We start from the raw sequence: 118,738 nt of genomic DNA on the forward strand, positions 1-118,738 counted from the left end.
TTAAGCTCTTTCTGTCACACGCAATCACACCCCAATTGATCCATTTACTAAAAACAAAAACAAACAAACAAAAAAGATTAGCTTCCCTCATAAACATGAAGCAATAATTTTACTAAATATTATAAATACAATTTTTTTTTAAGTGTTGGGGGAAATGTGTGTCCCTGGGTAAAGATACTGAACCCCTTCCTGCAGACTCAGGAGGCCAGGAATCAAACCGCCATCTCTATGATTAGCAGAGCTGCAGTGACTCTTAAACAGTACTTAAAATTTTTGAATTGTCATCAATTTATGCTGTATTTTTTGGACGATAAGGCGCACCGGATTATAAGGCACACTGTCGATGAACGGGTATGTTTTCATCTCGTGTTTAGGTGGAAAGCGAGCTAACTTCCTGCTAACTTATAACTCTGTTAAATTTAATAAATTCTCTTTTCATGGCTGTCTGGATGTTAAACTTACTTGTTAAACCTGGTAAAGCAGCAACACTGATCATTTTATTAAAGATGAAAGAATTTAGACCATTTGTAATTATCGGTGATGCTGCAATGTTCATGTGACTTTGGGACCTGAAGAAGGCAGAGTTTTGGACCCAGATTACTCCGCAAGGCTCCTGACTACGGTAGGCGTAATGCTCCGACAATCCATCAAGCGGTGCGGCTTCGTAGTTACTTCATAGTTACTTTGTAGCGTACTAAAACATTTTTTGACAGATTTTAGATAAAAATGGTTCGAGGTCAGTAAGCACAACCAGAATTCATACATAAGGTGGATTGTAAGGCGCACTGTCAAATTTTGAGAAAATTAAAGGCTTTTAAGTGTATTCTAAAAATTAATCCTTTAGATTTTTTCAGAAATTTGTCCCAGACCAGATAAAAATCCCTCCATGTATGACTGAGCTTCACAAGAATTAGGCCAACATGACTTTGACTACCAAAATCAAATTAGTACATTTGTGAGTCTGGTTGAACTTTTGTGCCAAAGTATTTCTGAGATAATACCTTCACAAGACAAATATAAACTATAAGCCCACAGCTGTCACAGTGTGGAAACATGAAAGCCAATTCTCTTCAGTCTCACTACTATACAGTAACTGGTCAAGGATGATGGCTGTTGCAGATAATTAAAAAAAAAAGAATAGAAAAAAATTGGAACTAACTACCAACACTGAAGTGTGCATACATGTGCATACGGTTATGGAAAAAGAAAGTATACTTTCTTTCAATTTTAAGGCTTTACACATCAGGACATAATAAAATGTGTCACAACACAATAAAGGTTTGTGTAGGTTTTCAAAATATTCTAATTCAACCAAAGATGAATAACATAACATGATATGCTACACCATGTCTCTATGTATTTAACAAAAACTAAGCCAAAATGCAGGTAGCAGTGTGTGAAAAACTAAGTGCATCTTTATTGCTTTACAACTTCCACCAGGACCTATGAGGGTAAGTGGTGGGTAAGCACCAAGGTGCCAGTATTGGCAAATTGCTGATCTGGAATATTGAGCCATGTGCAAACATAATGGCAAGGAGAAAAGACATCAGCAGAGATTTTAGAGTTGAAAATGTTGCTGGTTGTCAGTCTGTGAAGGGTTAAAAAGTCTAAGTATACCAGTTTTCCCAAGAGTGGACTTCCCGCCAAGTTCAACCCAAGGTGGGCAGGTGGGCTGGAATCTAGGGATGGTGAAGGAGCCCTTGTTTCCTGAGAAACAAACAGTCAACTCCAGGCAGACCAATGGGGAACAAATGAGGAAAGAGGATTAAAGAAAAAAGTCAAGGAGTATGAGGATAGCAACTAAACCTGGTGAGCTAATTTACCACCATGGTGGAAGCAACAATCTGGTGAAGAATAACAGCCACAGTCGGTTTTCAGATACTTATCTTTATCACTCATCTTACTGTTGCCATCTTGGTATTTTGAAACCAAACATTACGACTGGGGGCCAAATGTGCAAGATTCGCTGAGGGACACTGCATGTTCATGGACTAGTGAATTGTGTGTATTTATTGAAACCATCAGGAAAGAGTCATATGGTACAAAAGCCCTTTATACCATCAGATAGATGAGAACAGGTGCTATGTCCATCATTTATAAACAGTCTAGGGTAAGTACGCAGCTATGTTGGTTGCGGTGACCTTGATCGAACTGTTCTTTTTTCTTTTGTAGGACCAGGCTGTTTACACTTTCCATTGCTCTTGAGTCAGAGATGACTTCAAAATTGAGTCAGTTTCCACCTTACAGCCTCAAGCGGCCACTCCAGCCAGGAACTTCACTCTGCCCCATGAAATCATTTTGCAGGCTTCTTGATCAGATTTGGAAATAGACAACTTTAGTTGTCAGGTAGAAAATAGAGCTCTGCTTTCTCATGTTGCTTTGAGAGCTTTGAGAACTCTTTTAAAACAGACAAAAAAGATTTGTTGTTTTTTCCATGAGGTGTTTCAAGCTTCTGTCATATGCTGAAGCATTGTGTTATTTCATCACGCTGCCAGTACACAGGGGTCTCATTTCAAAAGCTGATATCCATTTAAAAACTGCACAAGCTCCTAGTGAATGGTTTTATGTGATATTTATGTTGTTTATGAGGGATCAAACTTTATCTTCACTTATCTTCACTGTAAAAGGATATTGTCTTCTTCACTTGGAAGTGTTCAATATGTGGGGACGAAGTGGTTGCAAAACAGATGTACAGTGTGTTGCAGTGAAACTGTCCTCCAGCCAAGCAGGCACTCACTCAGTGTTCTCCAACTCACAGTTCTCACCCCTCAGGGACAACAACTGGCAGGATGCCCTGTGTTTTTGTCTTAGACACGCTATGCCTGCAGTGCTCGACCTCCAGCCAATCACAGTATGGCTCAGGCCGCCACAGAGGCCAGACAGGGCGGTGTCCTTTCTGAGCGGATGGAAAAAAAGAGCTCACGTGAGACCTGTTTAGTAGTCAGAGAAGAGATAAAGAACGTGGAAAAAAGAGAAAGAAAACAAGATGGGAGAGAGAGAAAGAGAGCAAAAGACAAACAGAGAGAGGGAGCGAGAGAGAAAGAGAGTGTTTCAGTTGGCGGGAAAGCAGGCGAGGAGGAGGGCAGAGGAGAGTAAAGGGAGGAGGAGGAGGGAGGCAGCACACAGTACTGACTGGACCCTGGATTTATGCTATAGATATTTCCACTCATCAGCTAATAGTCATTGCTTTGGCTCATAAACTGCACACATACTTTACACAGACAGAGGCTTAATTTGATTATAATGGTCGGCCTGCTTCACTTTTAAGGAAAATCTAGGGCTACAGAAGCATTAGTGAGTTTTCCAAAGTAAAGCAGTTGTTGCACCTTTCGGGGGAGCAGAGGGATACAGAGATGTAATCCAGAGTGACACCCAGCAGAAACGAATGCGATGGTGTCTATTTTGAGTGCTTCAAAGGGATTTTAGGATTCCTGTATACAGATTCCAGTGTACATCATTTTCTTCTTTAGTTTGTAACATAAAGCTCAGTTCAAGGTAAGAGGCTCAAATGCAAACGCCTGGCAGGTAGAATGCAACAAAAGCCACCCCGACATTGTTCATTAGTTAGTGGATTCCCGTCTCACTCTTCCCTTTGAAACTAGGAGTCACAAGCAGAGTGAATGTGAGTGAGAAGCCGTGAGGTAGGCACGGCTTTCCTTTAGGGTTTATTTTACCCCAACAAGACTATAATTTACAGAATGAAGATCATTTTGTGTTGAGAAGACTTTAAACTAGAGCTTCAGTGCATGAATTCAATAGTCCCCAGTCATAGCAACCCCACAGCAACCAGTCTGGTTGCTAGGGAAAAATGTGTATTCCCAGACCGGTTGTAAGTGGTTGTTCAAGGTTACTGATTGTTGCTGGGTGACATCAGTCACAAAGGATGTTGCATCAAAAACCTACTTGCAAGCAGATTCTGTGGTTGCTTGTAGTTTGTGGGGAAGACACAGACTTGTCTGCAAACGTTTGAGGCAGTCAAATGTGGAAAAATAGTCATATAAGCTGTAAATTGAGAACAAAGTATAAGTATTTAAATCTTTTTAAATACAATCTTTTTAGCACTCAGTTTTGTAGGAACTAGCGGCAACAACTCAACCAGCCTGGGAATGCTAATTTTCCCCAGCAACTGCTGGTTGTCAGGCAGTTGCCAAGTTTCTGGATTTGTGTAACTGGAGCCTTAGGGAAGTGGTTAAGAGTCCATAAATCAAGCAGGAAGTAGGATCATTATCTTATAGACTTACATAACATCTGACCTGTCTTTACAACTGGAGTAGTCGCCCCCTGGTGGCCAGTTGAAATAAAGTGAGTTTAAGAGGCTACAGTGATCTTAAACCCACTTTATCTACAGTTAGAAGTAAATTAGAAAAAAGGAGACACCATTAGTACACCATTAGAGGCAATTAGGAACAGGTAGGACTAATCAAAGAGTCAAAATGTTGAGATTAGGATAAAGGCATGAACAAAGCAAACATATAACAAACATAAACATATAACCTTTATAGTATGAGTAAAAAATCTTCAATCTGGCGAATGGACTGGCACATGACTGTACTCTATGATGCATAATATTACCACATACAGATAATTCAGATAACACATGTTATATGTTGTGCTCCACCAGAAGAGCAGAGCAGAGCATAATCTATTGTTTTCATTTCCTGCAGAATGGAAAGAGACATCACAAGAAAAAAGAAAAGTAAAAAAGAACTGTGTGTAAAGACTCACACCCAGAAAAAGCTTAGCGCAATCCATATGAACAACTCTGAGGTAGAATACACATTTTTGTTGAGAAATGAAGCTTGATAAACTGCAGGTTGCTGTTATAAATCAGCTGGAGTGTGCATGTTCTGAGTGGATAATATCCCAACTGTCTTTGCAGCAGCTCCCCTGCGCTTGTTTTCTTTGCTCCGTGTCTTGGCCAGCCTCCAACAAAAGCACAGGCCTTCTTCTTGCTGGTTCCTTTTATTTTTCACTATCGCTTCACCATTCAGATCTGACCTGACCCTCATTTCTCTCTGTCCCGTTCAAAAAGGCAAGCTGAGGTTAAAGTCCAAAAATGGGGGAAGAAATTAAGGAAAATCATGTAAATAATGTGAGCGGGAAAGAGAATATGCGGTCGCTGTTGATAGGCTTTTAATAAAGCAGTCAAACTCTTTGGGTTTATTGCACCAGATTCATTGTGCTGTAATTGGTATGACATCACTCATTTTGTAGGCTTTCATAAGCCAACATAGAATCGCACAGGAAAGGGGAAAAAAGACAGCTTTTCTTCACCCATAGGTGACCCAGATCGGATGGTTTTTCCATGTTTAGCCTGTAATGTAAAGATCACATACAGCTCATTATTGCTTCTGTAGAAATCCAGACATCAAGAGCTTAGAACAGTTGTTTCCACTGTTTTTCACTGATTTAATCTTCTAGGTAAAGCCTTGCCGTGACATTATTTTGAGTGCTTTTGGAGTGTAATGTAGTGTTCAGTCTTTAACACTTAACTATTGACTTACCACTAACGTATCTAATCTTTCCATTGTTTTCTTTCATTCTTATTTTCTTTTGAATGAAAGAAACTTGGTGCCCTTTTACTGCAATCACAGGAAAAAGTGCAGTTAGTCTGTCATCTTATGTTAAACCACATAAAGGACCAGAACACACGTAGAGAGTTTGCAGCTTTGTTTAAGCAGCTCCAGGATCTCAGGTAACATATCTAAAGGTGCAGTTTTGAAGTTTTTTTGCTAACCACTGCCACCCACCTATGTTCTGGGACCCGACAAACGGCCGATGCAAAAGATAGCTTGTCTCAATCTTAAGCTTGAATTAAATCAACAAAAAGGAAGTATTTCCTTTTCTTTTGTCAGCACTGAAGTTACGGGTTACGGGTTCTTGTTTTTCTAATTTCTTTCTACTTCTTCTGCACATTACTTACTTAAATATAAGAATGCATGTGCATAATTTTATATTGTGTTCTTTTTTTTTAAGTTGCTTTCTGTGGTTTTGTCATCTAGTATTCATACAACATTTAACACACCACCAACATCACCACCTGATCCAAAAACGGGACCATCCATATCCCTTATATATTCCAAAAATATCACTTAGATCCACAAATGATCACAAATATAAAGTCAAATTCCCCCAAAAAAGGTAATGAAGAAACTGCAACATTACACTGAGTACAAGTTCATCATTCAGTCTGCAATAATAGACTGAATAGAATTATGATTTTTAATGATAAGTTTTCACCTATTGGAGGTGCTGGAACATGTTCAGTGTCAAAAACAATTGTAAAGATGCTACATCATGTGCCATGTTATTAAAGTGCGCTGCCACTGGCTAATCTATCAAATGTATCAAATTGGCGAATCAAACTTTTATGTTTATGCTGGACACAAGCATAAATGGCCCACTTTAAATTCATTCATCAATGTGCTGCTAAACTGTTACTTGACACCTTGGTATATCTGTGTTGAATACTGTGTGCGCTCATTTTAAATTTCTCATTCAGAGAAAGAGGAAATATAGATACTCATAAACTCTGCGACCTTGAACTTCTGATAAAACAGTTCAGGTCCTATTATGTTACCTTATTTATCATAACAGTGGCAGTGCCAAAACACCAAGGCTTGTGCAGACACATGAGCTGGCATTAAGCCTGCAGTGTCAGCTTGCCACCATGACGAAAGCATAAACAAACAAGCCCCATCTACAGGTACCACATGAAATACTGGAAGAGAGCGACCTCTGAATGACAAAAAAGCACATATAAGCCCTTCACTGTGTCTTCATCCATGGCTCTGAATTATGTATTGCACGAGAGATGACAGTAATTCCACAGCAAGTTGTTATCTTGTCAAACAAGACTCTGTTGTACTTGCTTAACAAGGACAGGCTGTCATGCTAGTGTGACATTCCCTCCGTGCGTGCACAAACACACCCATGTCTTCCTGTCACCAGGCGTGCGTTTGCTAAAACTGCAAAAATCAGAGGAGCAAACAGCTTCTATATCTTTAATCCCATAATGGCCTTGTATAAATACTAAGGACACTTACTCACGCAATCTTTCTGCTTGGCAAAACAGAGCGTGCAGCCAGCATTGGAAAAGCCGTCAAACTGAACTATATTAACCACCTGTTCCTGATCCAACAGCATTAATGGACAAGTGGAAGTCGCGTGTGCTGCCTGTGGTGCAGACATGGTAAAGAAATAGACAGAGGGGGACCCCCCCTCCCTTCTCGGGTGCATAAAACAGAGTGTCTTGGCACGAGAGAGAGAGCGTGCTTGGGAGGATTGAGAGAGGGTTGAGGTAAAAGCAGGCGTACAGAGAAAGCACAGATGATGAAAGGTGACGTGAAGGATGAAGCTGCACGCTGAATAAAATTGTTTACCAGACTGGACCTTATTCACACACGTTTAGCTGAGAAGTGAGCTTGGTAAAACACTTAAGCACAGTATCAGCGTTAATGTGAATCAAATCCAATATCCCTGTCCTTCCCTTTCTCCTGTTAGTCAAAACCATCAAAGAAGAAACCCTAAAAATGTTAGTGCAACATGTAATTAGAGCAGAAACAGGTAATAAGAGCTAGAAAGCGACAGATGATGACTGATGAGGCAGTGACTCAGATGTAAGAGCTCAAAATTACTGCTGCAGTAAACGTAACCACCTCAATATATCATTTATACTTTTCACTCTCTGTTTCCTCCCTTCCTTCTTTCATTATACCCAAACCACAGACGGTGAAGACCAGCTGGCTGGCAGGATCAGTTACACAGCTCATTTGGAAAGAGATGACATCAGGTAAATGCATTCTGCAAATATCCATTACTTTCGCCTACTCTTACCTCCCTTATTCTCTGTTCTTGTAGGTCCTTAAAGAGCCAAGAAATTGATTCTTTAATAACACATCTTGATGTGGAAATATGTAGACTTGTAAGCACATTCATATTTAGTATTAAAGCATCATATATGACTTAATCCTCTTGAGGATATTCAAGGCGTGTGGGAGTTTGCCCAAACAGTCAACATGAGTCTTTGGACTTGGAGAGGGCATTCGACTGTGCTGCAGGATGTCATGCAGGTCATGTGGGGAGTGCTCATGAGTATAGGTACATCTGGTCTGTTGTTAAGGAGCTTGCTGGCAGTGAGTCAAACCTGTTCCTGGTGGGAGTTTGACTCCACTCGGGCTATTCTTTGTCTCTTTATCTGTTTGTAAAGTTTCTGGACCTCCAGGTGCAGCCAGGCAGCAGAGAGTTTCTGATTTGCTTTCTGTGGATGATGTGGTTCTCATAGCTTTGTCGGCTGATGGTTTCTAGGTTATACTGGGCCAAGCATAAGATCGCTTTGGCCAAGGTTGCAGGTTGACTTTTAAGTCTCTGGGATGAGAATTAGTTCCTCCAAGTCTGAGGCCACGCTTCAGTCGTTAAAGGATGGGGTATCCTCTCTGAGTTCGTGAGGACTTGCTGTCCCACATAGATGAGTTTAATTATCTCGGGGTCTTGATTATGAGTGAGGGAAGGAGGGAATCGACAACTGACAGATGGATTGGTGCGTCACGGGTGGTGATGCGGATGCTGTACCAGTCTGTTGTGGTAAAGACAAAGCTGGGTGTGAAAGCAAAGGGCTCAGTTTACCAGCTGATCTACATTCCTACTCTCATCTATGGCCACGAGTTTTGGGTAACTACTGAAAGAATGAAATCACATATACAAGTAATGAAAAGAGACGGAACATTTGGGAGGGGCTCAGAGTTGAGCCGCTACACGACTGTATTGAATGGAGCCAGATGACATGCTTCGGGCATCTGACTAGGACATCCCTGGGATGCCTCGTAAATGAGGTGTTTCAGGTATGCACTACATACCTGAAACACCTCATCTCGGGAGGAGACTACAGGCCAGACCTACAAAAGCGAAATTAGATCTCTCAGCTGGCTTGGGAAGACTTCAGTGTCTCCCTGGAAGAGTTAAAGGAGATGGCTGTAGAGAAAGTCCCTTTGCTTAGACTGCTGCCCCCAAAACCCAGACCTGGATAAGAAGCAAAAAATTTTAATGGATGATATTCTATTATATGATAATTATATAATATCTTTAAGATATTAGATAGGAGTAGACTGAAACGTAATAGGACAAATGTCATCTCTTTTATTGTAATTCTTTTGTGCACCATGCATTATCTAGATTAAGTAAAAAGGTGAATTCACAGCCCAGAATGTCCGAACAACGTCCAAGTCTTGGTGGATTTAGAGACAAGAGGAAATGGTAAGAAGACGGCTAACCCAGCTGGTCTGATAATCAAGACGAGCCCAACCAGTTCGTTCACACTTTTGTTTTTATCTTTCTTACAGTAAATTAGCGCTCAGATTACAACTGAAAGAACATTTTTCTGTTTCTGCTTTTTCATCATAAGCCAAGTCAGCCCATTTCAACACAGGTTTTGCTGCCAGCTGGACTTCGCCATGGAAACTGAAAATACTTTTTCAGCAAAATAAAGGAAAACCCTAAATCTCTACCCCCACTTCAGTGAGGGCTACCATTTGTCATCTAGAATCCTGCATCTACCACATATGGCCACCATAGGCACTAATGCCACCACTTAGCAAAAATTAGAGTGTTGCATGAAGATTGAAAAGAAATGTATGATTATTGGACAGCTTGATCTATGATCTTGGTCACTCTTTAGATCAGGCGGTGGGGGGTGGGGTGGGGGGGTCACTCCAGGCCTCAAGGGCCACTGTCCTGCAGGAGATCACCCTGGATCAGCACATGTGAATCAAATGATTAGTTCATTACCAGGGCTCTGGAGAACTTTAAAAGGCAGGTTTTCTTAATGTCAGAAACCACAAAAGTCCAAAACTAACAATGCATTAACCCGTCCCTTAGAAAGTGCAGACTTAAACTTTCCTTTACCACTCCAAGGTTGTTCCTGAAAAAAATGTCCAGTCTTTCCTTAGAAAGGGCAAACTAGTTTTCAAAAACAGCTGGTAGTAATTCTCAACAATGGTGACTCCAGCAATACCTGGACAATTTTTCAGCTGCTAGTTAATACTCATTTGGTGCCTTAGTATTTATGACAGCAGAACAATAGCTGTGGGAATGAATCAAAATAAACTAGAGGCCCCATGTTTGTTGCAAGAAAAAACTGACCATGTTAAAATGATCAGCGGTGTGGCTTGAGGTATTCGGATTTGTTTTGGGCAACAATCGAGCTCTATGACACAGAGAAATAAGCTTTAGTGGGCTGTGGTTGTGCAGAAAGTAGGCCACGTGTTCCTCTTCAAATTAGTCAAGAGTACAGATTATCATTAGATTTATCTGTGTATATAATGAATTTGAGATTGAATTCATTAGAAGTGACATTTTAATTTCATTTTACATTTTTATTCAATAAACAAATGGTACTGAGGCTCTTTTTGTGTATTACCAGTGTACATAACAGGGAATTTGTGTGGACAGAAACCGAAATGACCAAAAGATTTAATTCAAAATTTTCAACAGTGTTTTCCTATGGAAGCAAAAATGTGCAATTATTTTTAATTGCATATTGATTGCACAAGATTTCTGTGTGGCTCTATTGTATTTTTGACTTTTATGGCTATAACTGATTGGGCTAACTACCCACTGCATCCTTGTTTCGTGACAGACAAACCCCTCTTTTGACCCGAGAGCCTGTGGTTTACAATGTGTGTGTGTGTGTGTGTGTGTGTGTGTGTGTGTGTGTGTGTGTGTGTGTGTGTGTGTGTGTGTGTGTGTGCTTATGACTCCGCACATCGGTGTTTGCTCCCAAGTTTTTGCCCTATCCAAGTTTCGGTGACATCATTTGTCAAATAAGAGTCCTGCTTGCTCAGACTCCAGGAGTCAGACACAGTAGGTCATATGTTTGCTTTCTTTTTCATCCATGCTAGATAATAGATTCCCAGTTGTGAGCTGAATTCTGCAGACAACAAGACGTTTGACTTTGAGAGACTCTGTGAGACAATGTGATTTATACACCTCTGAGCTACATTATGATCACACAATTCTACCAACAGGTGTATTAAGAATCCAATAATCCATAGACTGTATATCAAAGATGGTGATAGCTAGTATAACAGTATCTAGTTGTCTATGAAATGTCATTTTAAACCAGAGTGTTAAAAACATGAGGTTTGTTTTTGCTGTGTTTGTTTGTATTTTTTTGGAGCCATAGCCAATCACATTTGGCTGAGAGGGTGGAGTACAAGATGTTCTGCTATCCCTAGCTAACTTGGTGAGCAAGGTTTACTCACAAGCTGCATCACGCAAACATGGAAGTCTATTGGGAATGATTCATTTTTGCAACCAGCCTCATGTTGCAGTTTGCATAAACTGTAGTTTTGATGTTCCACTGTTGGCATTATTTTTTAACGTGGGAGTTGCCACTTGAAGATAAATCAGCTTGAGCAACTGAACAGAGGTTTTTGGTGCAGCATTGTATTTCTGTTTGCAAACAGTTTCATGCTAGCAAGTACTGAGTGTTTGACGGAGGGATGCTCATATTCTCCTAGCAACCAGTAGTTACCATTTGGTTGCCAACCAGTCTCTATGCCTGTATAAGTGAAGCCTAAAGTAGCACACAATTGCTCTAGGAAAAACTTACACTTACACTTATTGTGTCAATTGAACTGATAGGTGGAATTTGTAGCAAAAACAAAAATCTTTTAAAAAAGTTTATATGCTTAGATTGGTGTATAATCGCTGATTGATGATTAAGCAGGAGATTTGATCTCCTACTTAACTGGTCCAAAAGTAAATACATCATTAAATGCTAGCACATATTTAAATTAAATGATCTCTTTAAGACTCATTCCTGTAATTATACTTTTCACAAGCCTCTAATATGTTCTAATAACAAGCCAAAACAAGCCAACACAGTTATCCTCCCACTGTAGTGCTTATTGACTCACCGCACTACCAAAGAGGCAGAGGTGAGCAAAAAAATACACAGTGCAGAAAACGGCTGCATGCTCTAAACTGCATGCCTACATGAAAATAAACCCCAAAAGATTAGTTTTGAAATGTATGTGTGGATAAGCATCAGTGCTTATCATCAAGCTTCCCTGGGGTAACGTGATAAAAGCAACACTGTGGTGGACTTCTCACTGCACTTCTCTCAACTTTCTTAGCTCGGCTTTGATTGCAGTGTAAACACAAATTACACCATTTACGCGTATCTCGCAACACGAGCCAGCTCTTCTAAAGACCTGTGTTGCAAATAGGTTGGTAAGAAAATTCATATGCTGCATTTGCCAAACTATTTTTAGTGTTCCAAACAAAAGGGAGCAGAGCAGTAAAAAGGTAAAGCCCGTATAGAATTTTATAGAATTTCCTCTTTTTGTTTCCCTACATGCCAGAATTTGGCACGCAGCAGTATGGGCCACCCTGAAAGAGTGTAAAGCGTGATCCCACTCCTCCAAGGAAAGACAGGGGGATATTCCTGGAGTCTGTGTGAGGTTGAATGTGTGTGTGTGTGTGTGTGTGTGTGTGTGTGTGTGTGTGTGTGTGCGCAAGCGTGCATGTGTGCAACCTGTCATAAACGCTGATGAGTGATTGAGTGCATAATCCTGTTCGCACGCCACATCCCAAACAACCCCACATGCAAGAGTGAGTGCGTGTGTAAAACGCCATTCATCTTAACTGAGTAATTCTGGTAGACAGCAAACAATGTAGTCCTGCTCACACCCTATTAAGCTGTCACTTATAATGTGTATTATAATCGTAGACCATTTTTATTCTTTGTTTTTTTCTTTTTTTGCAGGTGCATTGCTAACACTCTGGCCCACGCACACAAAGTAAGCAAACAGTTTAAAGCATTTACATACCAGCACATAACGTAAATACACTCACATACGTGCAGATCCTTTGCATACAAACTCCACAATGCCATCCACCAAATGTTCTGTTCTTTCCTGTGACCTTAGCTGTGAGTTCATTCCACCCTCGCACATATGGAGCCCTGGCACGGACTCAGCTCTCGGCTGCTACCCTGCTACTATCAGCACATTTTTAATTGCCTGGCTTTAGAATATAACAGCCTCTGTGATGACAGCACGCTTGTTTATTTTTATAGGAAACCATAAAGGGCCCCAATAGCCCAGACCTTATAAGGCATATGTATGATGTTTTGCTCCCCGAGTCTTTTATTTTTAGCCGAGTGCAAAATAAGTGTAGATGGTGGCAACTAAGTTGCTTCTTGCCTCAGGATATGCCATTGTTATTAAGTTTGTCAGTCAAACGCAAGGAAAATCTTTGTACAGCAGCAAATGTGACCTCTGATCACAGAAGCAATATCAGCAGACCGTCGTAGCTAAATAAAGGTTAATGTCTCACTGTGTGCCATGACTTGGGTTTGAGGTCACATTTGTCATAAACAAGCAGAATAAAGTGCATTATTGTTCATATCTCCATGGTAGCAAAGCCTAGTGAGACAAATGGGATGAAATTAATCAACGTCTCAGTCTCACAATGTTATCACTGTTAAAAGCCATCTGGTCAGGATCTCTCCTGAGTTTTAAGCAAAAAATTCTTATTGAAATAGTTCGAGAACCTCACCCAGTTTTTTTCAAACTGCATTGCTTCTTACTGCCCAATCTAGCACATCCGGATAATCCTGCATCTCTTTACAGTAAAACTGTACTGTTCTGAGTAATGTCACAAACCACGCAAGCACAGTTGATGACTAGATATCTAAAAGCACACCTGTATCGTTTACAGCAGTTTTACTTCTTTGTCTGTTCTGTTGAAAAAAGAACACAAACTCTGAAAATCAAACAAAGACAAGCTGGAAAATTGCATTTTTCTAAAAATAAAAACTTATTTTGAATTTAATGCCAGTTGTGACATGAATGTGAACAGAACATGAGCAACCAAACTTAGCACATTGGTACATTTTAGGCTGCTTGAGGTTCTTACCTATATCAGATATTATGACATTATCACGTTGCCTAGCAAGTACCTAGCAAAAGGTTAAATGTTCTTTTCCACCAATATATTCGACATAGTTCTATCACTCTATCACTAGTCATACTGAAAGAAAGAACAATTGATGAGATCAGTTAAGATCAATGCAGACATGAACTCTGTTTCTTATATTCATGAAAACAGTTACCGAAAATAAAAAAGTAGCTTTCAACTCATTGTTTCAGCATCACAACAGCTAACTTTAAAGTTTGTGTTCATTTAAGACTCAGTGCATCCTTGCAGATGATGTGGACGTGAAAATGGAACCAACAAGCCTGAATATTAATCCATTCCACAGATATGAACATGACTTCAAATAACAGGTATTGTTCACAATTACATTTAATACACCTTTCTTAGTAAAACGACTAAAACTTTGGAAGCAATTTGCTTGTGATTCAAGAGACATTCCCCCCTGTCAGTGATAGGATAGATCAGAGACTAACATTTTGCTTAGTAAACACTCGTAGAATTTTTTTTAAAAAAGGAACTGCTGCAGCTTGTGCTTTTGTTACTGTGGTATTGCTATCGTAAAATGGTTTACCAATGGGTACAACATGAGGTTTTGTGCTTTCAAACAATGATTCAGAATTTTAAATACGGGCAGAGTGAAATTTCTGCCCCACCTGGTGTGTGCTGAGAAGTTTTGTGTTGCAATTCAAGCCCATTTCCACTGCCCAGACTGGGTAGTAACTCACCAGAGTTCATGAAGATTAAAGTTCAGTAATCAACTCTGAACTGGACATTGGCCAAGCTGGAAGTGCATTCACCTCTCTTACTTTAATAGAATAGAATAAAATAGAATAGAATAGAATAGAATTCAACTTCATTGTCATTGCACATGTTACAAGTACAAGGCAACGAAATGCAGTTTGCATCCATCCAGAAAGTGCTTTAGCCATAATATAGTTTATATAGTTATATATTACAAAATGTATATTAGCAATAATATAGATATATAGATATATTACAGAAATAGGTGTGTTATAGGTATGAGGGTACAAAATATGGGTCTATTATGTGTATGTTACAATGTACACGGTATGAAGGTATGTATTAATTTAATATATTAGTTTTAGCAGCTCTCCATGCTGTAAAGTAATGTTGCTTTGGTATGCTTGTATGTAGTCACAATTTACAGCATCATTTATATATTTTGAATATGAATTGAGCTTCAAAGCACTTGCTGACGTCATGTTGATCAGAAGGAAAGTTTCCATGGTGAAAAATCACAAATATCGAGTTTGTCCACTCTTGCCTCACATAACAAAGTCATACTTTATAAATGAAACCTTTAACAGCTCCCAGAGGTGTGGACCAAAGAGGGTGTGACATCACATGTTGTTCATCAAGGGACAAAGCTTATGGAGAAAAAAAAAGAAAAAGAAAAGGAAGATTATGCTTGGCATGCAGTTGATTCTAGTCTGTCTCGTTTTCTTTCTTTCTTTCTTTCTTCTTTTTTTTTTTTTTTTTTCCGTACGAGATGACACAATCATGTAGGAAATTCCCTGGGAACAGCCCTGAAAAATATCGCTTACTCCTCTACTGTTGATCTTTAAGAAATACTAAATAAATGATGTGTCATCTGTTGCCGTGGAGGAATGCTCATCAAGACCAACCCAGTTATATATATTTTTTAAACTCAGTTTCATAATAAAACCGAGTATCTTTCCAAAAAGATGGAACACTCACACACTAAAGCATCCATGCCACAATTTAAGACAATGTTCCTTGTACCTTTGAGCAGGAAAGTCCCTTGGCAGCAGCATTTGAATTATGAAATACATATCATATGCTCTAAAAGAAGTGCAACAGTTCACAAGGCTGTGAGTCATGCATGTGTCAGAATATCAAAGTGGAAGTTCAGTGTCATGTTCTTAGATGTGTTCAGGGATATGACCTTGAAGGGAAAACCACCCCCCTATATTTTTTGGGGGGGCCAACTCAAAGAACTTTTTGATCAGACTTGGTGTGCCTGTTCCAGACTAACCCGGCAAATCGCTGGAGCCAAGGGAAAATGTGAGCAAAGTTCACTCAGCTCTTATCTATAGATGGTTGTGACGAGTTTTCCTCATTATCTCATCATGCGTGTGTTTACAAGTACAGACTGCCGATACTGTGTAACCAGGTCAGCTATTCACGTTGCCAGAGTTGTTCAGCAATCAGGTAGTAGTAAAGGCTAGTATGAACAGTTGAAAAGATCTGCATCCATTTCCTTATAGAAAAATTAAAACTGGTAGGGTGAGATAGTCCAGTGATACTGGTTCAAACTGCTTTCGAGGGGAGTGTCAGAGAGTGTGATAATATATTGGCACAGAAAACAGGTCAAAAATTCATTTCTTGTAAGTTTTCCTTTCACTTCCTTTGGTTTCAGTCATTTCCCAGTAAACCTGCCAGTCGTGTGTATGTGTGTGTTCCTTTTAAAATGATGAAATCTGCTATGCAACAAGAAATAACACAAGATTATTGGATAGAAGATGCAGCTTTATTGTAGCAGTCATGCTCTTTATATACACTTTTCTTTAAACTACATTTAGCAGTTATTGTGTGTGGAAGTATTTCACGATGCGCTGCCATCAATCATACAGGATATTTCTCTGTGAAATAAAAGGGCATGAATGTAAACGCACGTGTTCTGTTCTCAGGTGAGCCCAGGTACAGGCACAGACAGAGGGACAAAGAAACTGGTTAAACTCTTTTTACTATGAATAACAGTTGAAGGGAGAGGGCCAGTGGTTACCAACTGGCAACGGAAGCGATGGCAGGTGGCCGGGCTGGTGGCTGAGTCAAGAGGGCAGGGTGCAGTGGTGAGCATGAGCTTGAGACTATGCTGGAGGCAGAGCAAGCGAAACTGAAGGAAAAAAAATGAAGACAAGACAGGCCAGGGCAAGAGGCACTATTCAGGTGTTTTGCTAAGAAGTAAATGACTAGATCAGTGCGTGAGCAGACTATGAGCTGTAAGGGTGGAGGTATCTCGAGCCAGCCCTCTTTTCTTTCTGTACTTCACAAGAAAAAATTGGAAATATTTGCAGAGGTTTAATAATAATAATAATGGATTACATTTATATAGCGCTTTTCGGGGCCCTCAATGCGTTTTACAATTCTACTATTCATTTACTCTCACATTCACACACTGGTGGAGGCAAGCTACAGTTGTAGCCACAGCTGCCCTGGGGCAGACTGACAGAAGCGAGGCTGCCATATCGGCCCCTCTGGCCATCACCAGTAGGCAGTAGTGAAATGACTAATATGCAAACAGTCCAGTACATAAAATTAAATATGTAAAATTAAAATAAGCTGAAAAGTCAATATTTGGTTTGACAACCTTTATTCTTCAACACAACCTGAACTCTCTTAGGAAAGCTTTCTTGTCATTTGTTTTTAAGTATTGTTGTGGAAGTTTTCCATTTAAATAAAGCCTGCAGACGAGCGGTGAGCGGTAGCTAACATTCTTTAATCCAAACACACAAAGAACAGAAAACCAAGCTTGTGGAGAACCTACATGACCGCGGGGCAGGTCAGCAGAGTCTCACTGAGCCTAGCATGTCTCTCAGTTAAATACCTTCTCCAGGAACAAAAGGCAGTACACAGCTGTTTCACACCTTAAGGTTCACACTCCCTTGTGGAGTGGTCTGCTTCTCTCAACTTCCTTACTACACCCCCACCATTTGTCTTGGGTGTCAGACATGTTAAAATCCAGTGGCACCAAGGCATTATACAATAAAATAATGTGATTAATACATAAATAAAAGAAATTCCTATACAGTATTTTCAGGAATAGTTCTCAAAGTTTCTTGAAGCACATTCAAACCTCTTCTTTGGATGTTGGCTGCCTTTTGTTCTGCTCTCGGTCAAGATGATCCCACGGTCCTTCAAAAAGGTTGAGGTCCAGGCTCCGGGGAGGCTAATTCATTACTGATCTTTTCTTCCGTCCCTAGCTGGCGGTCCACGAAGCCAGGGTTTCCATCTTGGTCAACAATATACTTTGACCTTTGCTTGCTCGATGGTTAGACGTCATTGTTTAAGATCGTCTTCAATTTGCTCGATCCAAGTCTTCTTGGGTGCATCACACTTGATTCTCCAGTGGGCAGGCCGCTCCTTCAGCAGAAGGCGGTATGGCAGGCGATGGTTGCTCATGGTGCAGACATGGCCAGACCATCGCAGTCCTTGCTTCTGGATCAGCCTTTCCATCAAGGGCTGCTGCTGACATTGACTATGTATCGCACTGCTGCTGAGAGAGTCATGGAGGGACTGTGTGAGAATCTGACCCAAACAATGCCAACAACAGTACCATGACTGATAATATTCCACTGAGTGTTTTTCTTTCCAGGTATGCTTTTACTGCATTAGCAGTGTGTCTGGGATCACTGTCGTGCTGAAAAATGAAGCTGAAATTTCTGTGTTCACAATTCCATCAGTTTTGAAAAGATTCCCAACATCACTGGCTGAAATGCAGTCCCAAACCATGACAGAGCCTCCACCGTGTTTCACAGATGGTTGTAGACTCTCACTGTTACTGTTACCTTACTCCTGTGTCATCCTCTGTACAATTTGAACTAAAAGTTTCAAATTTAGATTCTCCCTCACTGGTTTTGTTTAATTTTGCATAACTGAGCCTTTTCTTCCTGTTTTCTTTCTTTAAGAAAAGCTTCTTGGCAGCTCCCGTAGATAATTTCTTGGATCTGACACATCTCGGTACTTTTTTAATGCTTGAATTTGCTCAACAAACAAAGTACATTACTCTGATACAAGGGACTGAAAATGTGACGTTTTTAAAGAAAGATCTTGAGAAAGCTCGAAGAACTATTACTCAACACCACTTTATTAAAAATGACAAGTATGTCCGTCTCCTTGAAAGCAATACGTAAAGAAATAAGTAAACCAATTAAAATTGTTCTCATTTTTCTCTGCTGCAGTCACTACGCATAACAGAAAAGACCAGCTCCAGATCAGCACGCATCATCATAACCGTTACGATCTCAATATCAGTGTTGACATTTTGAAAACAAGTCTTGTGAAGTGAGCGTTACCAAAATTGGCCTTTAACATCCCGTAACCCTGACAGTGTAAATATCACCGTGACTTTCATAGTAAATAAAAGTGTAGATTTCATGCTCAGATAGGCTGCTGTTTGTGGCTAAGCTCTGATTTTAAACATGTAACACTGAAATAAAAACTGGTGGTAAGACTGGTGCTTTAAAATGTGCAGTGCACCATAGCTGGGTCAGGACATCCCGCTCCCTAGTGTGGGGAAAACTGCCAACTTTTTCCTCGGCACTGGCTGAAGGTGTTTACCTTTGCTTTGACACTGGATTTTAATCTGTAAGTTAATTAAGAAATGTAATATCATGGGGGTTCAGCTAAGCACAACCTGAGTACTACAGCCCTGTATTTTAGATCGCTCCCCTAAATTTTAGGCTTCCTGCTAACTTGACAAATGAACCTGGACTTCATAACCACCACACACTCATAATCACACATTAAGAGCGAAAAGGAGAGAGGGGAACGGCATGCGACCTGAGGATCGCTCCCTATACTTAGTGAACTTCTGGTGTTTTAATGGGCCTGACGTAGTTCCATGCTGCGGTCTGAGGTCTCTCTAACCAGCATCTATTTTCCCTCTGAAACTGAGTTGGAAAAAGCACAGAGCATTTAAACAGGCTAAAAATGTATCTGATGGCAACCACTGCTGGCTGAAAATAGCCTTAAAAGGGTATTATTATCATTAATGAGGGATAAATTTGTCGGCTGACTTGCAGTGGAGTCAGGAGCGCTTAAAATTATTCTGGAATTTGCCCACTTCTTTTTTTTTCTTTTCGTTTTTAGATGTTTTGGCAAAACTGAGGCATCAGTTCTGTCTGAGGAATGGATGGTGTCCCGCTGATTTATTCTCATAAAGTCAGCTTCTCCTGCAGAGCAGAACACATCATACTGTGTAAAGGTAAACTATCAAAATCTTTTTTCAATTTCAGCGCTCGTGCTTTAATAACCGCGCTGACTGCATGCTTTAGCTGACTGACTTAAATAACCTACTCTTCAAATTACATCTGACCTTCTCCCAGTGCAAGCAATATGTTTCACTTTGCTTTCCCAGCGTCCAGGCTGCTGTTGATTTAAGCTAATAGGATTACCCCATCGAGGACACCATCACATCTGGTTATGATGCACAGTCATAAACTCTTTTTCTTGGTTTGTTTGGAGGAAATGTCATTTCAGACAGCTGCTCTGCCCTTGCCAACGCTATTGTGACCCTATTTTCTTTCTGGTCATAAACAGCATGTGTCTTTTGAGGAAACTTTAGACTTACATTAAAAAAAAAAATAATTCAGGTACATCTCCATCTCGGCTAAATTTGTTGGCCAGTTGTCCAGTAGGTAAAAGGACTGACCCATATTTCAATAATGGTATCCATGGAGATTCTCCGCCACTCTGGCAAGAAAGGATGAGAAAGAAGATTGCCTGAGCCTTAATTTTTCTCCAGATTGGGCATGTTGTAATAAAAAACATACAGAGGAATCAGTGTTTGCTTTTCACTAAGTATATTTTATGTTATCTCATTTAATATATTTATATTGAGACAGATTATAGAGTATTTAACTTTTACCTAACATTTCAAGCAAACCTGTTCTTCATAACAAAGCGCTGCATTGTGCATTAGCTAGCTGATAATAACTTAGATTGATGTCACCCATGTTTAGAAGATTACGGTTTGGAGTCCTGCAGTGTGCAACCCTCTTTCATGTACAGTGTTGACTGAATTTCAACAAGATTTTTGCCTAAAATCTTCCTAGATGAATCCACAGCTGCCTGTTTAAGACCATTTAGATTAGAAAACAACACAAAATGCATCTCATTAATTTACACTCACTGGCCACCATAGTCTAAACTACCCGTTAACATAACTTCCTAACCAACCAATCCAATTGTAGCAATTTATTTAGGCTTCTAGACGGATGAGAGGAGACGAGACTGGCCACACAGCTTCAAACTGATACGAAGCCAACAGTAGCTCAAATAACCATTCATTACAACCAAGGTATGCAGAAGAGCATCTCTGAGAACACAACATCTTGAACTTTGAAACAGATGGGCAACAGCGGCAGAAGACCACACCGTGGTCACAAAGATCCAATCATCTGATATCCTGTACAAACAGCCTCCACAGTCATCAGATCTCTGTCCAGCAGAAATGTAACTAAGCAACATCTGAAAAAATTGGAATGTTCCATGTAACAGCAATATCCTGCAAAGTATAAAATGATTTAATAATAAAGGATTGCATTTATATAGCGCTTTTTGAGACCCTCAAAGCGCTTTACGATTCATTCACACACTGGTGGAGGCAAGCTACAGTTGTAGCCACAGCTGCCCTGGGGCACACTGACAGAAGCGAGGCTGCCATATCGCGCCCCTCCGGCCAACACCAGTAGGCAGTGGGTGAAGTGTCTTGCCCAAGGACACAACGACCGAAACTGTCCGAGCCGGGGCTCAAACCGGCAACCTTCCGATCACAAGACGAACTGCCAACTCCTGAGCCACGATCGTCCCGATCGATTTGTGGCAACGACACCTCTTAAATTAACAAATGTGTTATGTAATGAGCTATTTAAGTCCATGTATGCATTTAGTTTGTGGTTCTCCTTAAATGTGGCATATATATTTATTGTAATTCATTTTCGTATAAAAAGCTTTTTCCGGTAATTTGGAGCACTTTGCTTTGACCTTTTACTGAGTTAGAGCAATTTACGATCCTTTACTGTAAAGTAAATGTAAAGGTCTGTCTTTTAACATAAAATCTGGATCGTGAGAAGACAAGCAGATTTCAGATTTGTTGTTTTGGCATTTACAGACCTACTTTTGCCTCCATTTTTTTCCACCTTCCCATTCACTGATTTATTGGCTGACAAAACCAAAACATTTTCACAGACCAAAAGAGACAATGACATCTTGCTGTCAACATTTCCTGTTTGGGATTATTGTTGTTGAACAGTTGTGCGAGCACCTGGTTTGAGGTTGGATAAGACGAGATAGGGAAGCTGTGTCATGTGTGTTCACCAAACAATTTCCTCTAGACATATGTGGCTACAAGCAGCAACACCCAAGGTTTCCATGGCACCCTGACAGATGGTCAACAAACACTCTTCCCTTATTACTCTGTCTTAATTTAAGAAGTTTTCAAACACAGTGATTCCTCGTGCCGCTCAAAAGCCTCTCATAAGACCAGGGGAGGTCAAATCAGTAACCACAGTAAGGCTCTTATTTGTTAATTTCACACATTTTACACATTTGTTGTAGATTCTGCTGCAGACTCTTAGATCTTGAATATACTATAAATGCACACATTGATTATCTGTTAAGAGTTACATAAGTTACTCTTTCTTCTTTTGAGTCTATTAGAAACAGTGATAAACATGTCATGTTCTTTTAATGCTTCATTGTGCTGACACAGTTCTTAGCACACCTTTAAGTCTCTTTTGACAACCAAATTAGGTTAAACATGACATCATTTTACCCAGGATGTCTTTGCTGTTTCAGCCAGTGCCTTACACAGGGATGGTGGGCTCATGATGATGCATTACAGTGTTTGAATCACGCTCTGAAGCAGAGATAAAAGAGGTGTGCAGAACCAAGAGAAAGAGATAAAGAAATACACTCTCAGGCTAATTTATTAGGTACATTTGTTCATCCGCTTATCAAATATCGGTGTATTTAGGCATGTAGAGATCGTCAAAAAAAACAAAAACTGCTGAAGTTCAAACTGAGCATGAGAATGGTGGGAGAGTTTGACTTAAGCGACTGAACGTGGCATGGTTCTTGCTGCCAGATGGGTTGCTCTGAGTATTTTAGAAAGCGCTGACCTGCTGGGGTTTTCCACACAAACATCTCTAGGGTTTACAGAGAATGGCCTAAAAAAGAGGAAATTGTTGATGTCAGACGTCAGAGAACAATGGCCAAAACTGCTTTGAGCTGATAGAAAGGCATCTTTAATTCAAATAACCTCTCATTACAGCCAATGTGTGCAGAAGAGCATCTCCAAACCTTGAAACAGATGGGCAACAGCGGCAGAAGACCGCTACTGTCTGCTAACAACAAGAAACTGAGGCTACAATTCGCTCACCAAATGTTGCCTGGTTTGATGAGTGTCAAAGTCTCAGCATTTGGCATAAACAACATGGAAATATGGATTTATCTTGCTTTGTATCAACAGCTCAGGCTGCTGCTGGTGGAGTAATGCGTGGGGGATATTTTTCTTGGTCCAACCTAATACTAGGACAGTGTGACTAATGAAGTGCTCAGGCACAAGCTAAAGCTCAAGATAAGACAAGGCAGGCAGGGAGTACTGGAGTATTTGGTAGTTCATTCACATGCAGTGTGTATGATTGTGTGCGTGTAGGAAGAGTTACAGCACACTGAGACAGTTACAGATGAGGTAATAGTCAAGCTAAAGCCTTTACTGTATAATGAATAAGTGAAGAGATATTTATTTAATACTTAATACATTCAGCTATATTTCACCTGTCAGGCCCAAACCTCCAGCAGCTTTGGGTGAACTCTGACCTTGCCATCTATCAGGTGACTATATGTAAGTGTTATATATCAATTACAACAACCAGAACAAGTTGTAAAAGGACATTAAAATATCTCTCAGAGTGCACACTTTCTTATTCTGAGCAGGTTGCAAAATCACACTGCTGGTGTGTGACACAGACTTTCATTCTCGCACTCTCTAGTAGTAGCTGGTACTTTTTTAGTACCTACTTCACCGTGGTTCCAAGTGAATCAAGTCGAAAATGTGACATCAGTAGACTGCGTGCCACTGATTGGTCAGTCAGTGGTGTCACTCGATGAATCATAAGAGCAACCCCTTCTCAAAAATCAAAGCTGCCATTTTTGAAACTCGACAACAAGAGAACTGAACCCCGCAGAAACCAACACCACGGTCCGGCGACGAGGTGGAGACGCTTACCATTGGTTTTGCAGCAGGTATACCATCACCTCCATTTCCTCCATTGTTGCGTTGTGTCACATACAAATGATGTCATGGGACCTTCGGCCACATTGCTGTAACGACCCCAAGCACATAGCGGTGGTACTCGACTGTAATGGAAAACGCTCAAAAGTGAGTAGAGTCGAGTTGAACCAAGTAGGTACTGGTGGAAAAGAGGCATAAGTTATTAATCAGAAGTTATTAAAGAGTTGTGCTCATTTATGTATGTGACTCTAATTAATTGATTTAATGATTTAATAATGATTTCTGATGTAATTAAAATTCAGGATTGGCTTTTTGTTGTTGTCTACACATTAACCTTAAGAACCTCTTAAGTCTGTATACTTTAAATCCAGTGGCCTTTACTGCTAAACCCAGATGCAGAACACAGACCAGGACAGGACTGCAGTTGTTTAAACTGTTTATTAATAAAGACTAATGTTATGCTGCTTTTAATCTGTGCAGTTAAGAGGGATAGATATATATACCAGGTTGAGCTGAGAGGGGAAGTGAGGAGCCAGAGGCAAGTGATCCAGAGTGGTTTGTGGGTCAGAGTGGTTTCCAGAAGAATACTGACTAATGGTCAGCTGAGGCTGGAGTGGTTCAGGGGCAGAGGTCAGGGAGAGTTTGACAAATTTAAAAAATTATATATATATATATATATATATATATATATATATAATTATATATATATATATATATATATATAATTATATATATATATATATATAATTTGACCAAATTAGCTACAGTAGCAATATTTAAAAGCTGAAGTTAGACTGAGATCGTTATTGACATGAAATTAACGACCGAGTGAATGAGTTATACGTTTTGGTTGGTTAAATATGTAGTGCACAGTGTCCGTGAATACCTTGAGCACCGTAGCCGCGACAAACTGTAATAAAACCTACGGAACCAGTTACTGTAAGCCACAATAAAAGGAAGTGAATCTGCATTTAAATGCTCATCAAGAGGGAAGTCATGCTTATTAACACCAAGGTAAAAAAAAAAAAAAACCAAAGGTGAAGTAATCTGTGCATATTCCTCAGTTGTTATCTGCTGGCATCAGGGTGGAATTATCACTGCAGATTTATCGTGGAACAATAATTTTATTACATATATAAACACTCAAGTACCTGCTGATAATATACAGCACACACCCGGAGTTTTATGGCCTGTAATGCAAATTTAATCGCCACCTGCATGACATGATTTTTGGCCGTGACTGTAAATGTTTTACCCGGGTCTGCACGCACACAAGAGTACATACTGAGCTGCACCTACAAGGTCATAGTGTTCTAACAATTATAAGCACAGACCTGAGTCCAAAGGTAGACAAGTGCACGTGTTTACCAACACATGTACTGCACACACAATTCCTGGAGAGCCCACTTCGAACTCTTCGAAACTAAAACTAGTATTTTATTTCCGCCTCTGTGTCATACCTTTACATTCTCTATACCATATGCTGTGTACTAAAAACATGAGGAAAAATACTGGCACTGATTCCTGTGGTGCTTTACAGATGGAAAACTACCTCTATCTGTTTGGAAATGCCTGCAGAGCAGCAAGGTCAACGTGCCGTTACCCATGCACATGTCTCCACCCAACAGTTTTAAAGGAGGCTGGCTTGCCTGACCGGTTTGGTTAACACAGCTAGTAGTAAAAGCAGTTCTACTATCATGACAGAGTATATCTGTTTGATCTGTTTGTCTTTTGTGTGCAGATTTTAAGTTGCAAAAGGTTGTGATGCCTGAGTACACACAGGAAAATTCTACACTAAAAGACAGAATGTACACTTACTGGTCACTCTATTAACACCTTGCCTTCAGAACTGACTTAAGTCTTCATGGCATAGATTCAACATATTGCAGGACACATTCCTCAGAGATTTTGATCCATATTGACATGATGGCATCACAAATTTGTCCATTGCGCATCCATGACACAATTCTTTAAACAACCTTCAAGAAAGCATTATCCTGCTGCAAGCACTGTGACCATAAAGCGATGCACATGGTCAGCGCCAATGCTCAGGTAGTCTGTGGTGTTCTTAAATGATGCTCAGTTGTTACTAAGTGTGCCAAGAAAATGTCCCCCACATTATTACATTACTACACCACCACCTTCAGCCTGAACCACTGTTACAAGGCAGGATGGATTCAAGCTTTTCTGCATGCCAACAAACACTTATTTCTGAATGTTTAGATTAGAATACTTAAATAAATCTAGACAGAGAAATAAGTTTAAATAATGATCTACATCTTACTGTGAATTTCACCCCTTATTGCCGGCTGCTACACATAGACAAAGAGGAACAAGAGTGAGGATTCTCAGATTTATGACTACACTGGCTCTTTAATGCTGAAAGACAGTTTGTGTGTGTGTGTGTGTGTGTGTGTGTGTGTGTGTGTGTGTGTGTGTGTGTGTGTGTGTGTGTGTGTGTGTGTGTGTGTGTGTGTGTGTGTGTGTGTGGTAAAGTTGAGAGCAGCCACACCCTTGTTGTAGTAAAATCACACTCACCATTACGCCGCAAGCCAAACAAAACCCAACCGCTGGTTCAAAACTACAGTGTCAACATGGCGATGTGTGCGACATTATCTGCTTTCCCATCTTAATGCATATTTACTGTCATTTCAGACTTTGAGTTCAATTGTAATATAATAGCTAACATCATGATGACTTGGCATGTTTTGGATATATCACAGTGTAATGTTTTTGTCAGAGTGAGTGGATGTTAAACACATTGTTTACATGTGGGCTGCCAGCTCCATCTCCATTATTAATCAGCTGTATGTGGCTGCTCAGTATGGATCTACTCTGGGGTTTAAATATTAGATTGAAAACAGCAATTAATCTACCAGTATTAATAATCCATTTCATTTTAATCCCTGCTTTAATCTAGAGTTGCTTCTTATCTTTCACTTGTTCCGTGTCCCTAGAGTCAACCTGAGCGTCTGTCTTATACACGCATGCGATTGCCTTGAATGCAGCACTTTTTGGATACAAGAGATAAGCTCTTGTCCTTAAAGGAGCAAACCTGAAAGCAGCAAAGAGATGAGACGTGAAGCAGTGATGATAAGCAAAATCCCTGCTCCTCCCTCAAAACTGGAGATTTTCCAAGCCACAGTTAAAAAAAAAAGCCGTTTTTTCTCGAACTCAGTCCAGATGAGGCTCCACTTTGTCTCTTTAAGCAAACCCTAATTAGATTAGTGGACTTTTAGTGGTTGTCCAAAAAAGAGAGGAGCCAGGTAGAGAGAGATGTCAAACAAAGTGAGACAAAGGGATCCACCAAGCTGTCACTCTTTGATCTGGTCATCTGCGAAATGTGTTCCTTGTCCTGTGTCCCCTCATCATCATCTAATAATCCTTCATTTACCCACACACACGCACACACACACACACACACACACACACACACACACACACACACACACACACACACACGCATGCATCTGCCCTGAGCATGCAAACAAGAGCCTGTCTTTCATTTTGCTTTTCCAAAAGGCCGAGGCCAAGAGAGACACAGAGAGAGAAATTATGAGACGCGCTCCCTACATTCCTTTCAATTTAATGGCCACTGTAGTATGTCCTGTTTTGACAAGGAATGAATTTGAGCCTCAGTGTTCTCCATGATTTCCTACCAGGGCATAACTTATGGCTCGGTGGTTGGAGCATACAGTATGTTCGCTTCCAAAAAATTTTTAGGCTGTCAGTTTTGAGGTTGAAACATGATCTGAAACTCCATCAGTCAGCCAAGATTTTTGACTTTCCAATCAGCAGCGTATTCATTTCATCCACCACTCATCAGCATGTGGTAAAGTAGTTTCTGTGTCTTCAAACTATAATTTTGAAAGATGTGTGAAAGACGTTTTTGAAAATAAAGAATGGCAAACCGATGAAAAACGAGTTCTAGTTTGAGTTCTAAAAAGAGGAAACAAAGTGTATCCATGTTTATTCACTGTTTGCTCATGTAGTACACAGGAGGTTCCATCTGTTATTGTTTTTTTCCTTGTTTGACCTTGAATAAATATTATTGTCAGCTCATGATGAACTGCATCTCATCCCACTTGTTTACCTTGCCTACCCCGCTTACCTTCGCAGAATCACCTAAGAGATGTTGCAAAACAAAAAAGAAAAAAAAAACCAAAAAAAAAAAACCTGGACCTATTAAGTACGTAAAATTACATTTATGGACTAACTGTAAGAGGTTACAAGCATTGACAGACCTAAAGAACAGGGTCAATACATTCAGTTCTCCTAAGGTCTGCACAGCTTTGTAACATCTATTCCGTTTCAGTTCAGTTCAGGATTATTTATATAGCTCCAAATCACAGCAACAGTCAACTCAAGGTGCTTTAGATTATAAGATAAAGAGCCTACAATAATACAGAGAAAAGCCCAACAATCAAACAAACCCCTATTAGTAAGCACTTGGTGACAGTGGTGAAGGAAAAACTCCCTTTTAATGTGTGTATGCACTGCAACTAACAGGAGGCTTTTGGGGCTGTTCAATCAGATATCATCAAGTCAGTGTTGTTTCTGGATTAATATAACTACGGTTCAGGCCCAGGTTTTAACGCTAATAGCTCTTTGGAATCACCTTGCTGGTACAAAAAGGCTCTTGAACTTTGTTATTTGGTATTTGAAATACCTTTTTTTTTTATCCAGACCACGTAAAAACATTAGTCATATTACTGACTTTACTTAACCCTACCCACACCCTTTCATTAATTTGCCCGTACAGATCTGCTTCAAGTGTTTGTCACTGTTATGCAGATAATCAACTTTTCTTGACAGGCAGTTGAAAAGGAGTTTCCTCTTTAACAGAGCGTGCGCAGCCCAGATAAGATCTCCACTTACCTCTTCCCTTCTCCTCGGTCCATTGACTCTACCCCCAGAAAACAAGCTGTTTTACAACCACTGACCTTGTCCTACTCTAATAGCTTTGAAGTTGACCAGCAATTCAGCCAAGGACAGTGGATATTAGAAAGTGCCCTCTGCTTCCTTTCAGAGAAAATGACCCTTAGGTTTAATAACATGATGAAAAGTCAGCATTACAAAAAACACCACAAATGACTGATCATGTTATTCAGCAAAATCCCCATGTTGATATTTCTACCTATTTCTATTTACTTTCACCTTTCAGTTAGTAACTAGATTTCCTTCAACTGTGTGTATGTTTATTAGCTAGCTGCCTTTTAATCCTAGCCTTTAGTGGGCACATTGCCTCATTTCTGTTCTTCAAGCAGGGTAGTGTTGTGAAATGGGCATCACCAGTCTGTAGACAACTGCCAGTTAATTATTTACCCTGACTTGTGTAGTTAACACCCAGGCCTTCCTTGGTTGCACCTGACTAGATGTCCTTACATTACCTTTCCTTGATGGCGTTGTGTGCATTACCACATTTTGTGCTCAACCCCCTCTACAGTTGCCAGCGTGTATGCCTATGTAGGTGTCAGAATATCACAGCGAATTATGTCTACATGTTGATCTGTCCATGGCATTTAAAAACAATTAAAATGGTCCATGCTTTGTTTGCATTTCTAATCCATGCCATTTTGATATTGTACTTTTTGTTGGCACTTCTTTCTGTTTGTACTGAGCTGTGGCTCTCTTTGTTGTTCAAGACAGTTTATTGAAAGGGATTTAAACTGTGCATAACATCTGCGTTGCACTGGTTGAGACCTCATAATCCTTTTTTCTGCGTACCCAAAGACCTGTGCAAACTGGCTTATGAGACAAACACATTTGACACCAGCTTACCAAAACATATGCCTTATAATGCTAACAGTAATTCGTTACACAAATATTAACTGATCTTTTTCCCTATTCAGGAGCAGAGCAAGCTGCATGAAAAAAGAAGACACTATATTACCTTAAAGATATTTCTAATGTCGTAGTTAATAATTACCTGCTTGTAAATCCAGCAGATGCAGAAAATGAACTTTTATTTGAAGGTTTTTTTTCTCACTACATGACATGCAGCAGTTGCATTGTAAGACCAATGGTGCAGCTGACTAGTCTCTCTGTTGTATTATCACTGAGGCTGGGAAAACCACTTAAGTGTGGATGAAAAGTAATAAAGAGTGAAAATATCTATGTATGGGCAGGGTCTGGGTCATGGTGGATCAAAAGGTCAAAGTCTTTCACCCCTGAACAATGTGACGCATGTGCCATGTTAAACTAAAAGAACAGAGGTTACATATGCAGGATGAGAAGGCACGTTGAAAAAATAAACAGGTGAGCTTGTAATTTAGCTGCTGAAATCCAGAATACACAAAGTCTAAGAGTGAAACAAAAACAGGAATCCAAAACTGTAAGATACATGAGGACACTGCAAGATAAAATCCAACACTGACGTTAAAAACAGAGACAGGGGAAGACAGAAAAAATGTGTAATGAAAGAAGCTAAAAATATAAAGTGGCACTACCCACTCTGATTCCCGTTCCCTGTACTACGAAGCAGGATTTGGTCTTAACCAGGTAACTTTAAGGTTAACCCTGGGATTTCGGTATTGCACAGGCAGTTCGCTTCTTACCAGGCTACACTGCCATTGTAACCTGACCTGCAGACCTGCTCTTCAGCTGCTCCAAATTACAGATCAGCGGGTAAAACTCACCGGCAAATCAGTTCCCTGGAAAACAGCATTTAGCTGTGTGTCTGGGGTAAAATAGTATTATTATACTATTTATGGATCATTGTATTCATAAATAGTGGATTTATTATCCACCGTTAATATGGATCATTAACGGTGCATATTTTGAGTTACAAGCGCAATGTTGCCAAATGCAGTGATTTCATTGGTCAGATCTGTTTATTTGCAGAAATTGGAAAAATCAATCTTGGTTGGATAAAATAAATGAAGCAAATCTGTCCAGCAAAATTACACATTCGGTGTGAACAGCTACATTAAGAATAGGCAGGTCTGAAAAATGCTTTTAAAGCATGAAATATGTGCAGAGCCCCTCTGCGAATCACTACCTAATTGTGGTGGAGGGACTATATTGTCCAGGGGGGTTCTGCCCCCTGGTAGGGTCTCCAATGGCAAATTAGTCCTGGGTGCAGGACCAGACAAAGAGCGATTCAGAAGACCCTTATGAGAAAACCATCAAGGGAACAGTTCACCCTGCCCGGGATAGGGTTACCGGGGCCCCGCCCTAGAACCAGGCCTGGGGAGGGTGCCTGAGGGCGAGCATCTGATGGCATTAGCCCATGGGGCCCGGCCGAGCACAGCCCAAAAAGGGGACATGGGCCCATCGTCCCGCAGGCCCACCACCTGCAGGAGTCGGGTGCATTGTGGGTCGGGCGGTGGTCAGGAACGGAGGCCCTGGCGGACTGATCCCCGGCTTCCAAGACTGGCAATTAGGACATGGAATGCCACCTCTCTGGTGGGGAAGGAGCCTGAGTTAGCGCGTGAGGTTGAGAGGTACTGGCTAGATATAGTCAGGCACACCTCAATGCATGACTTGGGCTCTGGAGCCAGTCTCCTGGAGAGGGGCTGGACTCTGTCAGTCTGGAATTGCCCCCGGTGAGAGACAGCAGGCTGGGGTGGGTATTCTAGTATCTCCTTCGCTTGCTGCCGGTAAATTGGGGTTCTCCCCAGAGAATAAGAGAGTCTGTTCCCTGCACCTTTGGGTCGGGGAATGGGTCCTGACTGTCATCTGCGCAGCTCAAACTACCCAACCTTCTTGGAGTCCCTGGGTGGGGTGCTGGAGGGTGCTCTGCCTGGAGACTCTGTTGTCCTACTGGGAGACTTCAATGCTCATGTGTCATGGTGGTAACCCCCGAACCAAATGGTGGACACCAGAGGTGAAGGGAGCCACCAGGCTGAAGAAGGAGTCCTATTGTAACTTTTTGGTTACTTCATTGTAACAAGCAATAATGTTCACTTGACACCAATTTTATTTTATCCTAAAAGTGCAAAAGTCAAATTCTTAAAGACACAGAGGTTTTAATTAAGCCCAAAAACAGCATGATTACAACACCTCATCCTATTTGTGCTAATTTTGGTTTTAATTCCTGCATGAATGTGGTTGAGACTTCAAAGTGTGCCAGCGCAGCTGATAGTTTATTGAAGAGAGGTGCGGCTGCTGCTAAAGCTGTGAATGTGGGGTCTCTTGTGGTGAAAATGATAATACTGCCCTTTTGCTTTTATCTGACTCCACAATAGTATTTAAATGTGATGCACGACGTACAGAAACTCCTGTAGTGGAGCAAAAGATAGGAGGAGTGACGCCGATAAAATCACATTCATGGTTGTGTTTAATTTAGAGGGTGTTGCTGCCAAACACACCAAACTTTCCAGATTTTTTTTTAAACTGATGGTAGATGTGTGTAAAAGCCAAGACATTCCTACATTTGTGTGGCGGGATTATTCTCTTTCAGTCTTTTCTGTATGTAACTCCTTCTCTCTATGAATCTCTTTCTCTTCGAGACCTTTGAAAAGCTTCGGTTTCAGCTAGCTGTTCTCTTCGCCCTCCTTCTGATTGCAGCCCAGAGAGAAAACTCCCAGCATTGTCTGTGTGTGCGTGCATGTGTGTATATTTGTGTTTATATTGCAGCGTGGAGCCCTTGGGATGTGACTCAGTGTGCAATCTAAGACAGCTCCTATCATAATGACTGCTCATTACCTACCATGCTCCCATATAAAGATATATTTTTATATACCCGGGGACATAACCTCACTCCTCATCAACATAACAATTATGGCTCATTTTATTGGCCTCTTTGGAGCCGTAGAGAAAGTTCAGAATGCCTTCAGTTGCAAAAACGGTCTGGGTGACAGACAGGTTGGGAAATTAACAACAGCTGCTCATCATATTTTGCTTACATGTGTGCTGTGGCTTGCAAGTTTGCCTGTCAGTCTCTTTATCATATTCTTACTGTATCAGTGAGTGGCCAGATTGAGTGCTGTGTGGTTAGCTGGTAGAACAGTGGAATAGGTGGTACAACTTTTAGTGGCCTGTATAGATTAAATGTTTCTTATATCCTGGAAAAAAACTGATGATGTTAATGCCCTCAAACACTTTGTTAACTCGATGTTGACCACTAACCTTACTGCATGATGAAGAGCCTCCACAGTGTGACAGTGATCATGTCAGAGGTTCAAACATTTGATTTTGCAATATTTACAGAAAGGTTGAGAGAGGCTAAGTCAAGGTTAAATTCAGCAATACCTATTAATTTGATAAATGTATTACTAAATTAAGCACACTGACATTAATAACAGAGAGAATTTTTGCTACCATCCATCTTCTTCTGCTTTATCTGGGGCCGGGTCGCGGGGGCAGCAGCCTAAGCAGAGAAGCCCAGACCTCCCTCTCCCTAGCCACCTCCTCCAGCTTATCCGGGGGAACACCAAGACGTTCCCAAGCCAGCCGAGAGATATAATCTCTCCAGTGTGTCCTGGGTCTGCCCTGGGGCCTCCTCCCGGTGGGACATGCCCGGAACACCTCACCCAGGAGGCGCCCAAGAGGCATCCTTGTCAGATGCCCAAACCACCTCAGGGCAACCCTGGCGGAGCCCATCACCCACCGGGAACGAGTCCGACTTATTGCCGGCAATGCAAACCAAGCTCTTGCAACGGTTGTATAGGGATCAAATGGCCTGTAGCAATGGGCTGAGATGCTGAACATGGTCCATTCGGACTCAATGTCCCCAGTCTCCCTCGGAATGCTGTTGAAGCTCTGCCGGAGGTGTGCGTTGAAGATCTCGCGGACTGGGGCCTCTGCTCTACTACGCGTTTAGGTGCACCAGGTCTGTCCAACGTCCTCCCCCGCCACCTGATCCAACTCACCACCAGGTGGTGATCAGTTGACAGCTCAGCCCCTCTCTTTACCCGAGTGTCCAGAACATATGGTCGCAGGTCTGGTGATACGATTACAAAATCGATCATCGACCTGCGGCCTAATGCGTCCTGGTGCCACGTGCACTTATGGACACTCTTATGTTCGAACAAGGTGTTTGTTATGGCCAAACTGTGATTTGCACAGAAGTCCAATAACAAAACACCGCTCGGGTTCAGATCAGGGAGGCCATTCCTCCCAATCACGACCCTCCAGGTCTCGCTGTTGGTACCCACGTGAGCATTGAAGTCTCCCAGTAGGACAACAGAGTCTCCAGGCAGAGCACCTTCCAGCACCCCACCCAGGGACTCTAAGAAGGCTGGGTACTCTGAACGGCCACTCGACGCATAAGTGCAGATGACAGTCAGGACCCGTTCCCCAACCCTAAGGCGCAGGGAACAAACCCTCTCATCCACCGGGAAGAACCCCAGCAAGCTGGGGGGGATATTAGAATACCCATCTCAGCCCGCCGCCTCTCACCAGGGGCAACTCCAGACTGAGACAGAGTCCAGTCCCTCTCCAGGAGACTGGTTCCAGAGCCCAAGCCATGCGTAGAGGTGAGCTCGACTATATCTAGCCGGTACCTCTCAACCTCACGTGCTAAGTCAGGCTCCTTCCCCACCAGAGAGGTGACATTCCATGTCCCAATTGGCAGTCTTGGTAGCTGGGGATCAGTCCGCCAGGGCCTCCGCTTCTGGCCGCCGCCCGGCACACAATGCACCCTACCCTTATGGCACCTCCTGCGGGTGGTGGGCCTGAGGGACAATGGGCCCATGTCCCCTTATCGGGCTGTGCCTGACTGGGCCCCATGGACTAAGGCCCGGCCACCAGACGCTCGCCCTCGGGTGCCCCGGTAACCCTATCCCGGGCAGGGTAAACTGTTCCCTCGATGTTTTTCTCATAAGGGTCTTCTGAATCGCTCTTTGTCTGGTCCCTCACTGAGGACCAATTTGCCATGGGAGACCCGACCAGGGGGCAAAAGCCCCCAGACAACATAGCCCCTGGGATCCCTGGGACACACAAACCCCTCCACCATGATAAGGTAGCGATTCACGGAGAGGGAATTTCCGCTACATTTTGCTAAACACCTTTAAATGTCTCTGTTTCTAAATGAACTACTATCTGGTGCAGTGGTTAGCGTAAGATCTGAGGTCTGAATCTGACAGCTGGCCTCCGTGAGCAATTCAGCTTTCAGCAGTCCAAAAACAAGCTTGGTCGGTTAACTGGTGATTCTAGAGTGACTGTATTACAGGTGTGTCAGTGTTACCTGCTGCTGTCAACCTCGTAGATGGCGGCGTGGGTCATAACTGCTCGCGTGAGACACACTTTGTATGAATTTGACTTCTCATGCATACTTCAATTACCTCATGTTTGCACCGTGGCCAGATTGTGAACATTACTGTAAGTTTTTACTGCCAGTTTAATCAAATATCAGTACAGGAGCTCAGAGATTTCCAGATTATACATAGAAAGATGCTGCAATGTCTTGAATGAACTAGGCTCTCTTGAGAATTTTTAAAAAAAAATAAATTCAGCAATTTCTTTATTTACCTTTTCAGTTTCTTCCAATTCTATAGCAGAGCTGGTGCAGAGGTTTTATCTGAGCGGCAACACTTCTCATTCAGGAGTCTGACACACCCACCATGCCAGTAATAAATGTTGGCACGGCTGTGGTAACATCACTGTTTACATACAATACAACCAGTGTGGCAACTGTAAATAAGTCTTTAGACATGCAGTAGAACGGTTACCTCTTCAAGATGTACCCTCCTACTCGCCCTGTGACAGCTGGAATGGGCACTTTCAACCTTTAATTGGATAATTAGTTGAGAAACTGGATGGCTCCATGGTCTGTATTTACAATACACCTAAACCATAGTTAGCATTGGCTAACTATGGCTGCGTAGGTGACTAGCTTCCTTATTTTAAGCTAACTTTAACTTAGCAGCAGGCTAGTTGTTATACCTGGTGTATCCTGTAAATGTTGGTCTTAAGACAAGAAAACCTGGCTCACAGTTTTTGCTCTACTTCATCCCAAAAGGGTTCTGTCTGGTTGAGGTCAGGCCAGTCAAGTTTTTCCACACCAAAATTGCTCATTTATGTCTTTGTGGACATTGCTTTGTGCACTGCTGCGCAGTCATGTTGAAAAATGAAGGGGCCATCCCCAAACTTTTCTCACAAAGCTGATGTCTTAGTATGCCAAAGCATTAAGAGTTACTTTGACTATACAGAAATTTGGTAACTTCTGCACACTATGCACCTCAGCAGTGAGTGAATGCTTTTCACAATACAGTGTGAAGGTGTGTATTAAAGTGTGTAAAGGGTGCTGGACATGGCCATGGGGTACAGGGCCAAGGGAACCTGTGGCCACCTAGCTTTACCCCTGTGTCCCACATTCTTTTTACTTTTTCATCTGGTGTATCTGTGTAGGTTCTCAGTCATCTGGGTCGTGGTAATCTAAGGAGCTTGGAAACAAAAGTGTCTGGACAACTTAAAGAACTCCAAGCTCCTTAGATTTCATTTGATAAACCTAAAATAATTAAAATGTTAGTTTAGAGAATGGTGGGTTAACATTTGTATAAATGATGCAGTAGATCTGGATGCAAGAAAAAATAAACAAATTGATCAGCTTTTGTTGCTAGCTGTCATGTACCTTAATGTTTATTCTTTCAGTTGATGTCACAAACAGTCACACTTCTGTGAATATTCTTACTAATCAGATCTTTAAGTGAAAGTATTCCAGTATTTTATTCTGTTGAGCTACATTCAGTATAATCTGCATTTGGAACAGGCCTTCTGCGCTATCCTTTGACACAGTGAGAAGAACAAATATAATTTAAAGACCTATAAAACCACAATCTGTAAACATGTAAACTTTTATGTTTGCTCAGATATCATTGCAAACATGCAAGTTTGCATTCACACACACACACACACACACACACACACACACACACACACACACACACACACACACACACACAAAGTCACTGTAATGGAAAACACAGCTATTGGTGTTTTCTTCTACTTGGGTATCAGCTATCACAGTTGATCAACAAATGATGCAAACTAATCTACATAATGTGGCTGAGACTTTTTAAGCAAAACACATACTCAACACATGGCATTTCCTGATTCTTTTTTTAAAAGCAGAAATATCAAAAATGAACTTTGCATTCATTACAAACAGCACTTATCGCTCATATTGTAGTAAAATTATTGCTAGTTCAGACCAACAAAGTGCTTGGAATATTGTCGATTTTTTTTAAATATACACAAGATTTCATTTAGTTGGATTAAAGGTGGCTGCTGGTAAATACAGAAGCTTGCTTCTGCAGAAACTATGCGTACCTTGGCTGCTGAAAACAGTAAGATAAGCAGATGTGTAATAAATTGCAGAATAAGTCAACATTGCACAAATGTGTGATGCAAACTGAATCAATAGTTCAAGAACGTTGAGGAAATTTATTTAAAAATGAGCCTACAATTGCTTAAAAAATTTCCTTGAATGTTTGGTGGAATATTCTGTTACTTATTATTAAAAAACCAAAAATGTATAAAAGTTGAAAACACAGGAGACTTTGTAGTGACAAACAGCTGAACTTTGACCTCTTCACCTTATCAAAACCAGCACAGAGATGGATTTTTTTTTTTTTTTTTATCCCTTTATCAATTACTCGTGTACACTGCCCTTTGCCCGAGTGCACGCAAACATTTGGCTTTCGTGATGATTGTTGACCTTAATTACAGTTAATAATCGACCAGTGCAGCTTATCGCAAGCTAAATGTATCATCGTCGTCGTCAGTCATAAAAGGGCAGCATGTTTTTTGGATTGGGCCCAAGTGCTCACAGGTGTCTTTTTTTGTGAGTGGACATTTATCATGTCTAAGAGAGAGATAGGTAGCTGGTGCTGACTATGTCTATTTGTTTTCCTGACTAGTAATGTTGACGTAGTTTTTTAAAAAAGCTGACATTTAATGGGTAAAATGTACTTTTTTTTATTAATTTAACTTTGCAAAATCTGCAGTATTTGTTTATTTGTGAAAAAAGAGGCCTCTGCACTGGATGTGACATTTGGCTTGTGGTTTAGGCAACAGACAGACTTGTTGTTGTCTGTTAGAGCTCACTGTTTCCTCTTCTCTTTCACACTCACACATAGAAGTGGTTCACCATGGCGTGGGTGCAGGATTTGCCCTTGTTTGATGTGATCGATGCCAAAAGTCGTCTGATGTCTCTCTGCATGTGTTGCTTGGTTCCAAATGTTAGCCTTTATCTACAAACCAGATAAAAAGAAGCTGCTTCAAGAGTGAAAGTGTGTGGGCAGTGGTAGCTTCGGGCTGTGTGCATGTGTGAGTGCATGAGGGGAAGTGCATGCGTCTGGCAAATGTGTGGGCTATCGGTGACCCTGATACCATTGAAATTCAGAAACAAAATAAAGCCTGCAGGTGTGTGCCTTTGTTGTTTCTCTAGATTTTTCTCTCACACCCCCAAAAACCAAATCCAACATTCATGAGAAAAGCATTGCCTGCCTGTCCATCTCTTGTCATGCAGCATACAGTCAACAAGTAGATTAGGTAGACTAAAATAGGCCCAACAAATTTTATATATATATATATATATATATATATATATATATATATATATATATATATATATATATATATATATATATATACATATATATATATATATATATATATATATATTAGTAAATGCATTTTTCTTTTTAAAAACACTTCTGAAGCCTAGATCTCACCTTCTGCTGTGGTTAGTAACACATCAATAGAACAGCCCCCAGTGCCTACTTTCAATTAAACAGTCACAGTGACGAATGTTCTTTTTTTTTCTCTCTGTAAGATGCTGACACAAATCAACAGCAGCAGATGTGTTATATATTAAAAAAATTTAAAATCCCCTCTCGCCCCTGCGGTCTTTCATTCAAGCTCGGGTCCTCTACCAGAGGCCTGGAAGCTTGTGGGTCCTGCGCAGCTTCTCGTGTTCCTTCTTCCTGATGTTGCTGTCATTCGGAACCTCTACATCTATCACTACGGCCGTCTTCTTCTGCTTGTCTACCACCACTATGTCCGGTTGGTTAGCCACCACCATTTTGTCCGTCTGTATCTGGAAGTCCCACAGGGTCTTAGCTTGGTCATTCTCCACCACCCTTGGTGTAGTGCCTCATTAGACATTAGTGACTCTGTGCTGTCTTTCAGTCCAGCTTTGTCCAGCCACTGGTAGGGTTTCTGGATGTCCTACCTCCTCTATCTGCTGGTGGCGCATACCATGCAGGGGCCTGTCCTTCCATGATGGTTCCTCCTCTTTCTTGGGTTTCTCCTGCCTGGGGTATTCACTGAGCACGTGGCCCATTGGGGCCATCTTCCTGATGCATTCGTGGATGTTTGTTATGTCATCCTAGACCGTGGTGCTGACACTCACCAGTCCCCGGCCTCCATCCTTCCACTTAGCGTACAGCCTCATGGTGCTGGACTTGGGGTGAAACCCTCCATGCATGGTCAGGAACTTCCTGGTCTTGATGTCAGTGGCTTCTATCTCCTCCTTTGGCTTTTTATCCCAGCAGGGTACCTGATCACGGGCAGGGTGTAAGTGCTGATAGCCTGGATCTTGTTCTTACTCTTCAGCTGACTCCTCAGGACTTGACCCTCTGTAGATACTTGGTGGTTGCAGCTTTCCTAGCGGCCTCTTCATGGTTCCCATTTGCCTGTGGGATCCCCAGATACTTGTAACTGTCCCCTCAGTTCTGACTAACCTTTCCTCTCTTTGTTATCATCCGACTACACTTCTCCAGCCCGAACGACATTCCAATCTCATTCCTGTATATCCTGGTGGTGTGGATCAGTGATCCACTCTGCTGTCATAAATTGTGTAACATCACGTTCAAATATTCGCAGATAAGTTACAATAGTCCGAGTTTTTCAGATGCTTAATATGTTAGCCCTGTGGTTTTGATTTTCAAAAATCTTATTTGACATGTCAGGGATCAGTGTCCCTGAAATGTTGTGCTCATGAAAATGTATTTTTATTTGGTGAACAGCAGACACTTTCACAAAAGGAGAATGACTCTAGCGCAATGTCAGTCAGTTCACCACTTTTATTAAAGCAAAATATTTCAAAAACTAGATTTTTGTGGCCACAAAAACACAGTAAAAGGAAGTTGTTCTAGTGTTTTACAGCTGGCCTTTCAAATGAAAATGTCCTAATTATGTAAAGGGAAGGTCAGGGACTTTAGCCTATTCGTGTCTCAAAATTCTGATAAATACAGTTGCACCAAATTTTAATCTAGCACTACAACAGGGGTGTCGAACTCCAGGCCTTGAACGCCAGTTTCCTGCAGGTTTTAGAGATCACCCTGACTCAACACACCTGAATAATGAACTAATGGTAATGAACTAGTTCATTACCAGGCTTCTGGAGAACTCTGGAGAACTTCAGGACATGTTGAGGAGGTAATTTAGGAATTTAAATCAGCTGTGTCGGATCAAGGATACATCTGAAACCTGCAGGAAACCGACCCTTGAGGCCTGGAGTTGCCCACCCCTGGACTACATGTTAAGACCTGCTATGATGTATGTTTTGGAGATAATGGCACTGACAAAAAGACAGAAGGCAGAGCTGGAGATGCCAGAGATACTAAGGGTTGCTGTGACAGAAGAGGATGCTAGAATGAGGTGGAGGCATTTTAATATACCATTACTATCAGGTAAAAATTTCCATTTGTCCATTTGTACTTTGGTTTATGACCAAAGTACTGATGTAATTTTTCTTTCACGTTTACTTTATTTAGCACTCATTGTTGTTGTCGGGGGGGGGGGGCTGGAAGGTTCAGTTTAAGTTAATTTTTATGAGAACATTTCAAGTCATCTAAGTCACAATATTTTGTTGAAAGACTGGATGCTAAGTTATCAACTAATGCTAGCTAGCTTGGCTAATAAGATGCGTATGGGTGCAACTCACAGACACGCCCTTAATATTTGTTAAAGAATCTATTACAAATGTACCTAAAGGTAACAACTAACGACAGAAACAGCAAAGAGGACCAGGCTGTTGCCAGGTTAAATTGATTGCAGAGAAGGTGCTGCACCAAAAACCTCCCAGTGATTGCTTTCATAGTTATAACATGCCATGGCTGCATTCACTTTTTCATGTTAGTCTGCAATCATAAGGGCGTTTCCCAACTGACTAGTACAGGGAGTGCAGAATTATTAGGCAAATGAGTATTTTGTCCACATCATCCTCTTCATGCATGTTGTCTTACTCCAAGATGTATAGGCTCGAAAGCCTACTACCAATTAAGCATATTAGGTGATGTGCATCTCTGTAATGAGAAGGGGTGTGGTCTAATGACATCAACACCCTATATCAGGTGTGCATAATTATTAGGCAACGTCCTTTCCTTTGGCAAAATGGGTCAAAAGAAGGACTTGACAGGCTCAGAAAAGTCAAAAATAGTGAGATATCTTGCAGAGGGATGCAGCAGTCTCAAAATTGCAAAGCTTCTGAAGCGTGATCATCGAACAATCAAGCGTTTCATTCAAAATAGTCAACAGGGTCGCAAGAAGCGTGTGGAAAAACCAAGGCGCAAAATAACTGCCCATGAGCTGCCAAGATGCCACTTGCCACCAGTTTGGCCATATTTCAGAGCTGCAACATCACTGGAGTGCCCAAAAGCACAAGGTGTGCAATACTCAGAGACATGGCCAAGGTAAGAAAGGCTGAAAGACGACCACCACTGAACAAGATACACAAGCTGAAACGTCAAGACTGGGCCAAGAAATATCTCAAGACTGGTTTTTCTAAGGTTTTATGGACTGATGAAATGAGAGTGAGTCTTGATGGGCCAGATGGATGGGCCCGTGGCTGGATTGGTAAAGGGCAGAGAGCTCCAGTCCGACTCAGACGCCAGCAAGGTGGAGGTGGAGTACTGGTTTGGGCTGGTATCATCAAAGATGAGCTTGTGGGGCCTTTTCGGGTTGAGGATGGAGTCAAGCTCAACTCCCAGTCCTACTGCCAGTTTCTGGAAGACACCTTCTTCAAGCAGTGGTACAGGAAGAAGTCTGCATCCTTCAAGAAAAACATGATTTTCATGCAGGACAATGCTCCATCACACGCGTCCAAGTACTCCACAGCGTGGCTGGCAAGAAAGGGTATAAACGAAGAAAAACTAATGACATGGCCACCTTGTTCACCTGATCTGAACCCCATTGAGAACCTGTGGTCCATCATCAAATGTGAGATTTACAAGGAGGGAAAACAGTACACCTCTCTGAACAGTGTCTGGGAGGCTGTGGTTGCTGCTGCACGCAATGTTGATGGTGAACAGATCAAAACACTGACAGAATCCATGGATGGCAGGCTTTTGAGTGTCCTTGCAAAGAAAGGTGGCTATATTGGTCGCTGATTTGTTTTTGTTTTGTTTTTGAATGTCAGAAATGTATATTTGTGAATGTGGAGATGTTATATTGGTTTCACTGGTAAAAATAAATAATTGAAATGGGTATATATTTGTTTTTTGTTAAGTTGCCTAATAATTATGCACAGTAATAGTCACCTGCACACACAGATATCCCCCTAAAATAGCTAAAACTAAAAACAAACTGAAAACTACTTCCAAAAACATTCAGCTTTGATATTAATGAGTTTTTTGGGTTCATTGAGAACATGGTTGTTGTTCAATAATAACATTATTCCTCAAAAATACAACTTGCCTAATAATTCTGCATTCCCTGTATATGCATGTTTCACTACCTATACATGGTAGCTAGGGGGTCACTGAGCAGTCTGTAGATGTGTTTGACTGGGACTTCAACTGCAATTTCACCAGCAACTGCTATTAGCGTAGAGCAGGGGTGTCGAACTCCAGGCCCCGAGGGCCGGTGTCCTGCAGGTTTTAGATAACATCCTGGGTAAACACACCTGAATCAAATGATAAGTTCATTGACAGGCCTCTGGAGAACTTCATGACATGTTGAGGACGTAATTTAGCCTTTAAATCAGCTGTGTTGGATCAAGGACACATCTAAAACCTGCAGGACACCGGCCCTCGAGGCCTGGAGTTTGACACCTGTGGCGTAGAGTAACCCATTGCAACCCCTCAGGAAATACTCACATTGTTCTCCTATGAAAGGTGGTTGCCATACCAGTCTCTCGGCCTGTGTGACCAGGGTCTTATTCACACAGTTAGTCATGTACTTTTTAGAGCTGGAAGCTACACCATGAACATACCTCATAGGAAATTTTTTTCCAACTCCATGTTGGCTCCTTTTTTTCAAGTTGTCCTTTGTTACAGTGTCAGTATTTGTGTCCCCCCGGCTGGATTGGGTGATTACTTAGTAAGTTTAGGCCCTTTTATCCAGTCAAATCACACAGACTCAGTTTGTCCTCTTTGAAAGGGATGTTTTCTTGCTCATTGTATGAATGCTTGTTTATAATTATAATGAATCTTGGAGGATGGAATGTCCTTGAACTCACCAGCAGCAGCAACTGCAACAGATGTAATAGGAAAGCTCTAAAAAAAGACTTTAATATTTGCCCTCTAAGTGGGTTATGACTCAAACTCACCCAATCACAGCACCAATCAGACAAATTAGAGGAGTTTGATGTGAACTCAGTTTGACCTGTAAGTGCTGATACGTCTGTCCTCAGGTCAAACTCACTGCTAAAAACCTTATCAGTTCAGTTTTCTTTTAAAATTTGTTTTCTACTAGTTGCAAACACTTTGTTGTTTAGGTGTAATGCTGACAGAATCATCCACAGATTTACCCCAGCAGCACAGAGAAGCTCTTGTAATGCATCACTACACAAGTCAAAAATTAAGCAGCAGGCAGTCAGTGCACGTGTCACAGACACTCACATTAATCAATCTATAGAGTTGCACGAAACATTGTGAAAACACACGCACAGTCACATAAACCTTCGGTGATTGAACAAAAGTGACTGCTGCTGAACTGCTATGACTTTTAGGACAAATCCTTAGCAGATTGATATTACTATGCTTGTATATTTGGAAACTCACACACATAATGAGTTTTGCATGCCATCGCCTGATCCGTCTGAACACGAGTTATCTCTGCATTTGACGCTTGCCTTATTTCAACTAACCCACTGCTCTCTTGTTCTTTCTCTGTCATGTCACTGAACCCTCAGGGTCAGAGAGAAGCGATCAAAGCCGAAGCGTTGATGAGGCCTTGATGGGGTGTGTCTGTGTCAACGTGAGTGTGCGTGACTATCATTAATGATTTTTATTATTTTTGTCCATTTAAAAGGTTTTAATTTTAAATTAAATTAATGTAAACCCAAAGCCATATGTTTTCAGTTTTATTACTTTGCCATGCTAAATCAAAATAAAAATCCAATAATGTAATAACAATAATGTTTTAATGCCACACTCAAATATGGCAAAATGCATAAAATAGCAGATTAATGTTATATCCAATCATTATTCTTTTAATTTAGGATGACATGAAGGAGTTGCATTTTCTACTACTATTACCTTTAAAATAAAAAATAAATCATCTACCACTCGGACAAATAAAACAACAACAATCATTGGGAGAACATAAGGAAATATGAGAACCTTGCAGTGCATATTCAGTGAGTGTTTATTTAACCAGAGCTTTATCATTCCCAACGCGTAACTAGATACAGTTTGTGGGAGTGGGAGGCATCAGTTAAGCTCACGGGTTGAGCAGGAGACCACATACAGCAGACAGAGTTTGTTGTCAACCCAAGGCCCTTTGCTGTGTGTCTTTTCCTGCTTCCCTGTCTGCACTTAACTTTACTAATAAAGGTAAAAACCCATCGCAACCGTTCAGGAAATACTCACATTTTTCTCATATGACAGGTGGTTGCCATACTGGTCTCTAGGCCTGTGTGACCAGGGTCTTATTTACTTGACGTTACACAGTTAGTCGTCATGTTTTTTGTGGGACCATGAATTGTTCTCTGGTGGTTTATAAAAGAATGCAGGCTTAAGGTACTGTACATTGGCTTTACTTCACTTTTTAGAGTTGGAAGCTACACCCACCTTTGCATCTTTGGGGGCTGACCCAGTTTAACATATGTGGGACTCATTTCATGGGTGGACACAGATGAATGTATTGTAATAGATAACTGACCCCCCCCCCCCCCCCCCAATTTTATGTGTTTGGTGTGCTTATCATTGTTACGTTATGCATTCAGTTCTTTATTACTGTATTTCTGACACATACTGTTCTCACTGGCAATCCAGCTAAAATATTTTGGTCAATGATGATTCCCATGGGTTACGCTCATGCAGGCACTGAATCGGGCAGCTTTGGGGTCCTGTGTGCTTTACTGCACAGACAGCCTGCAGAGTGCAGTTACGCTAAACTGAAGTGCTTGTGTTTTGTATTTGCAGGTGAGGACAAGTGATTTGATGATGTATAAACAGAATGATGTTGACGTAAGAAATGTATTAGAGTAAGCTACTGTCATTAATGTAACACAATGCTAATGTCGGAGTTTGTGATTTACACGATGTACCTGAACTTGTGTGAAACTGGATATCATGTCGCAAATGGTTAATAAGAGGATCGAGAGAGTAGCCTCCAGTTGCTACATTACTACTTGGATGAGCATGCGGGTGTGCAGAATATTGTAATATGAACATTGGTAGGAAAATACTGATTAAATGAGTCCTTTGTTAGCACATGTTCAGTAGTTGAAAAGTTATTCTGTGTGTTTTACTGCACAGACAGCCTGCAGAGTTCAGCTACGCTAAACTGAAGTGCTTGTGTTTTGCAGTTGCAAATGAGCGAGTAAAGAGAATGATTCTGAACTCATGCACGCCTGGAAGTGTCTTTTTTCCAAGTGTGCAACACATACCTCAGGAAAATTTTTGGCACCTCCATGTTGGCTCCTTTTTTTCAAGTTGTCCTTTGTTACAGTGTCAGTATTTGTGTTGTTTCCCCCCCCGCTGGATTGGGTGATTTGTAAATTCAGGCCCTTTTATCCAAGGTCAGATCACACACACTCAGTTTGTCCTCTTTGGAAGGGATGTTATCTTGCTCACTGTGTGCATGCTTGGCTCATTGTTTTTGTGTTTATAATTATAATGAATCTTGGAGGATGGAATTTCCTCAAGCTAACATCTGCACTTTACCATGCTACCTTCTAGAGTGACACACAGTTAATCCAGCGGCAAGTGCTAAAACAAAAAAAAGGTGCATACATAGGAAAAGCGTGACAAAAGCAGAAAGAACTTTGTAACAAGTATGAAGTACATTGGTAGTAAGTGTATATTCACTAGCTCTGCTAGTTTCTCTCCTCTGCTCTCTGTTTTCATTGTGTGTGGGCATGTGTTTGCTTGCTTCACCGCCCACACAAGGTACAAAATGCGTACCTTACTCTTGCAATCTGTCTAAAGGCCATCAGAGGGTAATAGTTGTGGCTCCAAGAAGACTCCTAGTCCTATTGAGGTATCTCACATGATATCACACATTGCTTGAGTTGCTGTCCATATTGGATGTGATATGATCACCGTTTGCTTGGAAAATGTGTCTGTTTTTTCATTTCATTCGTTAGCTGTGGTTGCTTGGAGAATGCCACAGCTGCCTGTAGTATTCACTTTTGAATGCAAATACTTGCTACCTACTAGCTGAGTGGTACTACAACTTGCAACTGAAACTGAAAATGGAGAAGGCTCATGTTTAAGATAAAAGCTGTGTCACTGGACTGCAGCCAACATATTTCAAAAAGCACAAGTTTTACTTTTTTGGATTTTCGAAAAATTTCCAGGGTAGTCTCATCGGCTAATGACTTGTGATTAAAACGTCTATACCTGATGAGCATCAAGGCATCACACCAGACTTTACAAACCAAAGGGTGGCATCCTGGTGGCTACAGCCATCTTTCATACTATATATGTTTAAAATTAAACAACACTAACAAGAGGAGAAGCTGACAGAATAAGCACAGAGAGACACACTGTCTTTTTTTCTGTTATCCTTTTCCCTCTTATAAAACGACCTACCCAGCTAAATCACCTACATATAGAGCTAAAATACCAATTTTCTGAATCCGATTTTTACCCCACACGAATTTTACAAAAATCCACCATATGGTGACAGTGAAGGAATGTGATGTGAATGTTATGGTGAGAGCCAGTCAGAAGCAGAGGAGAAGGTCTTTGCAGAATACCGATGGAATGAATGTCTGGTAGGTGACATAATCTGATCTCAAAACAGCAAATTTTACAGAAAGTGAGGAGTTTGTATCTGTGTTTATATCAAAATTGGTGTATTTGCTGCACATTGTCTTCAGTGCAAACAGTCTTTGCTATGGTAACAGGACAGGACTGAAATCTCGAGGACAATACATTTAAAAGCTTGCCTGTCTTTGCATAGAAACCAGGAGCTTTAGTTTTGGAAATCCATAACTTTTTTTCTGTCCACTTCATTGAAGACTATTTGTATGCATATTTAAGGAACACAGCAGGCCTGCATAGTCTTGGTGACCCCTGCTGCAAGGCAAACTAAACACTCCAGGACTGTAGAAGGCGGGGCAGTCAGGCTGCATGAGTCACAGAGCCCAGAAAAAACCCAAATGTGTAAAGACTTCGCATTGGCAGATTAGTTTGTTTACATCCTGCACTGGACGTGATTTGGCCAGGATGTAGCAAGACACAGCCAAAGACCCCATCTTTGCTTCCCTCTCTTTAACTACCCATTCTTTCCCTCATTTTTCCTTTTTCTTTCTTTCTACCTTCTCTCCTTTCTTCCCGTCTATCTCTACTTTATCTCTCCAGATCTCACCGCTGCCAATAGCATGGACCATAACACAACGGGGAAGTGACGCAGCTCTGCCCTTGTAAAAAAAACCAAAAAAAACCCCAGAGGTTTTAAAAAAATTGACAAATGAATAATTTGAAACAGATGGGGGAAGTTGTATTTCTAGATTAAAACAAGACAAGACTGTTCAAAACACACACACACCTCCATTCCCCAGTGGAGTTTGCCAAGCTATGAGCTCATACTTTTGTAGGGCCTCTGCTGAATATCTCCTAATAGCGTCAGCTCCAAAGATGTCAGACTTTTATGACCCATTTCTCCTCTCGTTATCTGCAGCAATAATAAGGGGCCTGCTAAAATTTAACATTGGGAGTATGGTAGTATTTTCCTGACTTAGAAGCAAATGCAGGACTGCTCACGGTGAACCCGATATGTACTGGGACTCATTAAACTCTTCATACATCTTGAAGGGTATAAGAGACTGTTAAAATTCAAGGCTTTAACTTTGTGTGCATGTGGGTATCTTTTTCACCACCCCGGCTGGAGTGTATTGATTATAAAAGGTCAGTGTGGGTTAACACAGAGACTCACAGACAAGCTTACCCTCCAGTGTGGTTTTGAGGTCATGCCGAGTACAGCTCTGTACAATGCTTCACAGTGGTTGATGTTTTATTTGTTAAACTGTGAGCTTGAAATTGAAACCCATGAAAAAATGCTTATTTACAAATCAGAGGGTTAAAGGAGGCTTACAGCGGGACTAACAGTGCTAAATAGAGCAGCATACTGCACTTTAAAGGCCTTGGAGCAATTGGTTACTGCCTGACAACCACCGGGAAAGGTGAGGGAAAAATGTGGATTTCCTGAATGTTTGCTAAGTATTTGCATGAGGTTGCTGTGAAATCGATTGCAGCAAGACTATTGACAGGGAATACAAAGAGAGAGCACATTTGTCCTGTACTGGCTTTTCTTCACTGGCTCTCTGTTAAAACTAGCTTTATATTGTAAGGTAAAAACCCTTCAAATATAAAGAAGCCTTTCTTCTGTGGAACCAGCTCTCAGGGTGGATTCGGGAGACTGACACTCTGTACTTTTAAGATTCGGCTTAAAACTCTTCATTTTGGCAAAGCATATAGTTAGGGCTGGATCAGGTGACCCTAAACCCTCGCTTAGTTATGCTCTAATAGGTCTAGGCTTCTGGGAGAGAGGAGTGTTTTCTTCTTCACTCACCTTTTTTCATCATTGTTTATGCGCCACCTTGCTTCTAATCATTCGTTGTTATTAATCTCTGGCTCTCTTCCACAGTGTATTTTTTTGTCCTATCTCCCTGCACTCACCCCTAACTGGTTGCGGTAGATGGCTGCCCTTCCCTGAGCCTAGTCCTGCCAGAGGTTTCCTCCTGTTAAAAGGGAGTTTTTCCTTTCCCCTGTTGCCAAGTGCTTGCTAAGAGTGTTGTGTGATTGTTGGGGTTCTCTCTGTGTTGTTGTAGGGTCTTTATCTACCACGTCTTGAGGTGACTGTTGTTGTGATTTGGCACTATTTAAATAAAGTTGAACATTATTGAAGCCCCAGTCATGTAGGCCTAGACCATTGGAAACCACTAGGGAAATATATGCACTCCGTGACTGGCTGGCGACTAGTTGTGAATTTATTCTCCTGAGACCCAGCCTATTCAGAAAGTTAAACTGAAAGCTGAGCCTCACGGCTAACCCAGTTGTTTTCAATGCCTAAACCTAATAATGTATTTATAAAAGGTACAAATGATGGGTGAGCATGCAACTTGTTTGACTCAAACTTAGGTCTTTGGCATGAAAGGTACCACCATCACCCCTCTAAACGCACATTGTAGACGGATATAAATCACTACACGAGAAGGAGATCAAAAGTTGTGTTCAGGGACTTGGAAAAATGTTGGGAAATGTTGTGACTGGAAGCAAGAAAAGGAAACAAGCTCCTTTGTGTTTGGAAGAGCTTAAAAAAAGGAAACATGGTTTGTCTATCCATTCAGGGTTGATGCAAGTAAAGATGCAGATGGAAGATTTGATGTTAGATCCTACGCCTCTTAATCTTCCACTGCAACAAAAGTAATAGCCAAGTGAGGAACATCTAATTTTTAAGAGATCTAATCTTGCAAAAGTAAATTTTAGAGATAAAGTCATGTGAAAAACAAAGAGCATGTGGAAAAAGTAAGTCGATCCCCTGGCACCACAAGGTTTATTGAAATATTTCTTCTTGTGGATCCATATAGCAACTTGTGCTCTTAGGGTGATCATCCTGTTGAAAGATCCATTTCCATTTAATTGTTTGTTCTTCAGTCTTAACATCTTAATGTGACTTCCACGCTTCTGTCTTCAGTAACATCTACAGAGCTCTGACTCTGTTGATATGACTAAATGCTTGACATTTGCTGCCACTGCTGGCCAGGAAGTTGACAGCATGCAAATATAACATTAACCATTTATAGGTTCTGGTTCTCATTAGGGTTCAAACAGCCATATGTGAATCTGAGAAGCTGGTCTTTTATGGTCGCAATAGGTGCTGTGCTCTATTTAGAAATATCACTTACTGCAAACATATTATGTTTGTGATAATAACACCAATGAAGACACAGCAGAGGTCGTGACGTTACCCCTGGTAGCTAACTATAGTAGAGGTCACACTTAGCCTTTACTTGTCTTTGGTTTTTTTGAACCTCTGTCTCCTTCATTGGTCAGTGTCTCATTGAACAGAATTTAGCTTAGCTAGACTTAGCTGGATAAAAGAGGGTAATGATTTGTTCATTTGTGCACTCTGTATGTGATAATCTTTGTATAAATACTGACCGGAAAGGCTTTGGTTTTAGTCTTTGGTTTGCACGGTCTGCATGTTTCCACGAATGACGTTACAGTCATATGGGGAAAAAAAGTCTTATAGGAGTCTTTGCAGTCCTGTGAAAAATTAAGTACACCCTTAGTGCTTCCGTAGCGATTAAGAGGATAACTAGCAGCCATGAGCAGTCATTCAGTCAGACTTTGATTGATACTAATATATCATCAGCAAGTGTCACCACCTTTCTAAAAAGCAGAGGTTTTGGCTTTGTGGTGGTTTGGAGCATTCAGGTGTGTGTTAATACAATGCCACAGTCTTCCCAGCAAATACGCCCTTGGGTCAGACAATGCTCAGACAAATTCCTAAACAGCAAAGAGCGAGATCACAGACTCTGCACACATTAGTAAGCATGTTAAATGTTAAAGGTCATGACAGCACGATTAGGAAAAAAAGACTTCTCTCTAAAGACTTCTCTCTACTTCTCTCTTCTCTCTAAAAAGAACATGGCAGGTTTGCACAGTTGCATCTGAGTAAACCACAAGTGTTCTGGAACAATGTCCTTTAGACAGAAGAGACCAAAGTGGAGATGTTTGGCCATCATGCACAGCATCACTTTGTCAAAAACACAAACACAGCTTGTCAGCACAAACACTTCATACCAACTGTCAAGCATGGTGGGGATTTTGGCTTATTTTGCAGCCACAGGACATGATAACCTTGCAGTCACTGAACTGACCATGAACTCCACTGTATTACCAGTGTGAGTATTCTAGAGTCAAATGTGAGGCCATATGTCTAACAGCTAAAGCTTGGCTGAAACTGCATCATGCAACAGGACAATGATTCTAAGCACAGCAGGAATTCTACTACAGAATGGCTGAAAAAGAAAGAAAAATCAAGGTGTCCCAGTCAAAGCCAAGACCTCAAACCTGATTCAAATACTGTGGCAGGATCTTAAGAAAGATGTGCATAAACGAATACCCACAAACCTCAGTGAACTGAAGCAAAGCGGGACAGAAATCCTCCGCTGATAAAGACTGATAAAGTCGTGCAGAAAGCAATGACTTAAAGTTATTGTGGCTAAAGTTGATTCTACAAGCTGCTGAATCAGGGGGCTTATTTAATGTTTCACACAATCCTGTGAAAACTTCCCTTTTTTAACATGACTGTAGTTTGGGTTTAAACGGGTGAAAAATAAGTTCGTAAGCAGCACAAAACCTACTTTCAGGAACCGGAAAAGGCTGTTCTTTAAAGTGAGCGATTATGGCAGAAGTGTTAAGAGCTTATTAAACAGTTAATAGTTAATATACACATAAAGTACACCGAACCAGAGGAAAGACAATTGAAAACTTCCCCTGAGTGGATAAATGTCAGATTAATGCTGATGCAATTTATTATTGTAGTGCAAATTGACACTTATGGTTAAAAGCATGTGAATTTTTTTTTATAATTCTGTAAAAGTTAACAGAAGGGGCATGAGCTAGCTCAAAATGACTGCAGACACTCACAGCCAGTATATCATAGGGAAAGCTGTCTCGCTCACTCACTCTGTTTAACTCCTAGACACTGGTATCAACGGGAAAGAGTCAGCCAATGAAACTAATTGGGTGGTTTGTGTCTTATGAAAGGAATAGCCTGTTCTGTCCAAAGCTCCCTCCCACAGCTATCTGACTGGCTGGCTCCTAAGTGGTCTGCTTTTCTTCTCTCTGCTGTGATTGGAGACAGGGAAGGGCAATAACTAAAAAAAAAAAAAAAAAGTTTTTTTCTCTCTCTCTCCCTCTCTTTTCCTCAGGACATACCCTTGTTGTTTTCAACTTTAGAGGCAGAGCTTAGCTGAAAAAGCTCGAGCACAGTCGCAGTCTGCACTCTGCTGCGGCATAAGGGATTTAGTCCTGCAGCATACAAGATATGTAAGATTACTGAGCAGTAGCTTCATAGGAAGCAGAATTCATTTTGCACATTATTTAATAGTAAAGTGTCTTAAAAAAGTGTGACAAATACTTCTTCACTGAGTGATTTGACTGTTTCTTATTGTGTAGCTAGAGCTGCTTTGTCATTCCACATGCTGAAAGGAACAATTATTCTCCAATGTGGTAATACCCCAGGTCTTTGCCTAAGACTTGATAATTACTATGATCAGTCTTGTAGTTTACATGGGCGGATCACTAAACTTAGGGCGTTTGTGAAGGGTGGAGCGGCTTTTGTTTCTAGTATACAAGCGATGCTCTTTTAATTAATCAAGCTGCATTTTAAAGAAAATAGGGGGGAAAAAACACAAGCACAGGGTATAAAATCAATTATTAGGCTCAGTTTTGCTATTTTATTTATTTATCTTAAAAACAATAATGAAAATATATATTTACAAAAAATGCAAAAAATTATGCTTTGGGAAGCTATACATACATCCACGAAAAAAAAAAAAAAGATAGAAAAAGAAAAAAAAAAGCTCAACATAAATAAGTTAGTATAATTTTTCAGTGTTTTTCAAAAAAAAGAAAAAAAAAGAAAAGAAAGACAGAAAAAAAATGAGGCACACAGGTACACTTCAAAGTTTTACACCGAGTGAGGTGGTGTCACTTTGTTTTTCTGCCCTCACTTAAAATGAGAAATGAATAGTGCAATTGCATGTTCCACATGAATTCCACACCACAAAGACAAATCTTTGATTCACATATTTGCATAAAAGAAAAAGGCCCAGTGATTTTTTTTTAAAACATAGTTTATCTATGTTGACCTGGACAACATGCATTACTTACTAAGGGGAAGGATATGTGGCCTAAAAGTAAATAGAATATGAACTTACCTAATTTCAAAATAAAAGCTAAATCTTAGGATTATTAGCAAATACTGTTAAAAAAATTTGGTTGGATATTGCTCAGCAGTTTAGCCATCCTCCCCTCCCACCCCTCACCCAGAGAATTTCTTTTTTTTAAAGGCACAAACTTTGGGCCTCCCCCATCCTTAAAAGAAATATTATAATAAAATAATGACATAAAACTGGGAAACAGGGAGACATGATCTGTGTGTAAACTTTATCTGTCATGGCTATTCCCAGTTAGATGGACCTTCAACTTACAGTGTGGCCATCTGGACCTTCAAAATAAAGATATTTAACACTGGGAGAATAAAGCCATAGAAAAAGTGAAGACATTTTGTTTCCACATAACCCTGACTTTTTTTTTTTTTTAATCTGCATTTATTTATTTTTCTTTTTTTTTACTTATATCAATTACCTGAATAATGATTTTTTTTTTTAAATGACCACTATAACAAAAATAATATTTCTCTGTTGGAAATTGCACTGCAACTTCCCATGTCAAATTCACACACTTACACTTAAAACACAATTAACAAAAAAAGTATGAAAAGCATAATATGCTTTTTTATGTGCTACATCTGAAACATAGGTAGTAGATACAAAACAAATGAGCAAAAATCAATTTGCACAATGCTACATTGTCTGCTGCTTCTGAGGCAAATTAATTCATATGAGTGCCAAAACTTGATAGTGTACATGTTCAGTGCTTGTGCAGCCTCTCCCTCCTCTCTTCTGCAGGAAAAGGTTGCTTTAAAAAAATAAAATAAAAATAATAATAATTTAAAAAAAAATCTCTCCCCTCTGTCAGATGATGAGAAAAAAGCTACAGTATTCCATCAGCAACAGGTCTCTCCTCTCTGCTCTGTGGGACATAAAGAGGAAACGAGGCTGTTGAATGGTACAATGGAAAAAGGCAGTTATTCACACACACACACAATAAAGGGTTGACCAGTCATACTCAGAAACACTGTGTTTACATGACATGACGCATAAATAGCATGCTGGGTTATTTGTGCAGACACTGACTCCTAACCTGGCGCTGTTTGCCCGCTGAAGCACCGCTCAGACCTCGAGTCTGCCGGGTCTCTCCTCCGCGGCTCTTATCGTCTGACTTCCTGCACCGTCCGACTTGTCATCGTCGTCGCCACCATCTCTACTACGCGACCTTTTAGTCAAACACTCGGTGGAGCAAGAGTCTGTAGTGAAGGGGCGGGGGGGGGGGGGGAGCACACGCAGAAAAAGTTATCAGGATGTTGTCGCGTGGAGTACATTTTTAAAAGCCACCAGACGCATTTGTGCGATCAGCTGCCCGAGGAGGAAACGGTGTGCATCAGTAATATGGCGTGTTTTTGGTTCTCAGAGAACTTCCCGCAAAGTTTCACCTTCAGTAACAACTCAAAATAAGACGGTGGTTGAACCACACACACACACACAACTGCTGCACCTCCGAGACGCCCAAATAAAACCAATCAAAACTAAAAAGATGACAGCTCTCACCTGCATCTTCTGCACTCCTTTTCTTCGAACCGTTTTTGCCTGGTTGGAGACCCGACGGCCTGTCACCGCCGTCGTTATCCAGCCGGTCGCTGTCTCCGGGAGAGCCTCTCGGTCTGCTGTGAGGCTGCCTGCTATAAAATTCCGGTGCGTCGTCGTCTTGCACCCAGTCGTAACTGCGCGGAGCGAGCGGCCTGCCTTCCACCAGATCGAAATCGTAAGTCTCCCTGAAACGCTGCACCTCCTCTCGCGCCGAATTCTCCGCATCCCTGCGGATCTCTTCTGGGTTCGGTCTACCGAAAAGATTTCTGCGAACCGAAGTTCTGACGTTGTCCTGCTGCCGAGCATCCACCCTCTCCACCGGGCTCGCGTTAGAAAGGCGAACATCTGACATTTTGTTGCACATACAACGACGAAAAACAACACACGCGTGCTTCAAATCGCTGCTTCCGAAATAGTATTCCTTTCAAACGGACAGTCACGGGAATGATGCATGCATGCTCCGCGCGTATCATCCAAAAAATAATAATTTCAGAGGTGGGGGAAAAAGCGTCTCCGAAGGCGCACGGGAGGCTGGCTGGGTGGGTGTGTGGAGGAAGAGGAGGGGGATTTAACACAGCCACTCCTGTCAACTCCGTAGTAAGGCAGATGAAAACACATCAAGTCATAAGAGCCAACATGGCGTTAGAGGCAGCTCCGAGTGTAGAAGAAAAGTTGACATCAAGGACTATTTAAACAGAGAAGGCGATTCATTGGTCTGAACTAAGAACCGCCCAGAAACTCTTACACAGAGCGGAGCTGGAATAACTGTGCACATGAATATGGCCTAATTACTGCGTTTCGTTACACACGGGAGTCAGGAGACAGGGAAGGAAGGGTGTAGTTACAAATTTAAGGTGTTGTTTTATCTCTCTCATTAGCACGATCGCTAAAAATAAAAGAGAGAGAGCGCGCAGCGGGGTGAAGATCAGACCTCACGTGTTAACACCTGACACCGGGATTACCGGGCAGAGAGAGCGCTCCGAGTACGGGACCGCGGCGGCAATCGGTCACCAAACGATTGTGCGAGTGCTGACAGATACTGCTGCATGATTTGATTTGGCGTCACGTAAGCAGATTGGACACGCTTAATGCGATCACTGTAGCTCTGTTCAGTTACAGCTCCAAGGTCACTGAAGGACACCTGGGGGCTCCAATGCGAGAAAAGTGCGAGAAAAAGGGGGGGGGGCGAAAAAAAGAAACGAGGCACCCACTCACCCTCCAGTGACATCAGCGAAGGGCTTCGTCATCGTTGGCTCGGTGCCTATCGCTGTCAGACTTCGCCACTGGTGCCACAGGGCTGGTTTGTGTGCTTCACTGGCTGTAATTGCTCGTGTGCGTGCTCAGAATTTAAACAGAAAATAGAAACCACTTAAAAAAAAATCACTTTCAGTTTCACACCAATTTCCCCCCTAAGAGTTCTCATTTTGTATTTGTTTAAAAAAAGTCATTATTTAACTAGTGATCATCAACTTTATTGGCATTCTGTGGGCTTTGTAGGAATCCTGTAATAATCAAAGGGAAACTTAAACTCAGTGTCATCTGCATTCCTCTGCAAGCATATGCCAGTAAAAAAAAAACCCTCTGGGGCCTGCCTGCAAGACCATGCTGCTTCAATTAGCCCTCGAGAAGCCTCTGAACATGTAGGGATAAACACAGCGAGTGTGTGCGTTATATCGATGTTATCGCTGTTTAATCCATAATGTGTTTATGCTGCTGTAAACGGTGCGTGGTGCTGTAGGGAACAATCCTTGAAGTGAATGCTGGACTCAGGACAGGTAAACTGGAATAATAAGTGAAAAAGTCAGACAGCCGATGCAAAAGGCGATGTTTTTATTTTAATGGTGCTTCACAGACACTGCTCAAGTTTATGCAGATGGAAGCAGAGATGCGGATTCAATGCTGTGTATGCTTCAAGTAAAAAAATAAAATAAAATGGGAGTAAATGCTTAACGCAACAGCTAAATGTAACTAATAGGGGATGATGCAACTGTGCCACATTCTGCCACTAAAACAGTTACATGGTAGCTATACTTGTTTGTGGAATCGCACAGTGCATATAGTTCACATTCTTTCCCAGAATAGTTGCCAAACTGGCCTCCACAAGCAACTGGCTGGGAAGGCCCATCAACCTAATAAGATGTCACCCTTATCGATCTCTTTTAAGATAAATAAATAACATCCAGCAGGAAAGTCGATCAGTCTGATTCACAGTGTAAACCACTGTTTTCCTGGTTGGTCCAGCGTGGTCATCTTTACACACACGTGTTGTGGACTCCTTTCCCGATCTCATGACACTGCAGCCTTTGCACTCTGCTTCTTCTTACCCAGCTCGACCTGAATTTGATGGGGAAACTGGTCCAAGTGCTTGTTCACACATGGCACGCAGAACCTCTTGGTGTAGAAAAGGCTGCAGTCCTAACAAAGTGAGAAGGAAACAGAAATGACAAAAGTTCAGCATTTGGCTCTCCATGTTTGCATAAGTAAAGTCCAAAAGGTAGTGGGTGCCACTACTCTTTGGACTTGATTTATTTTCACCATCCACTTGTAAGACTGAATATTGATTGCAAGAGATTTAGAACCATGAAGCCCACTCAGCATTTCAGCCACATGATCGGAGAGTCATCTGAGCAAAATATCAAAACCACAGACATGCATCTGCAAGTGGAAAATTATGACAAAAGCACAGGGTTTAAAATCCAAAAAGTACGTTCGGCCCACAGCTGAGGACAGTCCTCCTGGTTGAGTTTGTTCAAGGTTCTTTATTTGTCACCTTGAACCCTGTCTGCAGCTTAGCAACACGGTTTAATATGGGTGAGATTAAATGATAGGAAAATATTCTGACCATATCATGAGACATCTTACCGATCCAACACAGACACAAGTGCCACAAAGGCTGCAAATGGACCCCAAAACTAGAAACTTCTCCCTGTCCGGACTGAAGGGGTCCTTGGTGATAAAACACTCCTCAAGCAGCCTGACGAACGACAGACAACAACACACATGCTTAACTCTGGCCCATCTTTAAGTCATGAAGGGCACATGTACATAGTTCAAGCCTTATTCTGCTGCAAGTGCAGTCTAGTCACCGCTGGGCACTTTATTTCTCTCCGTGTTCAACGCAGCATGCAGTTAGTTACATAGCGGCTAACAACATTAGCGTTAGCCTTGCTAACACCAGAGCTCTAAAAATGGTACGGGTTGTTTTTTTGTTTGTTTGTTTGTTTTTGCTTCATTTTCACTTACACGATAGCTCTGGTGTTAGGCGGTTTCTGTCCGTAGTAAGTAAAGGGGCTAGTTAAACTGCACAACTGGCACGTAAATGTTTTTTGAGGGTTATCACTAGCAGCCTTTTCCTCCATCGCTCACAGCAGAAAGTCAGTTCCTGGTTTTCTCTTCCAGTCCGTCAGTGTTGTTTCGTGAAGCTTTACCGCCACCGACTGGACTGGAGCGGTAAGACAACCAAAAGTATTACAATATGATGGCGCTGTAAAGCGATAATAATGTGGTTACAACGATTATAACAGCGTCACTTGTATTTTAAAAATGACATAGAGAGAGCTGTAAAATATGTGACTTTAAATACTGTACTATGTTAAGCAGTTCAATTTAATAATATTTGAATGACTAATTGATAGCATGAATAGCAAAAAGTACTTTTCCTACAGTCAAAATGTAAGTCCAGTAGGTAAAAGTTTCTATTTTATTTATGTATTTCTTTTTTATTTTTATTTCTAGCCAATGAAATAATAATTTAATCATAATTTATTTCAGACAAACGAAATGTGAAAGCTTGTTTTCACCACTGAAAGGGGAAAAATGGCAGGAAGAGCTAAGTCAAAATATCAAGTTAATATCTCAGATTTTTGACTTGTTGACTTAAACTTCTGAGTAAGTACAGGGTGGGCCATTTATATGGATACACCGTAATAAAACGGGAATGGTTGGTGATATTAAAGTCCTGTTTGTGGCACATTAGTATATGTGAGGGGCAAACTCCTCAAGATGGGTGGTGACCATGGTGGCCATTTAGAAGTCGGCCATCTTGGATACAACTTTTGTTTTTTCAATAGGAAGAGGGTCATGTGACACATCAAACTTATTGGTAATGTCACAAGAAAAACAATGGTGTGCTTGGTTTCAACGTAACTTTATTCTTTCATGAGTTATTTACAAGTTTCTGACCACTTATAAAATGTGTTCAATGTGCTGCCCATTGTGTTGGATTGTCAATGCAACCCTCTTCTCCCACTCTTCACACACTGATAGCAACACCGCAAGAGAAATGCCAGCACAGGCATCCAGTATCCGTAGTTTCAGGTGCTGCACATCTCGTATCTTCACACCATAGACAATTACCTTCAGATGACCCCAAAGATAAAAGTCTAAGGGGGTCAGATCGGGAGACCTTGGGGGCCATTCAACTGGCCCACGACGACCAATCCACTTTCCAGGAAACTGTTCATCTAGGAATGCTCGGACCTGGCACCCATAATGTGGTGGTGCACCGTCTTGCTAGAAAAACTCAGGGAACGTGCCAGCTTCAGTGCATAAAGAGGGAAACACATAATCATGTAGCAATTTCAAATATCCAGCAGCCTTGAGGTTTCCATTGATGAAGAATGGACCCACTATCGTTGTACCCCATATACCACACCAAACCATCACTTTTGTTGTTCCAACAGTCTTGGAGGGATCCATCCAATGTGGGTTAGTGTCAAACCAATAGCGGTGGTTTTGTTTGTTAACTTCACCATTCACATAAAAGTTTGCCTCATCACTGAACAAAATCTTCTGCGTGAACTGAGGGTCCTGTTCCAATTTTTGTTTTGCCCATTCTGCAAATTCTGTGCGCCGATCTGGAGTTTGTCCCCCTCACATATACTAATGTGCCACAAACAGGACTTTAATATCACCAACCATTCCCGTTTTATTACGGTGTATCCATATAAATGGCCCACCCTGTGCTTACTCACTTTACTTTAAGCACGTCTTTTATCCTGTCTTCCTCTTCTCACCCTAACCGGGCCTGGCAGTTCTGGAGGTTTCTTCCTGTTAAAAGGGAGTTTTTCCTTCCCACTGTTGCCAAAGTACTTGTTCATATGATTGTTGGGTTTTTCTCTGTATGTATTATTGTAGGGTCTACCTTACAATATAAAGCACCTCGAGGCGACTGTTGTTGTGATTTGGCGCTGTATAAATAAAATTGAATTGAATTAAAAGTCAAAATTTATACATAATACCTCAGAATTTGATTTACCAACAATGAAGAAAAAAATGAAATAAGTCACAGAAACAACCTTCCACCATAAAGAGTTTGGTGTATGTTCTGAAGTGCTCATGGCTTCATTTAGAAAGTGATGTTAAATAGATTAGTTTATTTCAGACTACAACACATTTAACATCAACAGCATGTTTACACATATATATAAAAGATAAAATGTTTCATTATGACCCACAACAACTTCGCAATGCTACATCGCGGTTCAGAGTCCAAGTACAGAAAAATAAGGTGATCAGCTCCTCTTTTTGAGGCCTGCAAATACACACGTCCCTTACACCGAGGTTAAGGCAGTCTTGTTATATTTCCAAAACACAACACAAGCTAATTAACAGATTATTTTGTTTGTATTGGAAATATAAAGTACTGGCTGTTAGCACATTTTTCTCCTTGAGATTTAGTTTTACATAATGGCAGGATTTGTACATAAACATGTACTCTGTAACACTGAAAATCTGAATTAAAAGGAAAAAAAAGTGAGCTATCACGCTGTGTTGGCTTTTAACAGCAGGGCAGAGGATGAATAAAAAAATGACACATCAAATAACAGATTATTGCCTGCGGGAGAAGTAAGGCTAATTATCTGTTATGTGTTGGAGGCAGAAGCTGTGCCCAAAACAGGAGAAACCTGAACTCGTGCAGCAAGTAACGATGACACTTGATCAGTTCTCTGCGAGTTGTCAAGGTAGTCAAAGCAAACGTGCCACAAGTACGCAGTAACAGAACAAGAAAATGACATAAACCACATCCAGAGGGCCCTAATCTGTTATGTTCACAGGCATAGTTATCCTCAGTGCACACATGAGGTCAGCAGTCATACCCAGGTATATTTTTGATATGTGTACATAAATAATATGCACAGCCTGCTTCAGATTCACTTTTCTTCACATGTGTAAAAGCTGGCATCCAAGGCACTCAGCTCCAAGACATTCTGGTGCTGCTGGTCAACCAAATTAACCCTTTAATGATACCTCTGCACATCTATGGTTAAAAAAAACGCTCCCTTTCCACTGTGCGACCTCTTAATGAAGTGGAAGCAGTCACTTTCCCAACAAAAGCTGCCTCCCCCCTCCTTAAAAAAAGATTTTTGTTTTGCTCCGGTTTGTGCAGCAGCCTCAGAAGCTGCATTGCTGTTCCTTCCTGTACATTCATATGCATTTCTCAGTTCATATACTCAGTACATGTCTCTGTATATTTCTTGCAGCAGCGGGTGCAGGGAAGTATCCTCTGTCGTCTTGATTTCTTGCACCAGCTGAGCATGCTCAGTGACCAGCTCCCGGAGGTCAGCCAACTTCTGCAGCAGCCTGGGGAAAAGGAAGGTGTCATCTGGGTGATTGGCCAGCAGGTGGAGCCGCAGCGCCTGAACAATGCTTTCCTGCAACTGCTCTACTACAGGTACGTCTACCAGGCCTGGACGATCTTTGGGAGCAGTGGGGGAGGACAAGATAATGAAGAAGGAAAATTCAAATATGTCTTTTTCTCTTTTAAATTATTATTCTACCACCTATTATCGGCCTTTTACCTCCACAGCAGATAATAGCAGCCACAAAAAGAGCTAGGTCGCTGTCGTCCAGCTCCAGAGAGTTGAAGCGTGTGGCAAACTGGAATTTGGGCTCCATCATGTCACTGAATGGTCGGCGGAGACTCTTGAGGAACTCACGGGTGATAAAGCCTCCACCACGGGCCACCAGGAGGCCGTCCTTGTTCATGCACGAGGCCAAGAGTGTGAAGAGGGCTTCGTAAACACCGTACTTCAAGAGAGTCACCTAAAAGGTAAATAGAAAAGCAATAGCATGTGAACACTCATCTGCTCTTCCTTCCACTTCTTACCATAGAAGGCAACCTGAAACCCACCTGATCATTCAAATCCAGACTCTGGAAACCCGGCATAGCCTTGGCAAATTCCGTTAGCTCTGTGACAGTCTCCACTGAGGTGCTCTGGCAGCAGTGGAAGAGCCTGGCTTCGGCCTCCCTCTGCCGAAGCTCCCCGCACGACACAGCCGGACTCACTTGTCCGAGGACGCTGTCAGACTCCGGATAGTTGCTGTTTGTCATATGGACCGCTAACGTTCTCTCCGCCAGCTGGAACGTCTCCATGTCGTGGATGATGAGAGGCTGCTGGGAAATACAGAATCTGTCGGTGAGGCAGAGGGCAGAGATATAGAGCAGAGAATATTCTCAAACTTTATTTTCCACTTTACCGGCTTGCTAGTTTTTCCAGTGAGTATGAGCCGTGCTTTTGCCTTGTTCATGTTGAAGTTCTTCATGTAGGCATCATGGATCTGCCTGACCAGAAACTTGTGGTCAGACATTAAGGGACTTTCCACATCTTTCTCAACCATCTTGCTTTCCTCCTTCAGCTTCAGTTTTTCTGCCTGGGGCATACGACCAAACCGGATGGCTGGTACATAAAACACTGGTCATTAGAAATTGCCACAGGACTTTCTTTTTTTTTTCCCCCTCACATTGCACAATAAATTGACATATGGAGCCATAAGGCTTATGCTGCCTCAGCAAATATTCAAGGATTCAAGGATTCAAATATGCACTAGTACCCTAAAAAAGAAAGAAAGAAAGAAAGAAAATCACGTACAACAGATCTGGTACATCCTGTTCTATTTCTATTCTTCTGAGGCATGCCATGTTCCTCTCATGTTTCTGATGCTGCTAGTGGGAGGTCATCACAACAAACTCAGTGACCCTCCAGCATTCACTGCAGACGACGGGCCAGATGTCACAGCAAAAGCATTTTGACTGAAGTAGAGCTAAATTACCGAGGAACGACAACCTGCTGATGTTTTAAAGAGCACATGTTGAGACTGAGGATGTTCAGACTCTTATTGGCAGTTCACGGTGCATCGGGCTAATCACCCTCAAGTTCTTTCACTGCGATGTTTCAGCAGTGCTTTGATCAGAGTAATTTGTTACATACTTGCAACCTTAGTTCCACATATGGGGAAAAGATGTATGATACCAGTTTTTCCATATCAACAGATGTCGGAGAGGTAGAATCACAATTTTACCCTTTTGGTTAGCTTATAATAGCTAGCTTATGGTAGCTAATGCTCGCAAACTTAGCCTGACCTTTAAGTTTATCACTGGTTGCTTGAGCTTGTTCTCAGATTATATGTTTTACTGTTTACTCTAATCCTGTAACTGTGTCTACACTGGCTGATATTTTGCAAACTTTCAACTTTTTCCATTACCGTTGTGGGACATGCCCACAGAGAGGCACTTGTGGAATCTGCAGTACTGGCACTTGTTTCGGTTCTTCTTTTGGATTTTGCAGTTCCGCTCACACTTATCATACTCCAGCTTCAGCCTGATGGTCCTCCTAAAGAAACCCTGATGTGACAGACAGAACAAAAAGACGTTATCACTTAGCTTTCTCAGTGGTCGTCGTTCAACCACACTGCATAAGCAAAAAATGCACAATATATCCATATTTTCTTACCAGATTTCATTTGTACTCTGCAAACACATTTTGCACCATCTTTGTACAAATTCTGTTTTTGTCTTATATACTCTATTTCCATGTATGCTTGCACACGTTTCATTATACTGCAGCAGTCTGTTTCCCACTTTACAAGAAAGATTTAAAGAAATATGGCTCAAGACTTGCATAGTATTGCATGTGCAAAGTACATTAATACGCACATATTAGTGAATGGGATCCAGTGCCTTTGCATTAGCACCCTGCTCAGAGTCATGAACAAAACAGTTAACAGTTTGCATATTTTATGCATTTTTGTATTAAATGTGCACCTTTTAAGCTCTGGCAAGATCAATGTTAATATCTTTGGATTGCATTTGAGGGAAATTACACCTGTTCTTAAAGGAAAGGATCTCTAAAGATGTGCAGTAGATTTGACCTTTTTTTTTGAAGAACATCTCTTTTTGGAGGAGACGTTATAGCCCTCAGATAAGGCAAGGCGCGTGATATTCTAATGCATACTCCACTTACATCAGTAAAATTTCCAACAGGCCAAATGGTCATTAAAGACATCATCTTACACCTGGCTGAATTTATGCTGAATAGCAGCTATTTTATAATTTTATTAGTTTTATTATGCGTCATACGCCACTTTTGTGTCAATTTTAAGCAAAAGAATCTCTTTTGTGTGGGTGGAATCAGCCAATAGAAAGCACTGAAGGCCATATTACAGTCATCAGAAATGCATTACATAACATTACAGAGCTGCAGAAGGAGGAAAAACAGATGTGTGTGTTTATGCCATACATGTCCCTGCATGTTTGTGTTTGGAAAAACAGACACAACCAGAGGCCAGTACTGTGCTGCGATATCTTAGCCAGGAGGCGAGCAGCAAGGCTGACAACATAAACAAAGAGAACGATTGTGCAACGCTTAGGAGCAAAAGTCTCTCTCATTTTTTCAATTTTCTATCACTAAAGGCTTTTCCTGACTCTAATAATATCTCCTTTGCTCTAATGTTTCAGGCCCATTATCACCACAGACTTAAACCCTGGTAGGGCAACATCACAGCGCGTTCACAGTCCCACTGCTCGGTGCGCCTCTCTTTGAAGCGAGGTGCTGAAAATACTCCACAGAGCCCATCCAGCATGGTAACCGCGAACTGTGACTGTGACATATCAGAAGCAAGATTACTGCAGTCAGAGAGTTTAGAAGCAGTGCCGTCAGAGCACGCCCCGTCACATATGCAGTGTCCAACAGTTCAAGGTCATCACGTCCCTGCGTCAGCAGCTGCTGTGTGACACGGTGATAGGTGTCATGCCAACGCTGGCAGCCGCTCTGACAGCAAGACTGTGGTGATGAATGAGACGTGTGTCGTAAAACAGAGCCCCCGTGGGCAGCTACAGAGTTAGACAGCAATAGATTATCCACCAGATGCACTTTTTTAGCATTAGAGCCAGCACAGTGATCAACCGTCATTGGTTTTTATCAGAAAACCCCCCCAACCTATGTGCAGATGCAGAAGTAGAGACATGTTTATCGCATTTCCAATCAGTGGCAATGTCGTGGAAAAGCGAAAGATCTTTATTAAAGAGAAGCAAAGCATGAGACGTCAACAGGGAGAAAGGGTCAGAGTTTAAAAACTCATGCAAAAGTAGCAAATAAATCTCAGATTAGCAGCAACAACCTGCGGCCAGCTGTGAGGGTGCAATGATCTCATGTGACTGCACAAACAACGCAGCGACCGTCCTCTATGGTTTTTAACACGTGCGCTGGTTACTGAGGCCAGCGGTCTCACTTACCCAATGTCCAAAAACATAGATAAAGGAAAAATGAAAGCAGCAAAAACTACATTTTACTAATCATCAAATCCCAAAAGGGAATATTTAGCAAAGTAGAGCAGTCCACTGTGTCAGTAGCTGCTCTGTGTGTTTATAAATGTGCGTGTGTGTATTAATGTCATTGACTTTGGCTCTGTGCCAACCAGGACAGAGGTGACAGGCCTAGCCGTCATGTCCTCTACCCCACATGACTCGGCTGTGTGTCTCAGAAAGTTTCCACTGGTCTCCAGGTCAGGCGCCTCTGCGCTGCCAGGCTTCTGTACGTGTTTTGGTGCTGCGTGCGTTCAGGCATGCACGTCATCTTTTTTTAAACTTTTAGCTGTGCCATTCAAAAGAACCGTGAGGTGAACTGTGTTTTCATTAAGTTAATATCTTTGCGCTCCTTTAATCGCCTTTCTCGCGCCAAAGTATGCCTGCATGATGCAGTCGATGTGCTCCAGCTGGCTACACGATCCCTGTTTAAGTCCCATGTTTCTTACCTTGCAGCCTTCGCATGCGTGCACCCCGTAGTGGAAGCCCGAAGCTTTGTCAGAGCACACCCGGCACTCGAGGTTGAGGGTGCTGCCGCTCTCATCTTGGCCAGCCGCTGCTCCGCACACTCCTGATGATGGACTCGAGGCTGGGGTCAAGGTCTCTACAGCAGAAAAGATAAAAAAGACAAGAGGTTACAAGTTTTAACATTTGGCATGATTAAGGATCCTGCCCCTGATTCTTTCCACCAAGTTTCTTACCTGTCTCTCTGTACACCAGTGGCACCGATGGGTTGAAGTTGGGGTAGCACTTATGTGAGTAAATATATGTTTTTAAAATTGGGGTCTTTGGGTCAAGCCAGATCTAATAATGAGCTTCTAATATTGTCATTTAAAGCCATATTAGGCTCCAAATCTTGACCAAAACAGCAAGGTAGACCAGAGCCCTACAGAAGGTGTTAGATAGCTTTTTAATTCTCTGAGGCATATGTTCTTGGAAACCAATCTCAACTGGTGATGAAGGTACCCCTCATACTCACCCAGTGCGACAGAGCTGTTGGACCCCGAACCAGTGCTCTGGTACTCTGGAAAATCAAACCCCAGAGCATCATCTCCTATAGACTGGGAGATATCACGAAGATCCTCCATCAGGTCTCCACATAGTGGACTTCCCAGGAGGGAATCCCCCAGTGGGGATGGGGGGCTGTAGTGATCCCCTGCCATGGTAGAGATCAGGGATTCAAACCCTCACTCACCAGACTGTAAAAAAAAAAAAGAGAGAGAGATTTTGGATGAGGAAAATGAAGTCTGTGAGTGTGAAAGCACACCTCTGCTAATGTTTGGACAAACTCCTTTTAAACATCAAACTGATCGTATTGACCATCTCCATCATGTTTATTTTGAAACTTGATGTGATGAGCGAAGGTTGGATGGAACTAGGAAATTAAGAGCCACTGCACATTTATAAGGTATAAGCTATATGATAAAGTTTAGCGTACTTTGCAAGAGTCTATCAGGACTATAATGTACAAAATTAATATCATATTGTATTAAATAAGACATGCAACTAGTGACTGAGAACATTAGCAGATCAGGAAAGTGTTTATTAAGGTCACAGAACAAGTGAGCAGTATGGTAGTTTTCTCATTAACTTCTATGCAACTTGACATCTTTGTGCAGCTAGAAGTCCCCATCCCCTTTCTGGCCATCAGATTTTATGCATTGGCTTAACTTTTCATACAGTTATGCAATTTGCTAGATAAGCGATGGATGACTGGTTGGTTGATGGACAGATGGACAAGTTCAGGCAGTGTGTTTTCACATGAAGACTACTAAAGCGCTGATATATGAAGCATTTCTCATCTCATCTTACAATACACAAACAGCGGTGAGTGCATCCCGAGGTTTATCCACTGGACACCCTCTCAGGGACTCAACAGTGGGTCACAAATGAAACATTTACCACATTCTTACAAAACATCATAATATGACTCCACAGGAGGCACCAAGCAAGCAGCAAATATTAAAACAGAAAATGAAATGTATGTTTATTGTCAAACATGTGAGACGACCGTCTGAAAAATGCAAATGAAGCACTGTCTTTCACTCCACCGAGGTCCTAATGCCATAAGAAAAATTCTATTAAGTTAGTATTGTGAGGACTATGTTCGTAAGTGAACCGTGCCTTGTGAATCAACAGCAGCACATTATCCTAAATGACTTATTTTCACACGTTTAATCCCGATCTGTTCAGCCAAAGTATTCACACATACAGCTAAATTCAAAGCCTTTCACTCTGATATATGAACCTGCACAGAGCATATAGTGTCTATTATATACACTGTTTACACTATGTGAATAGCTTTTAGGTCTACGGCACACAATTTAAAGTCACTTTTGTCTCTTGAGGATTAAAATCAAGACAGAAGTAAACAGTCGACCTGTCTCTTCTTCTGCACGTCTGCTTTCAAGAGTGGATCTCGCTGCGTGTTGTGTGGGTGGGTGTTTGCTGGAGCTCCCAGCTGCTCACAGCGGGGTAAAGGACATCTGTTTGAACCATCACGCAACACAACAGCACCACGGCCAATGTTCGTGTTCTGTAAGGTGCTCTCTCCAACCTCCAGTAATTTATAACAGCAGATGTTACTGCAGACTTTCTTGATAAGCAGATTAGAACCATCCAAACCATTTTTTGGATGCGAAACCTAATAAGGAGGTGACCACAGACGCACAGTTTGTAGGATAAAGGCAGAAAAACAAGTCTTCCCTGCAGACAGGCGTTTCAGATTGATGGTCTGCTTTCCTAACCCTCTTAAAATGCAACTCATTCATTTTTTACAGTATTGCGTTACCATTTTACCTGTGTTTTAATTACATCAAATCTGCCGAAATTGCGATGCACAATCTCAGCTTGCACAGTTGCACACATCTGTAAGACACGCATGAAAAAAACCCAAGTGTGACTGTACAACTTTCGCTGTCTAAGCTACTTTAAACTTAAAGCATGCACTATGACAAAAAAGGGGTTGAAAAAAGTTGATAAAATCCTGTCTGTGTTAGGAAACATGCCCTCTGTGAACTCCTGAGCACCATCAGCAAGGATTATATTGATCCGAGCATGCGTCTGTATGTTTATCTAGTCTTTGTGTTGCAGCATTTAGGGGACAGGTCGTGACAGGACTCTGACACCATGCAGGTAAATAAGTACGAGTGTGCAAACAGATGTGTGCCGGCACCTGCAGCACGCCATCAACTGCACCATACAGAGTGTATTATACCTGTGTCTAAAGACTTTTTTAACAAAACACAGCAAACTTTTTGGGCAGTCATTGACAAACTTGCTGACCAACTGGTTTGTTAAACTGCTTTGATGCAGAGCGTGTGCCCGCTGATAAATTTGTTGCCCCTGGGTGCTCAAAGAGATTTCTTCATCAAAGGGTCGATTGAGCAACTCCTGTACATTCTGCAACAATACACAGCAGATAAACCACAGATCAACGAGTTAAAGTCCAGCCATGATACTCATTTCCACATATTGTTATTTTTCTTGGAGTCTAGAGTCCAACACACACACACACACACACACGTATAAAATTCACAGTTTGAAATAGTAGTTAATAATATTACACTAGGTGTTCATGCAAGCCCTCAGTTCACCCAGTGATTGGTTTTGCTCCTCTCCTTTTCTAATCACCCCCACGCTTTTTTTGATTTTTTTGATTGGCTGCCCCTCACAAACAGGAGGTTATGTGCTAACACTGACATCAGACTGAATTTAAAAAAAAAAAATGAAGCTACCCTTCCATGCCACCTGCATATCCACCACTGTAACAATGGATAAGAGATAAATTAAAAAGGCATACTACACGCTGCTTAATGAATTGTTAAATCGAAGGGATGTTGCAGAGGGTATGGCGATTTGTTGGTGAAGTCTTGGAATTTGGAGAAAGGTGAAACTTTAAGGCTGTAGTTTCTAAAATGTGAGAGCTTAAATACAGCTTATTAAAAAATTTTGAACTTTATTATCATTTGTTATGGATTAGTTGGATGTCACAGTATTTTGATGGTTTCATCATGCCTGTAACTCTGGCCTGTCTCATTCATGTATTAAAGCCAGTACAAGGTGACAGCAAAGTTAATTGACTATATTTCCGTTTGAGTCCAGCCCATGCTTCCCCTCTACCTCAGAGGACATTGTGTTTTAACTCCCAGAGGAACTTTGATCCCAGACCTTAGGGCTCTATCTTTAGGTTAAAGGAGAAGAGGAAACAGGAGCTGCAGCCAGAGACGTCGGCTGGACTCAGGAGAGAGCACGTCAGACGATACAAAGGAGCCAAAATCAAAACACAAGGCATCATATTTCTAGTCACCTGGAAAGTTGCACATCCTTTCTTAGCCTTTGTTAATTAAAAAAAAAAAAAAAAAAGCAACAGCTCACATTTGTCAGTGCTGAATCTGGATCGGCTGTTTGGACTTTTCGAAAACAAGGTCATCCACTGGCCACAGATTGAAAAAATAAATTTAAAAATCAGGCACAGAGTAAACGTAAAAGCCACATCAGTCTTGCATCATCAAAGTATCTCTTTGCATTGCTGCACAGAGTGTGACATAGAAGCATATCTGGGGCTGCAGGGGGAAGCGTGCCTTCCAGTGTGCGTCTGCGGTTTAGTCACAACAGATGAAGACATGACTTAAAGGAAGTTTATCTAGAGCTCACTCGCAATACAGCTCACTAAAGACAAGTGTGTGTTTGTGTGTCTGTGTGTGTGCTTTAAGAGAAAAGAGATACAAAGTTAGCCACAGTGTCCACTTCACTTATACTTTCTGCGCGATTGAATAACAAAGTTTGTTGAATCAACAGGCAACTGCACAGAGAGCTTCTTACACAGTTACATAACATTATAGAAATAAATGTTGGTAAATACCTCAGCTCGGAGTCTGCTATCCGGAGCATTTCAAGCTCTCGCTGCCGGAATGGACGCCTGTGCTTTATCAGAGGAGGAGGAGGAGAGAGCTGCTTCGGGCCTGGGACGCTCACGGATGCGCCTGCTGATCGGCTCTGCTGCCTCCCTCCCTGCCGTCAAAAACGTCATCCTCAGCAGGAAATAACGTAGAGAGGGACCGCAACATGGCGCACACACCTCCTGACACACCTATGGTTTCAACCAATCGGAACACGAGAATTGTGTGCGGGGGGGGGGGGGGGGGTTGTTCGGTAAGACACAATCCCTTCTTGGTGGCTCGGTGCAGGATGAACCGGTGTGGCGCATTATCTCCTTTATCTGTACCCGGTGAAGGGCGACTGGATCTCTCTGCCTGGGCCTGTAAGATTAATGCCATCCGATCGCCTCCAAAACCACTTCCTGTAATTAAAACGTCAGCAGCGTCATACTATCGAGTAATAATTACGTGAATGCTCAATAAAACGACAGCTTTTCCAGTGACCTGCCCGCTGGCAGGCAGTCTGGTGATAATCTCGCTGTAAGCAGTGTGTGCTTTTCAAATATCCTGCAAGTATCAAATGGATATTTTTGTGACACTATTATGACGTATTGTACTGCAGTTAACAGTGGTCACTTTTCATCTTTAAGGACCTTACAAAATACTCAAGATGGTTGTAATTTAGTTAGTAAATATTTATATTTGCAGGCTAATTACTGTATCAGTGAGTGTGTCAAACATGAGGTTCAGGGGCCAAACTCGGCCCGCCAAAAACTCCAACCTGGCCCACTGGACAGCAGTGAAAAATGTGAAGGGACTTCTAACAGTATTTTTCTGTTTTTTCTATGTTTTCTATTTTTAATGAACAAATATCAGAATGAATTAAATGACAGAAACGTTCCTGTTTTGTTTATTATCCATAATAGGAAGATTTTTTTTTATAGTGGATCCACTGCATATATATATATATATATATATATATATATATTTTTTTTTTTTTTTTTTTTAAGTATTATTACTATAGTACAGTGTGTGCAACGAGCCATTTTCAACTGTAATTTTACCAGTCTGTTACTTACAGAGTCGTGCTGACAGATTTCTTCCATTTTCAGCAGCATTTCTTTATTGTGTAGAAAAACTGAGACGTACTGTTGAAATCTGTGGCATTTAGTTCATGGTTTAACTTCTTTACACTGGCATGGAGTTCCACTGGTCTGACCCACTTACCCTCTAAAGTGGGATATATGTGGCCTACAGTGTAAAATGATTTTTGACACCCATGACTTAACCTTACAAACCCTTTAAGGCCAAGTATATAATATTTGATACATGACATGCTCGATGTAGCAAAACACATATATGCAAATTGATGACTCATTGCTTTTTTTGGTAATTTGTCTAAAGGTTCACCCCACCCACCACCAATTTAAAACAATCAAACTAGCTGAATGAACTTTTGCTTCTAATTCCAAACCTTCTCTTTCACAGCTTTTTGTTCATTAGTGTAAAACTTGCTCTATTGTAGCATTTGTGTGAAGCCACACATTTCAGGTGACAATCAGAGATATGTGCTGTGTCCAAGTATTGCTGGGAAATGACAAATAAGTCTGTCTCTTGGTGTTATGCTGCTCACAGTTAAGCAGTAAGAAAGTGAAGGTCATTTTAGTGTCAGCCTAATTTGCAGTTGCAATCCAAATAACAACTGTCTGAGTGTTTGAATGGCATTCTACCTACTAAGCCACACACTGGGATACAAATCACGGGCATCTTTCAGGTGTTTGCCTTTTATTTACACCTTAAAAAATCCCCATCTTCTTTAAAACACATTTAATAGCATGAATAAGGTAGGCGTGTGTACTTGCTTTTAAAACGGTTGCTCCAAAAAGCCTCCCTTCACAATTTAGTGCTAATGGCACTTCATACTGTGGCTACCAGCTGGTGTTTTTTATTTGATGGTGTACACTTGGAAGATTTTTGATATTTAACTGTGACCCTATGGAACACATACTTGACCTGTGGCAAAATTAACTTTATTTCAACCATAAGCACGATGTTGTGTCAGTGCTGCTGTAAGGTTACTTTAGTTGGCAGAAAGCAGCCCTCCTTTCCTGCCTGGACCTCCTACATGTAGGTCAGCAGGACACCCTCATTCTGTACCAACTCCTTAGAAATTTATAGCCCGTCTTAAAGTACATCTAACAAATTAGTGTAGACTGCGATTGTCTCCAGCAAAGCAACAACACCGCATTTAATATCTGGCGCCATCTACTGTGAAATGACGCATGACAATAGGATATTTTGGCTGTCATATTTTCCTGTGGACCTGCACAGTAAGTGTAGACGATAAAAACCCCTCATGGTGGCTCAGCGTGTTCTCCCACAAACAAATGGCAGGGTGATAATTTATGATTTTCTTTGGTTTTACCTCGGCACCTGGTCTCCCGTTCCATCTGGGATGGAAACACAAGCTCATTTTTTCTGAATACGAAATGGTTTTTAAGCAGCGAGCTACAGAATCAGCTTTGGTCAGGGATGTCGCTTGAAAACTCAAAGCAAAAGCTGCACTCCTACGTGTGGTTTCATAAAACAGCATGACTCTTGGCTGTTTGCTCTACCTTCAATTGTTTTCTGGAGTTTTACTTGCCTTTAATCTTGCACAGTATTAACATCTTAATTGGAAGAAATCCCATGCAATTGATTTTTGTTTTAAAGAACAAAAGAGAAATGATGCATGCTTTTTAGGAGACTTTTCTAGACAGATAAAAAGATACATGTTCCTCAGACACAGAGGCTTTGGGGATTAGAATTTCAGGGCATTATGAGCTCCTTAAAGGGATTAGAGACTAAAGCAGCATTTCGAAGAAAATATCCCATCTAGGGAGACTCTACTGTTGCACAGTTGTTATCAGCACAAAGATCAGACTTCAGCCATTATTTGCTCAGCAATTATTTCTTGTCCAGTCTTTATTTAATTACTGGGGGAAAAGTACAAGCAGTATTAAAACATGAATGCTAATAAAATTAAATAAATGCCTTTTTTATGCCATCTTCCCAGTGCGAGTTACAAATGTGTAAAGTGATTGTCTCTCTGAAATGCGTCGTGTGAGTGAGCGCCACTCACCCATACACGTGAACCCTTGAGATCGAATGGCAGTCTTTTGTGGGCCTTTGTAAAAGAGACTGTCCCATTTTTCAGAGGCAGGGAAAATGACAAAGATGCGCGCGCTCCTGTGATGTATTGCTGCCCTCCAGGGAAGGCAGTAGGTTGTATAGTTAGCTCCTGATGGGGTAAAATCACAACCCTGAAACCACACAACCTACTACCTCACCCTGTACGAACATCATAAAGCACCCAGGCGGGTACGGAGAGGATTTGTGCGCGAGCCGCATCGCTGCATAAATGAAACTGAAAGCAACTTTGTTATTTATTATTGCAATGAGGATTGCCATGATAATGTCAGTTGAAATGTTACATGCTGCACATAAAAGGATGCACTTGCAGGAAAAGTTACATGAAAAAGCTGCAAAAGTAAAAGTGGCTAGATTTCACATTACTTCGCTAAATTTACTACACGCTGTGAGAACAAGCTTCACTGGTTACAACTTCAGACTAGCAGAACTTACCTTTTTTTAAAAAATAATAAAAAACAACAACAACAGGCATCAATAAAAAGAGAACAATTTCCCACAAAAATCTGCATATTATTTTAGGTTAAACAAACAAACGAGTCCAAATTCAAAAGTCATGCTTCTTATCCTCTTGTGGGTACGATGATGAAGATGATGTTATTACAGCCGCTTCAGGAAAGACAGTAAGTTGTATAGTCATCTGACAGCTTGGGAATGACCCTAAAACTATACAACCTACTACCTCACCCCAAAGGACAGTTTAACTCTCGCACGGCTCTCCAGTCGCACCCAGTCGACCTGTGGGAACAGAAACTCAACGACAACTGACCTTTGTGAAATTAGGACAATACTTTAAAAAAAAAAAAAACTAACTACAGATAAGCTGTAATGGGTGGAGTTAAGTGTGTAAAATTCAACCACAATTCAATGTAATAAAACAACAGCATCACAAATGTGCCGATAAAAACCATAGCATCCAATTAAAGGCAGAAAAAACAGGTGGATCTTCATAAAGTTGATTTTGTCATCGTTCCAAAGGTCAAAGCTGAACTTCTGTGTGCTTGTACTGTTAGTGTATTGTACTGTGTGTAATGTAGGCAGCTATATTCAATGTCATGTGAAAACGGTAACGTAATTAAATGTTTAAAATTTTAAATAAAGCCAGTTCTGTAGTCTTAGCAAAACATCATCATGAAGCAGCACTTAAACTTACTTAATTCACAGATAAAACACTGCATGTCCAAAAAAGTGCTTGTTTTACATTTTAAGAAATGAAACATATATTTATTTCTGTTTTGTTCAATCCGTTTGTTTTTTTTCTAAACTTGTTAAATCCTGACCCAGCTGCCAATCTATCAGAGGTTTAACACACGCAGACACACAACAACATCTCACAATCACATCCACAGACACATTTATAATCACTATTTACCCAACTTAAGATGCACTGTGGGAGGAAAGTACCCAGAAAAACCCACACAGGCACATGGAGGACATCCATGCAGAAAGGCCCCAGCTGATCATGAGGTTCCTTATTTTTTTTTTATACATTTAAAGGAGAGGCTTAATATGCGAAATGTGTGGTAATTAAAAAACAAAACAAAATACACTCAAAACACTTCCTCTGCATGTCACTTGAGCTTGGCAGGTCATCTTCCCTGAGCAGGTCTGTGCGGTCTGTCAACTCGCCTCCTCTCAGGTTTCCTCGTCTCGATGCTGACAAACGAGAGGAGAGAGTGAGCTGCGCTTCTCTGTTCAAAGGTCAGACTTTCACTTCTTGTCTAACACAGGAGCATCAGAAAACAACAGAGCACCTATATCAGCGGGTTCACACATGTCATCCACGATGGATACAGAGAGCAATACGTGGGCCTCCTTCAGTGCCAGTGTGCAAACACACGACTGCAGGTGCTTGCATGTCTGCATGTGAATGTGTAGAGAGTGCAAGTATCCTGTGGCTGTATTATTCATGACTATCCTGTTGCATCTCTCTGTATTGCTACCTGGCAGTTTATTAGAGGAACACACACACAGTCACACCATTAAAAGTGACTCCAAAACTCTGAAGTCGTGTGTTGTGCTTCATGGTAAACCCATCTGTGTGTGTCGCAGGAAACCTCGCTGCAAATGAGCAGATTTGTATGTCAGAGTGTGTGTTGGCCTGAAAGGTCGAGCAGACGAGGTTGTGGTTGTTTCAGGGAGTTTCCTGAGTGAGACAGGAGAGGCTGCGGCTCTGCTGCGGTTTCCCCCTCGAATTGGGGAGCGACGGAGGGGAGGGGAGAGGCGTGAGGGCGCGAGGTGGGGGTCAAACTTATAAAAGTGAGTCACTGCCTTAACTCTTCACGTGCACGCACCAGTTTGTGGCTGTTTTATTGCAGGTCGTTTATCCCATAAATGCCACACAAATCTCTATATGAGCTACTTACTGTCCAACCCTGTGAGGTATAAGCAGGCCTGACTGTGTGTGCAGCTCTGTTTCACTTGCACTGCTAATGCGTGTATGCAGGGTATCGGGTTTACACAAGAGAGGCCCTTTTACTTAAAGGGTCATTCCAGGTAAATTATGACAAATGTATTTTCCAGTTTACTTCTGCTGAACCAACGTTTTTATGCATGTGTCACTGAGATTTCTAACCACAGTTAAATGTCTTTTGATTTTACTCAGAAATGTTACGTAAAAAAAAAATTATTAAATTATCCAGAGTGAAAAGGACGACTTTTTTTGGAATACATAGGACTGCTTTTATTAAAAGTTATTAAATACTATAAACAAGCAGAATTTTATTAATCTCTACTGGAAGTGGGTGGAGACAGAAAGCAAAGCACAAAAACGTTAACCCTAAAAACACAAGGTCAGTCAAAAATCTTCGTTTCTTTTGTAATTTTGGGTCAAAAAGCTTTTAACATTGCCCAAAAGCATTACATTAACACTTTTCTTTAGTTAATGCATTTAATTAAAATATAATTGTCTGTTAAATGTGATTAAAACATTTTTGATAACACAACTGTTTTACAGTTTGTCAAAAAAAAAAAAAATTAAAACGACTAAAGAGAGGCGCAAGTGAGATCCTCGATCTAGGCATGAACTTGCAAACAACTTTCCAAAAATACATTCATCCAACATTTTGAATACACAGTGCCATAAACTGTAAAACTGTCAGGACTGAGCTTCACAATTATTTGAGATTAACCAATTCACCCTTTGAAGTGAGTGGAGCCGGTGTGTCTGGAGGGTTACAATAATCAGCAAATATAAATCAAGAGTAATTGCTTTTTTCACCGCTTGCTGTTTTTTCATTTGTAGTTCTGATTTAACGGCACGCGGTCAGCCGTGCCGCCGGAAAGCCTGAAACTGAGGTGACATAAAAAGTCGAGCCTGAACCAAACCCGTGAGTGTGTTTGTGCAGAAGAGCGCCGATCCGAAAATGTTCTAGACGTGTATGCGACTCAAAGTCGTCTTTTAATATCAGAAAAATCTTAAGTGTGAGGTGTCCTGTCGCTCTGCATGCAGTTGATCAAAACCACCAACAGGTGTCATGTCTCCCTAAGTATGCTGGGAGAGAGTGCGCAGACCCGAGGGCTCCTGTGACAATGAGGCCTTTGTGTAATTCCGGGGTGCCAGCCGGTGTGCCCTCGTGTACTGTTTCTCTCTAATCTTCATTTGACCTTTAGGCTGACGGCTCTTCTGTCCCATTTTTCCTGACTAATTTCCTTTGAGGAGATTATCTTTGAGCTGCAGCACAGACTTACCGTTTCAGATGACACGACAGACACAACGCACCGATACGAGTTTTGACAAAACGCATCACACGATGCTTACGGCCACTGGTGTGTGCTGGAGACGGTTGTGTTTGATAAACTAACAACAAACCGCGGTCGCTGAGCTGTGTGCTTATATCATGGAAAGCAGTCCCGAATGATTTTTGACTGTCCGGGCATGTACACACACAAAATAGGTGCTGCTATATACACCAAAAGTGCTACAAAAACATACACGGATTCAATAACAAGAATATAATTTTAAAGAAAATTAATAAAAATGTTAGACTAACCTTGATATCAATGTCTGGCACGGAAAAATAAAGTCACTCCCAAGTAATGACTCTGCAAATGAAAGCGAAAAACAGATAATTATAGTTACACATGTCTGTGCGTGTAGCATTGTTAAAATTTATTCACAAAACACACACATGTGCACACACACTCGGCAAGGTGTCCATGTATCGCTCAGGTCATAAACCTGCCAAGCAGTTACTTAAGTGTATCATTAAGGCTGATGTAGCATATGTTAGAGTGATCATAGCTCAGAATACTGTAGCTGAATTTAGACGGGATAACTGCATTACCATTCACTGCCAGTGCAGCTTAGATTCATCTCTCAAAAAGGTACTAACTCCAGGAAATTACTACAGGAACTTAGATTACTGTAGGTCCAGAGAAAGACAAATTAGCCTTTAGCCTTTTTTTTGGTTTGTTTTCGGCATTTCTTTTAGGCATTCGTACGTCTTTATTTTGGTCCAATATTACTTTTTATTAAACAAAATGTGGAATTTTTTAAAGTGCTTATATTAATATTTAAATATAAACGACAGTAACTGAACAATTAGAAACAAAAACAAAAAGCAGAAAATTAAATATTATAGCTAAAATATTTTTTTATGTTAACAATTAATTTTAAATCTACATTTTAAGCTTGAAATAAATAAATAATATGGACACCATCCTCTGTTTCACTCTCTCTCTCTCTATCACACACACACACACACACACACACACACACACACAGTATCCTTAAAACATATTAGAGAAATAATAAACGCCAACTGTAAAGTACATTTACAAAAATGTAAAGCAATTACATATTTAAATGTTTATATACATCAGTGAATTACAAATGTATTTCTCATAAGAAAACGAAAACACCAAAAAAAATTCTCAAGTCTTTTAAAAACTACACTAGAGTTATCCAACGATTAAAAAAAACAAATACAACAAAATAATTATTTTTCACTTAATAAACTAAATTGTGTACTAATATAGTAAACACACACACACACACACACACACACACACACACACACACACACATACACACACACACACACACACACACACACTCTTTCTCAAGGACTGTTTTGCTACACCTTCAGAAAATAAAAAGCTGGAATCTCCCATGAAAATCAAATTCATCTAAAACCTTCCCTGAAATAAAAACACTTCATGAACAACATACTCTCACACACACATACACACAAACAGGGATTGAAACAAAAAGAAGTGTAACTGAAACTAAAAACAATCTGTGTGTTCTCACGTCTCATTTCTGCTTTGCTGCTATACAAATTAAGTCGTCTTCATACCAAACTGACTCCATCTATAAAACTGACACTTCCATCATATTATTTATTTATTTTTACACCACAAAGTAAGTAATTAAAGTATGTATACTTGTAGTTTTTAAAAATGGGTCATTATGCTATTTTACTATGTGTGTGCCTTTGTATTTTACTGAAATGCACCTGTGTGTATGTTTGAGGGAGACTGTGTGGCCAACTGTAGTGCATTGTGTGTGTGTGTGTGTGTGTGTGTGTGTGTGTGTGTGTGTGTGTGTGTGTGAGTGTGTGAATGCTCAGAGGAGGAGGCTGTGCCCTGCACTCCTTGGGAGAGGCGTGGGAACCCCATTCATCTTAGGAGCCAGGGTTCATTGTGGGGTACACAGCATCAAATGTGTCTGGTTGTTTGCCTGTGTGTGTGTGTGTGTGTGTGTGTGTGTGTGTGTGTGTGTGTGTGTGTGTGTGTACGCGCGCGCATGCAAGATGTTGTGTGATGGTCTTTATATTCGCTTTCTGAATGTCGTTTACTTTTCTAATGTTTTGTAATGACAACATTTCGATTACAAGCTTTCGATGTTATATTCACATTTACAGTAAATATTTAAACAAAAAATATTTACTTGCTTATAGGAATCACGGCAGGAACAATTAATGGCTCTTCAAACATAGGAAAACAATGTGCGCTGCATTAAATCGCTCAAAAAACTACAATTTACTGCCAGATTTGCAAGGGAAAAAAGTAACGCTTATCAATTTCAAAAGCTGGCCAGGATTGCTTCCTTCATTTTCCCCAGATGAAATATTATTTACAGACTTGGCAATATCTTGTGGACATGTACTGTACAACGTACGATGTGCGATGAAATAAAAAGACCTAATAAATGAGGAGTTTTGCGTATACAAAAAGCGAAAGAAAATCGCTAGAAAAATATTTTGATATGTTTCCAAACGGTGATCGATAGTTTTCAAGGCGCTAAAAACATTCTGAAGCGGGCTTCTCTCTATTTAGACAGGACAGCGGATTCCAGTGCTTCCTCACACAAATATATTGGATTGTACTGTGTTTCTAGGAAATGTGTGTTCATTAGAGTTAAACAGATAATGTAGGAAGGTAAAAACAAACAAAAAGTCAGAGCAGAAATGAGAAGACAGCCATATCCTGTATCTGACTCCTGCAGTTTTCACTGCTACACCTAAAGAGTAAATGTGTCTAAATGCTGCTATATAACTCCTAATTTCACCTGACTGAGGGTCTGAAGAACAGGGATTGGATGCACTAAAGCGACGTCAGGATTTCCTGTCAGTGTGACAGTGATGGAGGAGTTTAAGCCAGGCTCAGTAGTGTGAGAGTGGCGGTTGAATAGGCCTGTCAAACGTAGGATGTAGGTGGGATGACTAGAGCTATCTGTGATGACTCACGCTGCCTCCACTCCTACCTTTTGGTCATGGTCGACTCTGATGTGCTGAGGTGTTCAACGTGGAGTGATATCGATTTAAAATAAAAAATAAAATTTTAAAAAGCAAGATTTTCAATTAGCGAGCTTTTCAAAAACTGATTTATGGATGATAATTAAAAGATGCCAAGTTGAATGGCACTGCTGAGGGGTGTGGCGCACTCAGTGTTTTAATTATGTGGAAATTTTAATATAATACGGACAAAATTAGAGCCGATATTCATCGTCATGGATGAAGTAGCAGTTGTAATCAGGTAATAATAATATAACCTTTTTAATTTCCTTTAAAAAGCAGAGCACTCTACTACAGTCAACATGTACCTCTCAAACCGTGTGCGTTTACAGTTTAATCAAACCATAGTCTGTAACCGAGCGAACGCGGGCAAGCTTTAAATCTTAAGACCTTAATGGAGTTCTTTTTAGGAAAAAGTTTTCGTTTTAATAAAGCATCATAAACGATGTGTCCAAAAAGGCCTGTTTGAGCCATATTAAAGCGACGTGGGGCCACGTGTCAGCACTGACCCATTTTCAAATATTTAACCTTTACTTCCAGGGAATAAACTAGGCACATATTCATTAAGATGAGGTTTTAATAGCAGAGCTCAATACGAGTGGTGTTTAATCATTTTCTGATAGACCTGAGAAGAGGGGGAGAGAGAGAGAGAGACAGACAGACAGAGGGGGAGAGGTAGAGATAGAGAGAGCATTGTGGTGGGGCTCGGCCTTGTGTAGCAGGCCTTCCCTGGCCATCAGCCCAACATTACAGCACTATTCCTTCTCTGCTCCCTCCAAAAAAGCATTTCTCTCTCTGAAACACACGAAAGGCCGATCCGGAGTGCTAAAGTACAGGTAGGAATGCACTAGAGAAGAGATTTGCTCAGTTTCGTCGAAATTTCAAAGCCAATGCCACGTTTCTAACCAGTTTGACTATATTTAGTTAAGCCTGCTCTCACTGGATAGTCATGTAGCCCTGGAGGAAACAACACCCAGGCACAATGTTCATACACACAAACGTGGTGATCAGGTCACACGATGCGGCTCTCCACATTTGTTATGTCTTCATCTTTTGACAAAAAAGAAAACCACTGCATGTGTGCAAGCACCACACACCTAAGTATACACACACACACTTACCTCCACACCCACACACTCTCTCTCTGACTTACCCACTGAGACTTTGAAGTAACTGTCCCACACCACAGCAATGAGCTATCCTGGATGAAGCGGCTGTGCTGGACCCATCCGCGGCTGCACACAGTATGTCCACATATCCTCTCTGTAGAGAAGGGCAGAGAGGGAGCTTGGATTCAGTCACACAGCTTTGCACTCCCTGCAAGAAGTAGGCGGGCACGCCAACGACAGACCCATTCAGAGTCCCAGAAAGTACCAGCCTCCGTGTCTGCCTCAGCGCCTTTCCTACAATGTCTGTCTGCGCCTCTGCCCGGGATTTGCCCACGATAATCTGCCCACTTCACCCCAAACCCATCTCTGAGTGTTGGGTAACCTCCCCAACCTGAGCTAACTGCTTTCTAATATTTACAAACCAGCTCCTCTCGCTCTCCCCTGTCTGCCAGCTCCTTGTCTGAGACTGTCAGGGCCGCCACAATGGAGAGGCCATGTGGGTTTCCCATGGAGTCGCGTGTTCCTCCCGTCTGGCAGTTAACAAGGCTTTGAATGAGGAATGTTAGCAAACAGAGCTGCTGAATGTCGGATGAATGCTAAGCCAGGCAGCCAGTCAGATCGCAGCGCTGGCCCGGGCATATGAATAATGCAGAAAACTCGGCAGGGAGGAGAGGAGACAAGGCTCCACCTCCCTGTGCCCCTTCCCAACTCCACCCACCCCTCCTTCTTTTCCCCGCTCGAAACTCAAATGCCTTCACGGGAGCAAGAGAGCCGAGAGAGGGGGGAAAGAGAGAATTCAAGATCTCTGCTGCTATTCACTCATGCAATAAAAAAAAACCTGCAAGAGAAGAATAGTTACACATGCACACACATCTAATTACTACAAATCAGTTCTTTAAATACACCACTTTTCCCTCTGTCGTTGGGATCTATCACACTCTTTTTTCTTTTTTTTTTGTTTTTTGTGCCTTTTGTTTGGAATTGGCACCTGTCCCAGAAAAAGCCCCGCTGCTGCTCCGCCCTCCTGCTCTCCTTTCACTGGAGACTGCCCACGAGATCGAGAGAGAGCGAGAGAGAGAGAGAACGTGAGGAAGAGAGGGTGGGGCAGAAAAAAACCAAAAAAGAGGGACAGGTTTGGAGATGGAAAGGGTTAGGAAGGTAGAGGGCAAAGCAGATAAGAGCACAGGAAAACAATAAGGAATTCAATTTAAGACCCATGCGCGAGACACATGAAATCGAACAGCACACAAAACAAACTGCAGCCTTCATACTCAGATTCATCCAGGAAAAAAAAATCTGACATGTTGAGCAATCAAGAAACGTGCTGAAGGAAAAAAACAAAAAAAAAACCTTTGCACCAACGCTATGGCACGGCGCAAAACTCCCAGGTCCAGTTTATCTCTACTAGCAACAACCCAGGCGAGGCAAAAACGTGATAAAACTAAAAGCGCGTGAAAACAAGGATCTGAAAAATGCCCTTGCAAATGGCGCAGCAATGTCGAAGTAGGAGTAAAGCAAAGCCACTTGTTGCATGATATTGAGGAACAGATCTTGCAGGGAGAAGTGAGAGCAGGCAGAGGGTTAAAATCCTGGGACTGGGAGTAGTAAAAAATCCCTCCCTCTTTTGGCACAGACTAGCTAAAGGGGAGGGCCTGCCTGTAGAAATAGCAGCAGAGCGTTTTTCCCCTCTTTTTTTTCAGAGCTGCAGCGTCCTAGTCTACCCTTTCGCATGTGGCCGGGACCCAGGGAGAGAGGAGGAGGAGGAGAGCGATGGATAGAAAAAGAAGCAAGAGCAAAGAGAGAGAGAGAGAGGGGAGGGGGTAAGAGAGGAAGGGGAGAAGAGCTGTGAGTGGAGGAGAAAGAGCTCAGCTGATGATGAAACAGGGACGTGTGGGAGTGCGTGCGCACTACGCGTTTTCATCACAGACCCAGTATGACGTGCGCATGCACGAGGCAGGGTGGGGAGGGCGCTGAGCTGGGCTAAGGGGGGGGGGGGGGGGGGGGGGGGTGCACTTCTGCTGAGGACGAGAGTCACAGCAAACACTCACAAATGATTAAAGGATACTAGGACAACTTGCAACACCTAACTTTGAGACTGGAGGGAAAGATTAATAGTGTATCTTTTCTTTGCAGAGCTGCTGGGCCTTTCAGTTTAATATCAGCCATTTGGCTTTGACCCACACGTCTTTATCACTAAACTCCCAGCTGGCACTGAAGCAATGGCGTTCCCCTAGCGAAGGCCAAAAGTGTAGGGTATGATCAGTGATGAATATCCTTTTGATTACTGCTTGTTTTTTTGGGCTTTTTTAATGCTTAATCATTAATACGTAGGAAAGCTACATCAACTGTTCTGGCACGCAATCAAAGCCAGATAAGCACCTGGATGCGACTGCCCCACCATGATTGCGGCATTGAACCACGCTGTAAAAATCCTGTAATATTTACCGCAGTGCGCCCGCCATGTGCCATTACTAGGCCACCCTCGCCTTGCAGCGAACTGCAGCAACAGCAGCCGGTTCTGCGTGCGACTAAGGAGAGGAGAAATGTCGGGCAGTAACCGAACGATAAAATGGACTCTGTTGATGACTCTGCTCATGTCCAACACCCTCCTTCCCCCTCCGCATCGAGTCTATTCTGTCTCCCACCCTTTCTTGTCCTTTCGGTAGCACTGTTCTAGCCTACAGTAATAAACAGCCCTGTTCTGAACAGCTAGTGTTAATTTAAGCCTGCATGAGAAGGATCTTTTTTTTAACGTTTTTGTGCCAGATACTACCCCTGCTGTCTTCCTCTCTCCCCTCTTCTCATGCACACCTACCAACCTCTGGATCAGCATGCTGAAGGTTATTCACACCCGTCCGGTTTCCACCCGACTTCCCTCCTCAAAAACTTTTCTGGGCAGCCAAATTGTTGTAATGCCCCGTAACTGTTTGCAACAGATTCCCCCGTGGCAAAGAAACAACTTCCTCCTTTTTGGACACCATTCCCCTCCCCTCTAGTCTTCGCTTTCCCAAAAGAAACCCAGAACTCAGCACAGACAAATTTTTTCCCCTTTTTCTCTCCTCATAGCAGCAGCCATACAAAAGAGAGAGGGGGGGGGGACTGTCCAACAAAACGACGAATCTCACATCATGAAACACAGCTAGCTAGACTCCATGTCAATCTGTGTTTATGCTCGCAGAGTCTAAAGAGGACTAACATGAATTTAAACAAATGAAAGCTGGGAAAACATCAGTATTTCCAGAGTTTTTCAATACGTGTGGTGTTTTGGTTGTTTGTTTGTTTTTTCATTTTAAACAGGCGACAAGTAGATGAAAAACAGCGAGTATGAGCAACACAAGAGCAAACTAATATGGCTGCTTGCTTACTTGTACCGACCCTGCACTCTTAGTCCTGGAGACTGAAAGAAAAGGCGTTACGCTGCTGTGTGTGCGCCTTTTCTACCTCGCAGGACGGGCTTGGAGAGAGAAAGAGTGGGAGAAAGGAGGCGAACGGGTGCACTTGCCTTGCCTAGCTCTCTCCTCACCTTTCCACACAGTCAAATAAAAACTCGGCTTCCCTGTGTTGTGTGTACTACTGCTGCACCATCCGCATTTCAATGACGCACAATGTGCAAACTCGTGAAAAATGAGGAGTGAGATTACTCCCGAGGTTCAACGTGAGGCAACTGGTGATTTAAATGCACTTTATCAAAAAAGCAATAAATTCCCTCGTGGGCATTGATGAGCAAAACCCCGGTCGAGCACCAAACAGTGATCAGACTGAACCCTGTGACGTCACATCTCGCCACGTCTTTGAACCAATTGCTCTCGCTGAAATCATTAAACGCTGTTACGAGTGCCTGCTGAATATATATCAAGCACTATTGTAGACAAATTCGTGTTTCATCTGGAATCAGAAGAGTCCCTTTGCTCTTTATCTTCTATCTAAGATACTGTTACTGCAAGTCAGTTGTTTACCATCTAACATGTGGCAGGAATTCAAAAAACTTGGCAGAGCCTGTTGCACCGTACGTCGCGGAGAGTTCATTTGAGGATACAGCTCTGGTTTTGGCTCAGCTGCCAACTTCTGACACTGTAGCCCTCTGCACAGCCTCGCCCCTGCAGGAGTGGCCTGCGTAATGCTGCCATTGATGAAACTCCAATATTAACAACCTCCTTTATGACATCTCCACGAGTCTACAACCGCTTTTTTCCCCCCTTATCAGCTCCCTTCATCTCTTCGTTAAAACTGAGCTGCACTCTGCCTTACAGCACACGTAACGCCAGGGTGTAAAAGCATTGTTAACATTTCATATGCATGTAAATGCAAGAGAACAGAAGCTTTACCGCACAGTCTTACATATTCACAAAAAATCAAATAGATGCAAAAGGAAAACCGAATACAAACATTATCAAATAACCCAACCATAAAAAAGTGACAATACATGTGTCATGGTTGCAACACAGAGCTCAAGTCTCAGTGAAAATGACTTATAACTCTTAAGTCGCTGACTTATCAGCCCCCGAATGCCTTCACATCTTTATGAATCATCCCACAAATTTACTGCAACAAAGCAGCCGATCAGCACACACACAGTATAAAATTTACAGCACGCTGACACTGCTCGATGCTGCACTGCCCCAGGGCAAGCAACACACACATGCACAAAGTGAAATTAACTCAACCACAATATTTTTGATAATCACTGCTGGCAGCTTTACAGGACCATATAAATACAAACAAATCGCAACATGAACTGCAATTAAACAGCCAACAAGTAGTTGAGAGAAATCACAGCAGATCGGCTATCAAACTGAAATTCATCATTAAGCACAGCAATAACTAAAATAAATAAATCTATTATCCACTTTTTAACCAAAAATGTTTTTTCTTCAGTGTATTATGTTTCGCTGTTAGTTAGCGAAGAATTAATGGGGTTAAGTAGAACCACCTGGGATTGCCAGTAAAAAGACATATGACCCTCTGAGGGATCTACTTCTGTGACTGCACTGATTTTGCGCTGAAAAAGACCAACATTTGGGTATTTTTTGCACGTCAAAGATGTTCTTCTGAAGGGTGAAAAAGTCGCACAGGAGATCTATGTTTTACTGTGAACCTGAGAGTTATAGCTGTCTACACATTCACACCCTGGCGAACTTACACAAACTTTCCCTCTTTCTTCGGTGGCCGGCGCGGCGGGCCCGCTCCCTCTACAAGGTGGTCCGTCGAGGGGCCCCTCAGCAGCACGTGCCTCAACAACTTCTCTATTACACCCGTGACCCTAAGGTCAGGTTCTTGAGGGTTCTGAACAAAGGCCACGACCCTAGGGTCAGAAGTGTAACGCCAGGGGCAGGTCAGGGCCCCACAGCAAAGAGAGCGTGCTGTTTGCTTTGAAAGGTAAGGATCACTAACACACAGGCCTAATAAGGATTAAGGGGCCATCCCCTTTGGGATGTCACTTTGGGGCCTCAAACATCAGTCTCTATTAACCTATGTGACCCCCGGTGGCCATTATAAGGCTATAGGTCACAGTCACTTACGCTGCACATCTGTAAAACCTAAATCACATGCAACCTTTAACTTGAGTGCTGCTCATTATATGTACAAATTGTTCTGAGAGATTAACACCTTGTCAACAGGACTCAGTCCTCGTTGTGAGGAGCTGTGCCTGTGCAGGTAACTTGTTGCATCAGCTGGCAGATTTCAGTCTTCAGAAAAGGTCCTTTAAGGTGAAAAGCAGTAATTCAGCATCAGGTCAGCAAACAGAAAAAACAACAACAACAACCTGACAGGTCATCCCAAAATGTAATGTATAACTGAAAATCATGTGAGTACAGCTGATTTTTCTTTTTTCACCTCACGCAAAGCAGGCTCAGAGCACTCAGGAAAACTTTAATAAAAGCAGGTAGGCCAGAACTGAGGGAGAAAAATTACAAAATGGAGGACAGGAGGAGACAAGATGGCGGCCCGAGTGATGCAGCCACCCGCACACTCCTTGTAACGTGTCAAATCGCCATAAAAACGTTGTATTTTGTGCGATCTCTCTCGATGTGTTATTTTTTCATTTTTTAAAACCAATTTAAACATTTGTCAAAACAGAGACGACTTAAGATGCTTCAAAAGATCTGAATTCATTTTAGTCACTTTGGGAACTAAAAGTCACAGGATTAAATCCGGTGATGTCCAGAACAGCAAAGGCGGAGAGGAGACATAACGTACGCTTTTTCATTAAGATTCATTCGTTTATGTCGGATTTAAAGATTGCCTTCTTAACGCTCAAATCACACTAAAGTATTTCAGTTACTTTGAAATTTATATAATATAAATTAACTTTAATTTTTTTACCGTTATAATGAAGAAAAGAGGAAACTACTGAATTATTTATTTTTTCATAATATATTTAATAAACAGTGTTTGTAAAACAGGAAAAGATAAACGAACATAGGGGTAAACACACACACGTTCACATCATTTATGCAAAACTACTAGTTTTAATATATTATATTATTCAGTATTGTTAAGAGTAAAAACATAAAACACATTGTGGGCAATTTATAATTTAATGCGAACCAATACAAGCAGAAATCACTCCAGATTCAAATAAAAAAAAAGGAGCTAAATTCATTCAGGGGTCTTTTTTTTCACTCCCAGATTTTTTTAATGCAATTTTAATAATTAACTCAATTTATGGATCAACTTGAAATGTGACAACCGCTCAAATTTAAATTCTACATTTACAGGTTGCATGATGACACTTCTTCCCCAAATTGAAGCCTGGAAAAGGACAAACTTTTATTGTGAAAAGGTTAGATACACTTCATTCATAAATGAATGATAATTTCAGTTGTTAAACATTCTGCTGAAACTCATTTTATTGTAACTTTATCTCTGACCTCTTTCATAAAATCATCTCTGCACAGAGATGTATGGAAAAGCTTAAAATGCGGTGTATTTCCTCTCCCTTTGTTTTTTTAAAAGAGTCATTTAAATAAAGAGTATAAACATCACAGTTTAAAAAAGAAACTGTCGATTTTGTTAACTATTAGAGGTTGACTTTTAGTTAACCCTTGAAATGAATGAAGATTCTAAACCTGTGTAATTACAAGTAGAGGAAACACTTGAAACATTAAATCCTTCTACATATTTGCACTAAACTGGAAAAATTTGTAATTATTCGGAAAATAAGAAGCAAAATTTGTGCTCAGTATCATTTGAGTTTTGAATGTGTGATTAGAAAATGTTCTTTCAAAAGCACATTATTCAAATTTCCTCAGATCTCAACAGCAATATGTTTTAATTATTTCCCATGAGAACTATAAGGAGTAAATAAATGTACACATTTCTGTATTTCTTTACTTTAAAAAATGTTTTGTTTTTTTAAAACTCGTACTTAATAAAAACACAAGAGGGTAAAGCAACTGACAGAAGCTCTGAACAAATAAGAAGCCAGCAAGGATAAAATAACATGTCCTCAAGCGTTCTTCGTACGTAGTTCACACTTCTCAGGGGCACAAACTGAGCACTTTGTTTCAGATGTATTTCTTTTCAATCATTAAGCCACTCACCTCTGAAAAACGAGCTTCTCTGTGTGGAGGGAGCCTATTCGGCCACATGGCAGAGCAAAGGTTGGAAAAGAGGAGAGAGGGAACGGACCTGCGCTCGCTAAAGACAAGTGTCCTAAACAGCTTTTAAAACGGCCAAACAGACAATAAATCGCAAGCAGGCAGCACTTTGACAGCTTCTCCTTTTTTGCAGCTCTTCTTCATTAAAGTAAGGACAGAGCTTTGGGAGAATCATTGTCCTACTTTCAGTTAACCATGAGACTCTCCTCTCTAGGTCATTCTGCAACTGTCTGGTTTATTGGAAAACTTTAGTTTCTAATTTAGCTAACACTGCCCATCTTGAGAGGGTTTTAAAAAAATCTAATTAATGATGTTTTTTCAGGGAAAATAGAAATGTCAAAGTGATTTTTGGTTAAAAAAAATTAAAGCTTTTTTCTACTGTGCAGAGCATGGCAAAATGACATTTACAACAAAACTAAGTTGAAATAAGTTCAAGCATGCCCTTGGTAGTGTGTACTTATTTTAACTTGCATTAAATAGCTTTTCTCAGTGAGTTATTCAAACATTTTGTAGTGCTAGCTGTCAAGGGGAAAAAACTGTTCTGAATGCAAAGTCGAGTGCTCTCAAGGTTATGACATTTTCGGCTCGAACAATTGTCTTTTTAGATCACACGTGGCTCTAAGTCATTACTAAAAATGTAAGAATGACAGCAAATCACGAAACTGCAGAAAGGCACAAATATTAAATAAATAAAGCATATTTTAAGATGCATTCTTCACATTTAAAACTTACCGCTCATCTCATCTCCTCACAGAAAAACACACACATCCCACCCACCCACACACACACACACACACACACACACCTACACACGCCTCTCCTGATTCCTTACTGCTCACATTTCGGGTCCATCCCACATTAATAAATGATCAATTTTGCAGCTCTTATCATCAGCTCACATGCAGCTCCCTGGTGTTCTCTGGGAGTGGTACCACCTTTTAAAGCATTCGGACCTGCCACGTCACAGGGCTGCACTGCAGCCTGGATGGGCCTGCGTGACCTAGCTCGGTCCAAACAGGAACCCTTCGCACCACAACCCCCATCGGGACCCGTGTTTCATACAAGCAAGATGGTGGCGGTGGGAAGCTGTGTTTTATTTGAACTGAGCAATTCCATTAGCCTCCTGCTCCGTGTTTCATTTCTCATCTCTAAAAATCAGACACTTGTCTGACTGAACTGACAGCACCCTCCTTTTAGTCGCCCGTATCCAATTCAGCTGACTAAGGGTTCAAAAATGCTCCAAACGCAGTGTTTTGGTTGATTTCATATCGGGAACGAGTTTACATGCACATCCTCTCAGCTTCACACACACATGAACATACACACACACGTCTGGATTTGTCTGGGTTACAGAAGGTAACACAAGGCACACATGAAACCAACAGTAAGCAGTATCTGAGCAGGGATTTCACACGTTTATGAATTAAAAATATATTTTTTTGTTTTTGCTGGTTCACTGACATTTTCAATGCTTATAAAGAGAAAGAGTGTGTGAATGTGTGTGTGTGTGAGAAACTTAATGATCACATCAGGACAACCTTATATCACACTAAACGTGAAAAATTAAGAGTGCTAATAGGCTGAAGTTTCTCTGAACTATTGCAGCTGTTAAATGTTGATGGTAGTGATTTTACAGACACCCCTCCCATTTGGGGATGTCAGTCTCATTCCTGAATTCTCTATGAAACCTTACAAAAAAAAACTACAGATAAACAGAAAAAAATGACATATCAATGTTAAAAGTGCTCTGATTTGTATTGTATTTTTTAAGCTATGCACAAGCACAGAATATGTTAATCTGCATATTTTTACATGTATTTCATGTCAAAACACTTTTTCTTGTTTTGTTTTGTGGTCTTTTATTCATGGCTGACCTCAACATTAAATGATTTTCCTAAAAAAATGTATAGCATTCAGTTCACTTTGGCAAAGTTGTGCCCGAACATTAAGAGAATGATCAGAGCATTTCAACTATCTGTCCACCAATATTAACCCTAAACCTATACTCACACATATGTATTTTTTCTTTTTAAATTCAATCTCTGGCCAGAAACAGCAGCCACATAATAACTATCAAGCTGACTCCTGCTTAAAATCCAGTGTTGTTTTTTGCTAAAAGTATTGACTCATTGTGGTGTCTACTGCAGTGTGCAGTCTAGTAAAAGGGGAAAAGAGACGCTGGCTCTCAGGGGTTAAGATGCTAGCAGTCATGTGCCTGTCGGCTGCAACAAAAGCCTGCCTATGTAGGGTGCATACAGATGGAGTGAGCTCCTTTGTGTGCAGCCTGTGTGCAGCGTTTCACACGTCGCAGCCTCGGAGCTGCCAGGTCTGGCTCTCTGGGCCTGGCTACAGGCCTAGCTAGCAGCTTATAGCACCTGACGCTGGGCTCTCACTTTGCTTTTCTTTGCGTGAGACCCAAGTGCAGCGAGTTTTTGAAAGATAATGGAACAGAAGTCCAAATAGTGGGTCACACGGCTCAACACAAACAATTCCAACGAAACACGGCACAGCAGAGCACAGCCAGGCAGGCAAGACAGAAGCACTGTAAGCATGGCTCCCACTTATCTCTGCCGCAAAATATTTGACTTTTCCCTCCTCTGCTGTCTGTCAAGTGTCCCTGAAAAGTGCTGTCCAAGACTACTTGAAATATGCTAACATACACACAGCCAATAAACTTTTAATCACGAGTACTGTTGTGCATGAAGTGTAAACAGTTTTTATCTTACTATCTTCTATATCACGTCCACCAAGTGACAACGGGAAGTTCCTTATGGTGTTGCTTTACAATGGTGTATAAACTATTTAAAGCCTGTGCGCAGGGCATTGCTACATATCCTATCAGTTGTCGAGCATAAAGTCCACTTTAAGCTAACAGCTTTTTTTCTTAAGCTGCACAAAGTCAAGCTAATGCTTTTCAGTGAAAAATAATGCTCTTTATTTCGTTGTTGGGGAAAACACAAACCAGGATTCTCACACAGATGCAAAAGAATCTAAGAGTATATCATTCAAGTAAGAGTTACAAGATAAACTTCTTACCCAAATGCCACACACACACACACATGCACACACACACTTGACCTTGAATGGAGCATTAAGACTTATTATATATTATGCATACACTAAATAAAAACATTTCAGGACAGTGTAACTGCTGTAAATACCAGTTCTGTGCATTTGCCATTTGGAAGGTTATTATATTTTTATGAATAAAAATAAAAGCATTGCAGTTTTAAGCCTCCAACAACCAGTCAGGTTGTTTTTAGGCTCGTGCCTATACACACTCACAGGTAGAAGATTTAATTTAATTTTGACTATTAATATTTACCACTACAACTACTACTACTACTAATAAAAATAATAATAATAGAGCTGTTACTGCAAAAGAAAAATGTTATAAATTCTAAAACACAAATGCTTTACACACCTTCAACGACAGCAATAAAGATCTACTGTATATAATCGAAACTGTTTGAATGTGGGAACTCAAAAAGAGTAACCAGTTCAGTATCTGAACCCCTGTCTCTCCCTTACATATAATGTTGACTAATGTGCAGAAAGATAAACATTATATCATAGTGAACTTGACCTTTGACCCTGTGGAAATAAAATGCCACCACCTTATTTATCCCAGTCAACATCTGTGAGAAATTCTGTACATTTGTAATTTATTATTGAATAAATTACACATGAAAAAAGAATAAGTTTTTGAGATCACGATGACATCGACCGTCTGTGCCTCTGGCCACGTCTTTGAGACTAAGGCAGGGATTACATTCCCCTGCACACACCACAGACACCTTGTTCTTATATGATTTTTTTTATTGTTGTAGAGTCTGTGTGTAGGACATAGCTGGTGTCCTTATAGTTTCATAGCAGTGGGGACTAATCTACGTGATCACAGAAAATTGCAGATATTCACACGGAGCCTTGTATGCAATCTCCGATGATGATGTTCAACTCATCCAGATTCTTGAAGCTTAGCTAATTCAGGATCTATAAAACCGGCATAAGGAGACTGCCGTGCTATCAGGAGGCTGCTGGCTTGTCTGCTGTCTTAAAGCAGGACCCTTGGCTGGTACGAGGAATGAAGCTTTTGACATTTTAAATGCATAACAATATTTTTGAGGACTGGGACACACTGCTGCTTTGACTGCACTTAAAACCCACATAAAGTGGATGGAAATTCTGCGGTGGACCAGCATTAGTCTATTATTTCAAGCGCACAGCCCACTATTTGTACAAAAATAACTTCTTTTTTTTTTAAAGCTTTTCGTTTTAGTACATGTAAGCTTGTAGTCAATAAAAAAAAATACTGTTTCACTGTGCTGTTGATTTTGGATTGTCAAAGACCCAAGCGACAGAGGCTACACTGGGAAGAAAATAGAGCCATAAAAAGTCACTTCTGCTATCCTTCCAAAAATAACAATTAATCTTTAATGAGAAATACTCTGTTCTCTCTAGATCTTCTCCCAAAATAGGATTACTGGCACAAAAAAAAGAGCCAATACGAGAACCTCTGTGCAAATATTAAGATAAATGAAAATATTTTAATATGAAGTCATTGGGGCTGCCACAAACGATTATTCTGATAGTCGACTAGTCACCGATTATTTTTGCGATTAGTCGACTAATCACATCATGCATCCATTGGACATGAAACGTACAGCTTATTGCACCAGCAGCATCTACTCTTATATAACTATCATTAGCTTACAGCTTTAAGTGTTTAAGGTATGTGCGAACTAAAAATAAAGACAAGATGAGAGTTTATTAAATTTTAATGACATTTGCAGATTGTTTCGGTGGAGTTTAATAAACTCCTTGCTATCTAAAATATAAAAGGACATTCTCGAGCATCTCACACTTCTGATAATCAGTTGTCTGCTTGACGTTTATTCAGCTGTGTAAAAACTATAACTTTAATTTCAGCCAAACCGATTTACTCAGGAACAAATAAAACACTGAAAAAAGAAGTTATCTAAGTGACTTATATCATGTTTAACCTGAGTAGCGAAAGACCGCAGTGGGTAACAGACGTCTACGAAAAAGTCGGAGCGCTTTTGAAAATATGTGGTGTCTTGATAAACTGAGCAGATATTTGAGGTTTACACAGCTACATTCTCGCCTGAAAACATGTTAAATGTTTATTTTGTGACCCAGAAAGAATAATAAGAGTAATATTAAAACTAACTAGCTGCCACCATTGTTGGAAACTGAGCAGTGCCACGCTATGAATTCTGGTATAGGTTGGGCCACGAAGTACACACCCGGACCCATCCTTCAAATCTGGGGAAAAGGAGGACGCATTTGTCGGCCGCTTTTGTCGGAGTCTTCGAATTTGGACAGTCTTTGTCGTGTCGCTGTAACGCAATCGGCTTACAAATGCGGGCACAGTAGGATGCAGTTCCTGAATTTGGACACAGCTACGATACTGGACACTGCTTATTCTTCTTCGGGGTTTAACGGCAGCTGGCATCCTTGTACCAGTGTTGCCAACTCCTCAGTAAGGAAAATCGCTATTGGTTGTCCTAAAAGTCGCTAGAAGTCGCTAAATGATGTCATTGCCTAATTTGCATAATTGGTCATGCTAATCTAATTGTAACCTATGTTGTTGGAGAGAGAAATAACATTGTGGAAGAGACATAAAGTGAGTAAAAAACGTCCTAAATGCATTAAGAGTTTATTTAGAACTACAAATTAAATTTCTTTTAGCAATTATTGTTTTTTTTAATGTCACAATTCCAACCCTGCTCCTTTACCCGGGCTTGGACCGGCAAGTGACCCGAAATAGGCACTCTGGTGGAGTTACTTTGTGTGTGTGTGTTTATAAGTAGTTTTAAACCTTGTGATCCACAAAACAGCATAAGAGTCAAAGAGTAAAAGAAGAACTGACTGCGTTACAGCACCCGCTGCTTGTTGAGAGTAAAAGCGATACGCGCTTTAACGTTTTTTTTTTTTTTAGAAAAAAAGTCGCTAAGGGGTCTGAAAACTAGCTAAATACAGCGACAAAGTCGCTAAGTTGGCAACACTGCCTTGTACATGCAGTGCTGCCATCTTCTGTTTCAGTCCGTTATTACACTCTTAAATCCTACTACTTATTCCTGCGTCTTTTGGGATCTTACAAAGCATCAAACGATGCGTCGACTATTAAATTAGTCGTCGACGATTTTGATAGTCGACGTAATCGTGACTAGTCGACTAATCGTGGCAGCCCTAGAAGACATTGAACGTTTGCATCACTTGTATTATAAGAACAATTACTAGCTGCTTTCCTGTACAACCATTTTCAACACAGAAAATGACTCCATGTTAGCCCCCATTACTTTCCATTATGAATGCTACCGACATGACAGAGATTTCTGGTTTTGGACATACAGGAGCACTTTTTTCTATAATGTGTTGTGTTCCCAGTAGGGCTGCCACAAACGATTATTTTGATAGTCGACTAGTCAGCGATTACTTTTGCGATTAGTCGACTAATCAGATCATCATCCATTGAACATACAGCATACAGCTTATTGCACCAGCAGCATCTGCTCTTATATAACTATCATTAGCTTTCAGCTTTAAGTGTTTAAGGTATGTGCTAACTAAAAATAAAGACAAGATGATAGTTTATTAAATTTTAATGACATTTGCAGAGTGTTTCGGTGGAGTTTAATAAACTCCTTGCTATCTAAAATATAACAGGACACCGGAGTAAATTCTCGAGCATCTCACACTTCTGATGATCAGCTGTCTGCTTGACGTTTATTCAGCTGTGTAAAAACTATAACTTTAATCTCAGCCAAACCGATTTACTCAGGAACAAATAAAACACTGAAAAAAGCCAAACAACATTTTGAAGTTATCTAAGTGACTTATATATCATGTTTAACCTGAGTAGTGAAAGACGGCGGTGGGTTTGAAAACGATCTGCCGGGAGTCCGGTGTTCTCACGGCTCTAGTTAGCCTAGCCCCCGGCTAGCTATCGAGCTAGTGGGTAACAGATGCCTCCGAAAACGTCGGAGCGCTTTTGAAAATATGTGGTGTCTTGATAAACTGAGCAGATATTTGAGGTTTACACAGCTACATTCTCGCCTGAAAATATGTTAAACGTTTATTTTGTGACCCAGAAAGAATAATAAGAATAATATTAAAACTAACCAGCTGCCGCCATTGTTGGAAACTAAGCAGGGCCGCGATGGGCCGCGCTATGAATTCTGGGACACAGTTTCTTCTTCTTCGGGGTTTAACGGCAGCTGGCATCCTTGGACATGCAGTGCTGCCATCTTCTGTTTCAGTCCATTATTACACTCTTAAATCCTACTACTGATTCCTGCGTCTTTTGTGATCTTACAAAGCTTCAAACGACGCGTCGACTATTAAATTAGTCGTCGACGATTTTGATAGTCGACGTAATCGTGACTAGTCGACTAATCGTGGCAGCCCTAGTTCCCAGAGAAGACAAGTACCAAACTGAGAGCCCCTTTAAAAGAAGGTGTTACTTTATCTCCTTAGAAGTGACACAATGGTCACTTATGCTGCCATCACACTTATAATGAGCTAGTGAGGTGCAATTAGCTCCCACATATTGTTCCACACCATGTTAAAATTTTAGAGTCTAAATACTCCAGGACCGGGAAATAAAACTGCAGGGCTTCAGACAGAAATGTGCTGGTGTCTGTCACACTTACACACACACAGAAACAAAACAGCCCTCCTCAAACAAGTTGCCTCTATAAGTTGTATGTTAATTAAACTTTTGTCAGAGTATTAGCTTCTATTTTCCGACCCTGCGCCCTCCATTCAGCAGTCACGTCTTAAAATACATATACAAATACACGAGCAGACACACACAGACTTTCAAATGTATAGCCACCACATGTTTCAGTTACATGTTTCAGAACAAGATGACTAGGTGCCTGACAACCTCAGTGATGGAGGAGATGTGAGGGTGGGAGGAAAAAAAAACGTTACCCTAGCGTGTTAGTTTTCTGCCAGGGAGTCCCTATTGACCTGTTAAACCTTTGTGACTGGAACAAATGCAAATGGCGCTGACTTGTTCACACAACATACTAAAGGCTCATTCAAATGAGGCCCCGGGCCACAATGAAGCAGTGGCCGAGCACTCTGTGGAGGCTGGGCAGCCCCCAGTCTGAGAGAGTGAGAGACAGACAGATTCATTTTGCCATTGCACAGTTCATTCCAGTTGTCTGGTAGAGAGCAGTCATCCACTCTGATTACTTCTCCTTCATGAACACAGACACACACACACTCACAAGATAAAATTACCTTACACCTCTCCTGTAATTCTGTGCTTACTAAATCACACTGTTACACTGCACTGAACTTTACCCTGTAATTACCTTGTCTGTAATACTTTGTAACTGGATGCTAGCGGACGTGAACTGCTCCTGTTATCAAGTATGACACCACTCATCCTTGATAATGACACACTGGTTAATACACTCTAGCTTTCGCAAAGATACTGACTGTGCCCCAATGACTAATCACTTTTTAAGTCTGTCCAGCCAGCACAGAACAGGAAATGAAGTTGTAAAGAAATGAATAGAGACTGGAAGAAAGTGGCAGAGCAATACAACTCAAAGGCTAAATAACAGATAAATTATATGAATAAACAGAAAAAAAATAACTCTATCAGTAACAGCAATAATGACTACAATCAAGTCTATCACAGTTCATGTCAAAAATGAAAGTATGAGTAAGATATTTACAGCCTCAGAAATGGAAAAGAGCCAGACAATCCAATTGAGGTTTTTCATAATAAGAGCATGAGCTGAGGTATTCAAACTGAGATACAATATTTGTATGAGTCAGTCCACAACTGGGTTATGAAAACAAAAATCTACAGTATGTAAACAACGTTAAAATGCTAAAAAGGAATGCAGCCAAAACACTGCGGGGAAGCCTAGGATTAAAAAATGATTTTTAAAAAAGACCATGTCTCTGCGATTCCCCCCGGTCTGTACACATCTATTGTGTTTATTTCTTGTGCACAGTGTGTAAGAATGTTTAAAAAAAACAAAAAACAAATTAGAAGCTCAGCTTCACTATAATGTTTTAAGAAGCAACTATTAAAAATAATTAAATTAAAATTGTTTTATGCGTAACACACAGCAACAAAATACCTCATTGTGATATTGGAGTATTAGCCTTTTAACAGAATACAACATGCTAGGGTGGAAATAAAGTAGAGCTCTTTTGCTCCATCCCCTTTCTTCAAGCAGGAGATTAGTGGGAGCCTGAGGATGACTCTCACGCGCACATATGGACAACACCTGACCTGAGAGAAGCTGCCTACTGGACCTCCACTAAACTGGATTTATCAAATGAAGGGTTTTATACCAAAGAAGGGATGTAGTGGGATGTAGACCAACTACTGCAATTCAGTGTAGCGACCTAGATCCAATACTCTGTGAACATGTAGAAGTTCAATTTTGATGGTTAATTTGATGTACAGATGTTGTTTTATTTAAAGAATTTACAGCTACAGAACTCACTCTCTCTCTTTCATATATATATATATATATATATATATATATATATATATATATATATATATATATATATATATATATATATATATATATGCTTGGAAACAAGCGTTAAAACTTGGGATTTATTTCAATGTGTAAACATGAAGCTGAGATGTGCTGCCCATGCTGTATAAGGAGTGACACCTGCAGAGGTCACACATGAGCTAAAACTCTGCAGAAAAAGAGCAGAGGAAATTTAGAGAGAGGAGAAACCGAGGAGACAGATCAGACGTCTAACCCCATTTACAAGTACTTTTTATTGCTCTGTTAAAGTTTGTTTTGCAGGCCTGAAAAGCTCGCTACATAACACAACACAATGACTGCAGTAGGTTAAATAATTAGTGATTTTCTATTTAAATATTCATATAAATTGTACTTACTACTTTTTATTCTTTGACTCCTCCCAAAACATGTTTTTATACTTTCTACTTGTCTTTTTTTAACATTAACATTTCTCTCTACATGTCTTTGTACCAGATTTTTACACAAAACACGAAGCTTACATAAGACACATGGATACACTTTTAATTTCCATCGCCGGACACCTGGAGCAGCTCCAACATTAAACCACTGCTTTAATCAATAGTCTACATTATAAAGTTATTATTATACTGTAGAGGACTACTTCCTATTGAGTTCATTAAGTTCTTAATTTTTGGAATACTTTGCTTCCAATTCATTTTAATTTTTTACACAAGATTTTAACTTTAAACTTAAGTGGATTAGTTCCACTCATCACAGAAAAAGGACACAGGTCACACGCAGAAGCAAACTGAGCTTTCACAACTAAACGAAAATTATAATGAACTCTTTTGGCCGACTCCAGTCAAAAGCATATCCTGCAGCCAAACACTGTTCAAAAGCACAGAACTTTATTTCATGTTCTAGTGAAGCTCCAGATGCTTCCAAACATACTAAACATGTCATGTTGAATTATGAGAAAGTGCTGGAAAACCGATGTGTGAAACATGCAAATATTTTGCAGTTAATCTAACCATGGGGCTGGAAAACAAGAGCACTTTAGGGTTCGATACTTTGTTCAATACAGTCAGTAAGTACTGTGGCATCTATGCCGAGTACTGCATGAGAAATACACAGTAGTGTTTGGAGGACGTTTTTTTCTTACTTAAAAAGAAGCACAAAACAAGATTAAGAGGAACATCACATTACCAGTGGTCCGAGTAAACTCAGTGAACTTTTGTGAGCTTGATATTGATCTCATGGCAATGAATCAGCCAACTCCACCCATGTGGTATTCTATGCAAGTCAAAACAAACATAATTCCAGTAATCCCTTGTGTTTTCGTCAAGAATGTTATTCATTCAGGTGCCTTCAAAGTTTACCCACATTCATTTGGCACAAAAGAAGTCTTGAATCGTCTCCTTCTAATTTCTATTTCAGCACTTTATGCCCAAGGATAACCATAGGTGCCCTTATTAACTAAAAAACCTCTCCTTCCTTGCACAGATCATGGAAAACTCAGTTTTGCAACAAATGCATGACAACGTCATTTGTTCTGATTTACAAGGAATCAAATACTTCACAGAACAGAACCAAAATGATTAGTTATCACACATAACCACCCCTATAGGCAGGCCCATGTGGCTTTCAGTGGGAATCTCCAAGTTCGGCAGTCCTGTTGGACAAACTGTGACTCATCACTCAAATCTGATTATGCAGTTTGACTCTTAATCATCCCATTTTATGTCACTCTGCCACTTTGACTTTCACAAAAGATGAGGAAAGATGCCTCGAGTGTGCATACATCTTGAGCAAACTCTACTTGAAAACCCTCAATGACATTACGAAGTACAGATTTCACAGTGACTAAATTTCAGTTCCCATTTCAGCCTTCAAACTTTCGTCCCTTTTATAATTAAAAAATTATAAAGAGATGATGGACAAAGACAGAAAAGTTATATAGGTTTGAATTGATGTTTTTGATTTTCATTTATTATAATACAAAAAATATATATGCTACCCTTTCAGCAGGCATAAGAGTGTTGAATAAATTAGCATGGATCTCTGTGCCCTTCAAACAAATGTATGCTCACCTGCTTTACAATGTCTGAGGCCCTGTGGGTTTTCGTTCTCCTCGATGTGCTGCCCTGCACCTTAAAAAGAGAGAGAGAGAGAGAAAAGGGTCAGTTTACAAATTAGCATTGGGGATGATCGCCACTCTGTTGCTTCAACCTGCACTGTGAAAAAATGATCGAGATCTGTGATTGATTAGGATTTGTGGTGCACCGTTTTGTTGCGTGCTGTTCTCTCACAGTGTGCCAGCAGAAGCTGGGAATGACACATCGATACTGGAACATTTCTGCTGCTACATATCGTCGCTGTATGGCAGAAGACCAGAACAATAATATTTACACTTTGTTTCAACCATAAGTTTTCGTTTTCATGAAATAATCGTGTTTAACTGCAATCATAAAGAATAAATATTAAATATATCTGTTAACATATATTTTCATATACAAAAAAGGACATTGATATACCTCATGAAGTACAGATTGAGTTGTTCAAATCAGCATAAAAACTATAACTTTTACCCATTATGGGGCGTCATATTTGTCTATCAAGAATTCAAAAGCAAACTAAAATAATTTGTGATAGATAGATAGATAGATAGATAGATAGATAGATAGATAGATAGATAGATAGATAGATAGATAGAAATATGTAAGTAGTATCAAATATTAGCCACAATTTTAATGTAATTGTTATTGCACTTTAATGCAACTTTACAGAGCAAACTTAAATATAATTTTATTTAAAAAGGTGCAATATGCACAACACCTTGCTATAGGAGGAGGACACTCTTTAGCATCTAGAGCACAAGCACATCAGAGCTAAGGGTCTCCTTTTCTTGCATCGCCAGACACTGCTGCAGCTTAGAAGTGATCTATCCCACAACCCCACCCTCATTCAGTCTTTTCCCCTGACCTCAGCATCACCTGATGCCTGCTGTTGGGTTAGGGACACTGAACGCACCACAAACAAGGAGTCATTCCTGTTAAACTTCTTTAAAGTGTAACTGGAGCCTCACGCTCAGTCTGATTATGAAGTTTACAGTGGGACTCAAGCAGACACTTGGATACTTGTGGAAATTAAGTCTGGCAAGAAGCCTTGTTACGTTTACTGTTTCTGCACTAGGGCTGCCACGATTAGTCGACTAGTCACGATTACGTCGACTATCAAAATCGTCGACGACTAATTTAATAGTCGACGCGTCGTTTGAAGCTTTGTAAGATCACAAAAGACGCAGGAATAAGTAGCAGGATTTAAGAGTGTAATAACGGACTGAAACAGAAGATGGCAGCACTGCATGTACAAGGATGCCAGCTGCCGTTAAACCCCGAAGAAGAAGAAGTAGCTCCGTCCCAGAATTCATAGCGCAGCCCAGCTCTGTTGTCAACAATGGCGGCAGCTAGTTAGTTTTTATATTACTCTTATTATTCTTTCCGGGTCACAAAATAAACGTTTAACATATTTTCAGGCGAGAATGTAGCTGTGTAAACCTCAAATATCTGCTCAGTTTATCAAGACACCACATATTTTCAAAAGCGCTCCGACATTTTCGGAGACGTCTGTTACCCACTAGCTCGATAGCTAGCCGGGGGCTAGGCTAACTAGAGCCGTGAGAACACCGGACTCCCGGCAAATCGTTTTCAAACCCACTGCCGTCACTTAGCTTAAAATGTTATTGTTTGGCTTTTTTTTAGTATTTTATTTGTTCCTGAGTAAATCGGTTTGGCTGAGATTAAAGTTATAGTTTTTACACAGCTGAATAAACGTCAAGCAGACAGCTGATTATCAGAAGTGTGAGATGCTCGAGAATTTACTCCGGTGTCCTGTTATATTTTAGATAGCAAGGAGTTTATTAAACTTCACCGAAACAATCTGCAAACTTCATTAAACTTTAATAAACTATCATCTTGTCTTTATTTTTAATTAGCACTTAACTTAAACACTTAAAGCTGTAAGCTAATGATAGTTATATAAGAGCAGATGCTGCTGGTGCAATAAGCTGTACGCTGTATGTCCAATGGATGATGATGTGATTAGTCGACTAATCGCAAAAATAATCGGTGACTAGTCGACTATCAAAATAATCGTTTGTGGCAGCCCTATTCTGCACTGTAAAAGAGTTGCATGTACATTAACAATAAAACAGGGCTGCCACCAAGTTACTGTTAGTTTAACAGTTTTCCTACTGTTATCTACATTACAGCATGCTACTACAATGATAGCGTGTCCTGAAGTGCTCCGCGTTCCTTTATTTCTTCCTTATACCACGTCAGCTATAAAAACCTGCACAATGTAAGTCTTCCTCTCTCTCTCTTTACCACTGAGGGCATAGCCTGCTTGTTTGTAAAAGATTTACTGGAATTGTGACCAAGGTATGGAGGCATTTACATTTAGTATTAGCTCTCAATGGTGGCTCATGTGTTTCATCAAACAGGATTGGTGATTAAAATGAAATATCGACCTCTAATGTCAGTTAACATAATGTGAAAGTTTAAAAAAAAAAAAAGGGGCAACAGTGTCTGTCCAGCTTTCAGTGCTAAGGCTAATCCTGCTAGCATTCTATAGACAGACAATAAATAATGCATTATCAAAAAAAGTTTTATTTTTTACATAAATAGACTTGATTGGAAATGACTCGGAGTGTACAAAATCAAGCATACCTCATATTGAAATTATATAATTTGCACTCAACATTTTGAGAAGACCACTTTCTATATAGACTATGTACTAACCAATAATAATAATAATAATAATAATAATAATAACAACAATAATAAATTGCTGACTCAACATATTTATTCAAGACTTCAGCTTTTTTTTTTCTGTCCACGAAGTTGCAGCCTCAGGGCTAATGCTGCAAAGTCCAATTAAGGGTTAAAGACACCCGGCCAAGGCTTGCTTACTGAGCAAGTGAAAACCCCTCTGCTGTAGTCACACAAACAAGATATTAAAACACAAGGAAAAAATGGTTCCTTGACTACTCCTTGAGCAGACTAGACTATTCATTAATGAATAGAATAGAATGTTTCGTAACCCATATGGAAAAGATATACATAAATCTTATAAAGTTTGTATCTGTCGTTGTATTTTTACTCAGTTGTATATAGCATTCGTATTCTATTTTTATCTTATTGTATATTTTTATTCTATTTTATTCTACTGTATATAGTATATTATTTTATTCTATTCTGTACAGCTGTGTACTGTATTTATTCTTATTGTATTCTAATTTTTGCGTCATAACTTTTGCACTGTCCACTTCCTGCTGTGACAAAACAAATTTCCCACGTGTGGGACTAATAAAGGTTATCTTATCTTATCTTATCTTATCTGTCTTGTGTGAAACTTGTATGAAAAGCATATAAGTGTGAAAACAGATATAAGATCCCTTGAAAAATTATATAATGAAACTTGTATGTTTTGGATACTTACTAAAACAATGTATGAAAGTAATGGGAAAGTGGCCACTTTCATGAGTAATCACATATAAGTTTTTACTATTTCTTTTCCGTATGGGAAGGACCGATACAGTCCTTACGAAACAGGTATTCTGGAATATTTCTGTCTCTCGGCAGCTGCTGGGTGTGTGACGATGTTTCTAGAATAGTCTGTAGATAGTTCAAAAGGTATTGAAAAAAAACATGAAAGAGGCTGAGTAGGTGTTTTTAGTTAGAGTATCTGGCCTTATTTAATTCCTACCACCCCCACCCCTCCACACTAAAATATGTACATGAAACCTTGAAGATGAGATTAGGTCATGCTGTTTCAACATTTCTAGCATTTGCCTTGGTCTGCATGTAGTTCTTGGAATAAGTGTCATCACACGTGAAATATGTCTAAGAACAAATTTAAACTCAGTGACCTTCAAACCAAATGAATCAATCTCACGTTTATTCCACAAAATTATTACATTTTTGGGATGCCAACGAGTTGATCTATAACGCCGGCTTCCAGTCATTCTTTTTCTGTGGTACAGTACCATTTATCACTCCGCAGATCACTCAGAAGATTCATTGGCTACTTTTATCTTTTGTTCTTTACTTTTTAGCTTTCAGCAATACAAAGGGCAAATGCTTTGTAGTGTCTCGACACTGGCCTTGATAAACCCGGTTTGTGTGTGTATGGTAAATACTTAAAAATACTTTAAATGCTTTCCAAGTATTTAATGGACCTCCCCTTTTTGCTGCACTTAGTTTATAACTGAACCGGAAGAATATGCACTCCTACCCACAAAGCAACCCCCTCACCCAGTCTTCTCACAGGACTTGTGAACTCTCCATAAACCCCTGAGTCCCTCCAGAACACTGCTGTTCATCTGGAATCAGAAAAACTCCACACACACACACAAAAAAAAAAAAACTTAAATAGACACTAAAGTACAGAGAGTGAAAAGAGAGAGGGACAGAAAGAGAGGCAGGCCAGATTGCAGAGGGCTGAATCAATGCAGCAGCCTGGTCTCTTTTTTTCCCTCTCCACTCTTTTTTCATTTTTTTCTCTCTCTCTCTCTCTCTCAAATGATTCACAGTGGAAAGAAAAGGCCTTTTCCCTGTCCTCAGTTGAACTCCACATCAGCTTCCTGTTAGAAAGGCAAGGAGGAAACACCCAGAGCAACACGCGCGTGCGCACATACACACACACAAACACACACAGAAGAAGGCCTTCACGAGTGGATTCTTCGCTGCCAGAGAAATTAGGTCAAGCACTTAAATGCCCTGTGCTGAGATGCACAGAGACTTCAAATGTGAAGTGTTTGGTGGGGACAGCAAAAGCACAGCAGAGCAACAAACACACATGCAAACAAACGCCTGTTGCACTCGGGATATACACACACTAGTGACACACTTTACATCTCATGGTTTTCCACATTATTAATACCAGAGAAAACTTAAATAATCAGTGACAGACGCCCACCTACTGTTAACACACCATCCATCTGTGCAGATTAGAACATGACAAGGTGGCTTTGTCACACACGATAAAATAAATGACGAATTAAAAAGGGGGTAAGGAGAAAAAAACAAACACATTTTAAAGCCCTTCTCAGGCAAAAAGCTAAAGGAGTATGTGTGAGTTCTCAAAACGCCAGATGACCTGATTAGGGAGCGACAGGACTCTGCGCGCCTATACGAAACAGCTAAAGATGGGGTGGGCGAGCACAAGACGCCACACTGCAGCATCGGCCGTGCACGCCGAAAATCCCCCTCGCCAAACCCCACCGCCCCCCGCCCTCTGACCTGAAATGGCCTTAAAGTAACAACACACCACATCGCCATCACGTCCAATCAACTATTCATAGAAAGGCTGGATTGCGCTCCGTCCTGATCTTGCCGTTTAGGGTTTCAATCAATTGCGTGAGATATGAGAGTGTGGCAGGGAGTGTGGGAGGGAGGATGAAGCTGCTCTGAAAGCAAATGAGAGGAATTTTTTTTTTTTTTTTTTGCTGAATCCAAGCCTTCTTCTTTCCTACCATATTGGCCACTGCCAGTATGGCCCACAACGGAGCTCAGAGCTACAGGGTGGCGGACTGAATCTGAAAATAATCACGTTAATTTTCACTCCACAGCCATGTCCTTTCTTCTGTCCCACTGCCTCACTGTAGAGAAATGAACCCCGGCCCATTGTCTAAAGGCCACCTGTGTTTCTGCTGCATTCTCTCAAAGGCACATTTTCCTGTTTATAACCATGATTGTGCCTTATAAACATAAATCTCATAAGACACAGAGGGGAAAAAAATTGTGTTTGTGACCAAGCTATTGCAGCCAAGAGGTCGTTCTGACCCCGCTCAAATTTTTGGCTCCTGACAGTTGTGTTCCTCTTTCATGGTGAGAATGTGGCAATAGCACAACACGCCGTGTTTTGTCAGCTAACACAGATCTTTTCCTGGGAAACGCTGCTGCTTCTTTGCAAATTTGACCGACACTCCAGAATGAACAGAATCTTACCCGACCGGCCAACCAGGCTGCACACAAAGCCTTGAGAGCACACAGGCACACATACACTCACAAAGCAAAAAAGAAAAAAATGTAGCCAGATGAGCAGAGATGAACTGGAAGGGAGAGGCAATTCTCTAAGGTGTGCGTGGGCCACTTTTTAACCTTTAACCTGCGATGCGTTTCCGTGCCGGTGAAGTGTGGCCTGAGTGATATATCCAAGATAAACTGACAGCAGTAAATTTGAGTATGAAGCTAACAAAAAAGGAGACTTGTGCTTTAAATCAATAGAGTCAAATTTTATAAATTTACACCCAGTGCAAATTACAAAGCAACCATGCTTTTATGACTTTATGTGCAGGCTGCATTTTTGCTTTAGTTGCTTTTAGAAGAGGACGATGATTTCCCCACTTTATTTATTATTTAGCAGGAATCTGTGTGATTATCTTCAGCCAAAAACAATCAAAGAACGAGGCTGTAAAAAGAACTTTGTGTGCTGCTACCTGGCCAGTGTAAAGCACCTGTTATTACTGCCCACATCCACGTGTAACATCAAACGCATCACAAATCTAATATCTCACGGGGAATTTAAGCATGTGTCTTTTTAGAGAAGCTCAGTGTACACCTGAGACACAGCCAGGAAGCACCAAACGGGCCTTTAGAGCATTAAAAATACATTCAGCTACTGCTGAGTTAGCTGCTCTCGGATTTCAATGAATTAATTTCATCAAAAAACTTCTCTTGAGGGGAAACCACAGTGACACATCAGGGGGAAACCGCACAGTTCTACCATATGTTCTCGGGTCTTACATACGCTCATCATCTCGGGGCGCACAGCTCCGGGAGACGCAGTTTTTACTAATTAAACGCACATTTTTCCTTTTCCCCCATCAAATCCTACAAACTGATCACTTGGAGAGCGGTGATGTTTTCCGCTGGATTGACGCGATCCGCCCGGCTGCCTATCTGTGTTTGCATCGGGGACAACAAAGGGGGGAAGATTATGCCTCTCAGCTAGCAGAAACTAGGGCACGGGAAGGCGACCTCTTTTCTCGTATTGCGACGGAGAATTTACAGCCTGGCGACCATTTCCATCACCGCGTATAGACTATAAGGTGTCTGCGACTTGTTCTCAATTTTAAAGACTTTTTTAAGCTATTAAACAGTTTCGGGCACGCTGGAAACTTCCCCTAAGGACTGTTTCAGTCATAACAGTGTCAATATCCACTGACTCAGTCTGGGGAGGGTGTTGGTGGAGGGGAGACGCACCGCCACAATTCACACACGCTGTATTGCTTTTGCTTTTAAAACAAAACCTTTGATGTAATTTTACGCAATTGGCGCAAATTTAAAACTAAAAATAAACGTATAGAGCGGCATTTTAATACGCACCGATTCGTCTCAAGTTCAAGTTGGATGGTCTGCTCCGGCGTGTCCAAGTCGGCCGGCTTTATATTTCCTTTAGCCCACGGTGACTCGTCTTCCTTTTTGTGTCTGGAGCCACGAAACAGCAGGAAATTAAAAAAGCAAGAAAGGGACGATATTTGCAGACTGAGATGTGGAGGAGTCATCCCGTGACTCGGTCTCCGAGAGCCGCTGCTATGTCACGAAAGTGTTGCGTTTCCCCCCTTTCTTTCTCCGCGTCTCTCTCGGCCGGCCATGCAGCTCGGTTCAGTGGGGACACACAGCAGACTGCGCCGTGCGACTCGCGCCGCCGGTGAACCAGATGCGTCAAGTTCAGCTGAGGTGAAACACGAGTTATACAACCACACCGCTGTGCGGTGCAGGCTGCTCTGCCGTGCTGCTTATTTAAAGACTCCAAAATACGAAGGGAAAGGGGGGGAAAAACAAAAGCCACCACTCTGAAATATCAGCAAAAACGAGCCTGCGTTCAGATGATTATTAAGGGCTGCCTCACTCCCTCCCCTCCTGCCCCCTCCGCGGACCTAAAAAGCACTATTTGCTGGCGTGAACTTTTGTCAGCCTCGTGAAAAAGACTATTTTAATTCCGCCGTCAACTTTTACTGGTGCTGAAAATAGCACAAATTACTGCCGCGAAATTATTTACAACAGTAAAAGAATATTAAAGAATTAAAAACAAAAATGCTATAAAACAACCACCAAGGTCACTGTAAAGTCACATATTTTCCATGGCACACAGGTTTTATGCCCCACCTTGAATTATTACACACATACCATGCCTTTTTCCCCACTTGCACCACCCCTGCTTTTGTAATTAACAATTACTCTGGTAAGTAGCTTTGCTGTAAAGTATTATTCATAAAAGTGTGTGCTTTTAAAACAAACTGCAAGTGTGAAGCTAAAGAAAAATAGCCACAAAACAAGCAAAATGTGCTGCGTCACCATCCGTCCGGGCTAACGGCGCTCTATTAACAGCACATTAACTTAAATGTAATTCTCATGTTAGCTTAGACCTTAACCTCCACAGCTAGGCTACTTCATTTTCTTCATCTGCTAGCTTTTAAAACACACTCCCCGAAAGCGGGACTTCACACACCTGTTCCCTCCCTGCAGTTAATGAGCTTCATTCAGTTTTGTCCTCTCTGCAAGTTAATGAAGACCTCCTTATTCATTCGACGCCACAGGTGACTCGCAGACAAGCCCGGACTTGTTGAGGTAGCCAGTTTGCCTCACAGACACTTTATTGATTAATCAGCTGTGGTGATGAGTCAAACCAGAGCTGCTGGAGCACGTCCCCGACATTTTGAAAAGTTGCTAAAAATAAATAAATAAATTAAAAAAAAAAAACCCAAGTGGCAAAAGCGAGGGGACGTGGGAGATATTTTAATAGCTAATAATTTGATTTTTCATGCTGGGTCATACTAGTTTAATGTAAGGAAATGAAACTGTAATAGAGTCCGTGTACTAGGGGGGAAATGTTTTCCGAGAGAGTTTGTAGGGGAATTTTATGATTGGACTAAAAATAAATAGTGCGCATCTTTAGGTCTAAATCTTTTTTTTAATCTAAAATTATTTATAATAACATGGAAAGTTCATTAAACGTTATACTCCTTACACAGAGCTCTGCACAGTCACTCTTTAATAATGTAAACACACACAAAAGTGGCTTCCCTGTAAGATTTAACCTTTTCCTCAGGTATGTTACTGAGAAATGAGATTCTCTGAAGGCAAGGATAAAAAATTAACTTTTAATATTCCTCTGGAATGTGTAAGAACACACTCCCTCACCATCAACTGCTCAATGTAAATTAATAAAGGGGGACCAAAAAGTCAATTATTAAGGGAGCTAATTAATTAAAATCCTCCCTTAAAAATCATGGTAATAATATTAATAGGAAGAAAAACATTAAAAACACAGGTGGAAATATGTCAATGTGATTATTTTGTGGGAAAAAACTTAACACTAGTAACAGAAGTTGAACAGAAGCATGTTTGTCCCTCAGTTCGTGATCAAACCACTGCTTGTGTTAGTTGTTTTTTCGAAGCTCTGTGCACATTAGCACTGGAGCATCACACTGTGAACTAGCAGAGTGTGCAATGAGTGCACGTAAACCTGTATTTACAAGCGTACAGAACACCTATATTCACGAGCATGGAGCCATACTATAGGATTAGGAGTGTGTGTGTGTGAGAGAGAGAGAGATGTTACAGCTCAGCTGCCTGTGGCCTGAGAATGTAGGCTATAGCTTACTGGGATTAGAAGGTGACACGAGTTCATATTATTAAGACAAACACACACATATTTAAAGCTGCAATAGTTCATGAAAAAAGGCTGTGTGTAAACTTTTATTAACTAAAGCCAATTATAAAAAAAAATAGGGTAATGTTTTTACTTACAGTTGTGATGTTTATAACTAATATATATATATATATATATATATATTATAGAGATGATAATATTTTATTAACACACATAGGCGATAGTAATTGCTTAATATATTATTTTATGTAAGCGAAGAAACATCAAATTCTTATGTAGGGCTCAGGCTCATATTTGTTCTCACACACACACATACAACCCTGTTATTTAAATTTCTTAGATATTAATAAACATATTCATTGTAATATAATATATTAGTAATTGTGGTCAGCACAGAAGTGTGAAGTTATTGTGTAATGTAAGTATTCTGTATTTTATTATTTCACCATGTCCTTTCTTTGTAGAAAAGCATTTTTCATAAGGCACTTTTGAACTTTTTTTTCTTTGTAATCACCTTTAGAAATGTTTTCACAGTTCCTTAAATTTTGTAAATGAACATGCTCAAATTATAAAATACCTTCAACAGGAAATATATTTAATTATTAATGATCTTTTTTGTCTGTTTTCCCTCAAAAGTGGACCTGAAACTATAAAATCCCCACGTTTCCTTTGCCTGGGAAGAAAAAAAAATGCTCCAATAATAATAAAGTGAGCTTCAGGTAAAACAAATATTAGGAGATGTTAATGTCACTGGTGGATTTGCTGCAGATGTCGTATTTGGCACTTATCATCCAAAATTTTACACCCAAATTGACTTTTGCACTCAGTACTCATCAATGTTTCATTTGACTGAATTTGAACACTCACTCGCATCAATTACGTGAAAAGTATTGACGAGAGAAAAGCACCGAGTCCCGCCATTAACCTTCTTTTACGGGACTTTTTCATAAAATCGAACCGGCAAAGTGTCCGAGGAGGACGGGCGAGGAGACGAGATGGCGTAAACAGTGTTGAATCTAGTGGAGTTGGCCAGGGTGCTCTATTCGGCACTTCTAATTTGCAATCAGACCCTCTCTTTGAGCCCACGTCTCCAGACAGTGTGGATGGCAGCTGAGACAAAGCTAGCATTCTCCACTGCCCAAGGCCCCTCTTAGTTTTATTTCAGGCCACTGCTCTCAGACACAGACCATTCTGCATGGAGTACCCAAAGACAGCAGCCACAGAGAGGGAAGAGGAGGAAGGAGCAAGTTTGGAGGAGGTGTGGAAAAAAAGTGGGAGGAGGCTTTGTCAAGGACCAAACTGCTGTCTGTCTCTGTCTCTCCCTCCTCCACCTACCCTCCTCTCACTGCTCCTTCCTCTCCTTGGATGGTACCCCTGGCCTGGCCCCCACCCCCGCCCTCAAACTTACTGCAGTGCAGTGCCACGCCCCACCTAGTACCACGAAAAACACTTGAGACATGATCGATCACACCACTCAAACTGGGGCACGCCAATCATGACCTCCTTCCCCTTCACCATCTCTAGTTTTTTTAGCTCACGGGAGCAAAAAAGCTCTTTTGAGATTAGCATGCCGAGTGTAAGAAGTTTGATAAACTCCTCAACAGCTCACTTCGGCACGCGCACCAAATGGGTAATACATGGCACATCATCTCATGGTGCAGTTGTAAAAGTGAAAATTGAGTCACTCTGGTGGCAGACTTTAGTGCCACAGCAACCCAACTCTTTGAATACTTTAACTCTTTGAGTGCGACAGATTTTAATTTGGCAGGGAAGCTGGTGTCCGATCGGCAGTTGGCACAAGTTCAAAGATTGGAGTCAGAATCAAGGGTCAAAAAGTCTCCGCTGCCTTTGTGCTTGGTATTCACAAAGTATAAAGTTTTGTGTATGCAGTAAAGCTTGGATGAGCATACTTGTTTTTACAGTAACGCCCTGTTTAAGGAGATAATGAACAGGAGTTAGGGATTTTCTGGGGCTTACAGGGATAACCGTGACGCTGATAATTCAGCCCAATATATATAAATACGTAATCTAACTCCTTTAGAAAAAAAAAGTGTGAGCACGCATGCCTGCGCTGTTATCCACACGCCGACGTTATCGCCTCGCTATCAGCAGTCCTGTGGTCGTACGGTTCGTTGTGGCTTAGTTGCCACAGGTAACAGGTCAATGATTACCAAGAGGGCCGAGGGTGTCCTCAAGCTCAGGTCATAGTCAGTTCCCCGAGAGAGAGAGCAGGACAGCAGTGCGCCGCAGCTGCCGTGTGTAACTCTAGGCCTGAGTGTTGAAAAGCGGCACTGTGTTCACATTGGGCATGTGGCCTGTGTCAGGGGGCAGGGGCCACACTCCAGTAGCCGGTGCTACTTTATGAGGAGAGGATGGGATCTTTTTATTTGGCTTTCAAGTAGTCGCTTCTAAAACCAGGAGGCACTAAAACTTTCACATGATGTCGCTTTAAATCCACAGCTGTACCTTCCCTCCTCATCAATAACGTCTCCAAAAACGGAGAAAAGATCTGCCTCAGTCCTCTTTTTTGGTTTGAGCTGATTCCCACAGATTGTGTCACTTATTAGCTGCTTTTCCTGCACTGGACCGAGGAGCACAATCCCTCTCAGTCTCACTCGAACACATAACAATGCCAGGAATGGCTGCATTTGTGCAGTACGACCATTAGGCAACATCCAACTGCCTAATTCATTCAATTTCTCCCTCTGCCGTGCCAGCACAATTGGCCTGAAAGGGCACAGGTGGGGGGCAGAGGAGGCTGGTAGGCTTGCTGCTAAAGTCGCTCACACAGTTCTAACTGTTCTAGGGGGCTTGGATGGGTTAAAGCACGGGAGCTGGTTGGGAAAATCGTGTCCTTGAGGCGATCCCAGCCGGGCTCGGCAGTCACCCTGACCCTTCTCTCTCTCTGAGCTTGACCCTGACTATATCTTTAGCAGTGAACGGTACAAATTACTCGATCGCACGGTTCTGCTTTCTCCCCTCTTGAATCCCTTTCTCTTTCTCACTTTTCTTTTTCTCCGGATGACCACAAATAGCCATTGTCGCTGCAGACCACGAGAACAATTGGGTTCTTATGCTGTGGCTGGTCAGGGGATGGGAGGGTAAACTTCGGCAATGACTGCACTAAGTAAATTATAGCTCCAATGGCCTGTGTGGTTTGGAGAGGCTGCTCTTTGTGAGAGGTCCTGCAAGTAAAACCACCGGTTCAGCACATTCGCTGCACTCTGCAGCGAAAAACTGACGATAGCATGGCAGACTTTTTTGCATTTTTTTTTGTTTCGCTGGTTTCTTCTCGATCTACCAGAGCGGTTCATAGTCGTGTAAGCACTTTGAGCTAACACTGAGAGCTGTTAAGAAGCAGTTTGAGTTTTTGTTTGGAGTCTCTCTGTAAACTACATCTTGTGAAATGAATAATTGCATGACTGCGGGGCAATGCAAGATTGCCACAGTCCGGCTCCTTCTCCCCCACCCCCCTCACCCTTCCCTTTCTCTCAGATCGAGGCTCCGCCTGTCGACTGTCCTCCCGCGCCTCCATCGCTCCACCCTCCCACCCTATCCCCTTTCTACATGACATCATCCGCACATCTGTCGTCCCAACAGGGTGCTAGTGACACAGACAGGCCACAAAATTAGTAGAGTTCCTCCCTCTGCCTTTGTCACCATCTCTTTCTTCCCCTCTGGTTTTCTCTTTCTTGCTGTTGCTTTTTGCTTTCTCTCAGCGCTCCTCGGTATTCCTTTCTTTCCTCTCTTTATACTTTCTAACCCCCACAACCATCACCATGCCCCCACCCCTTTCTGCATTATGTCCTGTAAATAATATAGCTGCATGCTGCATTACATTCTGCCTGTTTCCTACAATATGGCACGTACATTTGAGCAGGCAGGAAACAGCCATTAAACTAAATGATCCGTGAGCTTCACCCCAGCCTTGACCCATGTGATTGTGAGCAAACTCAATCAGCAAGGTCAGCACTAACACGATGTGACTCTTACAAAAGACTTTTTTTTCCTGACTTTCTCTGATTTGAGCTAATAGGGCCTGCTAAAACCGGTTAAGAGGTTGCGGTTGTGTCAATTTGTGCGTTGTTTTTTTTGTGTGTGTTTGTGTGTGTGTTTGTGTGTGCGCCCGAGAGAGAGTGCAAGAGGAAGAGAAAGAGAGTGGGAGCGATTTCTAGTGTGTTTCAACAGTCAGACCCAACCCATTAAGGGCCAAGTATTTTCAAGGGAATAGAGACTTACAGAAGTATAACACATGTTTGATTCCCAGAGCCCCAGTGCAATAATTCTTCACACATGAATTACTCACAGATCAAATCAAGTTGTACTGGATCACACAGCTGCGCTGGATTTACAGGTCTGCTGATGTGTTAGTGAGCGTTCACATCACCATTCACGCTGTTAATACCATCATTAACCAAGTTTCCTTTTAAAAAAATTACACTTCTCATATATTTCCTCCTTTATAGACGTATACGTGGTAACACTTTAAGTAAAGGTCATCAGTACAGGTGTTCATCATTAACTACTTGATTATTAACATCCATATTAGTTGGCTCTTAATAAAGAACTCTGAATTATGGATTTTTACTTTTTTGGGGGGCCAGAGCTTTTACATCGACTATATATAAAAGATGGACCTACCCACTATGACATCACCCAGTGGTTACTGAGGTCCTGTTGTGAAGCCTCAAGCTGAGAGTTTGCTCTGCCATCACATCTTCTTTCAAAATACCATTTTAGTGTTTAGTTTGAAACAACCTGTGACGAGTGAAGGGAGAATCTGGTTGAGAAACACACAGTAGACAATGTGGACCTTGCTTTATCCTCCTTTGGACTATAATGAGACCATAATATACAATTTAAAAAAAAAAATTGGATGTATTCAGTAAGGTTTAAAAGTAATGATTAAAACCACAAACTTATCAGGAAAGTGATTTGTAGAGGTTGTAGAACAAGGAAGCTGAGGGCTGTTTTTGCAATTCTACACAATCAATCATTTAGAAAGAATGCACATGTAAAGCACCTCTGAAGACTTGGAAGCTGTTCATCTATGAACTGCCGTCTACGGACGTTGACCGTTTTCTTTTAAGCTATTTTAGTGCTCTGCTTCTTTAAGAAATCAGCATGGTTACAAATTACATTTCAAAGTCATATTTTTTAGTAGAGCTGCATGGTGATGCCTTCCTTTTTTATTTTTAGCTAGAGTGTGACAAGTGAAAGTAGTGCCATAAAGACCTGGGATTGTATGGCCGAACTCTTAGATTCCATGTCCAACAACAGCTAGCAATCAATCCCACAGCCCACACTAGACAAGCTATTGGCATTTTGCTAGCTCTGCTCTGCCAAGGTTACACACACTCTGATCGTTAACTGAAAAAATCTAATCAGCCAGTCACTTGGCAGCAACTCATTGCATTTAGGTATGTAGACGTGGTCAAGATGGAATACTGAAAAACTGATCATCAGAATGAGAAAGAAAGGTATTTTAAGTGGCTTTGAATGGTTGTTGGTGTGTTGGTGGTAGATGGGCTGGTGTGGATGGGTTACTGTCCCACACAACCCTCCAGGGTTTGGAGAGAGTGGTCCGAAAATAGAGATAATATCGTCTGGGAGAAAATAGCTGGTTAATGGAAGAGGTTAGAGGAGAATGACCAGACTGCTTCAAGCTGATAAGAAGGTAACAGTCACTCAGATAACCACCTGTTACTACCAAGGTGTGCAGAAGAGCATTTCTGAGCACACAACATATCAAACCTTAAAGCAGATGGGCTACAGCAGCAGAGGACCACAGCGGATGCCACTCCTGTCAGCTAACAACATGAAACTGAGGCAATAGTTTGCCTGAGCTCACCAATAATGGACAAACTTTGCATGGTGAGTGTCGATTTTTGCTGCAGGATTCAGACAGTAGTGTCAGAATTTGACATTAACAGCATGAAAGCACGGCTCCATCCTGCCTTGTAGCAGCATTTCAAGCTCATGCTGATGATGTTTTAATGGTGTGGGAAATAATTTAGTAGTAGTACTGAAATGAACAATAACTACTGAATGAACATATTCTGAATTAAAAACAATCTGGACTCATTTGAATAATGTTAACACATGCAGTTTTGTGTTTTGTTACACAAAATACCCCACCCACCAAGGGAAAATTTCGACACTTGTAGAAGACCCACCCTTTTAAGTGGAAAATGAACAAAGCATATTAGAATATTCCAGCTATACAACAACTTTCTAATCCATTATATTAAAAAAGCAATGATTAGCTGGATATTGAGGAAAACTCTTACTTGATGCCCTGCTAGCAGCGTATTGATCATGCAGAATTAATCTTAAAACGTGCTCTATAATCACACAAAAAAATCATGAAAATAATAAGCTATTAATATGCCTCCTCCCAGGCCACTCGTGACTGCCGAATCTTGTCGAAATACAGACAGCGAGGAAAATTAAATGACATGTTATTAGTTGAAAGTCACTAGGTGGATGTGAGAGTGTAGTTTTGGGTTCCTCGTTTGAGTCTGATCGCCATCAAAAGACAGCCACACAGAAGGCAGCAGATGGGATTTGAACCTCGGATTACACAGAGGGGGAAGACGAACCCCGATGACCACCACGTATGACCTCCGCCTTTTTTTCTTTTCTTTTTTTTGTCCTTGCTTTATTTTTCTGTGGACGTTCATGGATTAGCACTTTTGAAAAAAATCATGCTAATAAGCATAATTGTTTAGGAGATACAAAGTTGCAAAATGCCACTGTGTGGAACTGCAGGACAGTTGGAGTTTGCATTCAGAGAGCACTTTGTGTGAATTCAGTTTGTTTGTGTAGCTGCTGTAGACACCAGCAGATCCGATAGAAACCAAAACCCACTGTCAATTTCTAATAACAGGCTCGTGTTTCTATCAGAGAAACAAGTAAACCAAAGTTTTGGTGAAGGTGGCTCCACACACACACACACGCACACACACACACACACACACACACACACACACACACACACACACACACACACACACACTGCTCTTTTAATTTCCGATACATTTTACTAAATTCCAGGTCTTTGCTCCTTTAGCTGATGGTTAAATAGAGTGCACAAATATTTCAATTTTGTCAAAAAGTGCTTGCTTTTGTGTGCTCAGCGGGGGGACTTTGTGAGAAGTGGAATATATGTTCACTAAAGGCGCACAAATAAACACGACCGTTAAATTTTGAAATTCTGATGGCAGGAACCAAGATGGTGGAACGACTGAGGGGTGGTGGGGATGATGGGGGTGGATGTACGGCGTTGAAACAAGGGAGTAAAGAGCCCCCTTGAGGATGTCAGACACACACAACATTGCTAGTGACACTGAACTACACCAGGCTCGCTGAATAATCACCGGACACGTGAAACAATATCGGCAGAATCAGAAAGAGGAATTTTCTGAGCTGCACGTTGCTTAATGTTCATTAGAATCTAAACAGTGGGGGGACCGACAGTGCTGCAATGAAATAAGGAAACAGTGGTTAAAGTAAAGTTTGTTCTATATCAAAAAGTAGGGGATCTGCTTTTTTAACGGCGTGAAAGACCAGAGTGCTGGTGGGAAGAGGACAAGCTTGACCCAAGCCAGAGAGGTTTGACCTGAAGTGAGAGCTTCTCTGGTCCTTTGTCTCCCTCTGCAGCTCTAGCTGGGTAAGGACAGATAGAAGAAGCCATTTGAAAACAGAAAAAGGGGAAAAGTCTTGGGGAAAAAACAAAACAAAACAAGTAGAATTAGAATAAATACTTGGGGATAAAAACGCTGCATGATTGCTACAGCATAAAAGTACATAAAGCTTCCACTTCAGTCATTAGCGAGCAGATTGTTGCAAAAATCTTGGCAGTGTTGCAGCGATTCCAAACAATTCATATTTTTGAAATAAAAATTAAGATTTTAAAAAAGAACCCGTTAGTCTCTTGTTTCTTTAAATTACAAACTCATAAGGATAAAATTCTCCCCTTTTTAGCTTCTCATGGTGGTGAATTCGAAACCCTTCCCGCCATCTAGCCTTTCCCCCCACATCTGCAACATGTTTACAGCTTGAAATGTGCATTTGTGCACCCAAAAAACCCATAAATCTTCTTTACATAAAAGAGATCATTTCTGAAGACGTTTATGTCCCTCGTGTCACCGTTAAAAAATACAGCCCTGCCATAATCTGCTCTGGAAAAAGGTTCAAGATGCTTCGAAGGCAACGACTGCGTGAAAAAGTAGAAATGTCGCCCGTCAACATGGAAATAATTTCCCCTCCTGTCAGCTGTCGGGTTTTGGGGGATACTCAGGACGGTGTAAATTAGATTTGATTACAAAGTAGTTTCTTGTAGCTGTGTCATAAATACTCTCTTACTTCTTCACCCCCAGGCCTGGCAGTGCCTTTTTTATCTCTGAAAACCCTTCACAGTGCAGGGGGTCATATTCATTTCACCAACCGCGCCTCAGATCTTTTGTGCATTCTCTCATGCGTTTTAGCCCATTACACATATAAGCACCATGTGTTTGTCTCGCAGTATTAGGGTCTAAACAATGCCTCTGACATTGTGGTTAAGCTTTAAAGTCACTCGAGTTGCACGTAGCAGTGAGTTAAAATGGCCCATATGCACTTGTCTGAGCTAAACAAATTGAACCCATCAGTTTGTCTTAGCAGATCAGAGACACATGCCATATGTTGAACCGAGCTCTTTGATGCCTGTCTTTTCCTATGAGC

General features: G+C 41.1%; 3 protein-coding genes and 1 long non-coding RNA gene across 9 annotated transcripts; all 4 read right to left on the minus strand.

The window, feature by feature from the left end:
• Nucleotides 1–52,672: 52,672 nt before the first annotated feature.
• On the minus strand, nucleotides 52,673–55,670 carry LOC147310493 (cyclin-dependent kinase inhibitor 1B-like). Its single transcript, XM_086269373.1, has 3 exons — nucleotides 54,693–55,670; nucleotides 54,229–54,391; nucleotides 52,673–54,057 (listed from the first exon to the last, which is right to left on the minus strand). Exons 1-2 carry the CDS (start codon nucleotides 55,093–55,095, stop codon nucleotides 54,258–54,260), a joined length of 537 nt encoding a protein of 178 aa, XP_086125499.1. The 5' UTR covers nucleotides 55,096–55,670; the 3' UTR covers nucleotides 52,673–54,057; nucleotides 54,229–54,257.
• An 874-nt stretch (nucleotides 55,671–56,544) lies between these two features.
• On the minus strand, nucleotides 56,545–58,157 carry cdpf1 (cysteine rich DPF motif domain containing 1). Its single transcript, XM_086269374.1, has 3 exons — nucleotides 57,975–58,157; nucleotides 57,594–57,705; nucleotides 56,545–57,146 (listed from the first exon to the last, which is right to left on the minus strand). The coding sequence occupies exons 1-3, from the start codon at nucleotides 58,088–58,090 to the stop codon at nucleotides 57,018–57,020; spliced, it is 357 nt and encodes a 118-aa protein (XP_086125500.1). The 5' UTR covers nucleotides 58,091–58,157; the 3' UTR covers nucleotides 56,545–57,017.
• Nucleotides 58,158–60,086: 1,929 nt separating this feature from the next.
• Nucleotides 60,087–71,068, minus strand: pparaa (peroxisome proliferator-activated receptor alpha a). Of its 3 annotated transcripts, none has more exons than XM_086269873.1 (8): nucleotides 70,178–71,068; nucleotides 66,293–66,512; nucleotides 65,763–65,917; nucleotides 63,216–63,354; nucleotides 62,211–62,410; nucleotides 61,864–62,127; nucleotides 61,532–61,775; nucleotides 60,087–61,313 (listed from the first exon to the last, which is right to left on the minus strand). In XM_086269873.1, the coding sequence occupies exons 2-8, from the start codon at nucleotides 66,474–66,476 to the stop codon at nucleotides 61,171–61,173; spliced, it is 1,329 nt and encodes a 442-aa protein (XP_086125999.1). In that variant the 5' UTR covers nucleotides 66,477–66,512; nucleotides 70,178–71,068; the 3' UTR covers nucleotides 60,087–61,170. The 3 variants fall into 3 exon arrangements, with proteins under 3 accessions (XP_086125999.1, XP_086125997.1, XP_086125998.1); XM_086269871.1 differs by having other exon boundaries at nucleotides 60,087–61,428; nucleotides 70,178–71,061; XM_086269872.1 differs by having other exon boundaries at nucleotides 60,087–61,428; nucleotides 61,864–62,124; nucleotides 70,178–71,056.
• A 2,056-nt stretch (nucleotides 71,069–73,124) lies between these two features.
• Nucleotides 73,125–109,218, minus strand: LOC147310496 (uncharacterized). Of its 4 annotated transcripts, none has more exons than XR_015125642.1 (5): nucleotides 108,851–109,218; nucleotides 100,426–100,485; nucleotides 81,276–81,385; nucleotides 77,375–77,426; nucleotides 73,125–75,038 (listed from the first exon to the last, which is right to left on the minus strand). It is a non-coding gene; the product is annotated as an uncharacterized LOC147310496 (long non-coding RNA). The 4 variants fall into 4 exon arrangements; XR_015125643.1 differs by lacking the exon at nucleotides 108,851–109,218 and adding an exon at nucleotides 107,725–108,231; XR_015125645.1 differs by lacking the exons at nucleotides 100,426–100,485; nucleotides 108,851–109,218 and adding an exon at nucleotides 82,220–83,113.
• Nucleotides 109,219–118,738: the final 9,520 nt, after the last annotated feature.

The sequence above is a fragment of the Aulonocara sp. 'chitande type north' Nkhata Bay genome, linkage group LG17 (assembly GCF_057382095.1).
Source record: "Aulonocara sp. 'chitande type north' Nkhata Bay isolate Kocher_YH1m ecotype deep benthic linkage group LG17, A_spYH_male_GT1.1, whole genome shotgun sequence".
NCBI classification, from domain to species: Eukaryota; Metazoa; Chordata; class Actinopteri; order Cichliformes; family Cichlidae; genus Aulonocara; species Aulonocara sp. 'chitande type north' Nkhata Bay.

Excerpts from the sequence above, each read along its gene's own strand:
- LOC147310493 (XM_086269373.1), bottom strand. The coding sequence starts at position 55,095 with ATGTGCAACAAAATGTCAGATGTTCGCCTTTCTAACGCGAGCCCGGTG. Across the intron at positions 54,392-54,692 it reads AAGGAGTGCAGAAGATGCAG|ACTCTTGCTCCACCGAGTGT; the intron begins GTGAGAGCTGTC and ends CCTTCACTACAG.
- cdpf1 (XM_086269374.1), bottom strand. The coding sequence starts at position 58,090 with ATGGAGGAAAAGGCTGCTAGTGATAACCCTCAAAAAACATTTACGTGC. Across the intron at positions 57,706-57,974 it reads CCTAACACCAGAGCTATCGT|GCTGCTTGAGGAGTGTTTTA; the intron begins GTAAGTGAAAAT and ends GTCGTTCGTCAG. Across the intron at positions 57,147-57,593 it reads CTTGTGTCTGTGTTGGATCG|GACTGCAGCCTTTTCTACAC; the intron begins GTAAGATGTCTC and ends TCACTTTGTTAG.
- pparaa (XM_086269871.1), bottom strand. The coding sequence starts at position 66,476 with ATGGCAGGGGATCACTACAGCCCCCCATCCCCACTGGGGGATTCCCTC. Across the intron at positions 62,411-63,215 it reads TGTGGGCATGTCCCACAACG|CCATCCGGTTTGGTCGTATG; the intron begins GTAATGGAAAAA and ends TTTATGTACCAG. Across the intron at positions 61,429-61,531 it reads TGCTATTATCTGCTGTGGAG|ATCGTCCAGGCCTGGTAGAC; the intron begins GTAAAAGGCCGA and ends CTGCTCCCAAAG.